Source organism: Dendrobates tinctorius, unplaced genomic scaffold (assembly GCF_039654945.1).
Source record: "Dendrobates tinctorius isolate UK_male_01 unplaced genomic scaffold, ASM3965494v1 ptg000103l, whole genome shotgun sequence".
Taxonomy (NCBI): Eukaryota; Metazoa; Chordata; class Amphibia; order Anura; family Dendrobatidae; genus Dendrobates; species Dendrobates tinctorius.
The window spans coordinates 7,183,571-7,327,749 of record NW_027361771.1 but is presented as its reverse complement, the minus strand read 5'-3'; the positions used below and the strand labels follow the sequence as shown (position 1 = coordinate 7,327,749).

Below are 144,179 nucleotides of genomic sequence, written 5' to 3'. Positions count from 1 at the left end.
CATGGCCATACGGAATACCGGTGTACTGTAGAGCAAATCAGTACTCCAGTATTGCGGAATCTCTGTCTTTTCTATTATGCCCATATGCAGCACAATTCCCCGAAATATCATCTCTGCTGCAATTACAGGGTTCCATCTGGCGTATGAGGACGTGGGATTTTGGGTGAAACATTGTTGGGCATACAAGTTCGTCTGGGCCATCATAAGATTTATTATTTCCTCACTGAAAAGGAATTTGAAGAAGTCAACTTCAGTGAGGCCAGTGGTGTCAAACTGGATTCCTGAGCTACCGATGAAATCTGGAATGACAGGCTGATAATTTTTGGGGGTGCAATCCATATGGGATCGATTGCTGCAGGAGTTGCCTGGGTCTTATGGCGTCTTGCTGGGGGATCCTTTGTTACTAGATGAAGAGGAGGAGGAATAGACGAATGTGGGATCTTCCTTACTGCCTGAATCCGTGTCGGACGCAAGGAAGACGTAAGCCTCCTCTGGTGAATAGCGTCTTTCTAAACGAATGAGCCATTTTTAAAAAAAATTTGTCAAAACCCTGGGGATGTGTAAGTGTTGCTTTTACACCTGGAATGTGTGGGGCTTGTGTATAGCGTACAATTTATAATAAAAAAAAAACAGAGAAAAAAGTAGAAGAAAAAAAAGAAAATAAAAATCAGATGTAAAAAAAAGTTTGTATAAAAAAAAGTTTGTATAAAAAAAATTACAGACGTTCACTACATTAATGCCCTCACTATAAATTCACACGACGCAAATAATTCTTTTTTACAAAAGAAAAATGGACGTCACCAACACTGTATGCTCCCCCTAATGCACTAGCTAAAAATTTATTGAAAGCAACTATTTTTTTTTTTTTACAAAAGAAAAACGTATGCCCCCCTAATGCACTAGCTAAAAATTTACGCAACTAATTATTTTTTTTACGAAAGAAAAACGGACGTCACCAACAATGTGACGTATGCTCCCCTAATGCACTAGAAATTAAAGTACCCGGTGATAGCGGTTTTTTTAATGCAAAAAATAAATAAATATGCTACCTCCCTACCTATAAAACTAGTCTATATGCTTTTTTTCTCTAAAACAAGATCGGACGTCACCAAACACAGACGCCGGCTATACAAACACGCTACCTATAAAACTGCTCTGTACGATTTTTTTTTCTATAAAACAAGATCGATCGTCACCAACACTGTGACGCCGGCTACGCTACCTCTAAAACTACGCTGTACTAACTACTATTATTTTTTTTTTCTAAAAAAAAGCAAATCGGTCGTCACTAACACTGTGACGCCGGCTACGCTACCTTGCTACGTCTAAGGGTATGTGCACACGTTGTGGATTTGGCTGCGGATTTGGACCTGTGGATCTGCAGCAGTTTTCCATGCGGTGTACAGTACCATGTAAACCTATGGAAAACAAAAACCGCTGTGCACATGCGGAAAATTCCGCGCAGAAACGCAGTGGTTTATTTTACAGCTATTGCATTATAGGAATCAGCAGGAAATCTGCAAAAAATCCACACTAAATCCGCAGTTAAAACGCAGGTCATTTTACCTGAGGATTCTGCAGATTCTGCGTGGAAAAATCCGCACAGCAATCCGCAATGTGTGCACATACCCTAAAACTATGCTGTACTAACTACTATTATTTTTTTTTTCTAAAAAAAAGCAAAATCGGTCGTCACTAACACTGTGACGCCAGCTACGCTACCTTGCTACGTCTAAGAGTATGTGCGCACGTTGCGGATTTGGCTGCGGATTTGGACCTGTGGATCTGCAGCAGTTTTCCATGCGGTGTACAGTACCATGTAAACCTATGGAAAACAAAAACCGCTTTGCACATGCGGAAAATTCCGCGCAGCAATCCGCAATGTGTGCACATACCCTAAAACTATGCTGTACTAAACTACTATTTTTTTCTCTAAAAGGTCGGTCATCACTAACGCTGTGACGCCAGCTATGCTACCTCTAAAACTACGTTGAACTAACTACTATTATTTATTTTTTTCTAAAAAAATACAAAAAACAATCGGTCGACACTAAAACTGTGATGCCGGCTACGCTACCTTGCTACGTCTTAAACTACGCTGTGCTTTTTTTTTTCTAAAAAGAAATAAAAAAAATCGAACGTCGCTTACACTGCGATGTCCGCATTGCTATATAATTAAGAAAAGAAAAAGTCCTGTGGCGCAGTCTCTGATTAGAGCGCTGCAGACACAGGAAGAGCACAAATGCTCTGCGCAGGACGCACACGAAAAAAAGCACAAAAAAGTGCGCTAAAAAATCAATTGGATGGGGGGAGGGGGCGCTGGAACGGGGATGAGTGGACTGCTAAAGAGATGGAGGAACTGCTTCTGCTTTGCTGTGATCACAGATGAGTCACACAGCAAGCAGATCGCAGCACACAGCACAGCAGGACGCTGGAGCAGGAGAAAGGAGATCGCTGGGGAGATCACACTGGCCACCAATGAATTCTTTACACAGAGGGGCTTGGAGAACCGCTCTGCATGCCAAATCTGAGACAAAGCAGGCGTGCAGGGCGGTGATCGCTATTTTAGATTAACCCCTTTGGCGTTGACTGTCCAGAAACTTGTTCAACCAATCGTCGCCATAGGGGTTAATCAGGTGAGGTGACATCGTGTTCACCCCACCGATTTTGACAGCTGTGAATGGTGACAGCATGTCACTTTTTCTTTTTTTTTTTACTAACTTTATTGTGACATTGCTGTTATTGGCTGGTCAGAATTGACCAGCCAATCACCGCGATTGCCATTGTGGGGACAGCAGCCAACATAACCCTATCACCTCGTGATGACCGGAAATGGCGCCGCCATACATATACTTCTCTTTATATAAATCGGGTGAGTGCAATGTGAGAAAACATCGCACTGCACTCTGACCAATGTTAGTAAATGAGTCGGTGCTCATTGGCGAGTATTTACATAACTCGAATCGGACTAAGGAAAAAAATCACAGTATACTGCAAGTGGATGCGAGAATCGGATCGCACTTGCCAATACAAGTCAATGGGTGCGGAAGAAAATTTTAAAAAATATCCCCCACATTTTTAATAACCAGCAAAGAAAACAGATGTGAGCTGATAATAATAGGCTGGGAAGGTTCATTGTCATCTGGTCCTCCCAGCCTAAAAATACCAGCCCGCCGGATTCTGGCTTTTTGCCTCGGCTCCTCCCGATTGACCTAGTGCAGTGGCAATCGAGGTAATAACTTATGGGGTTGATGTCAGCTGTCATCAAGCCTAGGGGTTGGTAATGGAGAGGTGTCTATCAGACACACCCCATTACTAACACAGTACAAATAAAAAAAACTATGATCCTTAATAGTCCTGGGAATCTGAAGTAGTGCAGAAATGGGGACCTGAAAGATATGGAAAGAGAGCTCAATAAAGACAAGAAGCACTCCTTCATTCACCAATTTATTACATTAAAAAATCCCCACAGTTCCAACGTAATCCATCGTGTGCCCACGACATCCAGCGATTCGATTCAGTACTGCAACCTGTGGAGCATCACTCTGAGAATGACACTTCATAGGTCACTCCCGGTCATGTCTCACACTCGATGACGTAACATCATCGCATGTTAGCCATGACGGGAGTAACCTATGTTCGCAGTACTGAATCAGGGCTGCCAGCTGCTGCGAGACCCGGCTGACATCTATAACTAAATCGATAATCAGAGTCGATGAGTCTCATAGAGGACTAAGAACGATGCTCCATAGATTGCAGTACTGAATCGCTGGACAGAGTGGACATGCGATTTATTACGTTGGAACTGCAGGGATTTTTTCTCTTTTTAATAAAAAAAATTGTAAATGAGGGAGTTGTTCCTTATCTTTACTTAATTCTCTTTTTATGTGTTTCAGGTTCCCCATTTCTGGACTACGTTGAATCTTCATTTTTTTTTTTTATTGATTTATTAAATTAGTGAACGAGGTGTGGGAGAGCGTTTTAAAAAATAAATTTTTTTTTCTGCTTTGTGTATTATTATTTTTAATTACTAGGCTAGTAATGGGGGTCTCTGATAAATACCTCTCTTACTACTATACCCAGGGCTTGATATCAGATGACATTACAAACCTGACATCAACACTATAAACCATTACTCCGATTGCCACTGCACTAGGGCAATCGGGAAGAGCCGGGCCAAGCGCCAGAATTGGCGAACCTCATGCGATGTGCCAATTCTGGGGTGGCTGGTATTTTTAAGCTGGGAAAGGCCCAATAACCATGGACTTTCCCAGCTGTCTGCTTTACCTTGGTTGATTATGAAAAAATAGGAATGACCCCACATTGCTTTTTTAAATTATTTAACAGCTTTATTAAAGCTAAACACCCTTTTTTGCCACATGAAATGCACTAAAGGGTGATAGTTTATTATATGTAGGGGTCTTGTGACAGTATCTATCTATACGTCATCAATCTCTCTCTGTATATAAGATAGCTTTGTTAGAAAACAAGCTTTAAAGGGGTTGTACACTACAAGGACAACCCCTTCTTAACCTAAATATTGGGCCCTGATAAAATAATAAAGCCTATACTCATCTCTCATGTCGGCTCGATCCAGGTTTGTCGGCATTCGCGGTTCTGAGGCTGTGATGCGGTGGAATGACACGTGATGCCTGGCACCCAATCATTGGTGATGACATTGTATTTGCCTTTGGACAAACTGAACATGAAGAGGAAGTTCGGGATGCGCTGCAGCCTTGGCTGCTTCATTTTCAGTTTGTCTACAGGCGGAGACCGTGACGCCAGCGCTGATGTCACATGTCACAACACTGCATCACAACCCTGGGGAGAACGACTGCCGACACTGCGGGAACAGAGCCGGCACGAGAGGCGAGTATAAGCTTTATTATTTTATCAGGGCCGAACATTTAGTTTAAGAAGGGGTTGTCCTAGTAGTGGACAACCCTTTAAAATACAGTATGTAAAAGATTATGTTAAAAACAGATGTTATATGGATGCTAGTTGAGAAAAATCACATTGTTTCTCGCATGACACTAGCGTCTGATGTGCTCCAGTGCAAGATTTGGATAGAGTTCCCCCCATCTTGAATACATTTATATATACAGTAGGGGAAAAACCGGATTACTTACCGGTAAATTGCGGCTTTACATATGAGTTCGATGGGGACATCCGCTCTTTCAGCCCAGGATGATGCTACAGCTCGAGCGGAATGCGCCCTCACGTTTTGAGGCGGGTTCTCCCTTTTCGAAGAGTATGCCAGGCTAATTGCGTCTCTAATCCATCGTGATAGTGTACCTTTCGTGAGTCCAGATCCCTTCTTGTAGCCCTGGAAGGAGACAAAGAGAGCCCTGCTCTTCCTCCAGGGTCTAGTCCTGTCTAAATACGTTATTATGGCCCTTTTCACATCCATTGTGTGAAATCTTTCTTCCTCCTGATTTGTGGGGTTATTATAAAAGGAGGGAAGAAAAATTTCTTGCGGCCTATGGAATCTAGTGGATACTTTCAAGCAGGTAAGAAGGGTCTGTTTTCAGGACTATTCTATATTGAAATATTGATAGAAGGGGCGGATCTATTGACAGGGCCTGAATGTCACCTACTCTTCTGGCTGACACTAGTGCCACCAGTAGGGCTGTTTTAAAGGAAACATATTTTATCGGGGTTGAGTGTAGTGGTTCAAACAGGACTCCTGTCAAAGCGTCTAGTACCAAGTTGAGATCCCAAGGTGGAACCTGGGGAATATGCACCGGGTCTGCCCTTTGGAAAGGGCCACTGAATGGAAACTAAGAAATTTTTTCCACACGCTTACGTAAATTTTGGTGCTGGCCTCTTCTTTACTTTGTAAGAGGATATCAATTAGGTTCTTTGAGAAACCTCTTAGCTTTAGTAGTTGCCTCTCAAGTTCCAGGCTGTTAGCCGCAAGCCCTTCACATGAGGGTGGTAGAAGGGTCCCTGAGATAGCAGGTCTTGATCCCAAGGGAGAATCCATGGGTCTGAGATCAACATGGCTCTGAGCCAGGAGAACCATGGTCTCTTGGGCCAAAACAGGGATATTAGAATCACGTTCACCCCTTCCTCCCTTATTTTCCTGATGACTACTGGCAAGATTATCATTGGATGAAATGCATATGCCCGATGAAAGGTTCATGGGGTTTGAAGGGAGTCGAGACTTTCTGGGTTGTCCGTCATATAGAGCGAAGTGAACCTTTCGACCTGTCTGTTTCTTGTCGCAAACAGGTCTATTTCTGGTATGCCCCACATTTCCGTTATCATTTTGAAAATGCGACGGTTGAGTACCCATTCTCCTTGGTGAAGGGTATGGCGGCTGAGGAAATCCGCTCTGGAGTTGTCTACTCCCCTGACGTGCAGAGACGACAAGGATAGGAGATGCTTTTCGGCCATTGTTAGGATTTTGTCTGCAATAGACATGAGTGCTCTTGATCTCGTTCCTCCTTGATTATATACGCCACGGATGTCATGTTGTCTGATAGAACCCTTGTATGGGTCCCTTGCAGCTGCGGAAGAAATTTACGTATGGCATGGTAAATGGCTTTTAATTCTCTCACATTTGAGGAGTCGTTTGCTTCGCTAGTAGACCATTGTCCCTGAACTACCTGTTCTCCCAGGTGTGCTCCCCATCCCCTAGGACTGGCATCCGTAAAAAATATTTTTGAGGGTTTTATCACCCATGGAACCCCTCCTGAGAGGTGATCTGGTTCTAGCCACCACGACAGAGATTCAACTATTTCTGCTGATAGGGACATTAGACCCTCTAAATGACCCTGCAACCTTTCTTCTTCCTGCAGGATCATGTTTTGTAGCTGTCTAGTATGGAACTGAGCCCAGGGAACTGCCCAGATACATGATGTTAGAGAACCGAGAATAGACATACCCTGTCTAAGGGATATTGTGGGGTTGTTGACTACTGACCCTATTCTATTAATTATTAGTTGTTTTGCTTCTGGGAGAAGGCACCTCTGACTTACTGAGTCTAGCAGAAGGCCCAGGAATGTTTGGCAGGTTGTCGGGCACATATACAAATGTCCTAAATATTCCACCAACCTGGCACTTCACAACACTAACAACCGCAATTCGGACTTACATAATTATTGCCGAAAGATGAGTACCAGAATATACAGTTAAAAACCATGACAACTTTTACTGAATACAATGAAAATAATAACCATATTAGAACAATATTAAAAAGCACCTAAAATAATGATGGATTTGTGCAACATGTGCTCAATATTCTGCAGCTCATACACCAAGGATAAAGTCAGATTAATCCCATATCAGGTCCATTATCAAGCGCTTTACATCCATATGAAAATCAATAATGATAAAGCAGGACACATTACCAGGGAAAGTAGATGAGCGGTGAAGGCTAACAGTGGCACAGAGTATCGCACGTCCCTCATCACCCCAATTTTTAAGGTTGTCGGGCAGAGTCTGGACTTTTCCCATTTGATTAGCCATCCCAAATCTTGTAAAGATGAGATTACGTTAACTAGACGTTGCTGACATTGTGAAGCAGAATTTCCTACCAATAGGTCATCTAGGTATGGGATTATGAGAGTGTCCTTTAATCTCAAATATGACATCACCTCTGAGATTAATTTGGTGAAGACTGGGTGCCACGGACAGCCCGAAGGGCATTGCTGTGTACTGGAGGTGACAGACTTGACCTTCCAACATGACCGCCACACGGAGAAATTGTTGATGCTTGATACATATTGGTACATGGTAATACGCATCTTTGAGGTCGAGGGCCGACAAAAAAATTTCATGGTTGATCGGATGGACTCCATTTTGAAGGTCTGGTTTTCTAAAAAGACATTTAGTTTTCTCAGGTTTATTATGGTTCTATATGAACCATCTGGTTTGGACACCAAAAATAGGGGGGAGTAGAACCCTTTCCCTCTTTGGTCTGCCAGAACTTGTACCAGAACCCGTTAGGATAATAGACTTCTTATTTCCAACTCCAAAGCCTCCTGTTGAGATTGGGAGCTTAGAGAAGTCAATAGGTCTACCTATGATGTCAATTACAGGCCTCTCTCATCTTTTTAAGTGGGAGAACATGCACAATTGGTGGCTGACTAAATCCTTTTTTCCCCACTGTACACGTCCCTCATCCTGATATACGAGTGTATACAGTATATCTTGCCCATTCTAGTATATGTCCCTTATCATGTGCCCCATCCTGGTATTTATATAATCCCCGTTCTGCCACTGTTCTTTAATGTAAAGAAAAAAAGCATTATATTCACCAGGGGCATACATAGAAGTCATGGGGCTCCATAGCAGATGTATAATGCACCCCCCCTATAGTCTTCCATATAATATACTGCACAGCCCATAATTATTTTTGTAGTATTATACACAGCCCACAGTCATCCATAAAGTATAATGTACAGCCCATAGTCATCCATATAGTATAATGCACCCTAATGCATTGCCCATAGTCATTCATAAAGTATAATGCACCCCAATAGTCATCCATAGAGTATAATGCACCCCCATAGTCATCCATAAAATATAATGCACTCCAGTTATACATAAAGTATAATGCGCCTCAAATTCATCCATGTAGTATAATGGATCCCTCTTAGTCATCCTGTAGTATTATGCACCCCCAAAGTCATCCATAAAGTATAATGCACAGCCCATAGTCATTCATATAGTATAATGTACCCCATAGTCATTCATAAAGTATAATGTACTGTACTCCCATAGTCATCCATGTACTAGTATGGCCACTGATTTTAAACAAAAGCTCACCTTACCTGACTGCAGAGTGTGACGGGAGTGTATGACATCACTGTCATGCGCCCTATCACATGCACGCCGTCAGCTGCTGGCCTGATTGGCTGGCAGCGTGCATTGTCACGCACGGACCCAATGTGTCTGTGTGCTGCAATACACCTCAACTGGATGTGACTCAGAGGACACACATCCAGTTGAAGTTTCTTTTGGCATCAGCGGGCCCCTGACCCGCCAGGCCTGGTCACAGTGGAAACCGCGATTGTTACGCCAGTGTTTGTCCTACTTTTCTGGATCAACATCAGACCAAACTTTTTTTTATACGCTAATGTGAATCTAGCTTTAGTGTCAGCCTCCTGGTGGCAGAAGCTTACACCCATGGTTCCTGTATTCCCCAATGAAGCGCCCGAGAAATTCCCTATAATAACCATTGCTGAAATATACACTAGAAAATCCGCCACAGAAATACTGTAGTAGTTATGAACCTAGCACTCACCTTCAGTATAGTCAGAAGGAAATTTATTGTAGTATGTAAACAAAACGTTTCGGTCAAATTTTGACCTTCTTCAGTTACTACAAAGCCAAAATACATAAAATAAAATAAATGCAAAATAAAACAAGAAATTAAAAGTTCAAAAAAAGAGAAGGACAAACAAAATAAATATATACAATGAATATGGTCATTTGTATAGCAAAATTGTTAAATGCAGATAATTTTAGCCAGAAACCGCGCATAACCCAACCTAGGATTAGTATAGGTGAGGAGAGGAGAAAAGAAATGAGCATCCACGTAGGATGCGTGACGTACCGTCCTGTACTAGATACGTAGCAATAGGTTGTATACCTATTGTGCAGCTTGATGTGCTCGTAGTCAATTAAAAGAGATATATGGAGGAATGAGCTGGGTTTGTGACAGGTAGGAGGTGCACATATGGCATGAAAGTGCTACTTACTGGGGCGATCCGTCCCACAGCCTGCAAGATATGCTAAAGTAAATACAAACATAGGTGCCGTCACTATAGTAAGCAAAAAATTAAAAATACCGCTGCATGTAGTTACAGAGAGGTAGGGGGGGGCGCTCTGTTACCTTATTATGGCCAGTAGATGGGGCAAACGTGCCTCCGGACATGATATCCACCGCATGTCTGGCTGGGCATAGCGTTCTCAGCGCTTAAAAAGAAAAGAGGGCGGTACTTTGGGGGTGACAGCCAATGGAGTACTGTGTGCAGTGGACCGGAAGTAGCAAAGCTGGAAGAACATGGCCGCGCGTTCCACGGCATGTCCCTGTGCGTTCCAGCACTAAAATCAATGAATTACTGAGCACTATGATTAGAAAACTCCCGAAAAAGTTGGCAGTTGTGTGCGGACGAAGGGCAGGAAGTGGGTTGGGGAGTGGATTAGAGAATTGGGAAACCTAACGGACCGATGACAGGATACAGCGGTAGTAGCATATGAGGAATAGGACACATGAGGTAACCCCATACATAAAGGAACAGAGACCTGTAAAAGGCTAATAGAAACCACTGTGAACAAAGTATAATCCTAGAGAATTTTTTTTTTACATCTACATAGAAGGAGGCAATATATGGGTAGCCAGTGAACAGGTGAATAAAGCTTTTTTTTTATTTATTTTCTGTGCCGTGTGGTTTTTAATAGGGTGACTGTGATGGAGAATTCCATATAGAGGGAATAAGCTCATGACAATGGCGTCCGGTCACAATTAATTAGTATAGACGGCTCTATGGAAAAGGAGAGGAATATTAGTATATGGTCATAATAAATTATCAATACAGAATTTAGAATATATTCAGCATATATACTCTTAAATTACATTTCCACAAGTTATACCTGAGTAGATAGATACAATTCAACATGGTACAAAATCCTGTAAGTAGTCAAGAGTCCCAAATGATGAAATTCCGTATGCAGTTCATTTTTATAGAAATGCTGATATCTTGCACTCCCTATTCAGGCCCTTAGGGCTCATAGTTTCTAATGTGTGAATCCAAAAAGCTTCACGGCTTTTCAAGTTTAGGATTCTGTTCCCACAATGGCGAGGCAGTAATACCTGCTCAATAACCTGAAATCTTAGTTGGGAAATATGACCCATAGTGGTAAAGTGGTGGGGGATGGGGAGGAGATTTTTGCATCTTATTGTCGATTTGTGCTTTGAGATTCTGTCACGTATTGGTTGCGAGGTCTCTCTTACATATAAAAGGCCACAGGGGCATTTTATCAGGTAGATGACATATGCCGAATCGCATGTAAAGAAATTCTGAATTTTGAATTCCTTGCTGGAGAAGGGATGTGCAAATCCCCCTTAAGAATGTTATTACACTGTACACAGTGTAGGCATGGAAAAGTTCCCATCTTGGGTCTCTGTAGAAACCGTTGTTTCTGTGTGGGATTTTTGGGGCCGACATCAGCTCTAACCAGGGAATCTTTCAAGTTTGGCGCTCGTTTAAAACACAGGAGGAAGGGTTCTTTAAATTCTGGTACGTCTGGAAGGGCTGTGGATAGCAAGTGCCAATTTTTCCGTAAGGATTTATGGATAATGAAATCAAACGGATGGAAAGTATGTACAAATGGTATGCGATATAAGGTTTTTCTCTGTGGTTGAACAGGAGAGTCCCTCGACTCCTCCAATAGAGCAGATGGGTAACCTCTCTCTTTTCACTAAGCCTTTCATCTCTGATATTGCTGTTTGTAGCGATATGACGCACTCGCTGGTACTGCGATTTAGGTATTGCACGTTTTGTGGAGGGAGGGTGTAAACTTTGGAAATGAAGGAGGCTGTTGCGATCCGTCTCTTTGGTGTATAAATCAGTGGATAGTATTCCATTGATATGCTTAATGATCATGGTAGCCAGGAAATGCATACACCAGGGGTCATGTCCCATGGTAAATTGGATACCTGGCCAGGATGAATTCAGGAAGTTGAAGAACATTTGCAAGGACTCCAAGGGGCCCCCCCATATGCAAACGATATCATCTATGTAGCGTTTCCACATAATGACATGGTTATGGAATAAATCGCTCTTATAGCTGATACTCTCTTTGAAGGCAGCCATATAGGCATTTGCATAGGGGGGCGCCACATTGGTGCCCATTGCGGTCCCACGTATTTGAAGCTAGAAATCATCTTGAAAAAGAAAGAAATTGGAAGTACTAGTTTGAGAGGGTCCACGCATAACGAAATTTGGTCCCTGTCCATATTTGTGGAGTCTGTGGACGCCACAATAGGTCACCCTGGCGGTTTCTCTAGATTTTTCTGGACTTTCGGGAGGGTATAGGGTATCAATTTCACGACTAGTATCGTAGGTGGGATCTTTTTGGTATAGGCGATATATTGAGTTGTCACTCAATTGTCACGTGATTTCTGACATATACAATGTTTTGTCCATAATAACCAGTGCCCCGCCTTTGTCGGCTGGTTTCATAATGATGGAGTTATCCTCCTGTAGGGATTTGAATGCGTGTCGTTCTTCCAATGTAAGGTTGGGTGGATAGAATAGTGCGCCCGACTCCATTGTGTCACCTATACCAGTATACCTAGAAAAGATACTCACCCCCTTAATCCAGAAAACCAAATCATTTCATTCTGGACACGGGAGCTTTTCTTATCTATATCCAACAACTTCCAACTATACCACAGGATACACTATTAGCGACAGAAAGATCTATACACCTCCATTCCCCACTCGGAGGGCATTAATTCAAAACTACGCCTTTTATCCCCCACAAATATGGACAGGGACCAAATTTCGTTATGCGTGGACCTTCTCAAACTAGTACTCACCTCCAATTTCTTTCTTTTCAAGATGATTTCTATCTTCAGATACACGGGACCGCAATGGGCTCCAATGTGGCGCCCCCTATGCAAATGCCTATATGGCTGACTTCGAAGAGAGTATCATCTATAAGAGCAATTTATTCCATAACCATGTCATTATGTGGAAACGCTACATAGATGATATATTTTGCATATGGGGGGGGGGCTCTTGGAGTCCTTGCAAATGTTCTTCAACTTCCTGAACTCATCCTGGCCAGGCATCCAATTTACCATGGGACATGACCCTTGGCGTATGCATTTCCTGGCTACCATGGTCATTAAGCATATCAATGGAATACTATCCACTGATTTATACACCAAAGAGACGGATCGCAACAGCCTCCTTCATTTCCAAAGTTTACACCCACCCTCCATAAAACGTACAATACCTAAATCGCAGTACCAGCGAGTGCATCATATCGTCACAAACAGCAATATCAGAGATGAAAGGCTTAGGCTACTTTCACATATCTGGCTTTTGTACTCCGGCGTCGTGCGGTGAAAAGCCGTAGTAACGGATCCGGGATGTGCCGCTGACACCTGATCCTTTTGCGTGGCCGGATACGGTGTTGCTTAGATTTAAAGGAGAGATTTGTCATTCGCCAGGCACGTCTAGGGTTAAAACTGTTCTAAAAACCGGTCCGGCGCTGTCAAAAAACGTAGCATGGAACTTTTTTGCAGACGTCGGACGGCAAAGTTCGGCCGTATCCGGCAAAAAATGGACGCGCCGCATGCCCATCCGGCACAATGCGGCGATAATGAACGTCTATGGGAAAGAAAACGGATCCGGTGCCAACCGGTGCCGGATCCGGTTTTTAAAAAATTCGCCGCATCGTGCCGGATTACAAAAGCCAGATGTGTGAAAGTAGCCTTAGTGAAATGACCAACAAATTTGAAGAGAGAGGTTACCCATCTGCTCTATTGGAGGAGTCGAGGGACTCTCCTGTTCAACCACAGAGAAAAACCTTATATCGCATACCATTTGTACAAAATTTCCATCCATTTGCTTTCATTATCCATAAATCCACACGGAAAAATTGGCACTTGCTATCCACAGCCCATCCAGACGTACCAGAATTTAAAGAACCCTTCCTCCTGTGTTTTAAACGCTCACCAAACTTGAAAGATTTCCTGGTTAGAGCTGATGTCGGCCCCAAAAATCCCACACAGAAACAACGGTTTCTATAGAGACCCAAGATGGGAACTTTTCCATGCCTACACTGTGTACAGTGTAATAACATTCTTAAGGGGGATAAATTTACACATGCCTTCTCTGGCAAGGAATTCAAAATTCAGAATTTCTTTACATGCGATTCGGCATATGTCATCTACCTGATAAAATGCCCCTGTGGCCTTTTATATGTACGAGAAACCTTGCAACCAATATGTGACAGAATCAACTTTTTCGGGAGTTTTCTAAACATAGTGCTCAGTAATTCATTGATTTTAGTGCTGGAACGCACAGACACATGCCGTGGAACGCACGGCCATGTTCTTCCGGTTTTGCTACTTCCAGTCCACTGCACACAGTACTCCATTGGCTGTCACCCCCCAAAGTCCCACCCTCTTTTCTTTTTAAGTGCTGAGAATGCTATGCCCAGCCAGACATGCGGTGGATATCGTGTCCGGAGGCACGTTTGACCCATCTACTGGCCATAATAAGGTAACAGAGCGCCCCCCTACCTCTCTGTAACTACATGCAGCGGTATTTTTCATCTTTTGGTCACTATAGTTACGGCCCCTATGTTTGTATTTACTTTAGTAAGTAGCACTTTCATGCCACATGTGCATCTCCTACCTGTCACAAACTCAGATCATTCCTCCATATATTTCTTTTAGTTTCAATAAGTTTTATTTGAAACATCATATGAAAACACAAAAACAACGAGCACATCAAGCTACACAATAGGTATACAACCTATTGCTACGTATCTAGTACAGCACGGTTTCTGGCTAATATTACCTGCATTTAAGAATTTTGCTATACAAATGACCATATTCATTGTATATATTTATTTTGTTTGTCCTCTTTTTTGAACTTTTAATTTCTTGTTTTATTTTATGTATTTTGGCTTTGTAGTGACTGAAGGTCAAAATTTGACCGAAACATTTTGTTTACGTACAATAAATTTCCTTCTGACTATACTGAAGTTGAGTGCTAGGTTCATAACTACTATCTACATAGTTTGGGAACATAACCTTTAGCACCATCCCCTAGTTGTGCTCACAGTGTTTTTTCTTCTACAGAAATACTGTAGAGATACTGAAAATTGAGAGTCCTCAGTGGTTGATTCCTTTTAATGGCTAACTGAAAAGACGGTAAATTGTAAGCTTTCGAGACTACTCGGGTCTCTTCTTCAGGCACAGACTTAGAAAACTTATAAAATTCATCGTCACCCACAATCACTTTTAATTTGCCCTGCCCTAACTAAAGTCACCAATGACCTACTCACCGACAAGAGCAAGCAACACTACTCTGTCCTCGACACTGTGGACCATTCCCTCCTGTTACAGATTCTCTCATCTCTTGGCATCACAGATTTGGCCTTATCCTGGATCTCATCATATCTAACCGACCGAACATTCAGTGACTCCCTCTCCCACACCACCTCCTCATCTCGCCCCCGTCTGTCGGTGTTCCTCAAGGCTCAGTTCTAGGACCCCTACTCTTCTCCATCTACACCTTCGGCCTGCGACAGCTCATAGAATCCCACGGTTTGCAGTATCATCTCTACGCCGATAACACGCAGATATACCTATCTGGACCTGACCTCACCTCCTTATTGACCAAAATCCCACAATGTCTGTCTGCTATTTCAGCTTTCTTTTCTGCTCACTTTCTAAAACTGAACATGAACAAAACACAATTCATGTTTCCTCCATCAATGTCAATCGTTGCTCACTTTCCCCAGTCCCGCATGCTCGGTGCCTCGGGGTGATCCTCGACTCTGCCCTCTCTTTCAAGCCACATATCCAAGCCCTTGCCTCCTCCTGCCGACTCATACTCAAAAATATTTTCCAGCTCCGTGCATTCCTTGACTATGAAACCACAAAAACACTAGTGCACGCCCTTATCTCCCGCCTCGACTACTGCAACCTCCTACTCTCTGGCCTCCTTTCTAGCACCCTGGCACCATTCCAATCCTAAACTCTGCTGCCCGACTAATCCACCTGTCCCCCCGTTATTCCCCAGCCTCTCCTCTATGCAAAGCCCTTCACTGGCTTCCTATTGTCCAGAGGCTCCAATTCAAAACCCTAACTATGACATACAAAGCCATCCACAACCTGTCTTCTCCATACATGTGACATGGTCTCCCTGTACTTATCTACATGCAACCTTCGATCCTCTCAAGATGTCCTTCTCTACTCCCCTCTTATCTCTTCCTCCCACAACCGCATACAAGACTTCTCCCGTGCTTCCCCTATACTCTGGAACTCTCTACCCCAATCATCAGGCTTTCGCCTACCATGGAAACCTTCAAACGGAACCTGAAGACCCACTGTTATGGAAATATATATGTATATGTATTTCATATAGATCTCACTTGCCTGCTATAGGCTATATACTCCATATACTGCTATATACTCATGTACTCTTATATATTCTTATTTGCACACAGATACATATTCACAGTTTGAACCTTGTAACTAGTTGGTGGAAATGACCTACTGCCCCCCCATGAGATAGTCTGGGGAGCAGATGGTATTTTATGATAGCATTGTCTTGTGATATTTGTCCCAGACATAGAAAGAGGAAGTTTAGGCCAGATGTGCCAGCCGATATCAGAACATTGCTGACATTGTAAGACAAAGAGCAGTATATCATCTGACGCTTAAGTCACCTTAGGTCGACGCCCATATATGTTAATGCATTAAAACTGACCAATTAGCTAAGTAAAGCCTCTATGTTAATGAGTAGCCACTCCTTTTCTGTACAACTGATAAAACCAAAGTATATTCAATAAACTTCCAGAGTTTTGCTGGGAGGTATTGCTGCCAACCAAGTCTGGCATCTTTCCTTCTTTGAGCGCTCAATAAAACTCTGTCTAATTAGGACAGGCCACAGTATGCACAGGGGTAAATCTACCCAAATCAAAAAATAAATCCACAACAAGTGGCGCCCAGCGAGGCCGTGGGCGAAAACGCACGGGGATCCTGCTGACCGGAGAGGACAGAGGTGCCGGCCAAGGTCTTGGCTCATGGGAACGGAGAGTTGCGCAACTCCATAAGTAAGGTAAGAAAATCTAGTTATCTTACCTGAATGTTCCCTGTGCCCAGTCCGGGTCAGCAACTCTAGCCGGTCAGTGTGGTCACCAAACCCAGGTAGTGTTGAAAAGTCCACGAGAAAATCCAAACCCTGGGATAAGCTAAGTGTCTACTGTGATCCTGTGTGTCTGAGATTCGGGTGAGAGAGTTGGTGGAGACTGTGACTTGATTTGTAGCTGCTGAGACACCGATAACAAGACTGAGTCTCTCTAAGTCAGATCACGTCCCCGCACCATGCGGAGGTTTTGACTTAGATGGGATATCACAGGTGGTTTCCTCTGAAAAAGCTGTCACGGTCCCCACACACACACACGGAGGTGTCAGCTTCAAGGAGGTATCACAGGTGAATCCCACCCCACGGCTGTCACGGTCCCCGCACACATACACGGAGGTGTCAGCTTAAGGGAGGCATCACAGGTGAATCTCTCGGCTGCCACAGTCCCCGCACACACGCGGATGCGGCAGACTGGGGGGATATCACAGATTGATCACTGGAGAGATTATCACGGTTCTCGGGTGCACACGGAGGGGTGATAATCTAATGGGATATCACGGCTCCCGTCTCCCAGCAGACGGAGGGTGATACATCACGGTGCTAACCAAAGCGCCATGGGTGATTGGCAGTTACCGGTTGTCAGCAACTGTTTGACGTGTCACAGAAGGGCTTTCGATCTCTCTCCCCGGACGTCTATATGTGAATTTATTGCAGGTTTCCGCAAAGATCTGAAGCAGATTATATTTTGGACTCTGTTCTTCCCTATTTTATCTTTTATTTTGCATTTTTGGTAGAGGCTTTTGTTACTGCAGTATGAGAATTTTCGGGAAAGCTGGGTCTTTTTGAGCATATCAATGTTTGTTTTTTTTCCTCTTCATTTCACTGAAAGACACAGGCAGAAAAAAGAGGAAGTTGGGTGCCTACATTCTACATTAACCGTTTTATTGTTGGTTTAAAGTTTTATATACTATATACTTTTTGATTTTATCAATTTTTTTGGGGGGGGTTTGATCCTTTAAAAAATCTTTTTAAGGAAAAAAAAAAGAAAAATGTTTCCTTTTTTTATCTCTTAATTTTTCTTCCGAGTTTTTCTTTCACGTTTTTGTGACATATTTTATCAGTTTTTTTTAGTTTTAGTTTTCACTTCTTTCTTCCAGTTTTGTGTTAAAAAAAAAAAAAAGGAATTTTGAATTTTTACCTGCTTTGGTAATTCCTGTGCTATCTTGCCAATTTTTGATTTTCCATATTCTTGTTTTCTTTTTGTTCCCTTTTAAGCAGGTTTAAAGGGGTTGCAAGGTGTTAAAAGGTTTAATCACTTACCTTTTTTTTTTTTTTTTTTGAAGTTTTTGGAACAGACGCAGTAGGTGTTATTCAGAAAGTTAAGCATGTCGGTTTCTACGGGCAGCTCCATATGCTGTACAATGGCATAATGTATTGAAAGGGAAGTAGCTAGTTGAGCTCAATTGCAGTCTGCATTTCTTAAAGTGACATAGCATTTAACACCGCAGTAGGTGCTAGCAGATAGTGTGAACAAGACAGGATTGTTTTTTTTGTTTTTACGTGTAGGAAAAAGTGTTTTCATAGTAATCTGTGCCGTCTGAGGAGGACCACAGGTCGAAGAATGCCTTCCGTGACAACAGGGGGGGGGAGCAGTCCACCCCCCCATCTTCTCTCTCCTCACTCTATCTCCGCTATTTTCACAACCTCCTCCCCTCTCTCATCTATTTCTCCTCCCATACCTCGTCCTCCCTCACCATCTCTCCCTCCTCTATCTTCTTCACCTCCGCCTATCTCTCCTCCCTTTCCATCTTCATCACCAAGGCCCACCTCTCATCCCTCTCATCCACTGCACCCGTCTCCTTTTTTCCCCTCCTCCTTGTCTTCACCATCTCCCCCACCCTTTCTTTTTTCTTCTTCTTTTCACCCACCTCTCAGTTCATCGTCACCCGCTGGCCCAGTGCCAGATCCAGACAATGGAGTGTCCCTAGTTCCACAGGGGACTCTCTCAAAGAGACAGTTATGTCACCGGGAGAAGAAAGTGAATCACTCCCCACACATGACAACACAGGTGCCCTCCTGATACAACAGATAGCAGAGGGGAAGTGTGGGCCATCAGACACTGCACCTGCTAACTCTGAGACTGAAGATCCTATGTGCCACACGGAGCTCCAGTCTCAAGGGGGGGGGGGGGGGGGGGAGTACAGACACACACAGAAAGACAATCACACAGTGGCACAGTTCCTCCTCTGATGAACATGAAGAGGAGATTATGCTGCATAGTAGGCAGGGGCAGATAGAGCCAGAACTCTTACACTATGTGCCCTTCACCCCTAGTCAGGTGTTCAGTATTCTAAAATCATGAAGGAACACCTCAAGCTTCCATCAGAATTAGATGTGCATTCCTGGAAACCAGGATCAAAGCTAATTGAACAGCTTAGAGAGTGGGCCAACACCAGACAAGCACTCAGCCTGCATAACATGAGACAAGCCGAGACAGAGTCTCTAGACAGGTTTCATGGCAGAGTGAGGCAAGTATTCCAAATTTTAGGCTTCAATATTCATGATCAGATACACGGACAGATGTTGGCACAGGCCTTTGTGCATGGACTAAGAGAACCAATCAAGAAACTACTAATAGTGGCCAGGCCTGAGTACAGGACAATAGCAGTAGATGTCCTGCTTACAGTAGCCAGAAGAATTGAGTCCCTCCCAGGAGTACGGAGGACAGGCCCTGCCGTGATGGCCACTGACGTGGAGGAGCAACCACCCTGCAGAGACAGAAGACCTGTCAGGTGTTTCAACTGTGGCAACTTTGGCCATTTCCGGAACCAGTGCACAGCACCCCGGCAACCCAGGTCATCACGCAGAGGAGTAGGCCAAGAAAGAAACACAAAAGACAATGAAGAACCCTGTCCATAGGACAGAGGCAAACCAGGTCCGCCAGACGTCACGCCCCTGACATGTGGAACCCCATCAGCGGACCCAATACCTCAAATCACTGGGGGCTGTCATATCTTTCCTTGTGGACACTGGTGCAGTCAGAAGTGAAAATCCCCGACCCCACCAGTCTATCAGAACACTCTGTGTCTTGCATGGGGATTAAAGGTCAAGACAGACGTTCCCCAGCTTGCAAGCCCCTAAGCATGAGGACACTGCCAGGACACTCCATCCTGTTCCAGTTTACAGTGGAGACCTGCCCACCCCACCTGATGAGCGCAGACCTACTGCAGGAACTGAAGGTGACCAAAGTGTCCCATGAAGATGTGACCTTGACCACTTCCCCACCTCAGACCCAAGAAGAATTAATCATGCTGGTGGCCCTACAAGAGCCTCGCTCGAACAACCGGTGCAAGCCTACCCAAGGAGGTGCTGGACATAGCACCCAGAAGCCTATGGCCCAAGGGAGACTTCAAGTTGCGCCAATGCGGGTGTCACTCAAGTCTACAACCCCGGACGCTCCGAAGGCCCAGCATCCGCAGCTCATCACCCAGAGCTAAACTGACTCTGACCAGCTGGAGTTCTAAGTGGAACTGCTGTTCAAGAAACGGCCTAAGAACTTTGGCATGGGCCAGGAAAACTCTCAACCCAGAGGGACCACACCCGCTTCGTGGAATGGCTGCACTGCTTTCGGCTCCAGCGCCAGAGGATCATCTTGGACAAGATTCTGGTGCTCCCTGAAGTTAATCCAGGCCCTGGACCAGAAGACAGCCACTCAGCTCCTCAAATTGGTTAACAAGATGCTGACCAGAAATCAAGCTGGGTGAAAGGAGCTGCTGCTGGCTGGTAAAGAAGATGCCCCAGCAAAAAGACCCCCTGTGAGAGCAAGAAAGCTCAGCTGAACGTCACCTCTGACAAAAATAAGGACCCCAGCAAACGGTTTGGTTTCCTGCCAGCCCTGTGCCAGAAGATGGGAGTTGCTCACGGCACTGTGAAGAGCAAGGCCAGATTGAGCCGCCTCACCCACGGGAATCATCATGCGGTCCCAGCTTCTCTCGATCAAGAGGAAGACTGTGAAAGGAGAACCAGACCAGATTGAATGGTGCATAACCTGAGGACTGTGAGCGAAGCAACCGTGTTTGAAACCCCAGTTGTGCCAGATCTGCACACTCTGCTGACAAACGTGCCAGCCACAGCAACGGTGCTCACGGCAATGGATCTGCCCGAAGCTTCCCTCAATGTTCCCCCTCACCTGGACGACCAGTTCCTGAAAACGCACAAGGGGGGGTGCGGAACAAATGGACAGTGAGGCCCAAGAGGGCCCGGAACAGCCTTTCACAGCTCGCCAGAGCATTGCCCTCCGTCCCCACCAACTGGATTGCGGAGCATGCAGAAGTCGACACCGCTACCCGCACAGCGTTTTCCATGCCTCCTCTACACTGCCTGACGGAGCAGCAACGTAAGTTCTGCAAAAACAGAGTCCAGTGGTGTCAAAAGCAAGTTCCTGAAGACACCGTATCGCCCACTAGACGAAACACTTGACAGATGACCGGAGAGCCGTGGAGAAGATGGCTCCCTCAACAACTCCGAAGATGCAGTCCTTCCTTAGTCTAGTCTCGTACTGCAGAACTTGGATCCCTGGTGCTCCAGGCTTAATGCAGCCTCTGTACAATTGCATCAATGCATTGCAACCTTCATCTCGTACAGGAAACTGAAAGACTTCATAGTCTCTGCGCCAACTCTAGGCCTCCCTGACTATGAGAAGCCATCCCGTCCTGACCAAAACGGAAAAAGAAGGAACAAGATGGAGAAGGTCATGCTACTGGCCAGGCTTAAAACAGACTAACGGAGGGAAACCAGAGGCCTCTAGACTACCTCTCAGCTGGCCTGGATCCAGTTGCAAGGGGGGGGCCCTCCTGCATGAAAGCAATACCCGCAGCACACGCCCTCCTGACAAGACTGCTCTCCACCACTCTTCAGTGCTCTCAGCCGTTACCTGTCTCTACTCCCACTCCCAAGGGGGGATGCGGATGCGGACCCTCAGATGAAAAATCTGCAAGATACCGTACATGGCTCTAGCCTTGCAAATGATGAAGGAAAGTTCCACACGGGATGTGCAGTGACCAGCAATCAAGACATTCTATGGTCCAGAAGGTTGTCAGCTCAAGAGCCCAAGAAACGGAGCTGATAGAGCTGACGAAAGACCTGCCAGATTGCGAAGAACGAAATCTTCCAGGTACTCGCATGACTTGGCGCCTGACTTGGGACCCATCTGGGCTGCAAGAAACTTCATCACAGCAAGCGGATCGACCGTGAAGCACCATGGAGCCATCAGAGACCTGCTGGACGCTCTTCAACTACTAAAAGTGGTGGCAGTGCTGAAGGCCAAGGCACACGGAAAACTGAACACAGTAGAGACACGGGGCATCAACAGCAGACGTGGCAGCCAAAGAAGCAGCCAGAGGAAGATAATATGGAAAATGGGAGAGGTCGTAGAGCTGGACGGCTACTACATGACGACTGAAGACGAGAAAACCTGGCAAACAGAACTCAATGGGAAAACCGTTGAAGATGCCATCTCTGAATTGGAAAGAAGTGCTGCCTCCTCCTCCACCAGCCAACAAGCTGAATCACTTCCAGGACGAAGACTCTGACGTGGATATGAATTCTGAGGCAGAAGAATGGTGCCTACCTTTCCAGAAAGGACGTATTTGATGGAGAACATTCCAGAAGATTGTCCTCCACCACCCTCTCGTGGGGAAGCTTCTTCTCCAGCACAGTCCTACAGTCAGCAGTCCACGGCAACACTTACCCCATCCCCCCGAGACGAGCTGCATGAGTCCGAAGGCATCCCAAGCCTACAACAGTTTGACTTTCCCCCTCATCCCCGGAGAATACCGGCTGGACTGGTACCAATGCAAGAGTCCCAAGTCCTCCTCTGACGCAGTCTAACCCAAGTCTTCATACAGAGGGAGGCGCGGACATAGACGGAACCACAGCTAAAATACAAAATGACTTCCTGAAAACCTGTACAAGAAGTAACAGGATCAGACTCGGAAGGAGGAGAAGAAAAGCTGGATGCTGAAGGCCAAAATCACTGGGCTCCAAGAAACCGTCTACCTCAAAACGTCTACCTCAAGACAGACCTAGTCTACCTCAAAACGTCTACCTCAAAACAGACCCAGTCTATCTCAAAGTGTGTATCCTACGGTGGTTCAATGGGCACATGGCCCCCACACAGAATTGAAGGCACAGATGAATGACCTGATTGGACTCAACTCACACCTAAACAGCGAAGATTCCCGGCAGCTGTTCGGCCACCGACAAATTTAACATCGGACAAGCGGGAAAAGTTCCCCCACATCGTCTGGCCTGAAGATTTACCAGGAAGGAACCAGTTGGCGAAGACTACTGCAAAGAAGCTACTCTCAAAAATAGTGTGCAGATATGGGGTTTCCAGAAGCAATAGCAAGTGATCAGGGACCCGCATACACAGCAAACCGAACACAAGAGACCTGATCAGCAGTAGGGTCAGACTTAGGCCTACACACTACTCACCATCCCACACCATAGACTAGGTGGGACACTTAAGAGCAGCATGCTAAAAGATCTGCCCAAGAGACAGACAAACACTGGCATTAGACAATCCCGTAGGCTCAGAGAAAGCTGTCACCAATATGAGACTCTATTTGGGTAAAAAACCCAGTTTAGGGGTATTCTTTACTTAGCAGTTGACTATGCAATATGATACTTTGTCTGCATGTGTAATTGAATTTATCAAGAATTTTGCTAATGTCCATTCTCGAGTTTCTCTCCTTCATTGCCAGGTCCAGATTCGGTGCATGGTATACACGTCCTGAAGTCAGGAGACTGAGTGTGGGTGGAGAAAAGTCCACAAAGAGAAGCACTCAATCCCAGATCCGATGGCCCTTCTCCAAGTGCTGACTCCACCGACCTGGAGGGAAACCCCACCTGGATCCACGCATCGCATTGCAGGAAAAGGCCTTCATACCAGAAGATACACCTGAGCTGGAATGATGCTGTGGATGACCTCCCTGACTGAATAAATTACCTACCTGCTGGAGAATACACATGCACTGACTGCATAGACTGCTAACTAAGAGACTTTGATTACATTGCACCACACCCCCTTTAGGGACAGATCTCCTGACCGCCCATTAGCAAAAGTCTGTACAGAGGAGGATGTATGCACTAGGCATGTCAGTCCACTGGCAGCATAAAAGAGTTGCAGCGCTTTGGGCCAGGAGCAGGGTTTTAGGGCAAGTGATATCTAAGGGGGGATTGTTATGGAAATATATATGTATTTCATATAGATCTCACTTGCCTGCTATAGGCTATATACTCCATATACTGCTATATACTCATGTACTCTTATATATTCTTATTTGCACACAGATACATATTCACAGTTTGAACCTTGTAACTAGTTGGTGGAAATGACCTACTGCCCCCCCATGAGATAGTCTGGGGAGCAGATGGTATTTTATGATAGCATTGTCTTGTGATATTTGTCCCAGACATAGAAAGAGGAAGTTTAGGCCAGATGTGCCAGCCGATATCAGAACATTGCTGACATTGTAAGACAAAGAGCAGTATATCATCTGACGCTTAAGTCACCTTAGGTCGACGCCCATATATGTTAATGCATTAAAACTGACCAATTAGCTAAGAAGTAAAGCCTCTATGTTAATGAGTAGCCACTCCTTTTCTGTACAACTGATAAAACCAAGTATATTCAATAAACTTCCAGAGTTTTGCTGGGAGGTATTGCTGCCAACCAAGTCTGGCGTCTTTCCTTCTTTGAGCGCTCAATAAGACTCTGTCTAATTAGGACAGGCCAGAGTATGCACAGGGGTAAATCTACCCAAATCAAAAATAAATCCACAACACCACCTCTTCCAACAAGCCTACAAAATGCAGTGATCCTCAGTCTGCTGAACCGCCGCACGACCAACTCTACCCTCTCTCCTAGTGTATCCTCACCCATCCCTGTAGACTGTGAGCCCTCTCTCCTTCTGTACTTGTGTGCCTTGTGTTGCTCATGTTTATTGTACTTGTCTATATTTGCCCCTTTCTCATGTAAAGCGCCATGGAATAAATGGCACTATAAAAATGTATAATAATAATTTGACAACAAGATACATCTACAGGAGACTGGCAGAGCAATGGGAAATAAAATGGCTCCACAGTATGCAAATCTTTTCATGGCCAAGCTTGAAAGCGACTTTTTGTCTTCATGTTCCATCAGGCCTCTGGGGCCTACTACCGCTACATTGATGATCATTTAATCATCTGGACGGAGTCTGTGTCACAGCTATAAAGACGATCCATGAACAGCTTAATCAATTTCATCCTACCATCAACTTAAAACTCAACTACTCCAGCACTGAAATTAACTTTTTGGACACCATCATCAAGCTGGAATAGAGACATCCCTGCATTAGATGTCTTTTTGGACACCATGATCAAGCTGAAATAGAGGCATCCCTGTATTAGAAGCCTATCGACCGACCGTCCAACATACCGCAAATGGGACAGTTTCTATCCAAAACACATAAGAAACTCTATTGTCTACAGCCAAGCCATCAGATACAATCGTATATGTTCCAACCCCATGGATAGAGATTAACACTTTGGTCGCCTCAGAAAGACCTTTTTGAATCAGGGCTACCATCCAAGAACAATTCAAAACCAAATTACAAGAGCCACCAGAATGTCAAGGAATCACCTGCTACATTACAAAGCTAAAGAAGAAAATAACTAGGTGCCTCTAGTAGTCACCTACAATCCAAATCTGGAGATGCTAAGGGGAGCTGCATGGAAATTACAACCTTTACTGCAAAAAGATACCCGAATACAATCCATTTTTCCAGAGCCCCCAATACTGTATTTTAGGCAGCCCCCTAATCTAAGAAGCATCATTGTCAGAAGTTCCCTATCCTCCCCAACAGCTGCAGGAACCTTTCCTTGCAACCAGAAAAAATGTAAAACTTGTCCATATATAATGACCGCGGACAAGATAAAGATCCCCAATTCACATCAGGACTACAAGATCCCAGGTACTTTCAGCTGCATCACATCTAATGTGGTGTACTTAATAATTTGTACTAAATGTTCAACTGGGGGTCTGTATGTGAAGGAGACCGGGAAAAAACTGAGAACAAGGATGAATTCTCATCGCCACACAATAAGAGAAGAATGGATCTATCTGTGGCAAAACATTTTTGCATGCCGGATCACAGAACCATGGACATGAAATTACTTGCTTTGAAAGGTAATTTCAAATATCAGAGAGACAAAAGTGTCTGGGAGCATAAACTAATGACCTTTGACACACTCAATGCAGGAATGAATGTGCCGCATGGATTTATGTCTTTTTACATCAATTAAGGAATTTGCCCCTCAGACCTTACGGGGGCATCAGGACACAGAACCAGACCCCAATCAGAGGACTATAAAACTTTCACACTTCTTATCTATGCAATGCTCTAATATTTATGGCCACAACTACTTATCACTCTCCCATAATGATATTTATGCTTCATGTCATGTCACTTGTCTTATCTATTGCATTTTTTCTCTGTGCTGTGTCGTGCATAAATATGTGATTCTTCAGATTTTGTATTAGTCTATGCCTGATGAAGAGACCTGCGTAGTCTCGAAAGCTTGTAAATTGTTTCCATCTTTTTAGTTAGCCATTGAAAGGTACTAACCACCGAGGACTCTCAATTCCAAATATTCTTCTATCTACTGGCTAAAACGGTACAAGGATATACATCTTTCCCGTAGACATACTGCACATTTTTAAACCACATTATATTGCACTATGCTTATTTGCTGCAGATTCCACACTGGAAATTCACCAAAAATGTTTTGAAATGGCTGGAAAGTTCTTAGAACTCTTCTCCAGTTACAGGTTCCCATTCAGAAGTGAAAGAAAGTACATGTATTCTACTTCTACAGTTAGTGTAATACAATAGAAATGACAACTTGAGAACAAACAAAAGCTTTATTAAACGTGCATGCTCAAGGGTTAAAGTGACAGTCGCACATTAGATCTGTACTTGGTGACAACATGTTCACACAACAAATATTACAGTACTTCTCAGTCTTACAATGGTAGGACTTGGGGGATTTATAGAGTCCATGTTGGAGACGTCCATCTGTTTACTTCTCTACAGTACAATCATCTGGATAAAAGTGAGGATGAAAAATAAAGATCGCCTGTTCTTCCTTTTGCGGTGCAGCAAAGACTGGAATGTTTCTCACTTAAGAATAGAGTCTGTCCTCCTTTCATGAAACCTTGCTCCTCGTGCGCTGTTTGATTTAAAAAAAATAAAAAAGTTTTACTCTGTGTCGAATCTCCACCGCCACTGCTGCTGCAGACTGGCATCAATAGCATGGAGGCCAAACCGTGAGCTCTTAGCAGAAAGTTTTGTCTACGGTGGCAGAGCTGGTGAGCTCATTAGTTGGCTGTGATGTCAGCATAGCGGCCAATGCCAGACACCGGAAGCAGAGACTCCCTGGTGGACCTGGGGATGGTGAGGCAAGAAACATTTCCATATATACACACACAAACTGCACCTGGGGAGCAAGATTTCCTGAATGGGGTCAACCCCATTAGAACAAACATAACAGATGTCTCTTACTCAATGATTTTACTGCATAAAATACTCTAGACCCCTAAACTAAGCAAGGAGCATACCTCTATATTTGGGATCTCACCCTGGATGGGTTTGTTAAGTGAAATGCTGCCTCCCCTTAGGATTTAACATAGACAATAAACTTTCTCCCCATGGATTTGAAAAACGTAAGCTGTCATCTTGACGACCTTAATCTCTTATGGCATTGTCTAAAGGTGATCTTTCCTGATGATACTCCTTTTAGGCAGCGTTAACATGACTGTTTTACTATTCTATTTTATCTTTTTTATAACAGACAAATGGAAATAGGATCCTGTGCCCTCTGGTTTCAAATCGACGCAGGTCGGTCCCATTGACTTATATGGGAGCTGTCTGGTTTCTATTTGAGACCAAAAGCATTGTGATGCATTTTGGTGTGCCCAGCGCACCGTCAAAAGGATGCATGCGCCGCCAAAAACATACCTGCGCACGGCCTGCATACCCAATGCTAAAGATAGGGTACGCAGGTCGCATGCAGAGTCATGTGCCCATAGGTGGAGCTGACCGGAGGAGGAGCGGCAGAGGGCGGAGCTTCACACCGAGCGTGCGCTGCGCCCCCAAACGCTTGTGTGAAACTAGCCTAAGCCCCCCCATCTGTTCTACATGGAACAGTAAACATAGCCTAAATTAGTCCGCCTGTACCAGGCAGGAGACTGCAGATGGGCACCAGTCAACTAAACAAAACTACTGGTTGGCAAAACGCCAGTCTCTAATTTCTGTGTAATAAGGATCCTTTCCAGCCCCTCATAAGAACAAAGCCTTGGTGCGGTTAGGCCCACTGGTACAGAGGCAGTACAGCGTATGAGGCACCAAACAGACAGGCCAATTGGGCAGTGTAAGCACGCAGCCGCCGACTCGACAAGTGAGCAAAACGTTCATTCGTCAGGTGATTGGATTGTTCGTGCTGGCAGGAAAATCACAGTTCTCGGCAGCACATTGCCGCGCCCTGCATGAGGACAGGGCAATCGTACTCACGATCGTTCTTCCACATACAGTTTTTGCTGTCCACTAAATGAACAACGTGTGTAAGTCGGCCTTTATTGGATATGTTTATGAATTACATCCTTGTTCTTTTGCACAATTCCAGTTTCTGCTATAAGATACGAGATGTTTTTTTTTTCTGGCTGATGCATATAAATGAATCAAACATGGATTAAAAATCCAAATAACAGAACTCTTCAAGCTAAAAACAATCTTTGGTCCCTGGTAAGTACATGGTCAATGGCGGTACGTTGCTTCTTTTGCAGTTGTACCATTAGCTGACCATTAATCTACGAGAGGGATGGGGGAGTAGGGGATTTTCTGCATTTGCCATTGATTCGGACATTAACTGCAGCTTGTTTCTAGAATAAATAAGTTTAATACTGTGTACAGAAAAATCCAAACCAGGACCATGTGAAAACCTAGTCCTAAATCGCTCTAGCGGACAATGTTTACAGGACACAGGTTTATAGGGGTCTCATAAACAGAAGTATGATGATGAATGCAGTCAACGGCTGAGAGCCTTAATGGTTAATGAAGGCATCCATTTGGGAAATCGGAATAAAGTGCTGAAGGGTCCCCGTTACTTGCTGCATCGTGTCTTGTAAACAACCTGAATTCTGAAGCAACGTCACCTCACATTCAGTATCACAGTCTGAATGAAAAAAAAAAAAATAGAAATCTCTGGTCATAACTTTCCCCACTGATCGGAGTCTGGGAACTGGTCCACTTCCCCCACCTCAGTGCTGCACTCCTCTCCGAGCGCAAAGGACAATTTATACCTGAGCCGCACTTTATCCTGCAGGAAAAAAAAAATACAAAATGTGCATTTACAAATGCATATCTGACCAGAAGATAGTTATATCAATGCCATATTCGGTGTAACAGGAGTCTGTCAGCGGAAAATGACTGTTCAAACCAAGCACAGACACCTGGTGCATCCTAACCATAATTGCTTAGCACTCCTTTCCTAATAATTATTCAGCATATATCGCCGTCATTCCCTTCTAAGACAGACAGCTCATATTTTAGGAGATAGGTGGAAAGTTGCACTTAACTCTTTGGCCATGGTGAGGGGGCACCAAGTGACTGTGCCTGTTTTGAACAGTAATTTTTTGCTGACAGATTCTCTTTTACATGGGGTTGCCCAGCCCTAGGTTACTTGCTGCAGTCACTATGTGAATTCTCATATCGCAGTCACTGCACGCTGTGAATATTCTCCAGCGCCGGGAGCGAGCCATCATGTGACAGCAATTACGCTATCTGTATACTTCCGGCCACATTCCAACTAGACTTGCCCGGAATCGCTAGATACACTTGCATTGAGCAAGGTCGTACCCATCTAGTCGGCACGTGACCAGTTGCATACATGCGGTCACACACCCACTGCAGGCACAGAAGAATCCTCAAAATGTGCAATGCACGCAATGTGAAGATTCACAAGTTTGCAATCACAAAGTAACAACAGACTTGTAGTCTAAGACTGGACAATCCCTTTAACAATAGGTCATCAATATCAAAAGGGGATAACCCCTTTACATAGGTCACAAATATATCAGATTGGTAGGGGCGCCGGACCGTTATCAGCTATTTTGGAGGCTGCGTGTAATTGGAGAGCAGAACACCACAGCTCCATACACTGCCAACAACGGCAGCTCGTCCCACTTACCTTCAGAGGATTGGCCAGTAACATGACTTGTGTAATTGATGCTGGGGGTAAGATGGGATTGAATGCTGCCAGGTCTGTCCCAGATGCCGGCTGCAGCTTCACCTTCATTGTCTACATTTAAACAGACAGTTCCAATCATTTTCAGAAGTGTCTATAACATTAATTATACAACAACTTTCCCTTTATCTATTTTTTAGTCATTAATTTGTTTCAGATCAGACACTCCCTGCATAGTGCTAGTACAGATCATCCATGTCCAAATAGAATAAAGAAGAAATTTCACTATTTATTTATTACACTTTGCTTATAGAGCACTATCTTATTCCGCAGCACTTTACAGACATTATCATCACTGTCCCCATTGCGGCTCACAATCTAGATTCCTTATCAGTATGTATTTGGAGTGTGAGAGGAATCCAGAGAACCCGGCGGAAACCCACGCAAACACGGGGAGAACATACAAACTCCTTGCAAATGTTATCATTGGTGGGATTTCAACCCAGGACCCCAGTGCTGCAAGGCTGCAGTGCTAACCACTGAGCCACCGTGCTGCCCATATAAAAACTTTTATGCACCCGTAGGAGTTACGACCAGTTATTTCTCGTGAATATAAAGCATTAGAATACGTAGGTACACAAGTACAATTATGGTAAAGACATCATTTACTCACCTTCGGAACGGCGGCCTGAAAAAGAATTTTTTGGATTGGCAAGGGAGCCGTATTAATCATAGAGATGATTACCACCAGGACATCGGGACGATCAGGTGGACAATCCTTAGCAAAGTGCAGCAATATACGAAAGCCATTCTTATCGTAAGCCGTCAGAGGGAGAAGGGAACCTGGAACATAATTATATCATTTAGTTTTTTTCTCCATTTCAAAGTTTTTAGCAAGACAATTAGAATAACATCAAATAACTGTATAGCTCATTAAGGCTAGTTTCACACTAGCGTATGGAGGAGCTGCGGAGGGATGCGGGCTTCCTCTGTGAAGCTCCGCCCTCAGCCGCACCTCCTCCGGTCAGCTCCGCCTCCATCGGCATGCGGCCTGTGTACCCTATCTTTAGCATTAGGTACGCAGGCCGTGCCAATGTATGCGGATGCCTCCGCATGAGTCGTTTTAACTGTGCGGCGACCACACCAAAATGAAGCATGTTGCGTTCGGCGTCGTTTTGACGGTGCGGCGACCTGCGCCGAACGCAGCATTTTGGTGGGGTCGCCGCACCGTCAAAACGTCGCATGCAGAGGCATCCGAAACATCGTCACGGCCTGCGTACGTAATGCTAAAGATGGGGTACGCAAGCCGCATGCCGACGGAGGCGGAGCTGACCGGAGGAGGTGCGGCCGTGGCCGCAGCTCCTCCATACACTAGTTTGAAACTAGCCTAAGGGATTACAACGTATACATAGAATCAAATATAATGTGTACAAATTATTTTGTTCTCAATAATATCACCTGAACATCACAAAGTAAGGCTGGGTTACATTGCGTCTTTTTGTAGCACAAACAATTTATTTTAACTGTTAAGTGGCAGCTGCAGTCCACCAAACTCTATACAACTCACTGTGCTGCTTTGGACTGGAGCAGCGCTACAAAAGGGGACAGTGTAGCCCAGGCCTTATACGGTTAACAAGAGTTAAAATTGTAGCCCATTCACTTCTATGCAATTCTAAAGTGCAGCAGGCATAATATCCCCTAGGCGGTCCACCCCTAAAGAACTGATACTGCTTTTTTTAAAGAGGACCTTTCACCAAATCTTTCACATTGAACTGCACATACAATGGTTGCAGAGCAGAATAAAATATTTATTTTTTTTAATTACTTTGCCTCTGGTTTGTGGTGATATTAGCAAGCAAAGTATTTGGTAGTTTGCGAGTTAATTTTATTTTCATTAAGGGGTATTCACATCACCAGATCCTATCCCATTACATAGTAGATGTAATAATAATAATACTAAACATAGCAAATACCTCAAATTAGAAATGTAGTATTCTGATTCGCTATGTCACGTACTCCTTGTGGAGGGTATTACAGTAGCTTAGATATCTATGATTACGACCAGCGTCGGACTGGAACACCTTAGGCCCACCAGAGAAAATCATTCTTGGGGCCCACTATGTAGCTGCATAGTTAAATACCAGACCACCAATTGTGCGGTAAAACACACTAATATCCGGGTATAATATAAGGTTGTACATGTCTTAATTATGTAGCAGGAGTTGGGGTAGCCCCCTCATAGAATATAAAGCAGCCCCCTCATAGAATATAATGTAGACCCCTCATAGAATATAATGCAGCCATCTCATAGAATATAATACTGCCCCCCTCATAGGGTATAATGCACCCCCTCATAGGGTATAATGCACCCCCTCATAGGGTATAATGCACCCCCTCATAGGGTATAATACTGCCCCCCTCATAGGGTATAATACTGCCCCCCTCATAGGGTATAATGCACCCCCTCATAGGGTATAATGCACCCCCTCATAGGGTATAATACTGCCCCCCTCATAGGGTATAATACTGCCCCCCTCATAGGGTATAATACTGTCCCCCTCATAGGGTATAATACTGTCCCCCTCATAGGGTATAATGTATCCCCCTCATAGGGTATAATGCTGCCCCCCTCATAGGGTATAATGCTGCCCCCTCATAGGGAATAATGCACCCCCTCATAGGGTATAATGCTGCCCCCTCATAGGGTATAATACTGCCCCCCTCATAGGGAATAATGCACCCCGTCATAGGGAATAATGCTGCCCTCCTCATAGGGTATAATGCTGCCCTCCTCATAGGGTATAATGCTGCCTCCTCATAGGGTATAATGCTGCCCCCCTCATAGGGTATAATGCTGCCTCCTCATAGTGTATAATGCACCCCCTCATAGGGTATAATACTGCCCCCCTCATAGGGTATAATACTGCCCCCCTCATAGGGAATAATGCACCCCGTCATAGGGAATAATGCTGCCCTCCTCATAGGGTATAATGCTGCCTCCTCATAGGGTATAATGCTGCCTCCTCATAGGGTATAATGCTGCCTCCTCATAGGGTATAATGCTGCCCCCCTCATAGGGTATAATACTGCCCCCCTCATAGGGTATAATACTGCCCCCCTCATAGGGAATAATGCTATATAGATATATAGATATAGAGTTAGATAGATATAGATAGAAAGATAGATGTAGAAATAGATATAGATAGTAGATAGTAGATAATGGATAGAAAGTAGATAATGGATAGATATAGATAGAAAGATTCATAGAGATAGAGATAGATAGAGATAGATATAAAGATAGATATATAAAGAAATATAGATAGATAGATCTATAGGTAGATAGATATAGAGATAGATAGAAAATAGATAATGGATAGATAGATATAGAGATAGATAGCTATAGATAGAAAGATATAGAGAAAGATATAGAGATAGATAGATATATAGATAGAGATAGATAATAGAGATAGATAATAGATAGAGATAGATAATAGAGATATACAGATATAATAATAATAATAATATAGACATATATAGATAGATATAGAGATAAATATATATAGATAGATGGCTATAAATAAAAATAGATATAGAGATATATATAGAGATAGATAGATATAGAAATAATAGATATAGAGATAGATATAGACAGATAGATATAGAGATAGATATAGAGATAATAGCTAGATATAGAGATATGTATAGAGATAGATAGATATAGAGTTAGAAAGAAAGATAGATATAGAGAGAGATATAGAGATAGAGATAGCTAGATAGATACATATAGATAATAGAGATAATAGATAGATATAATAGATAGATATAGAGATAGATGGATAGATCAATAGATAGATAGATAAAGAGAGAGATAGAGATAGATAGATAATGAGATATAGAGATAGATATAGAGATATAGTGTTAGAAAGATAGATATAGAGATAGATAGATATAGATAGATATAGAGATAGATATGGATATAGAGATAACAGATAGATATAGAGATAGATAGATAGATAGATAGATATAGAGATAGCTAGATATAGAGATAGATAGATAGATAGATATAGAGATAATATATAGATAGCTATAGAGAGAGAGATATAGAGATAGATATAGAGAGAAACAGATATAGATATAGAGATAGATATAGAGATAGATAGGTAGATAGAGATAGAGATAATAGATAGATATAGAGATAGATATAGATATAAAGATAGATAGAGATAGAGAGAGCGGTAGATAGATAGATATAGAGAGATAGATACAGAGATCGATAAATAGATAGAGAGAGATACAGATAATAGATAGAGATAGATAGATAAAGATAGATAATAAATATAGAGATAATAGATAGATATAGAGATAGAGTAAGATAGAAAGATATAGAGATAGGTAGATATAGATAATAGAGATAGCTAGATAGATAGACATAATAGATAGATATAGATATAGATAGATATAGAGATAGATGTAGAGATAGAAAGATAGATATAGAGATAGAGCGATAGATAGATATAGATAATAGAGATAAATAGATAGATAGAGAAAGATAGATATAGAGATAGATATAGAGATAGATAGATATACAGAGAGATAGATATAGAGAGAGATAGATAGATAGATATAGAGAGAGATATAGAGAGAAATAGATATAGATATAGAGATAATAGATATATATAGAGATAGATAGATATAGATATAGAGAGATAGATACAGAGAAAAGATATAGAGATAAATAGATAGAGATAGATAGATATATATAGATATAGAGATATAAAGATAGATATAGAGATAGAGCGATAGATAGATAGATATACAGAGAGATAGATATAGAGATAGAGATATATAGATAGATAGCTATAGAGAGAGATATAGAGATAGATATAGAGAGAAATAGATATAGAGATAGATATAGAGATAGATATATAAAGATAGATATAGAGATAGATATAGAGATAGAGCGATAGATAGCGAGAGATATAGATATAGAGATAGATAGATACAGAGAAAAGATATAGAGATAGATAACGGATAGATAAATAGATAGATAGGTATAGAGATAGATAGATATAGATATTAGATAGAGATATATATAGATAAAGATAGATATAGATGGTAGCTAGATAGATAATAAATATAGAGATAATAGATATAGAGATAGATAGAGTAAGAAAGATATAGAGATAGATAGATAGACATAATAGATAGATATAGAAAGATATAGAGATAGATAGATAGATAGATGTAGAGATAGAAAGATAGATATAAAGATAGAGCGATAGATAGAGATAGATATAGAAATAGATAGATATAGAAAGATAGATAGATATAAGAGAGATAGAGAGAGATATATAGAGATATAGAGATAGATAGATAGAGAGACAGATAGAGAGAGCGAGAGAGATATAAAAAAAAACCAAAAAACACAATACTCACCTCTCCTCCTCGCTCCCACGCTGATCCCGGCTTCAGTGTCAGGAGCTGCCCCCTCTGCCAGACACACAGCGGGTGCGCGATGTAGTGACGTCATCGCGCACTGGCTGTGAGCCAGGAGCAGAGAGGACTGAGGGCGGCGCCGGCCCTGATTTACAGCTGTAGTCTGCAGAGCGGCTTACTGGGCTGGGGGCGGGGCCTCTGGGGGTGGAGACCTGAAATGATATTCACTGCTTCGCAGTGAATATTCATTTCTCTTTAGCAGCGGGGACAGGGGCTCCTGCCTCCTGACACCAGCTGCTGCTCCGCTGGCGGGGGCCCCCATAGCAGCTGCATGGTGTGCGACACACCACTGGCTGAGGGCCCCTGGAGCAGCGGGGGCCCTAGGCAACTGCTGGCCCTGTATGCCAGCAGGTGCCAGGGCCCACCAGATGCCAGGGCCCACCGGAGAATCCACCGGTTCTCCGGTGGGCCAGTCCGACGCTGATTACGACCACTAATGGCTAACTATTACTATATGAGAGGTCGTAACCATGAATACCTCAGCTACTGCAATACCTTGCACGTGGGGTAAGAGACAAAGCGAATCAAAAGAACTATACTACATTTCGATTTGGAGGCATTTTCTAATATTATTATTACACTTGCAATGTATTAGAATAGGATCTTGGAGATGGGAATGCCCTTTAAGTCCAAGTGGTCGTAATCATAGTTTTTATTGGGGGCGTGTACTTATTCCCCTTGTATGAAATTGACCAATCAATCATAGTAAGGCAGCAACAATCAAGCGAAAGAAGAACATGCCCCCACCATAGCTTAGACCAGGCTACTCCTGTGTGAGGTATATAATGACAGACCGCCTGATCTCACTGCAGAGCCATTACAAGTTGATATAAGAAAAGTAGACATAAGGATTACGGATAACTTTGAGCTCTCGTCCCCTGGTAGTCAATGTGGGGAGAGGGGCAGCACCAGGGCTGTGGAGTCGGTAAGCCACAGTTGCGACTCCGACTCCTGGATTTTATCAGGCTCCGACTCCGGCTCCTTCATAAATGGCCAATTCATAACAACAAATTTACTGTTGTAAAATATTAAACATCGTGCTTATTCAGTTTCTCACCATCATATAAGTAATCAGACCACTTAGAGCAAAAACTACATTTATTAGAATACAATTAGAATATAGCAAATAACTTTTATAAACTTTTCTAAACTGTAAGTAAATATGCAATAAACACTTTTATGCAGTTAATAAGAAGAAATCTATAAATTTGTCCTCAGAAAAAGTATTGCCTCTGTCAGATCCTCCTTCATGGATGCCCTCAAATCTGATCTAATTATTTTGAGAGCAGAGAACAACCTCTCTACACTAACTTGTGTTGGTGGCAAAGCAGTAACCACTCGGGCAACATCTCTGACAATGTCAAGATACAGAGGAATCGCTTGTTGCACTGTTATTTTTGATGAACGGTCAAATTTCTCAATTTCTTTTAGTGCACATGAAAAATTCTGCTGAAATGTACTGGCTGTGTTCCTTGATGGGGATGACTCTTCTTCTATGCGGGAACGCTTGTCACGGTCCTTGTGATCCAAATATTTTTCGAAATTAAATTCTTCATCAGTTGATGATGAGGGTGAAGATGTGGCAGGACGACCAAATTCTTCTTGTTCCTCCAGACTGTTCTGCAACCCTTTCATCCTTACTGCTATTTCAAACAGAGCTTCTTTTCCTTTACTTAGCTGTTGATCATCTAGAAGAATCCGATGCATTGGGTCTACATAAACAGCTGCCAAAAGAATGTTATTTTGTAATAGTAGCTCCTCTCTCCGATTCATTGATGTAGCAATGCCACTTGCAATTAACCCTCCTCTTTGGGACAGGCGAAACATCAGGTTCTTCCACTCCTTTAAGAAAATACCTGGAGTTAAGTCCTCTGCTTGTAATTTTTTAGTCACTGTAAATGGGTGCTCTAGCAATTTTTCCAGCTCAGTCACCTGATTCCACTGACTTTCATTTAGCGTCAGTTGAGGGTTAGCCATATCTACAAGAAAGGTTTTCAGTTCAACCAAGCGCTGAATCATTAAGTAAGTACTGCCCCATCGTGTGGCTTGATCAATAATTGCCACTTTTCCAGCACGTCTCTTCAAAATTGAGTCAACTTTAGGGGTTCTGGCAACAGTAGCCAATTTTCTCACCTTGCCAATCAGTGCAGCAGCATGTCCTTCTTGCAGACTGTCTCTTATAGCCAGCTGTAGCGTATGCACAACACAGCGCATGTGATGAATGAAAGAACATATTGACACAGTTTCAACAAGATCATCTAAACTATCATGTTGCTGTTCATCTGAAGCAACTTCAGTTTGCTCCTCAGTTACAATACTGTGTTCCTCTATTTCAAATATTTCTGTGTCTGTGGACCCAGAATGTTCTTCTAGCTGCTGGTCACCATCATTACTCTCATTCATTAGCTTAATAGTACTTATCATATTTGAAGCATTGTCAGTTACGACAGAAAGAACTTGCTCTTTTTTAAGTTCATAGTCTTGCAGAACCTTTTCCACCAAGACCTGGAGAAACTCACTGGTGTGATGAGCTTTGGTGTCTTTTACTGCCAATGTCTTGGTAACTATTTCATTTTTGTCACAAACAAATCGGACATTGATGGCAAAATAGTTCACTCTGTGACGTGTGCAGGCATCCATTTTAAGAAACAGAAAGCGTCCCTTGAGAGTTTTTTTAAGTTCTTCCTTTTGTTTAAAAGCTTCTTCGATTACTAATTTTCTAATACTCTCTCTCTTCAGAAAAACACCAAGCTTGCGGGCCATTTCCCCATTCAGACACATAAAAGCTGGTCGTGAAAATAATGAAATAGGCACACTATCCTTTACAACAAGCTCTATGATCTGTTTTTTAAATGTATCTACTGTCATTGTCACAGTAACTTTGTCACTGACAAAATATCTTGCAACTGATGGCTGCAAAGTTCTCTCCTCCTTTGTTTGGCTGGAAGAGCTGGGCACTGGTTCATTGGTTTGGATGCAGTCTTTCTCATCCACTGCTTTCAGTACTTCTGGATGAAAGCGCTGTAAATGTCTCTTTAGATTAGAAGCTCTGGTAGGAGCATTTTTATCTTTGCCTGAATATGCACTCATCTTGGCTTCACAGCATTTGTTTTCGTCTGGATCATTTGTCATACACTGACAGACATAATGTTTTCTATCTTGAGTGATGGTGAAATGTTCAAATACAGCTGATTTAATGTGATGCTTCTTTGACATTCTCAGGTTTTTAATTCTGCATTCACAATCCAAATGACAATTGTTTTTCCTAAAAACAATTGTACAAAATTATTGCCAGGTCGTACAACTGATATAGTGGTCAGTAATACTGTTATTATTCCTCATGTACTCACAGTTAACTGATGCAAAGTGTGTTGAAAGGATAATACTTCTTACAGTCTTCCTCTTCTGAGTAGCAGGCAGCTGTGAGATGCTTGGAAGACGCACACCTAGTATGATCTAGACTAAAGGAGGAGCTTTACTACTAAGAATTTGCAACACATTTTCACTTTCATACATTGTAAGTAGGGGGGTTGGGGCAGCATGAGGTTAACCAAGTATAAGATTAGATAAGGGCAGTGGAGAACAGTGACACACAAGAAGTAAGAAATGTCTCTATCTCCAGCAGAACTGCTTGTCACTGTTGTTCATAGTTTGATAGAACATATATATTTGAGTAACATTTATAAAATTCATATGAAAGTTCAATTATGAAATATTAATACATTTTTCTTAAAGCTGGAGTCGGAGTCGGTACATTTCTACCGACTCCGACCAAAACTAACTCCGACTCCACGACTCCGAATCCACAGCCCTGGGCAGCACAGCACAACTGAATTTACCTGTGTCACATTACAAACCCTTTTGCTATCTCTCATCCTCTCAGCACTGCACCTCCTCTGCTGCAGTGCCCCTTTTGTCCACACTGCCTGTCCAGACATTAGAACTTAAAGGCATCAGTAATGACATGTGTCTTTTGTGCTTAACTTGTACTCACTTCCCAGTGAGATCAGGGCTGTCATATTTCATACAGGAGTAGCCTGTTCTAAGCTATGGTGGGGGAGAGTGCTTCTAGCTCTTCTTTGTTGCTGTCAGTTTACAACTGGTCAATGTCATACAGGGCGGAGAAATACATGAACCCCAGTGAAAACGCTCTGCTAACCAACATGAACTCATTAGCAATCAAATACTAATATATCTATATAAAAGTGAGGCAAAATTTAAAAAAAAACACATTTTATTTTACTCTGTGGACACTATTCCATCATTTGTTCAATTCAATATAAATAATTTGGTGAACGGTCGTGTTTAAAAGGGTTTTCTTATAATAGAAAATACCATCACTGCTTGATTGTTAATGGTCCAATTTCTCCCAGTACCGCTCCAGTCCCACACCGTCATCTTATGACCTCAACGTGACTGGAAATCAGAGGTAACAGTCACAAGCTCTCAATGCAAGTCTACGAGAGTCTCATTCTAGCTCGCATTGACTTGTATTGAGTAATGACAGCAAACACTTTAGTGAACCCGGCAGGTACAGAAGACTGACCTGAGTGGCGCCGATAAAAGAGATTGACAACTTACTGGGTCTTATGGATTCCAAGGGTACAGTCACATTTGTAAGAGAAATGTAGGAGCCTTTCTGAGGACTTTCCTGATGATGTGGTAAGAAGAGTGGGCTACTAGGGGCAATAGGCAAGGAGCCAAACGATGGTGCAGAAACCACAGCTCCAAAAGCATTTGCAGGCTGTAGTGCTGCCAGGGTTGCCATTGTGCTGGGAACAGTAACAGAAGTGGCAGACTTAGCTGATACTCTAACAGGAAAAATACAAAATTAGATTAGATATGCAATTTGGGTTAAAAAAAAAAAAAAAAAAAGAAAAAAAAAGGTCAATCATAGAACATTTTCATGCCAAACACACCCTTTTGCTTCCTCTAAAAGTTGCTGTCCAAGCACTTCAAGTTCATGAAGTTTAATGCCCCCTATAGGGGGAGCAGTTGTGGGCACGGTTGTAGGAGCAGTACTAAATACAGTAGTGTAGGTAGCGGCAGTGGAGTAGGAATTAATTGAACCCATGGGGATTACTGGCTGCGCTAATAATGGGGTGACTGTTGAGGTAAGTGGATCCATTGAGGGTCCTGTGAAAAAATCGATTTCTTTGCTTTCCACCTGAAAGACAGTCAGGGCTCGTGTTAAGAAAATCTCCAAATACACAATTCACAAGAAGTACAGTAAATTAAAAGAGCGACAAGTGTGAAAAGGGCCATACCTTGGAGCTTGGACACAATTCCTTTGCTATATTTGATGGTGGATCATCAATACCTTAGAAGAAAGGTTGGTAACATTAGACAGAAAACATGATCATGTATTTCACTACATTTGCCCATAAACAAGAAAAATATTATTTGCAGATTTCTCTCTCGCAATGATAAAGATCTGGATAAAATTTTGTCTTGTAAGAGTTAAATAATTTATGCCCTATAATAATAGTGATGTAACCAGATCGGGAAGCTGGGGACAACACAACTCATAATATATTACACCATGACTTCCATTTCCAGCAGTGAGCAGATTACCTAGATGAAGCAACTCCTCATCTAATAAGCAGAGCGAGGTGGTGGCACTGTTCATGTGAGCAAGACTGTCCAAGGAGGAGCAAGGTCTGGACTGTGCTGGTATCAGTGGAGGTGGAGGAAGGATGGGGATCAGTGCTGATGGTTGCTCTGCTACATCAGAGAGGAGCGTTGGGCCTTCAGGTGGACTTGTAGGCTCAAATCCTGCCAGATCGATTAGAGTGGGTAAACTCGTGCTTGTCTCGGTCACCTCTGATTATCAAACAATAATGAATGAAAATAAATTAGAATTCAACATGAACAGAAGAAAAGTCAGACTTAAATTAAGCCAGTAACATGTTCTAATAAAAGGACAGCACCACTCAAACACCTCCAGTAACTCCCCTGCTCTGATTTAGTTTTTTGCTAGATTAGTATATGGCTAGGGTATTTTTACTGTTGGGGGCTCTAATTCCTAATTATAGGACAGAATCTTCACGATTTTGGCTCTGAATATCATTATTTTTTTTATTTAAAATGAAATATCTAAGATGCAATTGAAGTGTAGACTTTTCGTTTTAATTAAGGAGTTGAACCATTCCTCTACAGAGATTCCTCATTTCAAGGGCTCAAAAGTAATTGGGCAAATAACCATTTTCATAAGTAAAATGTTCATTTTTAATACTTTGTAGAGAATTCTTTGCAGGCAATGACTGCCTGAAGACTAGAAGCCATGAACGTCACCAAACGCCGTGGCCAATTCTTTCAGATGCTTTGTCAGGCCTTTACTTCAGCTGACTTCAGTTTTTGCTTGTTTGTGGGTCTTACTGCCTTAAAGAGGTTTTCCAATACTTTATCACAGATAACCTATCTTTTGGATAGGTCATCAATGCCTGATCGGTCAGGGTCCGACACCCCCACCAGTCAGCTGCTCTCGGTGTCGGATGGAAATGTTCAATTGCGAAGCTCCTCCGTCTTCTGATAGTGGCCACAGCCGGGTACTGCACATCTGCCTGCTATTGATTTGAATAGGAGACGGCCGTGCAGCACCTAGCTGCGGCCACTATCAGAAGACTGAGAAGCTCCGCAATTGAGCATTTCTGGCCAGTGGCTGCTGGCACCTAAAACAGCTGGGGGCGCCGGGTGTCAGACCCTGACGACCGGCCAGACATTGATGACATCCCAAGCATAGGTCATCAGTGATAGAATGAAACGTATTAAAAAAAGGTTATTGCAGAGAAAAAGATATTACGGTGGTATCCCATTAATACAATGATGTGCCTTCAAGTGGTTAGGAAGGCTCCCTAAAGCTATAATAACTCCAACTAAATGTCCTAGATATATCTACATCGAATAGATAATTAGTAATATAGCTCACATGGAATCAGCCCCTCCGAAAGGTTGCAACCAGACATTAACATTAGATTTATAAAAAGAAATCAGGACACTGTCTAACGTCTAACCTTAGTGGAAGCACTTCCATCAAAATTGTTATCCTCTTAAAGGGAACCAGTCAGCAGGATTGTGCTGAGCAACCTACAGACAGTGTCAGGTCGGCACCATTATACTGATTAATACGACTCCTTGGTTGATGAAATCCGTCTTGTGGTTGTTATTTAATCTTTATTTTCAATCTTGAGTTAATGATATGCTTGTGCTCCAGGGTGCGCCCGCTGGGCCTATGCAGTAGCAGCTATCGGTGTATCGCTTTACAAGACGCTCCGGATTATAAGACGCACCCAAAATTTTGAGGAGAAGAATAGCAAAAAACTTTTTAATAAAATGGTGGTGCTTCTTATAATCCATGCGTCTTATTGCTTACGGGGGTGGTGGCTGCTGCGAAGCGGGGTCTCAGGGTTGCCGCTGGAGTAGGCAGGAGTGGAATGTTGCTGAAGGCCGGGATGAGAGGGTGTTCCGATACCGCCGCTGTGCTCTGTCCCCTGTGTTGCTGTCACTGCGCTCTGTTCCTGGTGCTGCTGCCGCCGCGCTCTGTACATTGTGCTGCCACCATGCTCTAAACTCCCGTGCTTGCCGCCGCCGTGCTCTGTCCCGTGCTGCATGGGGGGCTCTGCCGTTCCATCCATGCATTCCTGTGCGTGTGCTGTGGATCCCTCCCAGGAAAATGGCTGCCGGGAGGCAGCGCATGCGCAGATACAGATCTCGGCACTGAAATCTCGGAAGATGAAATTTCAGAAATCTCATCTCCCGAGATTTCAGTGCCGAGATCTCCATCTGCGCATGCGCGGCCTCCCGGCGGACATTTTCCTGGAAGGGATCCACCGCGCACACACAGGAAAGCATGGATGGAATGGCAGAGCCCCCCACGCAGCACGGGACAGAGCACGGCGGCTGGGGCAGGCACCGGGGGGAAAGAGAGCGGGCGGCAGCACCAGGGAAAGAGCGTGGCGGCAAGCACCAGGGGACAGAGCACGCCGACAAGCACCGGACACCCGCAGCAGCAGCACGATAAGACATATCCGCATTGTAAGACGCACCCCCATTTTCTCCGAAAATTTTTGGGAAAAAAAGTGAGTCTTACAAAGCGAAAAATACAGTATAGAGGTGATCTGATAGCTGCTACTGTGTAGCAGGCGGGGGCCATTTTAAAACTGATTTTTTTTATACTCCTCATGATAACCTGAAGCACATTTATTAAGTGCACATTAAACATGCGATTATGCTGCAGCGCAGGTGCCACAGCCGGCACCTGGCTGCAGAAGTTTTTTTTTTCTTCAGTATGTGCAGGTATTCATTAAGTTAACTAGGGGGCAGGTCAGTGAGGGATCAGTGACCTGTCAGAAGCCATAAACATGAATATCTAATCAGATCACCACATGAAGACCCCCCACAGGCCTCCCCTTAGCACAAGCATATCATTAACTAAAAACTGAAAATAAAGAACAACAACCACAAGACGGATTTCATCACCAGATATCATGTTAATCAGTATAACGGAACCAATCTGACACTGTCTGTAGGTTACTGTGCACAATCCTGCAGACAGGTTCCCTTTAACATTTTGCAATCATCAGATTATATATAATATAACACTGTGCACAATTGCTCATTTTCTCTTTCTACCCAACTAATTCTTCAGTATTCCATTAGATCTACGACATCACATGATTAAAAACTGACTAGCTGAATCCTTCTAAGCTCTAAGTAGAAGCACAAGGTCAATTTTGTCTGCCCAAGTCATAAGTCACCGCAAAAGTCCCTGGCAGGGTGAGGAGGGAGCAGCTGGGTCAGGGGTTGAAGAGGGGAATGGTAAATGCAGGGACAAGAGACTTCATGTTTCTACATAGAGCAGAGAAAAGAAAAGAATTAACTGGGTAGAAAGTCAAAATGAGCAATGTGCTGCACTTGTACAGCTCACCACCAGGTAACCACGCCTTCCCTTCCACATTGTAGGTACACTGACCCTGGCTACATACCTCTCATTAGACCATATATGACATGCTGATATTCGAGCACTTTTATCTTGGCCTCCATATGTACAGTGCCTTGTGAAAGTATTCGGGCCCCGGAAACTTTTCAACCTTTTCCCACATATCATGCTTCAACATAAAGAAATCAAATGTAAATTTTTTTATGAAGAATCAACAACAAGTGGGACACAATTGTGAAGTTGAACGAAATTTATTAGTTAATTTAAATTTTTGTGGAAATTAAAATACTGTAGTGGGGCGTGCAATATTATTCGGCCCCTTTAACTTAATACTTTGTTGTGCCACCTTTTGCTGCGATTACAGCTGCAAGTCGCTTGGGGTATGTCTCTATCAGTTTTGTACATCAAGAGACTGAAATTCTTGCCCATTCTTCCTTGGCAAAAAAGCTCGAGCTCAGTGAGGTTTGATGGAGATCGTTTGTGAACAGCAGTTTTCAGCTCTTTCCACAGATTCTCGATTGGATTCAGGTCTGGACTTTGACTTGGCCATTCTAACACCTGGATACGTTTATTTGTGAACCATTCCATTGTAGATTTTGCTTTATGTTTGGGATCATTGTCTTGTTGGAAGACAAATCTCCATCCCAGTCTCAGGTCTTTTGCAGACTCCAACAGGTTTTCTTCAAGAATGGTCCTGTATTTGGCTCCATCCATCTTCCCATCAATTTTACCCATCTTCCCTGTCCCTGCTGAAGAAAAGCAAGCCCAAACCATGATGCTGCCACCACGTTTGACAGTGGGGATGGTGTGTTCAGGGTGATGAGCTGTGTTGCCTTTACGCCAAACATATCGTTTGACATTGTTGCCAAAAAGTTCGATTTTGGTTTCATCTCACCAGAGCACCTTCTTCCACATGTTTGGTGTGTCTCAAGTGGCTTGTTGCAAACTTTAAACGACATTTTTTATGGATATCTTTGAGAAATGGCTTTCTTCTTGCCACTCTTCCATAAAGGACAGATTTGTGCATTGTACGACTGATTGTTGTCCTATGGACAGACTGTCCCACCTCAGCTGTAGATCTCTGCAGTTCATCCAGAGTGATCATGGGCCTCTTGGCTGCATCTCTGATCAGTCTTCTCCTTGTTTAAGATGAAAGTTTAGAGGGACGGTCTGGTCTTGGTAGATGTGCAATGGTATGATACTCCTTCCATTTCAATATGATCGCTGCCACAGTGCTTCTTGGGATGTCTAAAGTTTTGGAAATCGTTTTGCATCCAAATCCGGCTTTAAACTTCTCCATAACAGTATCACGGACCTGCCTGTTGTGTTCCTTGGTCTTCATGATGCTTTCTGTGCTTCAAACAGAACCCTGAGACTATCACAGAGCGGGAGCATTTAGACGGAAACTTGATTACACACAGGTGGATTATATTTATCATCATTAGTCATTTAGGACAACATTGGATCATTCAGAGATCCACAATGAACTTCTGGAGTGAGTTTGCTGCACTGAAAGTAAAGGGGCCGAATAATATTGCACACCCCACTTTTCAGTAATTTCCACAAAAATTTAAAATAACCAATAAATTTCTTTCAACTTCAGAATTGTGTCCCACTTGTTGTTGATTCTTCACCAAAAATTTACATTTGTTATCTTTATGTTTGAAGCATGATATGTGGGAAAAGGTTGAAAAGTTCCAGGGGGCCGAATACTTTCGCAAGGCACTGTATGTACACTCCCAGTGTATCCTGCTGATTTTGGGGTTAGCATACATCCATCCCTCTGTTTTTACTCTCTACTTACCTTCCTCTGTGTCACAGCATACTGACTACCTTACACCACTGATATACACCCTCTCTAGGCTAATTGATTCTGGTTACTCCCAATTGTGGTATACATTTAGGTACTCTATACCTGGCAGGTCTTGTCCACTTGGACACCCCATATACATCACTGTTTCCTTTTGACTGCCAGCCCTGTTCTTGGTGTATTACTCTATTTCTGTGTTCCATATACATTCTCCACGGTATGCTGAGATGTATTATTTGTATGTGCAGACACCTCTGTGTCTCCATCTCACCAATTGTCCTAACAAAAGGTGTTTTATTTCCATCCTTCTCATCTTTCCTTGACCTGTATTTGGCTTTTACTCCAATTAAGAAGTGAAAACCCTCAAATTATAGCTGAGAGTCTGTATTTTAGGCCCATATCGATTACATAACGGTATCTTGAATATGTTTTGGTAAATAGCTAAAATGCCAAAACTTGTCTCACTGTCCGAATATTTCTGGACCGAACTGTATCACATACATCTGAAGGCAGTGAGAGAGCAGCAGCCAAAGGAGGGGAGAGGAAAGGGCCACTTATTGGCCACAGGGACCACGTGACGTAACATTATGAGATTCCCAAGAGAGCCAGTGGTGATACTGCTAGCATGGCGCTGGCACCAGAGGTAAATACAAGTGTTATTTTATAAGGGACAAACATATGAATTGTCAGAGTAGTGGACTTCCCTTTAAATAAAAATTTATTCAGAGCATCCATTCTGAGGTCAGTTTTTGAACATTGATTTGGGATCCAAATAGCTTAGTTTACCTAAGAAACTGCTCTGTAGCAGCGAAATGTAGACAAAAAGGCCCCCATATATATTAGGTTAATGGGCTTGATTCCTGATTATTGCACACGCATCCTGCCTGGTACCAGATATTGGTAGACATGAAGTCAACCTCTCAGTTCACCTCTCGATGCGAAGGTGAGCATAGCCAGAATACCACCTCTTAGCAGGCTTAGTGATGAAATAGCACTGACCGTTATTGTTTCTGGATTCTGAAAGGCCCAATTCGCCATTGATTTCTTGACCTTCTACAACCACCTTGTACATATTGATGGCACGAGACACATTGTCACTGGTTTGGAGAATGTCTCCTGAAAAAAAAACAAAAAAAAAAAATCAGTGTAACAGAAGACCAAAACTGGGTGTTACTATGACCTTTGTCATAAGACTGTGGAAGGCTCACAGACACAGTAACACTGCCTAGTCGGTGCTGGCTGTATCAGAGTTTTTAAAGGACCAACTTATGGACAAGGGACAATGGTAACACCGAGTGGTAAAATTGTTCATACATTTCCAGGAATTAATACTTTATTTTAAAGAACTTACTAGAATAAAAATATCTCTAGAGCTGCAGGTCCTATAACCCCTTCATGACATATAACATAAAGATCCATCATATGTCATGTCCCTGCCTTAAATGCGGGCTCGCAAGCCAGACCCGCATCTTTTCTGGCAGATGATGGCTGCCAGGCATAATATGCCTTTAACAGCAGGGTGTGTAGCGGAGCTTTGCCCACAGCTGTTAACCTGTTGAATGTTCTGACGGCGGCATCTATCACACACCGACGGGGGGGTCGTGTAACGTGATTGCTGGGCGCCGATAGGTTGCCATGACAGCCAGCTGACTGCTGAAGACCCCTGTGAAAGCCAGCGTTTATCCGGTGATCATAGGAGATGGTAATTGCAGTTATTCCTAGCAGTGTTGAAGCATTTCTATGTATAGAACAAGCGCTCATACGACTGCAGATTGAAGTCCCCTAAGGGGACTATTAAATACAATATAAAGTGAAAAGAAAATGTGTTGAAAAAAAAAATCACGCCCCTTTTGACCCATTAAAAATAATGCAATTAAAAACAATATATAAAATGGCGACATGAGCATTTTCTTTTTTTACAAAAATAGAAAAAATATATATACACATGTTTGGTATATATGTGTTCATACTGACCTGTAGAATCATAATGGCAGGTCAATTTTAGTATACAGTGAACATGGTAAATAAAAAATCCAAAAAAAAAAAACCAAATTGTGGAACTGCACTTTTTTTTTTTTTTTTGCAATTTCAATGCGTTTTCCAGTACACTGCATGGTAAAATCAATGGTTTAATTCAAAATTACTATGTGGATGATAAAATAAAAAAAGTTATGGCCGTGGGAAAGAGGAAAAAATTAAAAATTTAAAAAAAAAACAACACAGAAAACATCCAAGTCATGAAGGGGTTAAAGAGAACACGTAAGAAATAAAAGCAATACACAGAATCTAGTCACCTACCGAGGCTGCTATCATTATCCTCAGTCTCGCTGGCCATTTTAAACAAGGTGAGCCTCTTGCTCTCGCACCTCTCAAATAACTCCTGCAAGCAATAGACTTGTATTAGACACAACTGTGGAAGCAATAACCAGGCAGGAGACAGACGTTAGTATTAACAGGAAGGCTGAGCAGCCGGGACGCCAGCAAACAGGGCCCGGGCCACAATCACTCTCTCACCCCAATCATGAGGCCGGTTACTGGGGTCAGGAGCCCCTGCGATTCGTGTAACACCATGTTAATGTATTGTGGCTACAATTTATTTTGGAAAATTGCAGCAAAAATAGAGCGGTTTTGACACACTTACAAAAATTACAGTAAAAACACTAAGTTTCTTTTTTTTCTGAGATTTTACATAACGCACACAAATTAGATTAAAGTTACTTGAATCCACAGACTTTGGAAAAAAAGTCAATTTTCCTTTGACGGATACTTTAAAAAAGGGGAGAGAAGAAACGGGCAGTACGATTTCAAAGGGAGGCGCATAGCCTTGTCGGGAAATATCGCCTGTATTAATCACACCTTTAGGGTTCTAATTGCTGCCTCAGCTCTGAAGTTTAATGCGATATGCTAATTTGCTTGGTGCACCCTTGACCTGCCCAAGAAGCTCAGGGCACCCTTCCGCCCAATGCTTTTGTATTCCCTCCGCGCCACCCACAGATCTAAAGGCCCCGTCTCACTAAGCGACTCACCAGCGATCCCGACACCGATATGAAGGTGTCAGGATCGCTGGTAAGTCGCTATGTGATCGCTGGTGAGCTGTCACACAGACAGCTTCACCAGCGATCAGCACAGCGACGCCGAGCGCCCGGCATCGCTGGCTATCGCTGTAGAAAATAGAATCACTGGGACCGGAGCGTGGAGAGAGGCGGGATGGCTGAACAGGACGTCGGAAGGTGAGAATAACTATATTTTTAATTTTTTTTTATTATTTTTTTACACCTGATCGCTGGTCTCCCGCTGTCACGCACAGCGATGCGTGCTGGCCAGCGGCAGACCAGCGACCAAAGAAATGTCCAGAGGTTTCTTCCAGCGATCAGCGATACCGGCAGGGGGGCCGCTCGCTGATCGCTGTCACACACAGCGATCTCACTGGTGAGATCGCTGTTACGTCACAAAAGTTGTGACTCAGCAGCGATCTCGCTACCGAGATTGCTTAGTGAGACGGGGCCTTTACTTCCATGGACTACAAAGAAGGTGCTGAAAAGCCAGTATTGTCAATCACCAGCAATGGAGGAGGGGTGTGAAATACCATTGGGGGAATGGTGCACAGAATCTTGTGACCACCGAGTTCTTAATTAGCAATAGTATTTAAACTTCAGTTTCATTTGATCACTAAAGATGGGATTTTTATAGGGACGATCTCCCTTTCAGAGCTATGTGCATGTTGGAAGGTAAAACCCGTTCCGTCAGAATGAGTTTGATTTGGAAACATATAAATGTTTGCAGAAAACATGACACTCACACTTATTGCATTATGTACCTTCATAAGCTCCTTGTCCGCCTCCGAAGAGTCTTCTTTGCTGTAATGTGTCAGCATTTCCTGCAGCAGCTTCACATTGTTATTCACTTCCTCCAGCGTGTGCACTCTCTTACTCACCCTCTGCATTCTCACCTCGTCCTGAGGATGACAGGAGCAGAAGGGACAAAAAACGGACACATCAGACAGAAAAACGCAAATATGGAAAGTGGAATCCCAGCCACATCACAAAGTAGAGATATGAAATCAAAATTCTATCAGATCCAGAACTCCATATGTGGATGACTGGGTGTAAGAGATGGCATCAGGAAGAAGGCTGGTCCGCGGACGAAGCTTTGGGTCTTGGCATTCATGTGATTGTCACATGTACCACCTACCAAACTTTTAAAGAGAATAGATCCAGCATCTGATGCTCCATAAAATGACAGCATTATTACATATCCTACCTAAACATTGTACAGACCCCTTAATATCACTGATATTGCTTATTGGAAGTGGCCATTTTCAGTGGGATAATGCCGCGACCACACTGCAAACAATGTTTGGAAATGATTTGCTGGTCCCAAAATTTTGATTAAGCATCAATAGGATGAGCTAAAAAAAAAACAAGACCGATCTATAGAAGCTGCACTTCACAACTTACAGGACTTAAAGGATCTGCACAAGAGTCTTGGTGCCAGATACTACAGGACACCTTCAAAGATCTTCTGAAGTTCCTGCCTTGATGGATCAGAGCTACAACAGGGGGCCCATACAATATTAGGCAGGTGGCTGTAATGTTATAGCTGAGCTGTTCATTAACATGTCAATTTTTGTGATCTCCAATGTTCCGGATAGATAAGATTATATTGGGTTTGGCATTTTTTAGGTTTTTATACCATAGAGAATGCTTTATTAATTAGTGGTCGTAAGTTGTTAAAGAATCAAAAGTAATCAGTTCTCTCTTCTTAAATCTACATTCTAATAGCCTTTAGTAAAAACTTAGAATTTGCAATATTTCTGTCTCACGGTGAACGGAAACATTTGCACTAACCTAAGATGTGTCTTAGCCCAAAATGAAAACCTCTATAAAGAGGTTTTAGTTTTGTAAGAAGAAAAATAGCGCACAAAATTAGTTGTACAGCAGAAAAGTGACCGAGAACCACGATGGCAGTGAGAACAGAGTCTCTGAATATCATGGCCATGTATCCAAGTACAGTTTCAGCCCTGGTTTCACAAGAAAAAAGTTCACTTTCTATTCGCTGACAGCCAGATAAGATCCTAACACGTAGAAAATGGTATAAGGTTTCATAATTCAATGACCAAACTTGTTAACACTAATCCTACATAGCATCGAAAAACTATATTTACAATAAAAGGTTTTTTTTACTGCTTTATATGTATAGGATAAGCAGTCCATTAGGCAAAGCAGCCTACAAAAAAAAGCTGAGAAGAACTGCCAATATCCAATCAGACAGGTGCCTTACCTGCTCTGGAACTGATCAGCTGGGACCACATGGTTGGGACCGAACCAATATGGTGCTAATGGCTTACAATTTACAGACAACACCCACAGGTAGTCATACATCTCCTTTTGGTCACGTTCCATTTGTTGTTAGGACATGCTCACCTCCTTAACCATGGATTTAATAAGCTTGTTTGCTTCCTGTAGATCATCTGGGTTCTTACTTTTCAACAGTTTGGCCAACAACTGAAAGGAAACAAGACACAATAGATAAAGATAACGTGTCATAAGAAAGACAGACGTAGCCCGGCACAACCCTCTACCTACCTTTGATCTTTCTTCATCGTCAAAAATTGGATTTTTGGGTCTAACTGGAGGTGAAGGGATCAAGGTTCGATCCACCGGGATCACGGGATCGGAAAGCACAATTCCTGGGCAAAGGGATTTACATTGAGATTAGACATCATATAAAGGGACTCCCAAGAGGTAGAGGCTACATTTACAGTATGATTAGGTGGTCATTTCCCAGGGTCTGGTCAACTACCTTCACAAGAGACGTGTTCAACTCCCTCTCGATGTGTGACCAGTCTGCTTTAAAAAAAAGCGCCTGACAGACTATTTTCAAAAGCTAAGCTATCCCCTTTTGTTACCGCTGATGATTCGTGAGCGGAGGCAGTCAAGGACCTCACAACCACAGAGCAGTGAAGCAAAGTCTGTCACTAGCGTTGGTGCAAATGTATTCGCCCATCCCTTTCAGTCAGCCATGACAGTGCTCTGGGGCTGCTGGACGGGAGAGGGAGTACCGCCTCTTACCTGGCAGTGTCCATGGCTCTTCTTCTGATTAATAATTAGCTAGGATAATGACCCAAAAATTCAAGCAAATTAGCAAAGGATCAGGTAAAATTTAATTTGTAATCAAATTGCAACAATAAAAAGGTATCAAGAAACTGGGGGCTATTAAAAATGCTCTAGCGCAAAAAAGTGAAATAAGTAAAAAAAAAAATTGGAAACAACTAATAATTCCCATATATGGATAACAGCTACGGTACATTAAAGCAACTATTTATAATGTTGTAGCTTCGTATTTTGCATATGTAAAGCTATTTTGTTGAGAGCCGTGCTAACTCCACATACAAGGATTGTGGTGTCCCAAGCAATCTCCTATTGTTCAGGCCTTAATGTACATACATATACTTAATGATCAGCCTGATATTAAAACCGGTATAAACCATATTACTCAAAACACTCTTGCAACAGAGTTTGCTATTACACTAACAACACTCTCCTGAGAGTTGCAGGATGGTTTGATTCCCATCTCAGGAGAGAATTCGTAGCCGTTTTCTATATGTACTTGTTGATAATTTACCATTTCCATGTTTTTGGATTGTAATATCTAGAAATGCTAAATTAGACCCACTGGTTTCAAAGGTAAAATGAAGTCCCAGATTGTTAACATCGAGACTTTCCACAAATTCCGCAAATTCATTTTCACTGCCTTTCCATATCACAAAAACATAGTCAATAAAACGTAGCCATAGAGTCACCTTCTCAAAGCATCCAGAAGGTAAATCTCCAAAAACAATAGTTTCCTCCCACCAGCCCAGGAGCAGATTTGCATATGACGGGGCACATGGACTCCCATCGCTGTGCCCCTGAGCTGATGGAAGTACTCCATATCAAAAAGAAAAAGTTTTTTGTTAGACAAAATTCAAGTAGTCTCATCGTAAAGTTGTTATGTACAGCAAACTGACGACCCCTTGTTTTTAGGTAATAGTTCACAGCTTCCAGCCCTTTGTCATGGGGTATGGAGGAGTAAAAAGCTTTGACGTCAATAGAAAACAGGATCATATCCGGTTCTAGAGTTATACCAACCAATTTACCCAGAAGATCCAATGTGTCACACACATATGAATTGAGGGCCACAGCAAATGGTCTTAAAATTTTATCAACATAGAGACCTACAGTCATATGTAAAAGTTTGGGCACCCCTATTAATGTTAACCTTTTTTCTTTATACCAATTTTGGGTTTTGCAACAGCTATTTCAGTTTCATATATCTAAAAACTGATGGACTCAGTTATATTTCTGGATTCAAATGAGGTTTATTGTACTAACAGAAAATGTGCAATCTGCATTTAAACAAAATTTGACCGGTGCAAAAGTATGGGCACCCTTATCATTTTCTTGATTTGAACACTCCTAACTACTTTTTACTGACTTCCTGAAGCACTAAATTGGTTTTGTAACCTCATTGAGCGTTGAACTTCATAGCATAGGTGTATCAAATCATGAGAAAAGGTATTTAAGGTGGCCACTTGCAAGTAGTTCTCCTATTTGATTCTCCTATGAAGAGTGGCATCATGGGCTCCTCAAACCAACTCTCAAATGATCTGAAAACAGGATTTTTGGGTTGCTTACCGTAAAATCTGTTTCTCGTAGCCTTCATTGGGGGACACAGAGACCATGGGTGTATGTATGCTGCTGCCACTAGGAGGCTGACACTATGCACAAAAAAAGTTAGCTCCTCCTCCGCAGTGTACACCCCACCGACCGGCAGGGAATTCCTCAGTTAGTGAGAAAGCAGTAGAAGTAACAGAATAGATTGAAAACAGAACAAAACTCAACTGTAACCAATCAACCAAAGCAAGAACAGGAGTTGTAGAACATGGGAGGGTGCTGTGTCCCCCAATGAAGGCTACGAGAAACAGATTTTACGGTAAGCAACCCAAAAATCCTGTTTTCTCGGTCGCCTTATTGGGGGACACAGAGACCATGGGACGTCCCAAAGCAGTCCCTGGGGTGGGAAAACAAACTTCCATCAGGCCAGCGGACTCACCACCGCAGCCTGCAGAATCCTTCTACCTAGGCTGGCATCCGCCGAAGCGTAGGTGTGGACTTAGTAGAATTTCACAAACATGTGAACCGAAGACAAGGTTGCAGCTTTGCAAAGCTGCAGCGCGGAAGCTCTGTGGCGTACCGCCTAGGAGGCACCCACTGCCCGGGTAGAGTGCGCTGTGATCCCTGGAGGAGCCACTCAATGCTTAACACGGTAGGCCTCCAAAATTGCCGATCTGATCCAGCGAGCAATAGTGGCCTTTGAAGCTGGGTGACCTTTCCGCGCCCCATCTGGAATGATGAAAAGACTGTCTTTCGCAAGGAAGTCATCCTAGCTAGATAGACTCTCATCGCCCTGACCAGATCCAGCTTGTTCAAGGACCGCTCCCGAGGATGAGTTGGACTCGGACAGAAGGACGGCAGAACAATATCCTCATTGAGGTGAAAAGAGGACACCACCTTCGGAAGGAAAGAGGGCGGAAGCCGCAGAAGTACCTCATCCTGGTGAAGTACCAAATAAGGAGAGCGGCAAGAAAGCCGCCAATTCCGACAGGCGCCGGATGGAAGTGATGGCCACCAGAAAAGCTACCTTCCAAGAAAGGAGAGAAAGGGAAACATCCCTGAGAGGTTCAAAAGGAGGACCTTGCAGAACCTCAAGAACCAGATTAAGATCCCATGGATCCACGGGCACTCGGTACGGAGGAGCCGTGTGAGCCATGCCCTGAAGAAAGATTTTGACCTGAGGGCGGGAGGCCGTCTTCTGAAATAAAATGAACAGCGCTGAAACTTGACCCTTCAAAGAACTGAGGGCAAGCCCAGCATCCAGCCCTGCCTGAAGAAACGCCAGAACAGAAGGGAGCGAAAAACACATGGGCGCGATGACATTGGCCTTACACCAAGTGAAATAGGTCTTCCAAGTATAGTAATAAACTTTGGAAGATGATGGCTTTCTGGCTCGGATCATGGTATGAATTACTTGATCGGAGAATCCTGCCCGTTTCAAAACCTTGGTCTCAACAGCCACGCCATTAAAGTGAGCGGCCGAGGATTGGGGTGGCAAATCGTGCCTTGAGACAGCAGATCTGCCCAGTCTGGAAGCTTCCAGGGGGCAGCCGCGAGAAGGTTGACAATGTCCGCGAACCAAGACCTTCTGGGCCAATTCTGCGATGAAAATGACTGGAATTCCTTCTGCTTTGATCTTCAACAGCTAGGGAAGAAGAGGCAGGGGAGGGAACAGATAGGGAGTTCAAACTGCGACCAAGGAACGGCCAGAGCGTCGGAACCCACTGCCAGAGGGTCTCGAGACCTGGAACCAAACTGTGGGACTTTCCTGTTGAGGCGAGACGCCAGCAGGTCTACATCCGGGGTTCCCCATCGACGGAAAAGCAGATGAAACACCTCCGGATGTAGGGACCAATCTCCCGCCGTGAGACCCTCGCGGCTGAGAAAATCGGCGGCCCAGTTGTCTACACCGGGAATGTGTACCGCGGAAATTGTCGGAACGGAAATCTCTGCCCAATGAATAATCTTGGACACTTCTGCCAGGGCTGAGACACTTCGTGTCCCTCCTTGGCGGTTGACATATGCCACCGCTGTGGCATTGTCTGTCTGAATCCGGACAGGCAGGCCCCTGAGGAGCCTCTCCCAGTGGACGGGAGCCAGATGGATCGCTCGTATCTCTAGGACGTTGATCGACAGAGCTGATTCCTGAGTCGACCATCGACCCTGAACAGTGTGATTGCGGAACACTGCACCCCAGCCGAGGAGGCTGGCATCCGTTGTTACAATCTGCCAGTGAATGGGAAGAAAAGACCGACCCAAGAGGATGAGAGGTGACGTCAACCACCAGTTGAGTGACCGCTTGACCCGGTATGAAAGTCGAAATGGGTGATCCAGGGAAAGGACAGACCTGTTCCCCCGAGACAGGATGGCGTGTTGGAGAGGTCTGGAGTGAAATTGGGCAAAGGGAACCGCCTTTATTGCCGCCACCATCTTTCCCAGGACTTTCATGGTTGTTCGGAGAGATGGAAGTCGTATGATCTGCAACAGTCGTACATCCCGCTGCAGAGAGCCAATTTTTTTTTGTGGGAGAAAAACCCTCGATCGCCGAGTGTCGAACAATAGACCCAGAAACACAAGACGTTGTGTCGGGACAAGACAGGGCTTCTTCCAGTAGACGAGCCACCCGAAATTGGACAGGGTGTCGAGGACGATGGTAAGACTTTGGCGAGCTTGATGAAAGGATGGAGCTTTGATCAGAATGTCGTCGAGGTACGGAAAGAGAAGGAGACCTCTGATTCTCAACAAGGCCATCAACGCCGCCATGATCTTTGTAAATACTCTGGGTGCGGTGGCGAGACCGAACGGCAGTGCAACGAACTGGTAATGTTCCTGGCGAATCGCACAACGCAGGAACTTCTGATGCCCGGAGAATATGGAAAGATGTAGATAGGCATCTTGAATGTCTATTGAACACATGAACTCCTGCATCTCCATGGAAGCGATTACCGACCGAAGAGACTCCATTCGGAAGTGACGCAGTCGGACTCTCTAGTTGAGTAACTTGAGGCCCAAGATGGGCGAACTGTCCCGCCTTCTTTCGGTACCACAAACAGGTTTGAATAAAATCCTGTGAAACGTTCTTATTCGGGAACGGGCACAATCACTCCGGAATTGAGGAGAAAAGCGATGGACGCAAAGAACCCCAGAACTAAGGCAGGATCCTTTGGAGGTCGGGACTCGAAAAAACGATCCCGGGGACAAGAAACTAAGTCTATCTTGTATCCTGATGATACAACTTCCCTGACCCAAGTGTCCTCTACTGAGGCAAGCCAGACGTCTCTGAAGAAAAGGAGTCGACCTCCTAATTGGGAAGGACCCCCGGGGGTCCGTTGATAGACATGCTGATGTGGACCGTCCAGATCTGGACCTGGAGGATCTGACCTGGGAGGAGTGAGATCGCCAGGAAGGAGTGGGTCTGAAAGGCACCTTCTTCCTATCCTGGCATGCCTGCGGTCTCTGTTGGTTAGAGAAGTTCTCTGCCGTATTGAAGCGGCGGAAAGACCGAAAGAGCCGAGACTGACGTCTTAGCGGAGGTCTGCGAGGCTTGGACTGAGGGAGGAGGGAACTCGTGCCCCCAGTGGAGTCCTTAATAATCTGGTCCAGCTGGGATCCGAAGAGCCGCGCTCCCTGAAAAGGCAGATTGGAAAGGGACTTTCTTGAAGAGAAATCCGCCTGCCAAGCTTTGAGCCAAATTGTACGTCGGACTGTCACCATGTTGCTTGACGCCTGAACTGAGCAGGACGCGGCATCCAAGGAGGCAGAAAGTAGATAATCCCCTGCATGGGAGATCTGGTTGGCCTGATCAGCCAAATGCCCTGGTTGGGCCTTATCTAGGATGCCCTTGCAGAGATCCTCTGCCCAAGTGGCTATGGCCTTCGCTACCCAAGTGAAGAGAAGGCTGGGCTTAGCACCGCTGCAGCCACTTCAAATGCTGACTTTGCTAAAGATTCTATAATTCTATCATTAGAATCTTGTAACGACGTCACACCTGAAATCGGGAGGACCGTGTTGTTAGAAAGTCTGGACACGGGTGCGTCTACCGAGGGGGAAGCAGACCAGTTATCGGTGAGCTCTTTGGTAAACGGATACAGCACGCCGAGGTGCTTCCCTCTTTGAAAGCGCCTGGTCGGATTTTCTCTTTCCCTGGTAAGAGTCTTGCTAAACTCAGAGTGGGAGGCGAAGACCCTGGAAGGTGTTTCTGCCCGTCTGAACGAAACCTCCTGATCTGAGGATTTCGCAGGGGAGTCTGAGATTTCGAAGGTGTGGTGAATCGCAGCAATGAGGTTCTGTACTGTAACCTTCATGTCCGCGTCCTGGTCCGAATCCAGCTCTAAAAACGCTTCACCTGACTCGGGTGAGAGGGCACGGGAGGGCGACTGCTGGGAAGGACTATGTGGGGATGTGAGGCCAGGAGAGGACTCCAGCCGGAGATCCTGCCTGGGTCTTTTGCGGCTTCTGCTGGCTGGCTCAGATGGAATGTCTTGCGACCTGCTGGACCCTGCAGAAGTGTCCAGGGGCAACCTATCAAGAACGGCCACTAGGGACTGAGACACTCTGGTGAGGTCTGCCACAGATTGTGAAAAAGACGAGGCCCAGCCAGGGATGGGGAATTCGCTTTCACGTGGCACAATAGATGGCTCCTGAACGGGGTCAGGGAAGTTTGCGATTGCAAGAGGGGCATGCGACGAACTGGACTAGAGTGCCCGTGGGGGCATAAAGACATAAAGATGGAACAGAAGGACCCTGAAGAAAAGCCGGAAGGTTGGGGGACAGAAAGGCAGAGGAGGGTGTCAGTCTGCAGTTGCAGAACTACTCACGGTCCGGTGTCCCCCAAAGCGCTGTACCAGGCTTGTGAGAATTGCAGGACCCCAGCAGGGGATAGCTGACATCTGTCTATCGTCTCCGGCTGACAGGCTGCAAAGATGGCGGCAGCCTGAGGTGGAGAAAAAAACGCGGTTCAGGAGGGCCAAGAAGAAGGGCGGAGTTAGCCAACTGAACTAAAGGAAACCGCCCCCCTTACCCAGCCACAGGCCAAGAGAGGCGGTGGGAGGGCCTAGGAACGGGCGGGAGCGCAGCCGGCCTATGAGTGGGCGGGGGGCGTGGCCGCAACGGGCGCGAAGGCCTAAAATGAAGCCGGGGACTAAATTAGAGACGGCGGCCGCCTGTCAGCAATGGGCGGCGCGGAAGTGCCGCAACGCTGCAGCGGCCACACACAAGGAAGATGCCGCCAGAACCGCGCCGGAAGATTAATCCCCCGATGAATACAGGCGGGGGGGAGACAAGGCCCGCACCGCAGTCGGGGCCTAGGTGAAATGCGGCGACCGTCGAAGGCGCGGGCCGCATCCTGCAGCGCTGCCTTGGTGCCGCTCCAATGTATCCTTGCGGTGGTTTGCTCCGTGCGCCGCGCCTCTGCTCCAATAAAGGTACCTTCTTTATCCAACGCTGTCTGTTAATCTTTCCCGTGTCTGCGCCTCTTCCGACCGACAGGCTCTGGTGGGCGAGTGGGTGGGAGGCGTTTGGCAAGGACCATCCGTCGCTGGCCCGCATCTGCGCCGAGCTTCTGGTCCGCACGGAGAGCTATGAGGATACGGGGTGGCAGTACACGCCGTACTCATAGTCTCTTTGTGGGAGTACAGTTGTGACTCTTCACACTGTATCCCTCCGGAAACCTGAAAAGGAAAGACGCACACTGAGGTAGATAAGGGTCTAATGAAAGACCCGTGTCCACCTCCTACTGACACTAAGCTAAACTGAGGAATTCCCTGCCGGTCGGTGGGGTGTACACTGCAGAGGAGGAGCTAACTTTTTTTGTGCATAGTGTCAGCCTCCTAGTGGCAGCAGCATACACCCATGGTCTCTGTGTCCCCCAATAAGGCGAACGAGAAAACAAAGATTAGTCAACATAGCTTTTCAGGGGAAGGATACAAAAAGTTGTCTCAGAGATGCAACCTGTCAGTTTCCACTGTGAGGAACATAGTAAGGAAATGGAAGAACACAGGTACAGTTCTTGTTAAGCCCAGAAGTGGCAGGCCAAGAAAAATATCAGAAAGGCAGAGAAGAATGGTGAGAACAGTCAAGGACAATCCACAGACCACCTCCAAAGACCTGCAGCATCATCTTTCTGCAGATGGTGTCACTGTGCATGGGTCAACAATACAGCGCACTTTGCACAAGGAGAAGCTGTATGGGAGAGTGATGCAAAAGAAGCCGTTTCTTCAAGCACGCCACAAACAGAGTCACCTGAGGTATGCAAAAGCACATTTGGACAAGCCAGTTACATTTTGGGAGAAGGTCCTGTGGACTGATGAAACAAAGATTGAGTTGTTTGGTCATACAAAAAGGCGTTATGCATGGAGGCTAAAAAACACAGCATTCCAAGAAAAACACTTGCTACCCACAGTAAAATTTGGTGGAGGTTCCATCATGCTTTGGGGCTGTGTGGCCAATGCCGGCACCGGGTATCTTGTTAAAGTTGAGGGTCGCATGGATTCAACTCAGTATCAGCAGATTCTTGACAATAATGTGCAAGAATCAGTGACGAAGTTGAAGTTACGCAGGGGATGGATATTTCAGCAAGACAATGATCCAAAACACCGCTTCAAATCTACTCAGGCATTCATGCAGAGGAACAATTACAATGTTCTGGAATGGCCATCCCAGTCCCCAGACCTGAATATCATTGAACATCTGTGGGATGATTTGAAGCGTTGCATTGTGATTGCTAGAAGTGTGTGCTAGAAGTGTGAAGATTAATTTAAGAATTAAAACCAGAAGGATGTATACAGACTGTGCCCTGCTACCTGCCACCATCGCACTCTAACAAGCATCTCTATTCTTCCGACAGGTATGTCCATCCACCCAGCTCTCCTGCTCTCCTGCTGTCTGTCTATGAAGGACACACAGTGCGTCACCCAGCTTTGCACATAGACTTGCCTCTGCACCTAGCATTCACATGGTATGTCCATCCACCCAGCTCTCCTGCTCTCCTGCTGTCTGTCTATGAAGGACACACAGTGCGTCACCCAGCTTTGCACATAGACTTGCCTCTGCACCTAGCATTCACATGGTATGTCCATCCACCCAGCTCTCCTGCTCTCCTGCTGTCTGTCTATGAAGGACACACAGTGCGTCACCCAGCTTTGCACATAGACTTGCCTCTGCACCTAGCATTCACATGGTATGTCCATCCACCCAGCTCTCCTGCTCTCCTGCTGTCTGTCTATGAAGGACACACAGTGCGTCACCCAGCTTTGCACATAGACTTGCCTCTGCACCTAGCATTCACATGGTATGTCCATCCACCCAGCTATCCTGCTCTCCTGCTGTCTGTCTATGAAGGACACACAGTGCGTCACCCAGCTTTGCACATAGACTTGCCTCTGCACCTAGCATTCACATGGTATGCCTTTCAGCTAACCCCAGCTTACCCCAGTGTTATTTATGACCTTGTTTACTCTGGCTTGATCATATACATCTGGTCCACTCTTAATTGTCTGGCCAAGATGAGCAGAGACCACTCCTCTCTGCTTCACACCTGACTGCACTTAGTTGTACATATATTGCAGAGTACAAGTCTGCATAGACTTCAGTCTGCATTGTGATTGCTATAAGTGTGTGCTAGAAGTGTGTAGATTAATTTAAGAATTAAAACCAGAATTGAACCAGAAGGGAACTGAAGGTAACTGGACACAGTCACTGTAAACAATGTTTCTGTTTGTTTTCACTTTCACCCCAATAATCCTTCACTTTCTGCTAATTCCCCTAATCCCTTCTCCTAGTAAGGAACTGTTCATCTCTTCTTCAATCCTCCCCATCCACCTCACCTCCGCCTCAAAACTGTTCCTTAACATACAATCCTCTGTCTCCAAACACAGACAGCCCCCTCATGCCCTCTCCTGCTCCCACCTGCTAACACTTTCTCTGCTCCTTCTCACTGCTGGTGATATCTCTCCAAATCCTGGTCCTCCTCACCACATTCCCACAGTCATTTCTACCTCCCATCCACGCTCTATCACAACCTTCCGTAACCTCTCCAACCTTATACCCATTCACCCAGCCCCCGCTTCACCAGTCCCACTAACAGGAGCTCTGTGGAACGCTCGCTCTGTCTGCAACAAGCTTTCCTACATCCATGATCTTTTCGTTACTACCAAACTCTCCTTCCTCGCCATCACCGAAACCTGGCTCACCCCTTCTGACACAGCCTCTCCTGCTGCACTTTCGTATGGCGGCTTCCACCTTTCTCACACCCCCCGCCCCAGCAGCAAACATGGTGGAGGAGTTGGTTTTCTCCTGTCAGATACCTGCTCCTTCACCCCAATCCCACTGCCACCCTCTGTTACCCTCCCTTCCTTTGAGGTGCACTCTGTGCGCATCTACTCCCCCTCCAACCTCCAACTGGCTGTCATCTACCGCCCCCCAGGGCCAGCCACCACCTTCTTTGACCACTTCACCACCTGGTTACTTCATTTCCTTTCCGCGGACATCCCTACTATCATCATGGGCGACTTCAACATCCCCATTGACACTTCCCTCTCAGCTGCCACTAAACTTCTATCTCTCACTTCCTCCTTCGGCCTCACTCAATGGTCTTCTACAGCCACCCACAAAGATGGCCACACACTGGACCTCATCTTCACCCGCCTCTGCTCCCTATCTAACCTCTCTAACTCACCTCTTCCTCTCTCTGACCACAACCTGCTCACATTCTCCTCCCTCTTCACTCCATGTCTACAATCCCCACCCCACAAACTTTCACACCCTCGCAGGAATCTTAAACACCTTGACCTACACTCATTCTCCGAATCCCTCCTCCCTCTTACAGATATAAGTTCCTTACACAATGCGGATGACGCTGCCGCTCTATATAACACCACAATAGCTGTAGCTTTGGAATCCGCTGCCCCACTTACACATACCAAAACTCGCAAAATCAACAGACAGCCCTGGCACACCAGCCTGACCAAAGAGCTGAGGCGAGCTTCCAGGGCTGCTGAGCGCAGATGGAAAAGATCCCACTCCAACGAGCATTTCATCGCATTCAAACAGTCCCTCACTACTTTCAAGACCACACTCGCCACAGCTAAACAAACCTACTTCTCATCTCTCATATCCTCCCTGTCTCACAACCCTAAACAGTTATTCAACACCTTCAATTCTCTCCTCCGCCCCCCAGCACCTCCTCCCTCCCCACTCATCTCAGCTGAAGACTTTGCCTCATTTTTCAAGCAGAAAATTGATAACATCAGGGACAGTTTTGGTCAACAACCCCCAGAGCCCTTCCTCCCGACTTCCCAGCCCTCCACCTTCAAAACCAACTTCTCCACCATTACAGAAGATCGACTCTCCACTCTACTCTCAAGATCACATCTCACCACCTGTGCACTCGACCCGATCCCATCCCACTTCATCCCAAACCTCACCACAGTCTTCATCCCAACCCTAACCCATCTCTTCAACCTATCACTAACAACTGGTGTTTTCCCCTCAAGCTTTAAACATGCCTCCATCACACCTATCCTCAAAAAGCCCTCTCTTGACCCATCCTCTGTATCTAGCTATCGCCCTATATCACTTCTCCCATACGCCTCCAAGCTACTGGAACAACACGTCTACCTTGAACTGTCCTCCCATCTCTCTTCTTGCTCCCTCTTCGACCGCTTACAATCTGGCTTCCGGTCACACCACTCCACTGAAACTGCCCTTACTAAGGTCACCAATGACCTCTTAACTGCCAAGAGCAAGCGACACTACTCTGTCCTCCTCCTCCTGGACCTGTCGGCTGCCTTTGACACAGTGGACCATTCCCTATTATTACAGACCCTCTCATCCCTCGGCATCACAGACTTGGCCCTCTCCTGGATCTCATCATACCTAACAGACCGGACATTCAGCGTCTCCCACTCACACACCACCTCCTCACCTCGCCCCCTATCTGTCGGAGTCCCACAAGGTTCAGTCCTAGGGCCCCTGCTGTTCTCTATTTACACCTTTGGCCTGGGACAGCTCATAGAATCTCATGGCTTTCAGTATCATCTTTATGCTGATGACACACAGATCTACATCTCTGGACCAGATATCACCTCCCTACTAACCAGAATCCCTCAATGTCTGTCCACTATTTCATCCTTCTTCTCCACTAGATATCTGAAACTCAACATGGACAAAACAGAATTCATCATCTTTCCCCCATCTCACGTGACCCCCCCTACGAACCTATCAATTAGAGTAAATGACTGCCCACTCTCCCCAGTCCCACAAGCTCGCTGCCTCGGAGTAATCCTTGATGCTGATCTCTCCTTCAAACCACATATCCAAACCCTTTCCACTTCCTGCCGACTTCAACTCAAAAATATTTCACGCATCCGTTCATTCCTCACCCAAGAATCTGCAAAAACCCTAGTCCATGCCCTCATCATCTCTCGCCTTGACTACTGCAACCTCATGCTCTGCGGCCTCCCCTCAAACACTCTCGCACCCCTCCAATCTATTCTAAACTCTGCTGCCCGACTAATCCACCTGTCCCCCCGCTATTCCCCAGCTTCTCCCCTCTGTCAATCCCTTCACTGGCTCCCAATTGCCCAGAGACTCCATTACAAAACCCTAACCATGACATACAAAGCCATCCACAACTTGTCTCCTCCATACATCTGTGACCTCGTCTCCCGGTACTTTCCTGCACGCAACCTCCGATCCTCACAAGATCTCCTTCTCTACTCCCCTCTTATCTCCTCTTCCCACAATCGCATACAAGATTTCTCTCGCGCATCTCCCCTACTCTGGAACTCTCTACCACAACATATCAGACTCTCACCTACCATCGAAACCTTCAAAAAGAGCCTGAAGACCCACCTCTTCCGACAAGCCTATAACCTGCAGTAACCACCGATCGACCAAACCGCTGCACGACCAGCTCTACCCTCGCCTACTGTATTATCACCCATCCCTTGAAGATTGTGAGCCCTCGCGGGCAGGGTCCTCTCTCCTCCTGTACCAGTTATGACTTGTATTGTTTAAGACTATTGTACTTGTTTTTATGTATACCCCCCTCACATGTAAAGCGCCATGGAATAAATGGCGCTATAACAATAAATAATAATAATAATAATAAAGCGGGCTGTCCATGCTCGGCGACCATCAAACTTAACTGAAATGGAATTGTTTTGTAAACAGGAATGGTCACAAATACCTTCATCCAGGATCCAGGAACTCATTAATATCTACAGGAAGCGACTTGAGGCTGTTATTTTTGCAAAAGGAGGATCTACGAAATATTAATGTCACTTTTATGTTGAGGTGCCCATACTTTTGCACCGGTCAAATTTTGTTTAAATGCAGAATGCACATTTTCTGTAAGTACAATAAACCTCATTTGAATCCAGAAATATAACTGAGTCCATCAGTTATTAGATATATGAAACTGAAATAGCTGGTGCAAAAACCAAAATTGTTATAAAGAAAAAAGGTTAACATTAATAGGGGTGCCCAAACTTTTACATATGACTGTATATTCTGAGTCAGACTATTTACCCCAGATATAATGGGTCTGCCTTTTAAAGGGTCTAACCCGTTATGCACTTTTGGCAAACAATAAAAAGTAGCTAGAACTGGTTATTAGGGAATTAAAAACTCTTCTTTTGATTAGCCAGACAATGACGTCGTACCAGGCAGATTTATCAAAAGACGAGCGGCACACCATGAAGGCTTATGTCCAAGGCCTATATATAACAGAAGTAAGCAAGGAGAGTCTAAAACTAAAGAACTCAGACCTTGCAACGCAAGAGGCACAGAGAATTTTCTCTGATCACCTTTATTGGTAGCTGCCCAAAAAAATTAATTACAATACAAAAATACTTAATTGAAGGAGAAAGTGCAACACATATGATTGCAACAATTATTAAAATGCAAGAAGGATCATCAGATGTTACGTGATGCTCATATTGTACATAAGAAGCTGTGTGGGGCTCATATTGTACATAGGCGGCTGTGTGGGGGCTCATATTGTACACAGGAGGCTATGTGGGGGCTTATACTGCACATAGGAGGCTATGTGGGGGCTTATACTGCACATTGGAGGCTATGTGGGGGCTCTTACAATATATAAGAGGCTGTGTGGGGGCTCATACAATATGCAGGGGAATACAATCATACTTAATTAATATGTTAATATTAATTTTGAGCAGAATTAATTTTAGAATACTGGTTCGGCCTCCACAACAATCACGGTCTCATATATGGCCCCTTAGGAAAATTAATTGCCCACCCCTGCTGTAAACTATCAGTACAGATGAATGACCTGAACAATTACTGTATATAGATGAAATTCCCCTTCCATGTGTGTCTCATAAGGCAAAGGAAATCCTGGACTCTCAGCTATCCTTAGAAGAATTAGAGATTGCTTTACAGACAATGCAATATATAAAAGCCCCTGAGTTACATGGAATTCCAAATGAATTCTAAAAATTATATAGTGAACTCCTGCTCCTTAAATTACTGTTTAAGGAGGATACAGAAGTGGGCTATTTGTCAAGATCAATGACCGAAGCAATAATAGTTTTAATATTAAAACCTGGCAAGACCCAACTAAGAATCCCATCATCCTATATCCCTATCACCCATAGGAAGTTGCTGGCTAAAATATTTGCTAAGAGACTGATAAAGGTAATCACAGATTTAATACATGATAACTAATCACTAATAAATCTACTGCTAGAAATTTAAGGAGACTTTTCTTAAAAGTTCCAGTTAAGCACAGAGGAAGAAGGGTAAAGGGCAGTGATGACAGCGTCAAGTGCGGCTATTTGTGGGCTATCATGGGGGAACACCAAGGTTACTTTTTCTGGAGCCCATGACGGCACACATGAGAGAGGGGATCTGCCCAGCTAGGACAGGAACCCTACTGAAGATAAAAGGGGCGGTACCTCTCCCTCGCTTCAGTTGGCTTACAGAGCATGAGAGGCCCCCCGGGTTAGTACACATGTTAAAACTATCATCACATTATATCTTACTAAAAAAAGCACCCAACTATAGTGCACACAAAAGGAGTGATAAGGGGGGGATTATACAGGTGCCGTCATGGGCTCCGGAAAAACAAGCTACCGGTAAGTAACCTTGGTGTTTTCCCGTCTCCCATGACGGCACATGAGAGACTTTTGTAGAATAAGACACCCTAGGGAGGGACCACCGCTTGCAGCGCCCTTCTACCAAAGGTTAGGTCAGTAGAGGAAGATAGATTAAGTCGGTAGTGCTTAAGAAAAGGTCGAAGGACCAAGTAGCGGCTTTACAAATCTGCTCAATCGATACCTCAGCCTTCTCTGCCCAGGAGGCAGCCACGGCTCTGGTGGAGGGAGCCTTGATGCCTTCTGGAACTGGAGTGCCACTTGCAGAGTACGATAACATAATGGCCTCCCTGATCCATCTGGCAATGTTAAGGCCCCGTCTCACTAAGCGATCTCTGTAGCGAGATCGCTGCTACGTCACAACTTTTGTGACGTAACAGCGATCTCACCAGCGAGATCGCTGTGTGTGACAGCGATCAGCGAGCGGCCCCCCTGCCGGTATCGCTGATCGCTGGAAGAAACCTCTGGACATTTATTTGGTCGCTGGTCTCCCGCTGGCCAGCACGCATCGCTGTGTGTGACAGGCGGGAGACCAGCGATCAGGTGTAAAAAATAATTAAAAAAATAAAAAATCCCTCGATTTTTTTTCTCGTCCCGCGAGACTTTGTTATCCCTCGAGACCGTGACATCTCGCGGTCATTCTCGCAAAGGATCACTGGGACCGGAGTGTGGAGAGAGGCAGGATGGCTGAACGGGACGTCGGAAGGTGAGAATAACTATATTTTTTATTTTGATTCTATTTTTTACAGGGATGGCCAGCGATGCCGGGCGCTCGGCATCGCTGTGCTGATCGCTGGTGAAGCTGTCTGTGTGACAGCTCACCAACGATCACATAGCGACTTACTAGCCATCCTGACACCTTGATATCGGTGTCGGGATCGCTGGTAAGTCGCTTAGTGAGACGGGGCCTTTACGCTTAGCTACCCCGTACCCTTTACTACTACCCAGAAAAGCTACAAACAGGGACTGATCTTTCCTCCACTGACTAGTTATTGACATTTATTGTAATATGGCTCTCTTTACGTCCAATGTATGGAACTTTTGCTCTCCAGGGTTTTTAGGATTATTGCAGAAAAATAGCAAGGAGATCTCTTGAGTCCTATGAAAGTTTTGGACCACCTTGGGGAGATAGGCCGGGTCTGGTCTTAGAACCACTCTGTCATCCAAGATCTGCGTATATGGAGGGCATATAGATAGAGCTTGTAGGTCACTCACTCTACGGGCCAATGTTAAGACTACCAATAATACAGTTTTAAATGTGAGTAGTTTTGGTGACAGTTCATGTAATGGTTCAAAGGGATCTTTGGTTAAAGCCTCTAAGACTAGATTCAGGTCCCAGGGAGTTATCTTTTGGGATAATGACCGGCCTCGATCTGCCACAGGACTTTATAAACCGGGACACCCACCTATTGGCCGCAGCCATACAGGACCCCCAGAGCTGAGACCTGGACCCTGAGGGTGCCAGTGGCCAACCCGAGTTGCAGCCCCGACTGAAGGAACTCTAGAATAGGTCCCACTGGAGCTACACCCCCCAAAGGCTCCCCCAGGAAGCCTAGGAACTTTTTCCACGTTCTACTGTAGATTTGGGATGTTATAGACTAACCCCGGTGAGAATCCCTGGAGACTCAGTAGCGCCCTCTCAAAATCCAGGCTGCCAGATGGAAGCCCCCCACCTGAGCGTGGACCACCGGTCCCTGGGAGAGCAGGTCTGGAACCTCTGGTAAGATCCATGGATCCGTCACTGACATGAGTCCCAGAAGGGAGAACCAAGGTCTCCTTGGCCAAAACGGAGCTATAAGAATTATTCTTGCTCGATCCTCCCTGATTTTCTGGACTACTACGGGGATCTTTGTTATCAGGGGGGAACTTATAGGCCAGGGAGAACTTCTAGGGTATTTGTAGGGCATCTACTGCGAAGGGATTTTCTTTTGAATTCAGTGAGCAGAACTTCCTGACCCCGCTGTTGCGTGAGGTGGCGAACAGGTCTATTTCTGGTTTTCCCCCATGACTGAACTATTTGTTGGAAAACTTGGGGGTTTAGGGACCATTCCCCCTGTCGTAGGTGTCTGCGACTCAGGAATTCTGCTTGTGTATTTTCGACACCCCTTATATGCAGTGCCTTGATGGACAACAGATGTTGTCCAGCTAACTGGAAAAGTGGATTTGGTATTTTCATGAGGCCCCGAGATCTCTTCCCCTCACCCGGTGGTTGATGTAAGCTACCACTGCACGATTGCCCGTCATGACTCGGGTGTGGCAGCCCCGAAGCAAGGGGAGAAAAAGATTCACGGCTTTCTCTACTGCCCATAGTTCTTTTACATTTGAACCGTGATCCTTTTCTAGTGAGGACCAGGTTCCCTGTATCGAGTGGGATCTCAGGTGTGCTCCCCACCCTGTGGCACTTGCCTCGGTTGTAATGAGGTCCTCGATTGGTTTCTGCCACGGGACACCGGCTGTTAGATGCTCTTCTATAGTCCACCAGAGTAGGGAGTTTCTTACCTCCATGGAGGGACATAGTTCGCCCTCTAAACGCCCTTTCAATTGTTTCTGCACTGACAGAACTTCCCACTGCAGTTGTCTTAAGTGGTACTGTGCCCACGCTACCGCGGGTATGCATGATGTCAACGAGCCTAAAAGGGACATTGCGTTCCTCATTGTTATAGCTGGCCTTTGTATTGCTGTGCGAGCTAGGCCCCTTATTCTGGTCACATTGTTTCCTGGTAGGAGGCAGCGCTGTCGCTCAGAGTCCAGTATTAGCCCTAGGAAGGATTGCACCTTTACTGGTGTTAGTCTCGACTTGGGGATGTTTACTATCCATCCTAGCCTTAGTAACGTTAATATCACTTCCTTTACTTGGTGTGTGCAATGGGTCTCCGACCTCCTTATGACAAGAAAGTCGTCCAGGTATGGGACAATCACCATGTCCCGGGAACGAAGAAATGACATTACCTCAGCCATCACCTTGGTGAAGACTCTGGGGGCTGTAGACAGGCCGAACGGAAGAGCTGCGTATTGGTAGTGTTTGACCTGACCTTGGACATAGAGCACTACTCTCAAGTACTTTTGATACCCCCGGAGGATTGGGATATGATAGTAGGCATCTTTTAAGTCTACCACTGCCATGAGGCAGTGCTGGAACAGGATTTTTGTGGCCGTATTGATTGACTCCATTTTGAAGGAGCAATTGTCTACCCACTAATTGAGCCTCCTCATATTAACTATGGTCCTCCAAGAGCCGTCTGGTTTTTGCATTAAAAGAGGGGGGAGTAGAAACCCCTTTCCTTCTTCTTGAACTGGGACCCCCTGTAGGACTCGTTTTTGCACTAGTCCCAAGACTTCCGTCTCCAGGGTCAGTTGTTGCTCTTGGGCTTTCCTTTGGGGTGTCATTATAAAGGTTCGCCTGGGCGGACGGGTGAATTTTATTTTTTTTTTTAAACCGTCCTTGATTATGCTCAGGACCCATGTACTGGGGGAGATATTTTGCCCAGGCGGGAAGGAAGAGAAAAAGTCCTCCCCCTACCTCCGACCTGATGTCATTGGGGAGTTTTTTGGAGGACGTAGAGGGCCCTTTAAACATATAGCCCGATCCTCTCCTTCTTATAAAGTCCTAATTTTTCCTATCTCCCGTGGGATGACCCCTGCCACATGCTCCAAAATTTCCTCTAGTTTTTTCCCGAAGAGGAACTGGACATCACATGGAATGGAACACAGTCTATGTTTTGATGGCAAATCCCCCGGACACCCTTTAAGCCACAGGGTTTGCCTTGTTGCATTTGATAAGCTTGCCGCTCTAGCTGTTAACCTCGCGGCATCTGCTGAGGTATCTGCTAGGAAAGCCACTGCTCCGTGCACCAGTGTCAGATTAGACAGTATTTCGTCCCTAGGAATTTTATCCCTGATCTGGTCCTCTATTTGTTGTAGCCAGGTCATGAGGGCACGAGCGGTACAAGTACCAGCTATTGCTGGTTTTTATCCACCTGCCGATGCTTCCTGGATATGCTTCAGGAAACCATCTGCTTTTTTATCAAGCGGGTCTTTCAGCACACCAGAGTCCACTAATGGTAGAAATACCTTTTTTGAGGATTTAGCTACGGCACCATCAATCTTTGGGATTTTTTCCCAGATTTCTGAGTCTTTTTAAATGGGTACCACCTTTTTGATGTAGAAGGTAAGGCACCCGACCTCTCAGGGTTTTGCCCATTCCCTGTCAATTAAGGCCTTTATCTTATCATTTACAGGGAAGGTGCGTTTTTTTTTTTTTTCCTTTTCCTCCAGTCCTCCCTTAAGGCCCATTGTAGACCTGACAGTTTTGACCAGCTTTTCCACGTCCTCTGTTTTGGAAACACGGACGGCCCCCTATATCTCTGTCTGAGGAGGCTTCTGAGGACTGAGTAGAGGAAGAGGAGGTGGACAGGGATTTTTCACGGCCTTTTTGCACTAGCGAGGCCTCCGAGTCCCTTGTACGGCTTCTTTTATTCGCCCTTTTATGGGCTGCCTTTAGGGAGCCTTTCACCTCCTCTTGTATTATAGCCCTAAGGCTAGTCACCAAATCAGGGATTTCATCCCATATGGCTTTGTTTATACAGTCAGAGATCTTTCTGCCACTGACCTGCCAGCGGGTGTCTGCATAGGGTGCATGCTCTATTTTTGCCGCTAGCAACCCCTAGTGATCAAACAGAAAAATTGGAACTCCGTTATCATAAGGTGACATTCACGTAGATCACTCACCACCGCTGTCAATCAAGGGTACCGATCTCGGAGGCTCCTCAGATGCACTCGTGGCGCTTTTTCTGAATGTCTCAGGAGTCATGCCGGTCGTGTTTACAACTGCCGCTCCCACCACTTGAGCGGCTACTTCTGGTATGCTGGCGGCTCGGCACTGCATCTGGCGAGAGCTTTTGCTGCTGCTGCTGCTGCTGTCGCTGCTCTCTTGCCCCACTTCCCTTGTGAAGTTTTCTGGGCATGAGTGCGTCTTCTGTGGCCATACCTCTATCCGAGAGGGATCCACTGCACTCTCAAGCCTCCTCCGGTGCCCATTCACAGTCCCTCACCCCTCCTGCCACGCCGCCGGGATGATCTTTTGCCGGCCAGCGGTTTCCCCATGGGCGCCGCCATCTTGGATCCCGGCGCCGCCCCCTACGTCACACGGGCACGCCCATTCCCAGCGTGCCTTGCGCATGACGTCAGAGGGGCGTGACCCAGGAGCGGCCGCCCCTCCTGGACATCGGCAGAGGGTGGAGGGCGGGGCGGCAGCCACGGAAGAGCCCCTGGACCCCTGACCGTGCTGCGCTGACGCCCGCTCGGACGCTGAGCCCCCAGGGGACCCGAGGACCCGTGGACGGCGCTTCCACCCCCAACGCCCAGCGCACAGGCTCTGCCTGATCTTCCACGCTGGCACGGGGGTGGGCAGGTACAGACATCTTGACACGCCGTCTTCAGCACACGGGTCCCTGTCAGGACAGGAAACCCAACTGAAGGGAGGGAGAGGTACCGCCCCTTTTATCTTCAGTACAGTTCCTATCCTGGCTGGGCGGATCCCCTCTCTCATGTGTGCCGTCATAGGAGACGGGAAAAAATGGGATTTGGTCCCAATTTTACCGCATGGGTCAAATTATTATATCATTCATGAAATGTTAAACTTAGGAGTAAATGTGATTTTGTCACAGGGATTTGTCACCCCTCCTTTTTGCCCTGGCAATTGAACCTGAGGGTTTCTGGCAAGATTACTGGCTTTAAATGTGGACCCATTAAAGAGCGTATCTCTTTATATACAAACTATATGACTTTGTTTCTCAGCGATATAGAATCTACTCTTGAACCGGCCTTGATATTATTAAAGCCATTGCCAAATGGTTTGGTCTCCTAATAAATTGGGGTAAATCTGTCTTATTACCTCTGGACCCATTACCATCATCCCTCAATGTTGGGTTGACCTAATTACAAGTTTAAATACATAATGATTATGGTGAGTGGTAGGGCAGAAGAATTTATAGATCTCAACTTACTCCTGCTGCCTATGAGTAAATTTCAGAGTAAAATAGATGCATGGTGCCATCTCACACTGTCGGTTATTGCTAGGGGGTAACCTAACTAAAATAATTCTCACGCCACAACTTATATTATATAATCATATTAGAAACACTTCACCCGGATAAAGACATAAGAGGGTCGGCAATTCTAGACCCATGGATATATTACATTGCTTCTTAATTGCCACATTTCCAAAAGTGGGCTCAGAGAGATAGTATGGGCAAAATCAGGTGAGGGGGTTGATTTTACCGGAATCCACCTGGAGCTCCACCTACTTAGTATTTTACAAATAAAATTACCATCGGGCGATAGGTTTTAGCTCCTCCTCCAAACTTCCTTACAGGTGTTCAGTCAATTGCAAATTGCCCTAGGTGTGGTAGCGAGAATGGTCAATTAATACACATGATGTGGGGATGTGTTCCCATAGATGCCTTTTGGAAGGGAGTATATGATCTTATGGAGAGAGTATTTGGGGGTAAGACTGGAACCAGAGCCCAGGAGGTGTATGCAGTGTTTTTTGGGGAAAATATAGACGTAGACTCTCTCATAGCTTTGAGCAACTCAAAGATTCTTTTTTCAGGCTCATGAACTGCTGGCATATCATTGGTAAGATTCGAACCCTCCAACCTTAACAGAATTGAAGAATAAAATGAATAATATTATATTTATGAAGAGAGGAGTGTATCAGAATAGAAACACTATACGTAATGAGTCGATGTGGGGACCCTGGTTAGATACTCCTGGTTTTCCTTCCTACATACTAATAAGAAGTAGAGCGATCCTTTCTAGTCTCCATCCTCTTACACTTAGGCCTTGAGAAAATGGAGAAAAGAAGGAATAATCGAAATTATAAACCTATGGCGAACAGTCAATGAGAATCAGCTCTTGGTTAGATGAATGGATATTGTCTCTACTCATAGACTAATACCAATTCCTGTTTTACAGTTGTTTGATTCATTGATATCTAAATATACAAATACCAAGATTGCCTTGAGCTAATCTATAACTATGCCTATATCAATATCTTATGTTGTTTCCTCTTCTTGTTTGGAAAAATAAAACGGAAAACTGTATATCAAGTGGTTTTGTTTCATAAAAATGATCCGATTCAAAAGAAATGCCACGGATGATAGTACACCCTTTCCTGTCTAGCGGCCACAAACCACTGTCGTGGCTGATGGAATGAGGATATGGGAATCGATCTTCACCAACTCTATCTAGAGTACCAAATCAATGAAGGAGAAAGATAAAGGACTCCGGGATGGCACAGATGTCTAGCCAGGAGGGCATATTTCATAATGTAAGGGTACCATTACACATAACGATGTCCCAGCGATCCCACCAACGATCCGACGTGGATGGGATCGCTGGGACATTGTTAGCTGATCGCTGGTGAGCTGTCACATAGACAGCCCCTCCAGTGATCAGGACCAGCGAGCACGCTGGATACCAACGTAAACATCGGGTTTCTAAGGGCCGCGGTGCCCTTAGAAACCCGATGTTCATCCTAGATACCAGCATGCACTGCAGGCAGGGCGGGAGGTGGAGGCAGAGCGGCACAGACAGACCGGCGTAGCTCTGCTATCTGCTACTCCGGTCTGGCGATCGCTGCTGGATGTCACACAGCGATCTCGCTGGAGAGATCGCTGATGTGTCACAAAACAGGATTTTTGGGTTGCTTACCGTAAAATCTGTTTCTCGGAGCCTTCATTGGGGGACACAGAGACCATGGGTGTATGCTGCTGCCACTAGGAGGCTGACACTATGCACAAAAAAAGGTTAGCTCCTCCTCCGCAGTGTACACCCCACCGACCGGCAGGGAATTCCTCAGTTAGTGAGAAAGCAGTAGGAGAAGAAACAGAATAGATTGAAAACAGAACAAACAACTCAACTGTAACCAATCAACCAAAGTAAGAACAGGAGTTGTAGAACATGGGAGGGTGCTGTGTCCCCCAATGAAGGCTCCAGATTTTACGGTAAGCAACCCAAAAATCCTGTTTTCTCGTTCGCCTTATTGGGGGACACAGAGACCATGGGACGTCCCAAAGCAGTCCCTGAGGTGGGAAACAAATTTCCGTCAGGCCAGTGGACTCACCACTGCTGCCTGCAGAATCCTTCTACCTAGGCTGGCGTCCGCCGAAGCGTAGGTGTGGACCCTGTAGAATTTCACAAACGTGTGATCCGAAGACCAAGTTGCAGTTTTGCAAAGCTGCAGAACGGAGGCTCTGTGGCGTACCGCCCAGGAAGCACCCACTGCCCGGGTAGAGTGCGCTCTGATCCCTGGAGGGGCCACTCGATGCTTAACCCGGTAGGCCTCCAAAATTGCCGATCTGATCCAGCGAGCAATAGTAGCTTTGGAAGCCGGGTGACCTTTCCGCGCCCCATCTGGAATGACGAAAAGAGAGTCTGTCTTTCGCAAGGAAGACGTCCTAGACAGATAGACTCTCATCGTCCTGACCAGATCCAGCTTGTTCAGGGACCGCTCCCGAGGGTGAGTTGGACTCGGACAGAAGGACGGCAGAACAATATCCTCATTGAGGTGAAAGGAGAACACCACCTTCGGAAGAAAAGAGGGCGGAGGCCGCAGAACTACCTTGTCCTGGTGAAGTACCAGGAAAGGAGAGCGGCAAGAAAGAGCCGCCAATTCCGACACGCGCCGGATGGAGGTGATGGCCACCAGAAAGGCTACCTTCCAGGAGAGAAGGGAAAGGGAGACTTCTCTGAGAGGTTCAAAGGGAGAACCTTGCAGAACCTCAAGAACCAGATTAAGATCCCATGGATCTACGGGCGCTCGATACGGAGGGGCCGTGTGAGCCACGCCCTGAAGAAAGGTTTTGACCTGAGGGCGGGAGGCCAAAGTCTTCTGAAATAAAATGGAGAGTGCCGAAACTTGACCCTTCAAGGAACTGAGAGCAAGCCCCGCATCCAGCCCTGCCTGAAGAAACGCCAGAACGGAAGGGAGCGAAAATCACATAGGCGCGATGTTATTGGCCTCACACCAAGTGAAATAGGCCTTCCAAGTACGGTAGTAAATTTTGGAAGATGATGGCTTCCTGGCTCGGATCATGGTATGAATTACTCGACTGGAGAATCCTGCCCGTTTCAAAACCTCGGTCTCAACAGCCACGCCGTTAAATTGAGCGGCAGAGAATTGGGGTGGCAAATCTGACCTTGAGACAGCAGATCTGCCCTGTCTGGAAGCTTCCAGGGGGCGTCCGCGAGAAGGTTGACAATGTCCGCGAACCAAGACCTTCTGGGCCAATTCGGGGCGATGAGAATGACTGGAATTCCTTCTGCTTTGATCTTCTTCAACAGCTTGGGAAGAAGAGGCAGGGGAGCTCAAACTGTGACCAAGGAATGGCCAGAGCGTCGGCGCCCACTGCGAGAGGATCTCGAGCTCTGGATACAAACTGTGGGACCTTCCTGTTGAGGCGAGAAGCTAGCAGATCTACGTCCGAGGTTCCCCAACGACTGCAGAGCTGAAGAAATACCTCCGGGTGTAGGGACCACTCTCCTGCCGCGAGACTCTTGCGGCTGAGAAAGTCGGCGGCCCAGTTGTCTACGCCGGGAATGTGTACCGCGGAGATTGTCGGAATCGAAATCTCTGCCCACTGAAGGATCTTGGACACTTCTGCCAGGGCTGAGGCACTCCGTGTCCCTCCTTGGCGGTTGACACATGCCACCGCTGTGGCGTTGTCTGTCTGAATCCGGACAGGCAGGCCCCTGAGGAGTCTCTCCCAGTGGACGAGAGCCAGATGGATCGCTCGTATCTCTAGAACGTTGATCGGCAGAGCAGATTCTTGAGTCGACCAACGACCCTGAACAGTGTGATTGCGGAACACTGCACCCCAGCCGAGGAGGCTGGCATCCGTTGTTACAATCTGCCAATGAACAGGAAGAAAAGACCGCCCCAAGAGGATGAGAGGTGACGTCAACCACCAGTTGAGTGACCGCTTGATCCGGCATGAAAGACGAACAGGGCGATCCAGGGACAGAGCCGACCTGTTCCACCTCGACAGAATGGCGTGTTGGAGAGGTCTGGCGTGAAATTGGGCAAAGGGAACTGCCTCTATCGCCGCCATTTTTCCCAGGACCCTCATAGCTGTTCGGAGGGACGGAAATCGTGTGGTCTGCAGCGATCGCACAGCCTGCTGCAGGGAGAGAATCTTCTCTTGTGGGAGAAAGACCCTTGACCGACGAGTGTCGAACAGTAGGCCCAGAAACACAAGACGTTGAGTAGGGACCAGACAGGACTTTTTCCTGTTGATGATCCACCCGAAATCGGAAAGAGTGTCCAGGACGATCGTCAAACTTAGGCGCGCCTGCTGGAAAGAGGGAGCTTTGATCAGAATATCGTCGAGGTACGGAAAAGGAACGAGACCTCTGATCCTCAACAAGGCCATCAACGCAGCCACGATCTTCGTGAAGACTCTGGGAGCGGTGGCGAGACCGAAGGGCAGCGCGACGAACTGGTAATGTTCCTGGCGAACCGCAAAACGCAGGAACTTCTGATGTCCGGAGAATATGGGAACATGTAGATAGGCATCTTGGATGTCTATCGAACACATGAATTCCTGCTCCTCCATAGAAGCGATTACCGAACGAACCGACTCCATCCAGAAGTGGCGAAGACGAACTCTCTTGTTGAGCAGCTTGAGATCCAAGATGGGTCGGACCGCCCCGTCTTTTTTCGGCACGACAAACAGGTTTGAATAAAACCCTGTAAACCGCTCCGATTCGGGAACGGGCACAATCACCCCGGAACTGAGGAGAGAATCGATGGCCGTAAAGAACCCCGGGATCAAAGCTGGATCTTTTGGAGGACGGGATTCGAAGAAACGATCCCGTGGAAGAGAGACGAACTCTATCTTGTATCCTGACGATACAACCTCCCTGACCCAAGCGTCCTCTATCGAGGCCAGCCAGACGTCCTTGAAGAACAGGAGTCGACCTCCCAATTGGGAGGGACCCAGGAGGGAGTGGGTCTGAAGGAAACTTTCTTCCTATCTTGGCGTGCCTGCGGTCTTTGCTGGTTGGAGGAGGTCTCCGCCGTATTGAAACGGCGGTAAGCCCGAAAGGGTCGAAACTGACACCTCAGTGGGGGTCTGCGAGGTTTGGCCTGAGGCAGGAGAGAACTCGTGCCTCCGGTGGCGTCCTTAATAATTTGGTCCAATTGGGATCCAAAGAGGCGCCCTCCCTGAAAAGGCAGATTAGTAAGAGACTTTTTAGAAGACAGGTCCGCATGCCAGGCCTTGAGCCAAATTGTACGTCGGATTGCCACAACGTTACTTGACGCCTGGACTGCGCAGGATGCGGCATCCAAAGAAGCAGAAAGCAGATAATCCCCCGCATGGGAAATCTGATTGGCAAGATTGGCCAATCGATCTGGTTGTGCTTTCTCTAGGATGCCCTGACGAAGATCCTCTGCCCAAGTGGCTATAATAATAATAATAATAATAATAATAATAATAATTTTTATTTATATAGCGCCAACATATTCCGCAGCACTTTACAATTAAGCGGGGACATGTACAGACAATAAATTCAATACAAGTTAAGACAATTCAAACAATGACATTAGGAGTGAGGTCCCTGCTCGCAAGCTTACAATCTACAAGGAAATGGGGGGACACAGTAGGTGAGAAATGCTTGTTAATTCAGGTCTGGCAATTATAATAGGGATTTTCATATAAAGCTGCATGATCCGGTCATCAGCCCGTGTGTTTAAGTGCAATAGACAAGTATCAAGTGCAGTTATCATGTGCATGAAGGGTGTGGAGACAGATGAATAGTAGGGTGCAGATTCAGAATAATATTTGGAAGGAGGGAACAGGGCAAAGTTAGCTTGCTGAGTAGTTGATGTGATAGGCTTCTTTGAAGAGATGGGTTTTCAAAGCGCGCTTGAATAGGTCAGGGCTAGGTATCAGTCTGATCGTCTGGGGAAGTGCATTCCAGAGAGCTGGAGCAGCACGAGAGAAGTCTTGGAGACGGAGGTGCGAGGTTCGGATTACGGGGGATGTTAGTCTTAGGTCATTTGTAGAACGGAGGGCACGTGTAGGGCGATAGACAGACATGAGAGAGGAGATATAAGGCGGTGCAGAACAGTGGAGAGCTTTGTGGGTGAGAGAGATGAGTTTATACTGGACTGGCTATGGCTTTTGCTGCCCAAGATGAAGCAAAAATTGGTCATACCGCCGTCGAAGCTGCTTTGAAGGCAGACTTCGCTAGGGATTCTATGATCCTATCATTAGAATCCCTAAGAGACGCCATGCCTGAAAGCGGGAGAACCGTGTTATTAGAAAGCCTGGACACGGGCGGATCGACCGAGGGAGAAGCAGACCAGTTGTCCGTGAGCTCTTTAGCAAACGGGTACAGAACGCCGAGACGCTTCCCTCGTTGAAAGCGTCTGGTCGGATCCCCTCTTTCCCTGGTAAAAATCTTTCCAAACTCGGAATGTAAAGGGAATACCCTGGAGGGTGTTTCCTCCCGTCTGAACGAAACCTCCTGATCTGAGGATTTCGCAGGGGGGTCAGCAATGTCGAAGGTCTGATGGATCGCTGCAATGAGGTTCTGCATAGTAACCCTCATGTTTGCATCCTGATCCGAATCCAGCTCTAAGATCCCCTCAGATGATCCGTCCGAGAGCGCTTCACCTGACTCGGGAGAGGAGGCCCGGGAGGGAGGCTGCCGAGAAAGACTATGTGGTGACATGGGGCGAGGAGAGGAATCCGGCTGGGGATCCTGCCTGGGTCTTTTGCGACTAACGCTGGCCGACTCAGATGGAATCTCTCAGGACCTGCTGGACCCTGCAGAGGTGTCCAGGGGCAACTTATCCAGGACGGCTACTAGGGTCTGAGATACCCTGGTGAGGTCTGCCACTGACTGTGATAGAGACGAGGCCCAGCCAGGCATGGGGGGGTTCACTCTCGCCTGGGGCCCTAGATGGCTCCTGGGCGGCGTCAGGCTGAATAGGGTTGCTACAATCCAGGCAGAGGGAAGTGGACTGACCTGAGGGAAGTTTGCGATTGCAAGAAGAGCATGCAAAGTACTTAACTAAGGTGCAAGAGGAGGCAGGAGGACGAGAGCGGTCAGACTTAGAATTAGACATACTGACGGACAGACACTGAGGCAGTGCCGGAAGGTTGGGGGACAGGAGGCAGAGGAGGGTGTCAGTCTGCAGTCGCAGCTACTCACGGTCTGGTGTCCTGTCGCAGCTTCCAGCAAATGAAGTGCACGGCTCGTCTGGGCTTGCAGGGGGGCACGGCAGATAAGACAGCGTCCGGCTGACAGGCTGTGAAGATGGCGGCAGCCTGAGAACAGAGCAGGAAGCGCGCGCTTCCCTGCAGAGACCGAGGAAGAAGATGGGCGGGGCTAACCGCCGATGTTAAAAATGGCGCCGTCCTATCCAGACTGGGGTGGGTGGAGACAGCGCCGCCTCAGGGAGACTTAGAGTGAGGGGAGAAGGCGGTGGGCAGGCTTAAAGCGGGCGGGAGGAAAGCCCGAGAAAGAAGGCGGGGGGCGTGGCCGCGACGCAGGACAAGGCCCAAGATGAAGCCGGGGCCTGGATTAGAAGAGGCGGCCGCCTGTCAGCGCGGGGGCCCCGCAGCACTGCCGCGGTGACCGCTCCTGAGGCTCGCTGGGGCCGGAAGGAAGAATAAAACCCCCCTAGAAATGCACTGGGGGCAAGTTGCGGCAGAACAGGCCGAGAAGCCGGGGCCTGAATTAACGGGGTGTAACGGGGCCTTAGGTGGCACTGTAGATTTCCCTGGAGATAATAGATCATTCCTAGGGTCCCAGCAGTATGACATCTCAGCTGATTCTTAACAAAATGTGAAAGTAAAATCCAGGCAACCATTCAAGGGTTAGGGTACCGTTACACTTAGCGATGCACCAGTGATCCCGACAACGATATGACCCGGTCAGGATCGCTGGTGCATCGCTAAGTGGTCGCTAGTGAGCTGCCAAACAGGCAGACCTCACCAGCCACATAGCAGCGGTCGGGGGTCGCTAATTACCTATCAGACGAGGCGATGAAGACGTCCACGCGTCGCTCGTCACCACAGCAGGAAGCCCAGCAGGAAGCTGACGACGAGAAACGGCCCAGGCCGTTCTCGCGCAATCAGCATCAGCGATAACCAGCGGGGGAGCCGGTCGGAGGTAAGTATCACACATAGCGATATCGCTAGCAATATCGCTGCTGTGTCACAAAACCAGTGATGTTATAGCGATATTGCTAGCGATATCGCTTAGTGTAACAGGCCCTTTAGACCTTGTGCCTGGTTAGATGAGCTCAATCCCATTTACATAACACTGAAAAGTAGAGTTGGCTCTCTGTACCCATAATTGGCAGAGGGCACCAGGGGGTGCCTCAACTGATCACACATGAGCACCATATACTCGGCACATGTTTTGTACTGGGAATCTGCTTTAATGATATACATGAGAAGACAGCAGTATAGAGGAGACTGTACCTTGTCTCTTCAGCATCTGGTAAGCATCCTTTATCTTATTCTCCTCCGGTAGAGCTACCGTCCAGCTGTATAACAAGCCTACAACTTTGCTCTTTACCTTCTCCGACACCCTGTCTCCCAGGTACTGTGAAGAAAATGTTCCCATTAGACATAATAGTGTAAGTAATATTGCAACTTAAAAAGTAGAGTGACAACCAATGACCAGTGTTTGATTCCCCAGTTGTCAGATTAGGTCAGATAACACTTACCTTTGGAGACACAACCTTTATCAGTTCATTCAAAAAGCGAAATTTGCCAACTTCGCCATGAAATCTTCTTCCACAGTTCTTCATGCAGGCTTCCAGAACCTGAGGAGAAAGGAGTGCAGCAATAAACATCCAGCACTCCATTGTACATTCCCATCCTAAAGGCCTTCTGGCTCTCTCTCCTTATTGGCAATTTTATCATGCCATGAAAATAAATGAATATCGACTCATATTTATTGACATTAATAACAAGTAAAATCATTACAGCTGTTTGATATCCTTACAGAGTGGCCACCGGAGCAGAAATCTGGGACAAAGGAGGGCAATGTACTCACTGTAAGGGCCTGCAGCGCCTCCCATTCTTGCGGGGACTGGATTTTATGAGCTAGAAGTCTGACCGCGATCTGTGGACTAAGACGACAACATAATGATGACAAGATTTCCAATACATCAAGAATCTGAACCCAGGGGCATAACGATCACGGTTGCAGAGGTCATGACCACAACTAAGCCTGTGCATTTAAGGGTCATCGGACGCACATTCAGCTGAAGTGTATTGGGCGCAGGGGTCCATATACTGTAATACACGTTGATGGCCAATCAGAGGCCAGCAGCTGACACTGGCACGCATGTGACTAGGGACGCATGGCAGTGACATCAAGAGCTCCCATCGCTTGCACGCTGAAGTCAGCTGCCGGCTTTAGAAAAGGACATCGAGCGACATGGGAGTGGAATCAGAGGTGAGTAGAATGGTTTATTTTTTCGAGCAGTAGCAGAATGGTGGACATATATATCAAGACGAGGGATATATATACCAGGATGGCGCCCAGGATGAGGAACATATGTACTAGGATGGCGGTCATTTACTGTATATACCAGGATGAAAGACATACAGTGGGTACGGAAAGTAGTCAGACCCCTTTCAATCTGTCACTCTTTGTTTCATTGCAGCCATTTGGTAAATTTAAAAAAGTTCATTTTTTTCTCATTAAAGGGAATCTGTCACCCCATTTTCGACCTATAAGCTGCGTCCACCTCCATCAGGGGCTTATCTACAGCATTTTGTAAAGGCCCGAAAGGCTGCAGTGATAGTTGACTTTATGGAACTTTCTCCCATCTCCCTACTGCATCTGTGGAGCTCAGCCACAGTGATCTTGGGGTTCTTCTTTACCTCTCTCACCAAGGCTCTTCTCCCACGATTTCTCAGTTTGGCTGGACGGCCAGGTCTAGGATGACTTCTGGTGGTGCCAAACTACTTCCATTTAAGGATTATGGAGGCCACTGTGCTCTTAGGAACCTTGAGTGCAGCAGAAATTCTTTTGTAACCTTGGCCAAATCTGTGCCTTGCTACAATTCTGTCTCTCAGCTCCTTGGCCAGTTCCTTTGACTTCATGATTCTCATTTGGTCTGACATGCACTGTGAGGTCTTATATAGACAGGACTTGATTTGTAAAGGCGCACACCTATCAGTTTAATTAAACGCAGCTGGACTCCAGTGAAGAAGTAGAACCATCGCAAGGAGGATCACGAGGAAATGGACAGCATGTGACTTAAATATGTGTGTCTGAGCAAAGGGTCTGAATACTTAGTCATGGTTTGGACAGGATTAATGCCCTGCCCTCTCAGGGTTAATTGTGGTGGCCTCCCTTTGGATCTGGGAGGGGTATTTATACACAGTCTAGACTAGGATTCCCTGTCAGCTATACTTTCGTTTAGTCTGGGTGCCTGACCCCCTTGTGTGTGTGCTCGGTTTACGTTTGTTTGTTTTGCTCTCTGTGCTTGACTCTGTTCGTTTACTCCCTTGACTTTCTGACCTCCGGCTTCTTTTTGACTATCCCTCGGCTCACCCCTCGGTACATCGTTATCTCCTGGTTTTGACTTTGGCTCGTCTGACTACTCTCCGGTGTCTTTCGTCTCCTCTGCATCCTGGCGCTGCCCTCGGCCACCTCCCACCCGGTCACGTGGTTCAGGTCCTGCTAACCTGGTGAGTTCTCTGCCGCTCTGCTCTCAGCTCCTTCGTTGCAGCACGTAGCCTTCCCAGCAGCAGTTACACCAAGGAGCCGTGACACTTATGACCATCTGATATTTCAGTTTTTCTCTTTTAATAAATTTGCAAAAATTTCTACATTTCAGGGTTTTTTTTTCAGTCAAGATGGGGTGCAGACTGTACAGGGTGGGCCATTTATAGGGATACACCTAAATTAAATGGGAATGGTTGGTGATATCAACTTCCTGTTTGTGGCACATTAGTATGTGGGAGGGGGAAAACTCTTCAATATGGGTGGTGACCATGGTGGCCATTTTGAAATCGGCCCACCCAGGGGTATCCATATAATTGGCCCACGCTGTACAACTGGCTGCAATGAAACAAAGAGTGAAAATTTAAAGGGTTCTGAATACTTTCCGTACCCACTGGATGTATCAGGAAGGAGCCCAGAATGGGAGACATTAGTACATAATGGGGAGGGCAACTCATAAGTCTTTTAATAGAATCTTGAACGCCACAAGGGCCCATACATCTGACCAACATGCGGGGGGGTGTTTGTGTGTGTGTGTGTGGGGGGGGGGGGGAGTCAGAATTGTGAACCGAGGCCCATTAGACTAATTACAGCACTGTCTGTACCCGAAAATGAAAGCTAAGAATCCCCAAAATCCTGCAAAAACTCATGTTCCCCTGACTTACCCTTCAAGTTCCTTGTTGATTTGGTCACAGAAGCTAATGATATATTCCCAATCCTCTTGTCGGTTACAGGGGTTTGTGGCTTTATCTGCAGAAAGAAAAGGAGAATATGTGATGCATTTCTGTGGTCTCCATTTATTTATGTGTTTTACATTATAAACAAAACCTACGAAACGCTGATGGATCAGACATAACTCAATCATACGGCAGACTACAATCACGTGAGGTCAATGGGTTCAGGAGCGGACACAGAATGAAGAGGACCCTGTACAAGAACAATATATGGGCCCTTTGCAGTCCAATAGCTCGTTATAATGCACAATGCCTCCTGCTTTGGAGGCAGAAGTGACCCCCTTACCCCTTGGGCCCCTGTGCGCCCTTGGGTGCCCAGGTTGCACCAATGGTATTTCCAGTCTGGGTTCCATCATGGCACCTGCCCATTTCATGAGAACAGTACTGCATCCTACACTATTCTTCATATTAAATATGTGACCATAGCCTTGCACAACAGTGACAGCCATTTGAACAAGTCTACCCAAGCTGAAAGGCGCTGACATATGCGTCCCCTGACTGGCAGAATGTCCTTCGGCTCCTCTTTCAGTATAATGACCACCTACAACTTTTTAAAAAGAAGGACTTCTGTATTACATTTTACTTTAACTGGAACCAAATCTGTAGAAGGTGAAAAACTGCAGCAATTTACTAACAAGGATTCATTTAGGATAGTGTAATTACAGACTAGGCAATTTAAAAATTTGGAAAATTTATCACATTACCCCATGCACTTTCTTAACTTTGGCACATTTCTAGACTGTCTAGTATAACTTTACCCCACACCTATTACACCACACCAACATGCTTACCACACACCTTAAAAAAGAACATCATTTAGTGCAGCGCACCATAATGTTATTGCTTTGGGCGAGGGTCACACCAGCGTATTTTTTTCTCATCCGAAAGAATCAGGCCGATTATGCTACTCACACACTATCTGGAGCAACATCGGAGCGAGATCAGAGGGTGATCGGAGCGTGATCAGAGCGTGATCAGAGCGAGATCGGAGCGAGATCGGAGCGTGATCGGAGCGTGATCGGAGCGTGATCGGAGCGTGATCGGAGCGTGATCGGAGCGTGATCGGAGCGTGATCGGAGCGTGATCGGAGCGTGATCGGAGCGTGATCGGAGCGTGATCGGAGCGTGATCAGAGCGAGATCGGAGCGTGATCGGAGCGTGATCGGAGCGTGATCGGAGCGTGATCGGAGCGTGATCGGAGCGTGATCGGAGCGAGATCGGAGCGTGATCGGAGCGTGATCGGAGCGTGATCGGAGCGTGATCAGAGCGAGATCGGAGCGTGATCGGAGCGTGATCGGAGCGTGATCGGAGCGTGATCGGAGCGTGATCGGAGCGTGATCCAATTTTCACTTCTCCGTTCTGTTATCCGATTTGCAAGGCTGAGTGCAATCCAACTACTGGATCCAACTTGGGCGTGCAGCGATTTATTCATCGGACAAACGCTATCCAAGGAAAAAATGTGCCACGTGCACGGCCACAGAGAATAACACTTGTCTGAGTGCAATCTGATCCGATAATGCACTTATGTCCGCGAGCCCTTACACCCCTGTCATTTGTACGCAGCATTGGCCATTTTGAGTCCATGACACAACCCCTGAGCTATCACAGGTTTCTTTGTCGTATGTTAGTGTCCACCTTGTAACAGATCACTGCAATCTCTAGTGCACCAAAAAGGTGGTAACCACCAAATGGAACCATTAGACATTTCTAACAACCTACTGGTCCAAAGCTGCCGCTGCATTGTACAGACTATTACCACTGTGAGAGCAATCCCACAAACAACATCTATGTATATGAAGTATCTCTACAATGTTACGCCATTCTACTGGCCACAAGTCTACTGTAAATGGCCAAGCCCATCTGAATAAGTGATATCATACCGCTGGGGTCCCACTATCTAAGCCCCAATGATCCTGAGATAGGCGCTGATGGCAGATTCCCTGGGTGCCCCGGAGAGCTGTTGTGTAGGGTAAGAAAGTACGGGGATTGGCGGAGGTCAGACTCCCAGCGATTATTACCCTTAACTCATAGGAGAGCCCCGTATTTAATGGAGCGGTAGACGGCAAGCTCAACCTCTGCGCTAGACATTGTCTATGGGACGGATGGAAATAGCTGAACTCTGGACTTGGCATTCCTATACAGTGGGTACGGAAAGTATTCAGACCCCTTTAAATTTTTAACTCTTTCATTGCAGTCATTTGGTAAATTCAAAAAAGTTCATTTTTCTCATTATTGTACACTCTGCATCCCATCTTGACTGAAAAAAAACAAATGTAGACATTTTTGCAAATTTATTAAAAAAAAAAAAGAAAAACTGAAATATGACATGGTCATAAGGATTCAGACCCTTTGCTCAGACACTCATATTTAAGTCACATGCTGTCCATTTCCTTGGGATCCTGCTTGAGATGGTTCTACTCCTTCATTGGAGTCCAGCTGCGTTTAATTAAACTGATAGGACTTGATTTGTAAAGACACACACCTGTCTATATAAGGCCTCACAGCTCACAGTGCATGTCAGACCAAATGAGAATCATGAGGTCAAAGGAACTGACCAAGGAGCTCAGAGACAGAATTGTGGCAAGGCACAGATCTGGCCAAGGTTACAAATAAATTTCTGCAGTACTCAGGGTTCCTAAGAGCACAGTGACCTCCATAATCCTTAAATGGAAGAAGTTTGGGACCACCATAAGTCTTTCTAGACCTGGTCGTCCAGCCAAACTGAGCAATCGTGGGAGAAGAGCCTTGGTGAGAGAGGTAAAGAAGAACCCCAAGATCACTGTGGCTGAGCTCTAAAGATGCAGTAAGGAGATGGGAGAAAGTTCCAGAAAGTCAACTATCACTGCAGCCCTCCAACAGTCGGGCCTTTATGGCAGAGTTGCCCGATGGAAGCCTCTCATAAGTGCTAGACATATGAAAGCCCGCATAGAGTTTGCTAAAAAACACAGGGTCATTCCATGGTAACTTACGTTACATTCACAAGCCATAAACTGACTACAGACTGTTCTTTGAAAGCAGGCACAAAAATGAGTGAATGTTTATTGTACATTAAACTATTCTCAATAAATTTCAACACTTTGATTTTTCAACAATAAAATTAAATACAAAATACAATGTTATTACACTCCCTCACAGAAGTTATGTCGCTTATCCATGTTATGTAAATAAAAGCTTATAACCTGACGTTAAATTCATCCATTGGTTGTATAAATTATTCTTTTGAAAGCTGAAACCCTCCGAAATGTGGCTTTGGTTAAGAAAATAAATTGGCATCAATGCAGAAATATTGATCATTTAATGGACACAGACGTTACAAAAAAGGAAAGGCAATTGTCCATCATGAGACTGCCAAATTTTCTGTTCTGGTAAACAGGGGAGAAGAACTGTTTTTATTGTATTAAAACACCATAGTCCAAGTAACGTTAAATTTATTTTAACCTCTCAAGTTAAATGCAACAGTTTTTATAACAATAAATGCAGTTAACTTGCGTTACAACACAATATAGTAACTTACGTTACAAAGCTGATGGTAACTTGCGTTACATTACCATAGGTTTACTTCATCTGAAGGTAAGTTACCATCATCTTTGTAACGTAAGTTACTATATTGTGTTGTAACGTAAGCTCCCATGAAATGACCCAGCACATGAAGGAGTCCCAGACTACGAGAAATAAGATTCTCTGGTCTGATGAGATTAAGAGAGAACTTTTTGGTGATAATTCTAAGCAGTATGTGTGCAGAAAACCAGGCACTGCTCATCACCTGCGAAATACAATCCCAACAGTGAAACATGGTGGTGGGAGCATCATGCTATGGGGTGTTTTTCAGCTTCAGGGTCAGGACGACTGGTTGCAATTGAAGCAAAAGTGAATGCGGCCAATTACAGAGATATCCTGGATGAAGTCCTCTTCCAGAGTGCTCTGGGCCTCAGGCTTTGCTGAAGGTTTACCTTTCAACAAGACAATGACCCTAAGCACACAGCTAAAATAACAAAGGAGTGGCTTCAGAACAACTCTGTGACCGTTCTTGGCTGGCCCAGCCAAAGCCCTGACCTAATCTCAATTGAGAATCTCTGGAGAGACTGGAAAATGGCTGTCCATCAACGTTCACCATCCAACCTGACAGAACTGGAGAGGATCTGCAAGGAAGAATGGCAGAGGATCACCAAATCCAGGCAGGAAAAACTTGTTCCATCTTTCTAAAGAAGACTCATGGCTGTACTAGCTCAAAAGGGTACTTCTACTCAATACTGAGCAAAGGGTGTGAATACTTATAACCGTTTGATATTTCAGTTTTTCTTTCTTTAATAAATTTGCAAAATTTTCTACATTTCTGTTTTTTTTCCAGTCAAGATCAGGTGCAGAGTGTACAATAATGAGAAAAAAAGAATTTTTTTGAATTTACCAAATGGCTGTAATGAAACATACACCTTTGCTCCATTGTAGACGAGACTCATCGATGGAGAAAGGAGATCTTGCTATTTGGAGAATAACCCTTTAAGTGATGATAATGGCCAATGAAACGCCATCACTTACGAAGTCACAAATATCGCTTTAAAAAAGTTTTTTCGTTTCGGAATACCCTTGTCCTCTGGTTGAGGTTTGATTTACAAATCAAACTGATGTTTACTCACCCTCGCCAGCTCCAACTGGGAGGGTCTAACATCACATCGACAGCGCCAGCAGCCAATCAGTGAGATCAGCGCCTCTCAGCAGCTAATGCTGTCAATTCGAGCAGAGCTGCTAATATAACTGATTGACTACTGATTCGATGTGATGTCAGCACTGCCTAGTTTGGCTCCCGGGACGCTCTGTGATAATGTTACACCTTGTGCAGGGCCTGGAGGTTGTTGTGGGGTCCTGCACTGGGCACGCAGCGGCCCACGCTCTGGGGTCCTGCACTGGGCACGCAGCGGCCCACGCTCTGGGGTCCTGCACTGGGCACGCAGCGGCCCACGCTCTGGGGTCCTGCACTGGGCACGCAGCGGCCCACGCTCTGGGGTCCTGCACTGGGCACGCAGCGGCCCACGCTCTAGGGTCCTGCACTGGGCACGCAGCGGCCCACGCTCTGGGGTCCTGCACTGGGCACGCAGCGGCCCACGCTCTGGGGTCCTGCACTGGGCACGCAGCGGCCCACGCTCTGGGGTCCTGCACTGGGCACGCAGCGGCCCACGCTCTGGGGTCCTGCACTGGGCACGCAGAGTCCCACGCTCTGGGGTCCTGCACTGGGCACGCAGAGTCCCACGCTCTGGGGTCCTGCACTGGGCACGCAGCGGCCCACGCTCTGGGGTCCTGCACTGGGCACGCAGCGGCCCACGCTCTGGGGTCCTGCACTGGGCACGCAGCGGCCCACGCTCTGGGGTCCTGCACTGGGCACGCAGCGGCCCACGCTCTGGGGTCCTGCACTGGGCACGCAGCGGCCCACGCTCTGGGGTCCTGCACTGGGCACGCAGCGGCCCACGCTCTGGGGTCCTGCACTGGGCACGCAGAGTCCCACGCTCTGGGGTCCTGCACTGGGCACGCAGAGTCCCACGCTCTGGGGTCCTGCACTGGGCACGCAGCGGCCCACGCTCTGGGGTCCTGCACTGGGCACGCAGCGGCCCACGCTCTGGGGTCCTGCACTGGGCACGCAGCGGCCCACGCTCTGGGGTCCAGCACTGGGCACGCAGCGGCCCACGCTCTGGGGTCCTGCACTGGGCACGCAGCGGCCCACGCTCTGGGGTCCTGCACTGGGCAGCACGCAGCGGCCCACGCTCTGGGGTCCTGCACTGGGCAGCACGCAGCGTCCCTTTAGTTTTGCCATCATGTGACGGGCACATTATCAGCAGCTGGAGAAAGGTGACAATAATAGATGGAAAGTAATGATCACTACCAAGCTGACCACCCACTACATAGACCTGTCACCCGAGGCTGTGGGCACACACATAGGGCATAGCAGACATCCCAATACCGGGTCACCATGTGTAATGGGGCAGATGCCCACTAGGCCTCCCGGGGTGACTGTCACGGTCAGTGTTTAGGGCCACTTGTGGACTTGTCAGCCTGGTACAGCTTAGCCATGTAACCCAAAACATAGCAGGACGTCACTGCGCATGTGCAGGGCGAACAGCGATCAGAGCGCTGACAGGTGACCCGGCGGGTGTCGCTGTCTGTCACTCACTTAGCCAGGACTCCAGGGTCTCCCCGTCACTGTCCGCCATGATGCCAGCGGAGACTTGTATGAACCGTACAGCTCCTGTCTCGCGAGACTTCACTGATCTCCTGTACAGGATCGGGATCTCGTGAGAGGTCACGTAAAGATGGCGGCGCCCGGTTGTAAGCTGCTCGTACAGCGGATCCGGGCCGGGTTACCGAGGTGCGTATCCTAGAGTCATAGCCGTAAAGTGCGTGTGAGAGGAAGTGTTACCATGGTAATGCGTGTGTGCAGCGGCTGACAGCCCGGTGACACCCGGTGAAGGGCAGCGGAGGAGGAGAGCTGCTGTGCCGCACATCTCAGCCGGGCACATGGCGGCGCCACTGAGGCGGGAGGTGACCATAGTGCGGCGCTGGGCACATCTGTCTGCAGCCGGCTGTGATGGAGGCTACCGTGGTGAAAGGGATTTTTACAGCTCACCATCTTCCTCGTTATGCTGTGTACTGATTCTGTTGATTATATATGTTACCAATGTCACAATTTCACGTGTGTTTCATGCATCAGTTCAATTTATATTTCATAAATCAACAGTAGACATGAAAGTAAGAATGTTTGTAATGTAGCTTATCAGAGGAACCTGCATCTCCTCCTCCTGGCGCCATCAGTCATTCCCAAAATGTTCAATGGCCTGGTAAAATCTGTGTTCAGTGAAGATGGAATGTTCCATTCCTGAGCTAGAAGATGGCGGTTATTACTGGTAAGCTTCTCTACAGATAGGAGGTGGCGGGAGCCCGGATTCTTCCCTCTCACTGCTGCGTAAGGAGGTGACCTTGGCTACTAAGATGCTACTACAGTCATTGTAAAATGTCTTCCCTCAATACAAATTGTATCTGTGAATTGAGAATAAATGGTCTGTTCAGGAGAAAGAAGCGGTTTTCTCTGGTAAAATAAATGTTAAGATACGGTTATGCTCAAAAGTTTACATACCCCCGCAGAATTTTTGCTTTCTTGGCCTTTTTTCAGAGAATATTAAAGATAACACCAAAACTTTTTCTCCACTCATGGTTAGAGGTTGGGTGAAGCCATTTATTGTCAAACTACTGTGTTTTCTCTTTTTAAATCATAATGACAACCCAAAACGTCCAAATGACCCTGATCAAAGGTTCATATACCCCATTTCTTAATATTATTATTATTTATTATTATTTATTGTTATAGCGCCATTTATTCCATGGCGCTTTACATGTGAGGAGGGGTATACATAAAAACAAGTACAATAATCTTAAACAATACAAGTCATAACTGGTACAGGAGGAGAGAGGACCCTGCCCGCGAGGGCTCACAATCTTCAAGGGATGGGTGATAATACAGTAGGCGAGTGTGGAGCTGGTCGTGCAGCGGTTTGGTCGATCGGTGGTTACTGCAGGTTATAGGCTTGTCGGAAGAGGTGGGTCTTCAGGCTCTTAATACCGTGTATTTCCCCCTCTAACATCCATGACAGCTTGAAGTCTTTTGGGGTAGTTGTGGATGAGGTTCTTTATTTTTCTCAGATGGTAAAGCTGCTCACTCTTCTTGGCAAAAAGCCTCCAGTTCCAGTAAATTCCTGGGCTGTCTAGCATGAACTGCACGCTTGAGATCTCCCCAGAGTGGCTCAATGATACTGAGGTCAGGAGACTGAGATGGCCACTCCAGAACCTTCACTTTGTTCTGCTGTAGTCAATGACAGGTCAACTTGGCCTTGTGTTTTGGATCGTTATCGTGTTGGAACAACGTCCAATGCGCAAGTTTCAGGCTGATGGTTGCAAATTTGCTTCCAGTATTTGCTGCATTCATCTTTCCTTCAACCAAGTTTCCTGTGCCTTTGTAGCTCACACATCCCCAAAACATCAGCGATCCACCTCCATGCTTTACAGTAGGAATGGTGCTCCTTTCATCAAAGGCCTTGTTGACCTCTCCAAATGTAACATTTATGATTGTGGCTAAAAAGTTCAATTACTCTGTCGCCTCATTGGGGGACACAGAACCATGGGTGTTATGCTGCTGTCCACTAGGAGGCAACACTATGCATAATCTGAAAAAGATTAACTTTGGCTCCTCCTCTGCAGTATACACCCCTGGACGGCGTCAGCCTTCTCCAGTGTTTGCTTAGTGTCGCATAGGAGGCACACCTAAAGATTTTTTTTCCTTTTTTATTTTTTTCCGTTTTTTTCCTAACGGATTACAGATGAAGAAAAGTGGGTCTCCTGCGAGACCCCCGGCATGGCTCCTTTCTCGGTCCCTATTATAGGGTGCCTGGTTGAAGTTGAGGTGGCTATTCCCCATGTCGCTCCTTCCCCAGTCCCTCGGGTACTGGTTCAAAGTCGAGATCCCCTACCTTCCCCAACCTCTTTGGGGTCTGGGTTGAGGTCGAGGCGAGGATGAAGACCCCTGATGGTGACAGACGCACCCTCCTTAATCCCCCTCTGGGGGCATTAAGTTGAGACACCACAGGTACGGTCGATATAAAGCAGCATTCTGCAGCTTAAACAGCCAGGGACCCCAGCCTCGCTGCGGGCTCCTGTTGGGGCCGGGGAACAGTGCAGACAGACATGGCACATACAGAGACAGGGCTCCCTGCGCCCCTGTCTCTGCGGCAGCACCGGCTCCATAGTGCCTCAGGGGCACTCCCCATACGGACACCACTATCGCTGCTGGCCCCACCGCTACTCTGTCTCTCAATCCGGGGGGAATCTGGTTCAGATCCGACCCCCTCCCAGACATCCGTGCCGGCCTGGAGCCCTCCTGGGCATCAGGTTTCTAATTTAGACCGCGGCTTCGGCCTAGCTGAAGCCGCCGCCTTCTCCCCGCCCCCCGGATGACGATTATGACACTCTACAGTGTCATAGGAGGGGCGGATCGAGGCAGAAAGGGCGCGTTTTTACATAGCCCTGCGCGCCCTTCTCAGCTCTCCGCCCCCTTCTCCTCAACGTCCCGGTGGCCATCTTTGCTGCAAGCCATCTCTGACAGAACTCCCATAGCAACGTCAGCAGTCTCTGGAGGGCACAGGACTGTGATTTGTCGGCGTTGGACCTAGAGGCACACTGGTGGGGTAAGATCACAGCTGGGTTCTCTTTACTCAGCTGTGAATCCATATCACCTATAAGGCTCTCCTATAGGCTCCTCTGTGCTGCCACCCCTGTTGTTATGAATGAGTCACCGTAGGAAGCAAAAACAGAAATACTAGCTAAGTCCAGAAAACCAGAGAAGTTGGCAGCTATCGGATTGCAGACCCCTGAACCTAACAACAACAACTAGCAGTAGCCGTGGGGGGTTCCTACGGAGCCCTAGACCCCTCGATCACAGCCGGAGAACTACATAGCCTAAAGACAGAAAGGGAAATCTAAACTGCCCCAGAGCAGACCCCAAAGCAATAGGCAGCCCCCAACATATAATGACGGTGAAGCAAGATGAAAAAACACTCACACAGATAGAAAGATAGGCTGAGCAAATGATGGGGCCCAAGCTAACTAAATAGGACAGAATAGAAAAGCTGCTGTCTGCAATCCGCAAAACCCTCTCAAAAACAAGAGCCAACAGACTGATAGGGAAAAAGGCCCTGAAGACGCTAGGCTTCAAAAAGACTATATCAGTCCTCAGGTAATATCTGAAGACAGAGCAAAAAGGAAATCAGCTCACCCAGCAGGGAAAGGCAGAAATCCAGAAAAACAAGGCAAAATAAAACCAAAACACAAATGCAAAAAGTAGAGCAGAAAACTTAGCTTTTGAGGAGCAGGAATCAGACTGGTCTCCAAGAATCCCTCAGAGTAATCACCCGCAAGGCAGAAGGGCGTCGGCTGCCTTATATCCAGTCAGCAATCCCAGTCACCCAGTCATCATCATTCTGCTCAGGTGCTTTGTAATCAGCTTCACTACCTTCCTTCACCAGAAGAGGGAGTTCATCAGACCTCAATGGTGAAGGGGAAAATGAACTCACAACACCTGTAGGGTCCCTGATAGCCAGCCTCTGTGCACTATGCCGGGCTCGAGAAAGAGAACCAGGCAGGACTGTTTTTATGCAGTCTGCACAGCCTGCAAAACCACTCTCCCCAGTGGTAGCACGTACCCCCACTGCAGGGACTGCATCCAAAACACTGGGTCAGAACCCCAGTAAGCCCCTACCAATGCTTCAGCGTCGGCTACCACGCCAGAATGGGCTGCTCAGATGTCGCAGTCTATGACACAGTCCATAGATAATCTAACCTCCACACTGCTGCAGGCTCTGCAGGGGCATGTCTCGGCTATGAACGTTACCCAGCAAAAGGATAGCTTGTCTTAGGAACATGCCGTTTCTGACACAGACGTAAGCGAACCCACAGGTCGCGGTCATCTGCGTCATCCCATAGCACACGGTCATCTCCCTCCAGGGAGAGACACAGTGATTCCAGGTCACCTAGACCGTCCCCTACCAGAGACAGACAACGCAGATCCCCACAGCGATCTCCGACCACAGCAGACCTCCACTCCACTTTGTCCACCAGGGAACGCCTTAGTGACACGCAGGATTCGAAAGGCATCTGTGACTCCGACTCGGACAACGAAACTGAGAGGTCTGCGGTACCTTGTCCCCCTAGCACTGCAGCGCTAGTTGAGGACATAGTCTCTTCTATCCACCGGGTGCTGGAAATTTCTGATCCAAACCCGGAAGCCCCAGAACACAAAATTTGCTTTGAAAGTGTCCTGAAACCACCTAAGGTGTTCCCTAATCACCCGGAGTTTCAGAAGATACTAAGCAGTTCTCGCAGCCTGAGAAGAAATTTGCCAATCGCAAATATTTGGAAGCAAGGTACCCCTTCCCAGAGAAGGACACCAAGGGGTTGGCAGACCCACCCGAAGTGGACCCCCCAGTCTCTAGGCTAGAAGCACAGACCCTACTCTCACTGCCAGATAGCTCAACCCTCAGGGACGCAGCAGACCGGCAGGTAGAACGCATGGCCCGTTCAGTTTTCTAAGCGGCAGGAGCCTCCCTGGCCCCCGCGTTCGCTTCAGTTTGGGCGGCCAAGGCTATTCTGGCTTGGGCCAAAGCATTGCAAGAGGGTCTTCAAGCTTCAAATCCCGGGCTTTCGGACCAAGTGGTTCAAATAGCAGTTGTAGCAGATTACATGCTTCAATCAGCCCAGGACTCTGCAAGAGGTATAGAGGGGATAATAGCAAACGTCATCACGATCCGGCGTCTCCTTTGGCTGCGGGAATGGTAAGCGGATGCGGCCTCAAAAAAGTCCCTCACGCATCTCCCGTACCTTAGTGGATGACTTTTTGGTGAAAAGTTGGACACAATGATATCCAACGCAACTGGGGGTAAGAGTACCTCTCTCCCTCAGCTGAAACCTAGACGCATGTTCAAACGGCGTAACCAAACACGATTCCGATCCTTTCGGAATTCTTCGGGCTTGTCCGTCTCGCGACCAACACAACAATCGTAACCGCTCTCCACGCAGGGACAACCCACGGGCGGTGCAGAGGCTGGACAGGACCTGGCAGTCGAAAGCACGCCAAGCGAAACCCAAGGGAGGAAAACCTCAGAACTTCGCTTCATCATGACTCACGAACTCCGGAAGACACACTACCAGTAGGCGGGCGACTTCTACTCTTTCAGCAAGTCTGGCTGCCTATTACAGAAGACAGGTGGGTCGGGGAAATAGTGTCTTCCGGATACAAGATAGAGTTCACTTCCAGTCCACCGAACCGGTTCTTCCTCTCTGTTCCACCAAAACCGACAAGGCTCGTGGCTTCCACCAAGCGGTCTCCTCTCTCCTTCAAGCAGGAGTCGTAGTACCGGTTCCCGTGAACGAACGCTTCTGAGGGTTCTACTCCAATCTATTCGTAGTCCCCAAGAAAGGAGGCAGCGTCCTGCCCATACTAGACCTAAAACAGCTCAACAAATATGTACGGGTCCGTCATTTTCGCATGGAGTCCCTTCGGTCCATCATTGCGTCTATGGAGCAGGGAGAATATCTCGCCTCCATAGATATTCAAAACGCATACCTGCATATACCAATTGCTTTCGCCCATCAACGGTTTCTCTTTTTCGCGATCAACCAGGACCACTACCAGTTCGTGGCTCTCCCGTTCGGGCTTGCCACGGCTCCAGGAACGTTTACCAGGTCATGGCAGCTACCATGGACGTTCTACACTCCAGAGGCATTGTAGTCGTTCCATACCTGGACGACCTTCTCATCAAGGCTTCCACCTTCAAGGACTGCGAGGACAGTGTCTCAATCACAATCGACACTCTGAGTCGCCTGGGCTGGTTAGTCAACCTACAAAAGTCATCGACTACCCCGAGTCAGGCCCTGACCTTCCTGGGGATGCTATTCAACACCTCCAGGGGTCTGGTGCTCCTACCCAGGGACAAGACACTGGCTCTTCGTCTGGGAGTTCGAATACTCCTCCGCAATCCTCCTCGATCCCTCCGGTTTGCCATGAGAGTCCTCGGCAGGATGGCAGCAGCAATGGAGGCAGTACCTTTTGCCCAGTTTCACCTCAGGCCTCTTCAACTTGCCATCCTCAAGTCTTGGGACAGGAATCCCTTCTCCCTCGACAGGGAATTCCGGTCGTCAACCAGGAGGTCCCTACACAGGTGGCTCAAGCCAACTTCGCTTGCAAGAGAAAAATCTTTTCTCTCAGGTCACTGGAAGGTCCTGACCACCGATGCAAGCCTGACAGGTTGGGGTGCGGTGCACCTACATCAGAAAGCACAAGGCAAGTGGTCACCAGCGGAAATGACTTTGCCCATCAATATTCTGGAAATTCGGGCCATCTTCCTGGCACTGAGAGCCTTTCATCGCTTGCTGGCAGCCTCTCACATAAGGATATAGTCGGACAATGCCACGGCGGTGGCATATGTGAACCACCAAGGCGGGACCCGCAGTGCCCAGGCGATGAGAGAAGTGGCACATATCCTCCACTGGGCGGAAGAGACGAGGTCGGTACTCTCAGCGGTCCACATTCCGGGTGTGGACAACTGGGAAGCAGACTTCCTCAGCAGACAAGGAATGGACGCGGGGGAGTGGTCTCTCCATCCCGAAATTTTTCACCAGATCTGCCATCGCTGAGGGACCCCGGACGTGGACCTAATGGCATCCCATTTCAATGCCAAGGTCGCTCGGAGCGGATGCCCTGGTGCAGGACTGGACCCAGTTCCAGCTTCTGTACATTTTTACACCCATCCCCCTGATCTCCAGAGTCGTGAGGAAGATAAAACAAGAGGAAGTTCCAACCATCCTGATCGCGCCGGACTGGCCCAGACGTACATGGTACGCCGATGTCGTGCAACTTACAGCAGACGCCCCCTGGCGTCTCCCCAACCGTCACGACCTTCTGTCACAAGGTCCGTTCTACCATCTGAACTCAGGGGCTCTCAATTTGACGGCATGGCCCTTGAAACCTATGTTCTAACCCAAGCAGGGCTCTCACCAGACGACATCACAACCATGATCAGAGCAAGAAAGCCAGCCTCCGCCAAGTTTTATTATCGTACCTGGAGAGCTTTCTTTACCTGGTGCGAATCCCGTGGACAGGTCCCACTCCCTTATTCCCTCCCGAAGGTACTGGGTTTTCTTCTATCGGGCCTGGACGCTGGGCTATCCCTAGGCTCGCTTAAGAGCCAGGTGTCAGCGCTTTCAGTGCTTTTCCAAAGGCGTATTGCTAACAAGCCGCAAGTAAGGACTTTTCTCCAGGGAGTTTCCCGATTGGTTCCCCCCTACATACGTCCACTGGAAACGTGGGATCTCAACCTGGTCCTGACAGCATTACAGGCACCACCTTTCGAACCCCTTAAGGAAGTCCCACTCCGCATCCTGTCACAGAAAGTGTTTTTTCTGGTGGCAATCACCTCGCTGCGCAGGGTGTCTGAATTGTCAGTACTCTCCTGCAGACGGCCTTTCCTAGCTTTTCACCAGGACAAGGTGGTTCTCCGTACAGTACCATCCTTCCTTCCGAAGGTTGTGTCCACCTTCCACCTCAATGAAGGAGTTTCACTGCCATCCCTTTGCCCGATTCCGGTTCATAGAGTGGAGAAGCCTCTGCATACGCTTGACCTCGTCCGGGCATTGCGTATATACGTGTCTAGGACTGCACCCTTCCGGAAGTCTGATTCTCTTTTCCTTCTTCCGGAGGGCGTTCGCAAGGGTCTGCCGGCTTCCAAAGCTATCCTTGCCAGGTGGATCAAGTCCACCATACAAGAGGCTTACCGACTTAACAATTCTCCTCTTCCAGCCGGTATCACGGCACACTCTACGCGGGCAGTAGGGGCCTCCAGGGCCATTCGGCACCAGGCTTCGGCACAACAAGTGTGTAAGGCGGCCACTTGGACTAGCCTACACACGTTTACGAAACACTGTTCATACCCAGTCCTCAGCGGATGCGAGCCTGGGTAGACGGGTTCTGCAGGCGGCAGTGCCCCAAGTTTATGGACCTGCTAGCACAATATTCGTCCATTGCTTCCCACCCAGGGACTGCTTTGGGACGTCCCATGGTTCTGTGTCCCCCAGTGAGGCGACAGAATAAAGAAGATTTTTGTGTACTCACCGTAAAATCTCTTTCTCTTAGCCTCTAATTGGGGGACAGAGCTCCCACCCTGTTGCCCTTACGGTCCGTTGTTTACGGTTGAGTTCTCATATTGTTCTTTGAGCTCGTACATAGTAGCCTTCTTACAGGCATGGTTATGTTGTTTCTGTTACGTTCCTCCTAATGCTTTTGCACAAAACTAGAGAAGGCTGACGCCGTCCAGGGGTGCATACTGCAGAGGAGGAGCCAAAGTTAATCTTTTTCAGATTATGCATAGTGTCGCCTCCTAGTCGACAGCAGCATAACACCCATGGTTCTGTGTCCCCCAATTAGAGGCTAAGAGAAAGAGATTTTCCGATGAGTACACAAAAATCTCCTTTTTGGTCTCATCACTCCAAATTACAGTACCTTGTTCCCGAAGTGGCATTTCCTCATTAATGGTTTTCTTCTGGCGACCTGACCATGCAGCCCATTTTTCTTCAAGTGCCGCCTTATTGTGCATCTTGAAACAGCCACACCGCTAGTTTTCAGAGAGTCCAGTATTTCAGCTGATGTTATATGTGGGTTTTTCTTTGCATCTCAAACTATTTTCCTGGCAGTTGTGGACAAAATTTTTGTTGGTGTACCTGACCGTGGTTTTGTTTTTATAGAGCCCCTGATTTTCCATTTGTTAATCACAGTTTGAACATTGCTGACTGGCATTATCAATTCCTTGGATATCTTTTTGTATCCCTTTCCTGTATTATACAGTTTAACTACCTTTTCCCATCGATCTGTTGACAATTCTTTTGCTTTCCCCATGTCTCACAATGCAGAAATGTCAGTGGCTGGATGAAAGATGCAAGAGTCTGTCTGGATCCCAGAAACTCATTCAGCTTTTATGCACACACACTGATTACAAGCAAACAGGTCACAGGTGAGGATGTTACCTTTAGTAGCCATTCATACCCATTTGTGTCATCTTCTGTGCATGTTATCAGGCCAAAATCACCAAGGTATGTGAAGTTTTGATCAGGGTCATGTGGATGTTTTGCATTGTCATTAGGATTTAAAAAGAGGAAACACAGTAGTTTGACAATAAATGGCTTCACCCAACCACTGACCATGAGTGGAGAAAAATTTTTAGTGTTATCATTCATATTGTCTGAAAAAAGGCCAAGAAATTAAAAACTGTGCCGGGGTATGTAAACTTTTGAGCACAACTGTATATTATAACGTTTCTTATTTCACTTGTACTATTGATTCATGGAATAAGAATTACGATGGTTACACTTTAAGTTTCTCGGTGTGTGAAATTGCACATCCCTGGCCTCCTGCATGATTAGACAATGCTGGGAGTAGAGTTCAGATGACTCGCAGCCTTGCCCTTCAGCATGAGCCATTCGTACTGGCCGCGCAGGAATGTGGCTAAGAAGAGCAGGGGTGACACGGCAGGCTTGTTCTGAGCTCCACCACACAGTGCACAAATTTACTTGCATCCTGATTACATGGATAAAGTTTAGGCTATGTTCACATGTCCAGAATTCCCGCATTTTTTATGCGTTTTCTCGCTGTGTAAATGCTGCGAAAACGCATAAAATAAGCAACCCATTGTATTCAATGGCATTCCACACATGCTGTGCTAATGCTGCGTATTTTTCCGCGGCGGAATCGCATCGCGGAAAAATACGCAGAAAGCTCATTCTTTGCGCGGAATCGCGGGAATTCCGCACACACAAGGAATGCATTGTTCAGCTTACTTTCCACATGTGGCTATGCCCACCATGCGCAAAGTAAGCGGAAAATGTGCGGATGGTACCCAAGGTCTGGAGGAGAGGAGAGTCTCCTCCAGGCTCTGGGTACCATATCCCTGTAAAAAATAGAATTAAAATAAAAAAATCATGTTATTCTCACCTTCCAATGTCCCTCACAGCGTCACCAGGCCTCAGTGATGCTCCCGGCAGGTCACGTTCCCAACGATGCCTTGCAGCAATGACCTATGATGACGTAGCGGTCTCATTTCTGAAAATGTAGCAATTCATCTTGGGTTTTGAGTTTTAGTCTGTGTACCCACGTAAGTTTTTTTTTTTTCACGTTTTTTAAGCGTTTTTGCCTTCAAAAAAACGCTTCAAAAACGCATACAAGAAGCATCACATTCTTTTTAATGAATTCTGCAATTTTGTGCACATGATGCGTTTTTTTTTCCGCAAAAAAAAAAAAAAAACACATTGCGGAAAAAAACGCAGTATGTTAATTAATTTTGTGGAAAAATCTGCATTTCTGTGACGTCTGCCTGCGGTCTGGACTGCAGCCAGACAGCACCCCGAGAAACACTGATACCCTTTACCCCTATACAGGGATCTGGATTTATAGCAGAGCCCAGGAGGCGCTGTCTGAATAGGAGCAATGACCAGAGCAGGACGGTCGCCAGAAAGGTGTTCCAATACAGGACACAGAGGCAGTGATATCCGAGACTAAACCAGTCAGGCAGAAGTGGTAAAAAAAACAGTAGACAGTAGCAGAGTCAGATTCCAGGCCGAAGCCAGAGTCATAAACCAGGAGGGCAGCAGAGGTACAAAGTCGTTAGGCAGAAGCAGAGTCAGAATCCAGGCCAAAGTAAGAGTCATAAACCAGGAGGGCAGCAGAGGTACAGAATCGTTAGGCAGAAGCAGAGTCAGAAGTCCAGGCAAAAGTCAGAGTCAGTAAAACAGCAATTCACACAGTAACACGCAGGGGAACCAAGAATATATCCGGCGGCCTGCAAGAGCAGTCCCAAGGTATTTGAGGGATCAGATCAGCCCTCACAGGCTGCTGGACTGATGATGTCATCCGGACCGCCCCCAGGACCAGGCTGGATGGTGATGCACCAGCCCCTTCATGACTGACCGAGGAGCGAAGCCTGCGTTCAGCGGACGCCTGCGCAGGAGGCTCATACCCATCGCCGCCATCACTCGGGGTTGAAGCACAGCGCCTCCCAGAGACCGAGGCCGGAACTGCAGGCCGCGAGTCAGACGGTGATGGGACAGTCCGGCGCCTCCTAGTAGTCGAGGCCGGGACAGCAGGCCCTGAGTCTGACGGTGATGTGACCGTCCGGCGCCTCCAAGTGGCCGAGGCTGGGACAGCAGGCCCTGAGTCTGACGGTGACGTGACAGTACCCCCCCCCCCTCTAAGAGGGGCCTCTGGACCCTCAAAACCCGGTTTGTCAGGGTGGAGGAGGTGAAACCTTCTAATCAACCCCTTTGCATGAATGTCACTAGCGGGAACCCAGGACCTCTCCTCTGGGCCGTAGCCCTTCCAATGCACCAAATATTGCACCGAGTTTCTCAGTAGCCGGGAATCAAAGATGCCCTGGACTTCGTACTCCAAGGCACCCTTGACCAAAACTGGAGGAGATGGGGACGGGACGAATTGGGGAGCGGTACACCTTGAGGAGGGATTTATGGAACACATTAGGAATTTTAAACGACTGCGGGAGCTTTAACCGAAACACTACCGGTTTAATTACTTCTAATATTTCGTATGGGCCGATGAACCTGGGACCCAGTTTGGCGGACGGTACCTTAAGTTTGATGATTCTTGTAGAGAGCCAAACCTTGTCACCAACTCCCAGGTGCGGCCCCTGGGATCGTCGTCTATTAGCCGCCGAAGCCTGTCTAATCTGAGTCCCTTTCAAATTAGAATTTACTTCGGACCAAATTGTCTTCAGACGACGTATATTTTGCTCAACCCCTGGGAGTTCCGACATCTTGGCCGAAAATGATCCAAAGCACGGATGTAGTCCAAGGTTACAGAAAAAGGGGGTGGTTTTGATGGAGTCTTGGTATCTATTATTGAGAGCGAACTCCGCCAATGGCAAGTGTTCCACCCAATCTGACTGATGTGCTGAGACATAGCAGCGGAGGTATTGCTCCAGCTCTTGGTTAGCACGCTCAGTTTGGCCATTGGTTTCGGGATGGTATGCCGAGGAGAAGGACAACTCAACACCAATACGTTTACAGAACGCCCTCCAGAACTTTGAGACAAACTGGGTACCCCTGTCGGACACAATATTTGCCGGAACGCCGTGCAAACGTACAACATGAAGAACAAACAACTTACTTAAAGTTTCAGAGTTAGGCAAGCCAGACAGGGGAACAAAGTGGCACTGCTTACTGAACCTGTCCACCACCACCCAGATACAAGTTTTCCCATCGGAGGGTGGCAGGTCTGTAATGAAGTCCATGGAGATGTGGGTCCATGGACTCTCAGGGGTGGGCAAGGACTGGAGCCAGCCGGTAGGACGGTTATGGGGGGGACTTGGCTCGGGCACAGACTTCACACGCTGAGACGTAGTTCTTACAGTCCTTGACCACCGTCGGCCACCAAAAGTTCCTGGTTACCAGCCTAGTGGTATTATTGAGACCAGGATGGCCTGCCAGGACGGAGTCGTGAGACTCTTTTAACACTTGTAAGCGAAAGGTATCTGGAACGAATAATTTTTTGGGGGGTGTAGTGTCAGGAGCTCGTTCTGATGACCTACGGATCTCCTCCAGAAGGTCCAGAGATACTGCCGACACGACAATCCCATTAGCCAATATTGGAACTGGTTCATAGTCCTCGGTCTGTGTGGGGCAAAAGCTGCGGGAGAGGGCATCTGCCCTCACATTCTTAGTTCCGGGGCGATAGGTGATTAAAAAAATCGAACCTGGAGAAAAACAAGGCCCACCTGGCCTGCCTAGGATTTAGTCTTTTAGCCGACTCTAGGTAGGTTAGGTTTTTGTGGTCGGTAATAACAGTAACCTTGTGTTTGGCACCTTCGAGGAAGTGGCGCCATTCCTCGAAGGCCCACTTGATTGCCAGTAATTCCCGATTGCCGATGTCATAGTTTCTCTCCGTGGCAGAGAACTTGCGGGAGAAAAAGGCACATGGGCGAAGCTGAGTGAGGGATGCAGTGCCTTGCGAGAGCACTGCTCCCACTCCGACTTCGGAGGCATCTACTTCTACAATAAAGGGGTGGTCCAAGTTTGGTTGAATCAACACCGGGTTGGCCACGAAGCACTCTTTTAGTGTAGAAAAAGCCCGGGTTGCCTCAGGATTCCAATTGGTCATGTCCGCCCCTTTCCGAGTAAGGTCCGTGAGTGGCTTGGCAATCTCTGAGAATCCCCTGATGAATTTGCGATAATAATTCGCAAATCCCAAAAATCGCTGCAGTGCTTTCAGCGACTTGGGTTGCACCCAATCCTTAATAGGTTGAATCTTGGTAGGATCCATGCGGAACCCCTTCCCTGAGACCATGTATCCTAAAAATTGCACCTCTTCGGCAAAAAAAACACATTTTTCGAATTTTGCAAACAAAGAGTTTTCGCGCAGTCTTTGCAGTACTGAACGGACGTGTTGAGCATGTGTCACAGGGTCAGCAGAATAAATCAAAATGTCGTCCAGATATACGACGACATACACCCCACAAATGTCTCTGAAAATATCGTTGACGAAGTGCTGGAATACTGCAGGAGCGTTACTGAGTCCGAACGGCATTACCAGGTACTCAAAATGGCCAAGGGGTGTATTAAAGGCCGTTTTCCATTCGTCCCCATCTCTTATGCGGACCAGGTTATATGCCCCCCGGAGGTCAAGTTTCGTAAACCACCGGGCTCCCAGTAACTGATTAAAAAGATCAGGAATGAGTGGCAGCGGATACTGATTTTTTTACCGTAATGGCGTTCAGCTCGCCGTAATCAATGCATGGTCTGAGTCCACCATCTTTTTTCTCTACAAAGAAAAACCCAGCTCCTACAGGTGAGGTGGAAGGTCTAATGAAGCCTTTTCGTAGGCTGTATGCTATGTAGTCATTCATAGCTACACGCTCAGGACCAGAGAGGTTGAATATTCTCCCCATAGGGAGACGGGCACCAGGGACCAAGTCAATAGGACAATCGTATTCTCTGTGCGGAGGTAGTCTCTCCGACTCCACTATAGAGAAAACATCTTCATAATCCCTAAACGCATGTGGAATAGAAGGTGTTTTAATTTTAATCTGGTTTACAAAAAAGGACATACAGTTACTCTGACACTGTGGACTCCAGCGCACAACGTCACCTATGCGCCAGTCAATAATCGGATTATGTTGGTGCAACCATGGCATGCCTAACACAACTGGATCTGATAAATTGTGTATAACAAAAAATGACATTTGTTCGTTATGCAATGTCCCCACTGACATAGAAATTTCGGCAGTAATGAATTCCACGCCTCCCTGGTCTATAGATGTACCATTAATTGTAATAGTCTGAATAGGCGCTTTAAGCCTTAGCAGAGGTACACCCAGACTCTTAGCAAATAAAAAATCCATAAGGTTGCCGGCAGCACCACAATCCACGTAAGCCTTCACACACAGACGTTTCTTAGCAAAAGAAAGGGAAACTGGTAACAACAGTTTGGCCGCTTTTGCGGGCAATACCTGACCCCCAGCGCTGTCCAGGGGGCGATGCTCCAGGAATGTGGATTTCCACCAGCCAGCATTTTCTTTGAAGCTTCCAGGCTGCAGCATGCTTGAGCCTGAGAGTGACCTTCCAGGCTGTGCAATGTAACAGGTGTTTGGGCCAGGAATCAGCTCAGTCAGGAGGAAGAAAAAAAAAAAGGTAAGGAAAACTGCTTTTATATGTGTTAAGTATAAACACAAGAGCAGTTTTATTTTTTTGGGCCGGATATAATGTGACGTCTGCCTGCGGTCTGGACTGCAGCCAGACAGCACCCCGAGAAACACTGATACCCTTTACCCATTTACAGGGATCTGGATTTATAGCAGAGCCCAGGAGGCGCTGTCTGAATAGGAGCAATGACCAGAGCAGGACGGTCGCCAGAAAGGTGTTCCAATACAGGACACAGAGGCAATGATATCCGAGACTAAACCAGTCAGGCAGAAATGGTAAAAAAACAGTAGACAGTAGCAGAGTCAGATTCCAGGCCGAAGCCAGAGTCATAAACCAGGAGGGCAGCAGAGGTACAAAGTCGTTAGGCAGAAGCAGAGTCAGAATCCAGGCCAAAGTAAGAGTCATAAACCAGGAGGGCAGCAGAGGTACAAAGTCGTTAGGCAAAAGCAGAGTCAGAATCCAGGCCGAAGTCAGTGTCATAAACCAGGAGGGCAGCAGAGGTACAGAATCGTTAGGCAGAAGCAGAGTCAGAAGTCCAGGCAAAAGTCAGAGTCAGTAAAACAGCAATTCACACAGTAACACGCAGGGGAACCAAGAATATATATCCGGCGGCCTGCAAGAGCAGTCCCAAGGTATTTGAGGGATCAGATCAGCCCTCACAGGCTGCTGGACTGATGATGTCATCCGGACCGCCCCCAGGACCAGGCTGGATGGTGATGCACCAGCCCCTTCATGACTGACCGAGGAGCGAAGCCTGCGTTCAGCGGACGCCTGCGCAGGAGGCTCATACCCATCGCCGCCATCACTCGGGGTTGAAGCACAGCGCCTCCCAGAGACCGAGGCCGGAACTGCAGGCCGCGAGTCAGACGGTGATGGGACAGTCCGGCGCCTCCTAGTAGTCGAGGCCGGGACAGCAGGCCCTGAGTCTGACGGTGATGTGGCCGAGGCCGGGACAGCAGGCCCTGAGTCTGACGGTGACGTGACAATTTCTAACCATATTCTATGAGCAGGAGGATGCTCCTGTAAAAACCGTGCAAAAAATGCAAAAAAAGTGCGTTTTTCCTGGAATCATAGCCTTAAAAATGGAGCGCTGGGAATGACAAACCAGGTAAGCTAGGATTCATACAATCAGGTTTTAAAGGAAGTGTTGTCATGTGGACTAGAGTGTATCCGCATCAAACTTGTATCTTAATTCCTTCCCAACATATGCCGTACATATACGGCACTGCATTCCTGCACACTGCAGTACATGTACAGCGCCACGATCGCGGTGGCTCACTCTAGCCATTTAATTCTTCTGATGCCGCTATCACTCAGCAACATCCACTGCTGCTTGTTTCTGGAAAACACCCATGGAGTCAAAATCGTTACTACACCTGTAGATAAATTCCCAAAGGGATGTAACTTCCAAAATGGGGTCATTAAAGGGGGGATTCTGCTCTTCTAGCACTTAGGGGCTCTGTATATGGAGTCCACAAACTATTTTAGGAAAATCTGCGCTCCAGGAGGGAAAGAATGCTCCGTTCCTCCTGAGTCTCTCCGTATGGCTAAGGCCTTTTTCACACTTCAGTTTTTTACAATCAGTCACAATCCGCCAGGTTTTGAAAAAAACGGATCCTCAATTTTCTTTTGAGGATCCGGTTTTTTTCCCCATTGAGTTCCATTACTGGCGGATTGTGACGGATTGCCGTCCGCTGCATCCGTTTTTTTTTGCGGATCCGCCAAAAGTTGCTGTCCATCACCATCCTCAAAGATTTGAAAACGGAGCTTGCAACGTTTTTTTCTCTGGCGGATCCTCCAGACACTCATTTAACCCGAAATTCTTTCTGGGTGCCAGACAAAAAAAAAAAATCTCTCTCTCTCTCTCGCCAGCGTTTCCTTTAAATTTCCTCATTTTCAGGATCCGTCTGAAAACGGATCCTGTGACATCCGTTCACATTAGTTGAGAACGGATCCGCTTGTCTGCCTTTTTGGCGGATTTGAACTGATGCAAAAAACTGAAGTGTGAAAGAGGCCTAATTAGGAGTACTGTACAGCCACATATGGGGTATTGCCACGTTCAGGAGAAATTATGGGACACATTTTTTTGCCATTTTTACTCACTTCTTATATGAAAATGTAAAATCTGGGCTTAAAACAAAATTTTGCTGGTAAAAATGCACTTATTTTTTCTTCACTGGCCAATGGTATAAAATTCTGTGATACACCTGTGGTGTCAATGTGATCACTGCACCCGAAGATGAATTTGAGAGTTGTAGTTTGTAAAATGGGGTCACTTATGGGGAATTTTGCTGTTCTGGCACCTAAGGGGCACTGCCAATGCGACATGGCACGCGGAAACTGTAACCGTAAAATCTGCACTGTAATATGGCGCTCCTTCCCTTCTGAGCTTTGCACTGTGACTCAAAAGTAGTTTTCAACCACATACAGGATAGAGTTGAACTTGGGAGAAATTGCACAACCAATTTTGGGGTCCATTGTCTCCTGTTACCCTTGTGAAAATACAAAATTTGGGGCTAAAAAACATTTTTGTGGGAAAATTTTTTTTTTTTTTTTTTTTATAACTGGATATTTATTGATTTTCCAATAGAAATTTGCAGAATGAAAATACACCAAGATACAATGCATGTAAACATTCAATGCAAAACAATTAACCAACATAATAGAGACAAATATAATTGTATAATTGACAAGACAGTGAAACACGAGGGAGGGAGGAAAGATCCCAGGGAAAGATGGCACATTTTGCTGAGTAAATTTCGATACTAAGCCTTCCGAGCCCAGTATACGTCCCACAGATTCCACGTTGCTTCAAAACTTTCAAACTTATTATTTATTAAAGCAGTGAGATGTTCCATACTTCGTATGTCCTGTATGCGGGAATGCAAGTTAAGTGACGGAGAGTAAGCCAGCCTCCACTTCCTTGCTATTAAACATCTTGCGGCTGTGGTCAGATGTAAAAGAATCCGCTGAATCCTACTTCCAATCTGGAATGGGGGGATATTGAGCAAGTAGAATTTAGGGTCTAATGGAATATGAAGACCCGTGACTTCGAAGATTGAAGTTTTGACCCTACTCCAAAACCCTTGTATAATTGAACAAGTCCAAAAAATATGGGTTAGGTCTCCATCATCAGAACCGCACCTCGAACATTGCCCAGATATATTAGGATTAAATTTATGCAATAACGAAGGAGTATGATACCAAATCATAAGTAATTTAAACTGGTTTTCCTTATACGTATAACAAGTGGAAGTCTTAGCTGCTCTCCTCCAGACCCCCTGCCACACACCCGGAGAAAGAGATTCCCCCAAGAAACCCTCCCACCTGTCCATGTAGGAGTGTCTTGGAGAATCCTCCGGATACGGGTCCAATAAAATCCTATAGATATAAGACCCTTGGTTGATACTCCTGCCCTGCAGAGTCTCTCAAAGCGAGTTGGTTTGGAGACTACTTAGGAGGAGTAAAGAGACTGCATAAAATGCCTAATTTGTAAATACCGATAGAAAGAGTTTGAAGGTAAGCCGAAGCCCGATTGTATCTTATCAAAAGGTAACAAGGATCTAGAGTGACTATCAACTATATCAGCAAAACAAAAAAGTCACTTGTCAAACCACAACTTAATCAAATTCCCCCTAAAGCTGTCTGGTATTTTGGGATTAAACAAAAAGGAGGTTAGTGGAGAGCATTTCGACATCAGTGGGAATTTTTTCATACAGGTATTCCAAATCCTCTTAGTGAAAGCTATTGGTCCCAATGTGTGCGAGTCGAGTTTATTTGAGGTAGTTGCCCATAGATAAGAGTTGGGGTGGATTGTAGCCATCCACAACTTCTCAATCTCCATCCACCTATAGAATGCTCTAGGTGCAGACCAGGCTGGAATACATCTCAAATGAGTTGCCCAATAATATTTGGTAATATCTGGAACACCCAAACCTCCCCTATCTCTGCTAGCTAACATAATTTGGTTTTTGATCCTGTGCCTTTTATGGGCCCAGATAAAATGGATGATAGAAGACTGAATACCCATTAGGTCTCCATGAGGGACCACAATGGGGAGAGTCTCAAATAAATATAGTAGCTTAGGGAGAATGGCCATTTTAACCGCTGATATTCTCCCAAATAGGGATAGTGGTAAGTTATTCCATTTATTAAGTATTTGTTTCAGTTCCGAAAACAATTGGGGGTAATTATGTTTGAATAATAAGTTGTATCTAGAGGTCAGCTGCACTCCCAAATATTTCAGGGCAGTATCCTGCCATTTGTAGTTATAATTACCATTTAAGGAGCTTAATGACCTGTCTGGAATATTAAGGGGAAGAGCCTCCGTTTTTTGCTTTATTTATTTTATAACCCGAGAGTTGGCCAAACTGTTTTAGAAGTGAATGCAGACTGGGTAGGGTTGTATGTGGCTGGGTCAGAGTTAAGAGCACATCATCAGCAAATAAAGACAGTTTAAATTCTTTATCTCTAACCATCACTCCCCCAATGTTCGGGTCAAGGCGTATAGCCGCAGCTAGTAGTTCTATACACATAACGAAGAGTAACGGAGAGAGTGGGCAACCTTGACGGGTGCCATTAAAGATTGGAAAAGGCTGAGACAATGCATGGGGTAACTTTGGATGTGTGTACAAACTTTTTAGGGCGGTTATAAAAAGGTCCCGAAATGCCAAAATGAGCCAGTGTTTGAAACATAAATGGCCACCCAAGACGATCAAAAGCCATTTCAGCATCTAAGCGAAGTAAAAGTGCTGATTTCTCTGTTTTATTGATCACTTCAATAAGGTCGATTACCTTTTTTGTGTTATCTCCCCCCTGTCTGCATGTAACAAAACCCACTTGGTCTTTATGAATTAAATGGGGAAGCAGGGTAGACAACCGTAGAGCCAGCAATTTGGTAAAAAACTTTAAGTCTGCATTAAGTAAAGTAGGTAAGGCTATAGGCCTATAATTGGCACATTCTAAAGGGTCCCTTCCTGGTTTGAGAATAAGGGTAATATAAAAGTGAAGCATGGTGGGTCGAATTGGCAAGCCTGTCAAGAATTTGTTAAATAACTTGACTAAGTGCGGGGTTAGTATGGTGCTATATATGTTTTATAGTAGAAATACGTTAGTCCATCTGGACCGGGGGATTTACCATTGGGAAGAAGAGAAAGGACATTCAAAACCTCCTCCTGCGAGATATCCCCTTTAAGAGAAGACAAAGCTTCTATTGTAAGTGAAGGAAGATTGCACTTTTGGAGAAAGGATTGCATAACTCCCCTCCCCACATCTGAGTCCGGTGGCAAATTGCTCGGTAAGTTATATAGCTTAGATAAATATCCCTGGAACATATTTGCAATTTTAACAGGATCATATATTATTGTTCCCTTTTCATCTCTGAGAGCCTATATTGAAGACTGACTTTTGTCATCCCTGAGCTGTCTCGCCAATAGTGTGTGAGACTTATTTCCTTTTTCATAGTATTTTTGTCTACTATAAAGTAACATTTTGTCAGTTTTGTAGTTAAGAATGTCTTTTAATTGGGAGCGCGTAGAGACAATATCCCTTAAGATTCTTTTGGATGGGGTAACGGCAAGTTTAGCTTCAAGATCTCTCAACCGGGCAGCAAGCAAGCCCGTCTGGTGAGCTCTATCCTTTTTAATACGAGAACCTAGAGCTATACAGTCACCCCGGAAAACAGCTTTGTGTGCTTCCCACACAGTCAAAAAATCAGAAACCGACTCCTTATTAATGTCAAAATATTCAGCTATCTTCCCCCCCAACTCCTCTCTGTTGCAGTCTCTTAAGCAGGGTCTCATTGAGTCTCCAATGGCATACTTTAGTCTGTGCTGAGGATTGAGTGAGGGTGAGCATTACAGGTGCATGGTCTGACCACGATATCCCAATATCTGTGTCTAGTGTCAGTCTGAGTGTTTCTAGTATAAGTACCGTGCGGAGGGGAGAAAAAGGTGTAGGTCTGCCGTGTGGGATGGTTAATACGCCAAAGATCAAAAAGGCCAAACCTGCGTATTAGTTTTCTAAAGTCCTCAGATAATCTACGTTGAGATCTGTTTGGCTGCATTCTGTGTATGGAGAGTCTATCCAATGTGTCTGAAAAAATAACATTAAAATCCCCTCCAATAACCCAGGCGGACGGGGGTAGTCTGGATAATTTCAAAAATATTTGATTAAGGAAGGAAGTTTGTAAGGTGTTAGGTACATATATATTACATAGCGTAATTGGTATATCCTTGTATGTGCCTTGTAATATAATATATCTTCCCTGGGGATCTAATATCTCTGATGTTATTTGTATAGGGCATGTTCTAGAAATTAGGATAGCCACACCTGCTTTTTTCTTGACCTGAGAGGCTAAGTAAATTTTGGGATATAAATGTTTGGCAAAGTTGCAATTTCCACTAAGATTTAAATGGGTTTCCTGCAAGAAAGCTATATCTGCACCATGTACCCGCAACTCATTGAGGACCATACGCCTCTTAGTATTAGAGTTGAGACCCTTTACATTTAGTGTTAATATTTTAGCCATTATCTTGGTAGAAAAGAGAAAAAAACAATGAGCACAACGTTTTACCCAGGATGCTGTGGAACGATTCTCTCCTCTGAGGATCATCAAATTCCGAAACTTCTTTGAGAGAGCAAGAGAATACCATCATATGCCCAACAAATCTGTAGGAGGAGATACAAAAGGAAAGAGGGAAGACAAAGACAAAACAGTACAATAATTTACTACAGATAGAATCCAAAAAATACAACAATGGCTTTACCAAAGAATGAGGAGAGAGAGGAGGGAAAGAGCTAGTCTGTCTCCTCATCTCTCCCTTCTGTGCGTAGGGTGGGCATACCCAACCTTTCCTAATCATTTTTCTAGAAAGGAACTGGGTAAAAAAGAAGGAACTGCCCCCCCCCCCCCCCCCTCTTTGTGAGGAAGTCGTGGTAAGAGACACCCAAAACACAGTAAGTGCAAAACACTAAAGAACAAAATATTCTATGCTGTCCTTTACCCACCGTCCAAATCAGAAGAACAGCTAAAAAGAAATTACCAAAATGTCAGAGAGGATGTGTAGTCATAAACTTTAGTCTGTCATATGGAAAGAGGATCAGTCAGAGCCCAGCTTTCGGAAAAAAAAAAAAAAAAAAAAAGGTTGCGGAGGCATATATGATCAAGATGGATCCAGTTATGTGATCTCCCGAGAAGAACCACCCCTCTTCTTGGACTCAACATTCTGCCAGATTGGCGGAGGTGACATGGGAGGCAAGACCAAGTCCCAGTCCACATAGGTCGGGGAGCGGTATCTCCAGATCAGAGCAGAAAGCCAGAAGGTCCTTGAAGGAGCGTAAGGTAGTTGACTGTCCATTTCTCACGTATCCCCAGCGATACTGTAGGTTTTTATTTTTCAGTACGGTGAGAAGTGGTTTCAGATGTCTTCTCCTTTGAAGGGTGATCCACGACAAGTCAGGATACAGTTGGATAGAGGTTCCATTAAATTCAAGCTTATGGAGAGCACGAGCCTTTGACATGATGGCTTCTTTTGTTTGAAAGTAATGGACGCAGCATATCACAATCTCGGGGCTGAGATTGAGCTCCCTTGGGGCGGAGGGCCCTATGTGCTCTATCCAGCTTTATTTTATGGGATGAAGTTTGACCCAGTATTGAATTGAAAATGGATTCGAGTACTGTATACAGATCTTCTGAACCAGCTGCTTCAGGGATACCCCTCACTCTAATGTTATTGCGGCGCCCTCTGTTGTCCAAGTCTTCCAAATGTTTATTTGTCTCGCCCAGCACTTTAGCGTATGAAACTATGTGGCGCTGCAGTTTTGAGACATATTGTCTAGTGGCATCGTGCTCTGTTTCCACAGCATCCACTCTATCTGCAAGGAGCTTTTTTTTTGTTTTTTATTTTCACTGCTCAACATTATAAACTTCTGTGAAGCACCTGGGGGTTCAAGGTTCTCAATGCACATCTAGATAAGTATGCATACAGGTAGGACTAGTGTAATATTTATTTTCCCTTTATGCCCATATTAATAGGTCATATACGTCCCAGGGGGTGAAGGATTCCTTTTAAATAACTGATGTCACTGATACAGTATAAAATAAAACCTTTTACACGTCCAGTGTACATTAAATGGCCATTCATTACAAGCGGACAGTGAAGTGATTTTTTTCTGATTTCAGTTTAATGCAGGTACGATGGAGCAGGTACAACCCACAGTATTTGGACCCTGTCACCGATAAAGAGAAATACCTCCGTTCCTTTGACGAGCTCAGTAAAGAAGATCAGGCGGATTGGGAACTTAAGCTTGTCAGACCAATCAAGGCATGTCCACCCGGGCTGACCAGCTCCGTCTTTACTGACCCTGCTATAAGGTATTTATCAAAAATCCAAGAAGAACTGATGCACAGGATGTGCATAACAATCACTTTCCTTCACCCTAGTGGAAAGAAAGGCTACCTTTATCTTCACTTTTATGGCTCCTGTAGTATCGCCTCTTAATTCCTGCTGGACCGGTAGTGTTCATTCAGCACTGAATGGTATTGTCCCTCTTCAGAAAACTGTTTTACAGGAGCTGTTAATATAAAAAAACAAACAGCTTTACTCGCCCTCCCTAGGTCCAGCACTGAGTTTCCGTCGCTGCGCTGGTGTCTGTTGTCTGTAACACTGATGTTGCGTCGACAGCTTGGCAGCCAATCGGTGAGCTCAGCAGCTCATGCCATCTACATCAGCGGAGCCAGACAGACCACAACAGACACCGGGGCAGCGGCAGAGACTCAGTGCTGGACCAAGGTTAGGTAAGTAATGCACATATTAATCCATTTTTTAAACTACAAATAGTGCTTGATAGGAAAAGCTTTACTAAAGGGGAACAACCCCTTTATAAAATATCTACTTATGTTCTTATTTTCATTTGGGTTTACTGGCCCCCTGTCCACTGCCACTGTATGGGTGTAGAGTTTCTGCACAAAAATCTAGTGCACTATGCATGGCTTCCTGGGGGTCATCACATAAGTGGCACTATAACTACAACCGCTCCTGTCAGTGCCATAATTCTTTCCCTAAAGTGCATACAATAGATAAATCTCTTAGACCTGATAAGGTTGTTGTACTTACTTCGGAGAGGGAGGGGGGGGTCAAGCCGGATAAGTAAACAACCATCATGGGGTCTAAAGCCCCCGTCACACATAGCGATCTCTCTAGTGGGAGATCAGTGCACTGGTAACTAAGGTAAATGCAGGGTTTCTAAGCATCGGGCAATGCTTAGAAACCCGATGTGTACCTTAGTTACCAGCGCGCTGATGTAGGGAGCTGGTAACCAAGGTACACATCGGGTTTCTAAGTGACACACGCCCCTTAGAAACCCGATGTGTACCTTAGTTACCAGCTCCCTGCATCAGCACGCTGGTAACTAAAGTACACAGCGACGTGCCCGGTCGGCGTCACTGGTGCTGATCGCTGGTGAAGCTGTCTGTCTGACAGCTCACCAGCGATCATGTAGCGACACACCAGCAATCCTGACAAGTTGATATCGTTGTCGGGATTGCTGGTGAGTCGCTATGTGTGACGGGGCCCTAAGATAGCTATTTAATAATCCATGCCGTTTGTATTGTGAAATCTGGTGACATATCCGCTTGAATGACTTGCAGTTTGTCCTCTTCATATTGTGTTATCACGAACAGGATATTTTACATTACATTTCTATTGTTCTTCACAGTAAGTTCACCAACATGATGATGGAAGGCGGTGATAAGATTTTGGCAAGGCAGATCATGAACAAGGTGAGTTAGACTCGGTAAAGTGTTCTCTCTTTTAATTAAATTGGAAAATGAAAAGGTTAAAGGGAACCTGGCGTCTTCCCCAGACCGCCCAAATCCCCCACCTTGTATTTATTGCTACCATTATTCCCTCCTAACTGGGCCGTTTTATTGTCTTACTGATTACGGCATATGCCAAAAATCGTTTTTATAAATGTGATAAGCTAATTAGTAAGTGATTAGTTATGGGGTTGCTATTTCCCCCATACAGTTCATCCCATTAACCATGTTATAATGCCTCTATGGATGTGATCAATATGATTTGCCCTGGCTATTTACATGTTTACCAGACTATTGCACATAGAGCACGGTGTACGCAACCAAGCTTTGTCGCATTGTACATGCCCAGGGAGGCAACAGTGATGTGGGACATAGCCAGGCACATGAGTCGGTGGTAATTGCTGGGTGATTAACAATGTCTGTCTGGGGAGCACAACACGCCTCCCCCGATGACTAATCACCCGCTTATTAGCATATCACCACTGCAGTTCTAAAAATGATTTTGGGCATATAAGGAAATCAATGAGACAATTAAATGGTCTTGTTAGGTAAGGAATAATGGCAGAAGTAAACACATGGTGATGGTTTGGGGGCCTTGGGAAACGGACCAGTCCTCTTAAAAAGGAGTCTTCTGGGCCAACATAATTATTAACACTCGGTAAATGTTCAATCACTTTGGCTTTCAGTCCATGTGGTTGAAAAGAGTGTCGCTCTTTTAACAGTCTATGGCATTGAAGTGCCAAAGATGAGTCCATGCCATAGCATTCTTATAGAACAGCAGGGCGCCCACATCACCAGCCACTTGTCTTCCTAAATCTGACACTCGCATGTTGTTTTCCATATTTATTTCAGACTTTAGAGAAAATCAAGAGAATACAGTTGGATAAATATTACAAGGCGAGTCCAGAAGACAGGGAGAACATTGAGTGCAACCCTTATGTCATATTTCATCAGGCAGTGGAGAAATGCACCCCCATCATTGGCCTCACAAATATCCTGAAAGGAGGGAAATCATATCAGGTAAATGGGAAACTGGTGGAGGGTGTTTATAATATTTTATTTTATGTAATTTTTTATTTTTATTTTTTTTTGGTGTAGGTCCCTGTACCGCTCACAGACCAAAAGCGCCGATTTATGGCTATGAAGTGGATCATCACTGAAGGCCGAGAGAAGAAAGCTCGCCGCACTTTAATGTATGACCGGCTTGCAGATATATTGCTAGAAGCCTTTCGTGGTGAGGGGAATATTATCAAAAGAAAGAATGACCTCCATAAAATGGCAGAGGCTAATCGAGCCTTTGCTCATTTCCGATGGTGGTAGATGTAAGCCTTTAGTATTATCACAGCAGACGTCTGACCACACAGGAAGGAGCTTCATGTATATAAATTGTAACTTTTCTCCATTGTGATGTAAATATGTTTTCATTAATAAACAAGTTGTATTTCTAAATGTGTAATGAGTTCTTCATGTCGGACTTCCTAGTAGAGGCAGTTGTATATTGTCGCCCTTTATGACTCGTTCTCTTGGTATTACATGGACGGTCATCTATTTCAGTACATTGACCATCCATATGTAGTGCCTGCTACAGGGAAATAAGCACCTTCTTTTTTCATAATCTTTCTTTAGCCGGAGTCATATGTTCATGTCCTGCTCTCCATGTATAGACCACATGCAGGTCTTCTGGCGTGGACTAGACGGCCTCATATAGAAGGCTATCCTCTTGGGGCAAGGAGATCCATAGCCAGAGTGCATCATCGCGGTCCATACTAGGGATGCAAAACACTGATGTAGGCATTGGGAATCCGACCTGTGCATAAGTGCTTAGTAGGTGGGTCTTCTTCACGTAAACAATAAGTATGGATAGATTGAATGGTGTCGTCTAAATCATGTTTTTTTGTTGTTTTTTTTTTTTTTGGGGGGGGGGGGGGGGAGTTCCCGCAAGTTTTTGTTTACTTGGCTATATCACATCGCTGGGCTTAGCATTCATGTCATGTTATAAGAGAATGCGGCATCTGAGTACAGTAATTGGCTGCAGCAGTCACTCCTTGCGGATGGGACATCATAACAATCCTTTAATCCCTTAACCCCTTCCTGACATCAGACGTACTATCCCGTCCATGGGACCCGGGCCCCTATGCCCATGGACGGGATAGTACGTCTAGCGCGATCAGCGGCGCCCACGTGGTGAGCGCCGCTGATCGCGGCCGGGTGTCAGCTGATTATCACAGCTGACACCCGGCACTATGTGTCAGGGGCGGTCACGGACCGCCCCCGACACGTTAACCCCTTGCACACCGCGATCAAACATGATCGCGGTGTACCGGGAGTTAAAGGGAAGCATCGGCAGGGAGGGGGCTCCCTCCGTGCTTCCCTGAGCCCCCCACGGCAGCGCAATGTGCAGCGCTGCTGCGGGGGACTCCTTTCCTCCAGGCCCCCGGATCCAAGATGGCGACGGGGGCCTTCGGGGGCCTGGAGGAAGCTGGCTTCCTCAGTGCCTGCAAAGCGCAGGCATGAGGAAGCCTTGTGCACTGCCTGTGACAGATTGCTGATCTGTCACAGTGATCTGTGATGTGACAGATCAGCGATCTGTCACAGGACAGTTATGTCCCACCTGGGACTATGTAATAAAGTAAAAAAAAAATTAAAAAAAAGTGTAAAAATAATTTTAAAAAAATCGCCAAATAAATTAGTAAAAAAAAAAAAAAAATATTCCCCAATAAATTAATTTTTTGAAAATAAAAAAAAACAAAACAATAAAAGTACACATATTAGGTATCGCCGCGTCCGTAACGACCCGCCCTATAAAACTGTCCCATTAGTTAACCCCTTTAGCGAACCCCTAAAAAATTAAAAATAAAAAACGAAGCAAAAAATAATGATTTATTATCATACCGCCAAACTAAATGTGTAATAACGCGCGATCAAAAAGACGCATATAAATATCCATGGTACCGCTGAAAACGTCATCTTGTCCCGCAAAAAACGAGCCGCCATACAGCATCATCAGCGAAAAAATAAAAAAGTTATAGCTCGCAGAATAAAGCGATGCAAAAATAATTATTTTTTATATAAAATAGTTTTCATTGCATAAAAGCGCCAAAACATAAAAAAAACCTAAATGAGGTATCGCTGTAACCGTACTGACCCGAAGAATAAAACCGCTTTATCAATTTTACCGCACGCGGAATGTTGTAAACGCACTCCCCCAAAAGAAATTCATGAAACGCTGGTTTTTGTTCATTCTGCGTCCCAAAAATCGGAATAAAAAGCGATCAAAAAATGTCACGTGCCCGAAAATGGTACCAATAAAAACGTCAACTCGTCCTGCAAAAAATAAGACCTCACATGACTCGGTGGGTCAAAATACGGAAAAATTATAGCTCTCAATATGTGGTGATGCAAAAACTATTTTTACAATAAAAAGCGTCTTTTAGCGTGCGACAGCTGCCAAACATAAAAACCGCCATAAATAGTAAATCAAACCCCCCGTTATCACCCCCTTAGTTAGGGAAAAATAATAAAATTAAAAAAATGTATTTATTTCCATTTTTCCATTAGGGCTAGGGTTAGGGTTAGGGCTTGGGTTAGGGCTGAGATTAGGGTTAGAGGTGTGTTGGGGTTCGGGTTGAAGTTAGAATTGGGGGTTTCCACTGTTTGGGCACATCAGGGGCTCTCCAAATGCAACATTGCGTCTGATCTCAATTCCAGCCAATTCTGAGTTGAAAAAGTCCTATGGTGCTCCTTCCCTTCCAAGCTCTGCCATGCGCCCAAACAGTGTTTTACCCCCATATGTAGGGTATCAGCCTACTCAGGACAAATTGCAAAACAATTTTTGGGGTCCAATTTCTCCTGTTACCCTTAGGAAAATAAAAAATTGGGGGCAAAAATATCATTTTTGTGGAAAAAAATGATTTTTTTATTTTCACGTCCGAGCGTTATAAACTTCTGTGAAGCACTTGGGGGTTCAAAGTGCTCACCACACATCTAGATAAGTTCCGTGGGGGGGTCTAGTGTCCAAAATGGGGTCACTTGTTGGGAGTTTCAATAGTTTAGGTACATCAGGGGCTCTCCAAACGCACATGACACCCGCAGACCATTCCATCAAAGTCTGCATTCCAAAACGTCACTACTTCCCTTCCGAGACCCGACGTGTGCCCATACAGTAGTTTTCTCCCACATATGGGGTGTCAGCGTACTCAGGACAAATTGGACAACAACTTTTGCGGTCCAATTTCTCCTGTTACCCTTGGAAAAATGAAAAAATTGGGGACTAATTGATCATGTTTGTGGAAAAAATATGATTTTTTTATTTTCATGCCCGGGCATTATAAACTTCTGTGAAGCCCTTGGGGGTTCAAAGTGCTCACCACACATCTAGATAAGTTCCTTAGGGGTTCTCGTTTCCAAAATGGGGTCATTTATGGGTGTTTCCACTGTTTAGGTACATTAGGGGCTCTCCAAAGGCAACATGACACCCGCAGACCATTCCATCAAAGTCTGCATTCCAAAACGTCACTACTTCCCTTCCGATCCCCGACGTGTGTCCATACAGTAGTTTTCTCCCACATATGGGGTATCAGCATACTCAGGACAAATTGGACAACAACTTTTGGGGTCCAATTTCTCCTGTTACCCTTGGGAAAATAAAAAAATGGTGACTAAAAGATCATGTTTGTGGAAAAAATACGAATTTTTTATTTTCACACCCAGGCGTTATAAACTTCTGTGAAGCACTGGGGGGTTCAAAGTGCTCACCACACATCTAGATAAGTTCCTTGGGGGGTCTAGTTTCCAAAATGGTGTCATTTGTGGGGGGTTTCCACTGTTTAGGTACATCAGGGGTTTTCCAATCGCGACATGGTGTCCGATCTCAATTCCAGCCAAAAACGTCAAATGGCGCTGCTTCCCTTCCGAGCTCTGCCATGCGCCCAAATAGTGGTTTACCCCCACATGTGGGGTATTAGCATACTCAGGACAAATTGCACAATAACTTTTAGGGTCCTGTTACCCTTGGGAAAATAAAAATTGGGGTGAAAAGATCATTTTTGTGGAAAAAATATGATTTTTTAATTGTACCGCTGTACGTTATAAACTTCTGTAAAGCCCTTGTGGGTTCAAAGTTCTCACCACATATCTAGATAAGTTCCTTGGGGGGTCTAGTTTCCAAAATGGGGTCACTTGTAGGGGGTTTCCACTGTTTAGGTACATCAGGGACTCTCCAAACGTGACATGGCGTCCGATCTGAATTCCAGCCAATTTTGCATTGAAAAAGTCAAACGGCTCTCCTTCCATTCTGAGCTCTGCCATGCGCCGAAACAGTCGTTCCCCCCCACAAATCAGGTATCAGCGTACTCAGGACAAATTGCACAATAACTTTTGAAGTCCAATTTCTCCTGTTACCCTTGGTAAAATAAAAAAATTGAACCTGAAGTATTTTTTTTGTGAAAAAAAGTCAGATGTTCATTTTTTTTTAAATATTCAAAAAAATTCCTGTGACGCACCTAAAGGGTTAATAAACTTCTTGAATGTGGTTTTGAGCACCTTAAGGGGTGCAGTTTTTAGAATGGTGTCACTTTTGGGTATTTTCTATCATATAGACCCCTCAAAGTGGCTTCAAATGTGATGTGGTCCTAAAAATAAAATGGTGTTGTAAAAATGAGAAATCGCTGGTCAACTTTTAACCCTTATAACTTCCTAACAAAAAAAAATTTTGGTTCCAAAATTGTGCTGATGTAAAGTAAACATGTGGGAAATGTTAGTTATCAAGTTTTTTGTGTGCCGTATCTCTGTGATTTAAGGGCATAAAAATTCAAAGTTGGAAAATTGCGAAATTTTCAAAATTTTTGCCAAATTTCCGTTTTTTTCACAAATAAACGCAAGTTATTTGAATGAAATTTTACCACTAACATGAAGTACAATATGTCACGAGAAAACAATGTCAGAATCACCGGGATCCATAGAAGCGTTCCAGAGTTATGACCTCATAAAGGTACAGTGGTCAGAATTGTAAAAATTGGCCCGGTCATGAACGTGCAAACCACCCTTGGGGGTGAAGGGGTTAAAGACCGAACAATTTTTTGATCCCTTCTTCAAAGAGCCATAACCTAGTAGGTTTGCTAATATATACTTCCAATTAGAAATACAGTATAGTTCTTCTCATAAACTATGTTCCTTATACCATGTGCAGGGCTTTGCAGTGGCTTAGGTAATAGTGATGAGTAGACGTGCTCGGGTGATAACTAGCTCGCATTCGTAGAGGCACCATCATGACAAACACGGTGAACTATAGCAAATACCTGGTTGTGATGGCACCCCATCATGGCCCCATGATCACGTTGCAGGGTCGCCGATTTGGTTTTTAGAACAGCGTGTCTTCAGGCTGTACACTGTAAATTCCACTGTCGGCGATTTAACAGCAGCATTTAATGGGTTAACACAAGCAGAGATCCGCTCCACACACGGCTGTTAAAAGGCAGTTAATGACTGTGACGGTGCGGGATGGAGGATCTTGCATTTCACTGACCCTCATCCACCCGAGGGCTCCTGACAAGTTTCCTCATCGGCAAATAGGGACTCAACTTTCAGGTACGTCCCTTTTCTCCTCGGGCTAGAAAGCTCCTCCCACCACTGCCACTGCACAGGACATGGTGGTGCTGAATGCGCAGGCGCGACCATTTCCTTCATGGCCAGCCTAGGGCTTTTGTTAATGTCCCCTCTTCAGCCACGCTTCCTTCCTGGCTTTTTCTGTCCACTCACCGCTCCCTTTCCGGATCTCGCGTCTTCCTGGCCCAATGTGAGAGCTTGTTTCTCTTTCCCTCCGTCCTGACCAGGCCACGCCCCCTGCACCGTGTCACTGTGAGCATGCGTCTTCACGTACACTCCCCCAGCAGGACAGCCAATTAGAGCGGTCCCTTCATACTCCTTCATCGGCTGGTAAATTAGCTGTCCACGCCCACCTCAGTGCGTGGTTCTTGATTTTCCCCTGCACCCGCTACCAGCCTGCTAACATCCTGCATGCGCCACTTTTTTCTGCATCAGCTCTGCCCTCCATATCCCATGCCCCGTCTTCAGAGTCGACTCTGGGGTCTGATGTGGATTCCCAGTCAGATTCTGACACTGACCAGAACTCAAAACTACAAGATATGGTTGATAGCCTTATTTTGGCGATTGGCGAGACCCTTAATTTTAAAGAAGATGAGGCCTCTGCCCAGAAGCACTCTGTCTCCTTCAAATGAATAAAACGAAACCGGATGATTTCCAACCACAGGGAATTTGAAGCAATTATGTCCAAGCACTGGGAGCACGCTGAGAAATGCTTCCCGGGGAAGAAGCAGCTGGATATTCTTTATCCATTTAGGCTGAACCTCATTAGTAAATGGACAGAGTCCCCTACTGTTGATCCGCCAGGTTGTCACCTGTCTTCCAAGACTGTTTTGTCTCTGCCGGATTGATCATCCTCAAGGACTCCACGGATACGCAGATTGAATCCTTCGCTAAGTCAGCTTTCGAAGCGGCCGGCGCCTCCCTCTGTCCCATTTTTGCCTCCACCTGGGTAGCAAAATCCATTTCTGCCTGGGCAAGATTGCTTCGTCAGGGTATTCTAGCGGCAGCTTCTCTGGATCAGCTTGCCGACTTGGCAGACCAGATCGCACACGCAGGCAAATATCTGACAGCTTCCTTGGATGCGGCCACTTGTTCCACCTGGGCTACCAGCCACAGTGTTGCCATACGCCATGTTCTTTGACTGAAAGCCTGGAATGCGGATTCACCATCTAAAAAGTCCCTCACTAACCACTCCTTCCAAGGCTCTAGACTCTTTGGATCCAAGCTGGATCAAATAATCTCAGATGCTACCAAGGTCAAAAGCACTTCCCTTACCCAGCCTAAGCTTAAACGCCCATTTAATAGGAAGCGATCTCTTCGGTTTCGGTCCTTTCAACCCTTTTCTCCACCAGGGACTTCCTCCCATCAGGACCGCTTACCGCTCAAAGGGAGAGCAGGAAGCTTTCCTTCAAACCGGCTCCTTACTGGCGACTAAGGGGTCTCTCCTCCAAGCCCTCAGGGTCTCGCTCCAACAAGTTTTCCTTGACGTGACAGGTTACCCCCTCCCAGGAATCCTTCCAGGGTGGGAGGCGGCTTCTACTTTTTCGGGATCCCTGGTTGTCAGTGGTCGATGACGTCAGGGTCAGAGAGATCTTGACTTCAGGCTACAAAATCGATTTATTTTTTTTCCTCTCCTAGGAAGACGTTTGTTCCAGTCTCGTCCACCAAGACTTCCGGCTCAGGTCCCAGGTTTTCTTCAGGACATCTCCTCCCTTCTACGGACAGGAGTAATCGTACCTGTTCCTTTGCACAAACGCTTTTCAGGGTGTTACTTCAATCTCTTTGTGGTTCCGAAGCAGGACGGATCTTTCTGCTGAACCATCACGTTGAACCATCACGTTCGGATCTGTCATTTCCGGATGGAGTCCCTACGTTTGGCAATCGCCTTTATGGAGCCTGGGGAGTTCCTCTGCTCTGTGGACATTCAGCATGCTTATCTACACATTCCTGTTTGTGTCCAGCACCAGAGATTTATCCAGTTCATGATCCAGGAGGATCACTATCAATTCACAGCCCTTCCCTTCCTACGTCAGAGACGTATCCACAGCCACGGTCCATGGGTCTCCCTGCTTCACCATCAACTGCACGGCCTGAGGTGGTGTCACTTCTAGCACGCCCATAGTTAGAGCCACTTCACTTCTGGGAGATAGCGTGATGTTACCTTCTAAATTGACACAGTGTACTGGGACCATCTCGTCACGTACAATGGCTAACGTTCGCGCCACAAGGAGCCCTGGGGGTAGATGTTCCATAGTAGCTGGTTCGATCTGGATGTCAACTCCTAGAGGGGTACAAGCCCGTACAGGCAGGGGAAGCATGGTCTGTCATGGTGGCAAAACGAGTTTAGCAGAGGTGGGGACAATCACTTTTCCCAACATTCCTCCATCACTGGAGCTCCCCTGAGCTTGAGCCATGCGGATTAACTATTGGAACTCTCTCCTTTGGGGAGTGTGCGGGGCTCCACTGCTTCAGGGTGACGTCTGAGGGCTCACTGATGAGAAGACTGCTGAACTCCTTCAGCACGTTCATCCCCAGGGTGATGGCATGTCCGTTACCTGTTTCTCCAATGGTCAACACCACTCCCTTCCGACCCAGATCTTTGTCATAAATGGTTATTTGCATCCAGACCACTCCTGCGACTGGAAAGGGTAAGTGATTGGCAGCTGTCAACTTTATCACTGGGCCCCACTCAGGCCGCATTGCTTCAGGAAAGTGTCGCCGAAAGTAAGTTTCAGGCATCGTAGTAACCAGCGAGCCAGTATCTACCAGACAACATACTGCTCGATTGTCCAATTCAGCCCAAACGAGAACGTATGTAGAGACTAGATGTGTGGGACTTCTGTTACTCCTTCATGACTGTTCTGGCAACTGGGCGGTGTCCCCCTGGCTCGGAGCCCTGTAGTTTAACGGGTGACATTGAAGGGGCCTACCCCATCGTGGGCACTCCCGAGCCATATGTTCAATTTCTCCACAATTATAACAGGTGAGGGGTCTCTCTCGATGGAACATCCTTGTTTCAAACCAGGGTTCAGGGTCATCTCTGCCCCCTGGCGGATTCAAGGTACCTCGACTTCTTTACATCAGCCAACTCTCCTCCAATATCCTGGATTTCGTTCTGCAATTTATCCACCCATTGTGGTTCAGTGATCATGTTTACAGATAGCTCTCCACTTTGGACCTTCCCTACCAGGACTGTCACCCCCTGCTCCTGCTCACGTGTGCGTGCTTCGCTTCCTATCTCAGAAAAGGTCATGTGAGGATTCACCCGCAAGCGTTCCTGCAAAGCCTGTTACGTCAGCACGTCCCGCAAGCCTGTCACCAATTGATCTCACAGCAATACGTCAGTAGGCCCTACGCCTATGCCGTCCTTTCTAATGATAGCAGTATGGATCTCATGAAGAGCGCACTGAGTCACCGTTTCCCCCTCCCTATGCATATGGCTAAATAGACGCATCCTTAACTCCCTTACATCCGTGGGGTCCCCATGGGTCTCCTCCAAAATTTGTAGCACTCACTCTCTGGGGGGTCGTAACATAACTGAATCTCTGGCTTCTCCATCTAGATCCATCATGGCCACCTCGGCTTCTAATGCAGGCGTCATGGGGTGCATCTTCATCATCTCCTGACCGAAGTGGCATATCCTGGCTCTCCTAGGCGAGGTTTTGTATTCCCAGAGCGCTGAACGTGGTGTGAAGTATGTGGCGCCGCTGGAGTGTCACTCAGTTCAGTGGCGGAGGCTGGGGTGAAGTAACCCGGCTCTGTATGATTTACTCGGTCAGAATTAGGCCACGCGCCCGCAGCAGTCAGCGGAGAGGTGCGTGATGGATTCTCAGTCACTGGAGTCAACAGACACACACAAATAAGTTGCTCACAGTCAGTGTGTGTATGGGCTGGGGAGCTGCAGCGCGGGCCTAAATTATTGCATGGCTCCACGGAGAGGAAATCAACCTTCTCCTGCTGCTTGCTCTGTCTTCACACCAAGTGTCCTGTTTTACCGCAACCGACTCTTATCTCTGTCACACTCCCTACAGTTGGGTGCAAAGGTCTGTCCCCCCGGCAACAATGGTGATATCACCAATAGTTCCGCAACCGACGCAAGAGAGGTAGCACTGGCCTGGTCCATCTTCCTACACATATACCAAGATAGGGAGCGTACACCAGGATAGGGAGCATATGTCAGGATGGGGGACCATATACTAGGATGGAGGACATCTACCAGGATGGGGGTAATATACCAGGATGATGGAGCATATACCAGGATGGGGGGGGCATATACTAGGATGGGGGGCATATATTACGGCGAGGGAGCATATACCAGGATGGGGGAGCATATACCAGGAGGTAGGGACATATACCAGGATCATGAAGCATATACTAGGATGGGGGAGCATATACCAGGATGCAGGGGCATATCCCAGGATGGGGGAGCATATACTAGGATGGGGAGGCATATACTAGGATGGGAGGTCATATACCAGGATGAGAGGGCTTGTATTCGGATGGTGGAGCATGTACTAGGATGGTGGAGCATGTACTAGGATGGGAGACATATACCAGGATAGGGGAGCATATACCAAGATGGAAGTACATATACCATAAAGGAGAGACATATACCAGGATGGTAGAGAAAATACCAGGATATGGGAGCATATAAGATGGGGAGCATATTCTTTTATATCTGCAGTTTGGCATCCCTGATCCTGTCTGTGGCTGCACCTTGTTACTCCTGCCTGTTGTGCTGCCCCTGTCTAGTCTCTTCTCTCTGTTTCTTTTTTCTAAACTAAAACCTCAGTATGCAGGTTATATTAAACAACCAAAGAAAATGAAAACACGCCCATTGCAGAAAACAAAGAAATAATGGGCGGAGACTCCCAATAAACTTTGTCCTGGGTTGTTTATCGGCATGATGTGTTGCTGACTGCGTCCTATGGACCGCCCTCGATGATGCACTTCCGGTATGCAGCTTCCGGGATGATGGCGGCAGTGTGCGCTGTTGTGGCGCCATTTAACTATGGCGCCCTTGATTGTAAGTACATTCACCTGTACCACGGCTATATAATGCCACTGCATCCTGCTCACACCACTCCCTGCCGAAGCGGGTAAAGCGAAACGTGCGTTGGAGTGGTGTGTGTGGGGGCAGCTTGTTGCCATTTCTGGTTGGTAATATATTCTCTCTGATTATGGGCTCTTTATAGTCCTTTCATTAAATGTGAGGTCTGCATCTATGAAAGTTTTTTATTCTGAGTAGTTTATATATTATTTTTTGGTGGCTTTACAACATTTTGTGCTCTTGCAATTAATATATGATCCATATTTATCACTTTGATATATATGTACAATCTCTGCTACTGCTACAGTCCCTGCTTGCTGTCATCTAGTGCAACATTTCCTTTAATGGTATATAACAGTGCCTACTGAATGTTTGCTAAAATCATTTGTTGCATTGAACTCAATACTTACTGCTGTTTATCCATGTTGGGGCCAGAAGAGATGTTATCAGGTTCAAGGTGTTACTATCATATGGATGTAGCCAGGCCCTGTGCCTTTGATTGTCTAACCTCCCCTGGTGTGCTAGGCAGTTGGTAATTTATCCCAATTCAGTTCCCACAATCCCTCTCACCTGAGCCTCTACTCAGTCCTATATATTTAGATGCCTCCTAAGGGGGGCACGTGTGCTGGGTCAGGCACGTGTCTCCCTGCAGCAAAAGTACCGTGAAGATGCAGTTATTACACTGGCAGTTAGTCACGGCAGGAGTCAGGAACCCCACACTATATATCTGTCTCTTTTAGGTATGTCTGCTGAGTAAGCACTTCTTATTACTTGTATCTAGCTTTTCTATTAACCCTCCTACTCCTTCACCATGCTCACATATGCCCTCACAGTGTTTGCTCCATTAATCCTCACTCTCATTTGCTATCCCCAAACCCCAGCACCTTCTAACCAAATAATCATCTCCCCTTCCCCCTCCCCACCTGACCTCCTCTGCTGAACTGCTCCTCAACCTCAAATCTATCCTAGTGAAACCTAAAACAAGCTGCCCACTCTCCTCCCATCTGCTCTCCCTTTCTCTGCTTCTCCTCACTGTTGGCAACATATCTCCCAATCCTGGACCCCCACAGCTCATAACCCTCATTACTACCCCTTCCTACCACTCCCTATCTAATAAAAACTACCGCAATCTTTCCAACTTAAAACCAGTGCCATTGACACCCAACCCCCTGCTCCCTCTCTCTGGAGCACTTTGGAATGCCCGCTCCATCTGCAATAAGCTTCATGTGATTCATGACCCCTTTCTCTCTCGCAATCTTGCCTTTCTCAGCCTCAAAGAAACGTGGCTGACACCCTCTGACACCACCTCCCCTGCTGCGCTGTGTTACGGCAGCCTCCACTTCACCCACACTCCTCGCCCTGGCAACAGACATGGTGGAGGAGTGGGTCTTCTCTTTTCTTCCAAGTGCACCTTTAACCCAATCCCACCTCTTCCCTCCATATTCCTCCCCTCTTTTGAAGTCCACTCTGTCCGCATCAACTCTCCCTCAAACCTCCAAGTGGCCGTCATATACCGCCCTCCAGGCCCGACCACTGCGTTTATTGACCAATTCTCTACCTGGCTTCTTCACTTTCTTTCAACGGACATCCCCACTATTATCATGGATGACTTCAACATCCCCACTCATACCCTTTAGTCAGCAGCCTCCAAACTCCTGTCCCTTACTTCATCCTTTGGACTTACTCAGTGGTCCTCCTCAGCCACTCACACAGATGGACATACATTAGACCTGGTCTTCACCCACCTCTGCCTTCTTTCTAACTTCACCACCTCCCCTCTCCCTCTATCTGACCATCATCTACTCACTTTCTCATCCCTGTCCTCCTCTCCTGGCACCCATGTCCAGCAACATGTGCACCCCCGCAGAAACCTTGCACACCTAGACACCCACGCGCTCTCTGACTCTATTCTACCACTGGCATCCATATACTCACTCCAAGACACAGACAGTGCCACTGCTTTCTACAATGCCACTCTCGCATCAGCTATTGACATGGTCGCCCCTCTCGTTCATGGCAGAATGCGACATACCAACAGACAACCCTGGCACAATAACACAACTAAAAAGCTCCGGCAAGTGTCCAGGGCTGCAGAGCGGCGTTGGATGAAACAAATTCGCAAGATGACTTCACTGCATTCAAACAGGCAACACTCGCTTTCAAATCTGCACTCACCTCTGCTAAACAGGCCTACTTCACAATCCTCGTATCTTCCCTATCCTACAATCCCAAAGTTATTCAAAACTTTCAACTCCCTCCTCCGCCCACCACTGCCCCCTCCAACCTCCCTCATTTCTGCTGAGGACTTTGCCACACACTTCAAAAATAAGATCGACCAAACAAAGCAAGTCTTCATTGTTCAACCACCACAACCCCTTTGTATACCAGATCAACGCCCAGTAATATGTCAACTCGATCAGCGATGTGTCGGACTTGAGCACCAGGTAGGCAGTACACCGTTCGACGATCCCTGTCTTTGTAATAGATTGCCCTATCTGTTCCCCTAATATTTGAGTCCCCCACTACCAGCACCTGTCTGGCCTGCCCTGCTCTCCTATTTCCCCCTTACTGGAGCAGTCACTCCTCCGGCTTTCAAAGGACATGCCTTGCTGCAGCAGAGCTACTCCTGCACTGACACTCCCCTCATCTGCCAACTTAGCAAACTTATTGGGGTGTGCCAGATCAGGACTAGCCTCCCTGGTGCTCTTCCCTCTACCCCGCCTTCCAACTGTCACCCAGCTGGCTGCTTCACTGTCCTGCAGCTCCGACCTAGCATCCCCCCCTCATCTATCCCATTTAGCGTCTGCTCAGTGAGCAGAAGACTCCTTTCCATATTGTCTATGCATCTCAGTGTTGCCAGCTGCACATTTAGATCCAGTATCTGGGCTTCCAAATGCTCAACGTGCTCACATCTCGCACAACAGTATGCACGCTCGACCGGCTGTTCAAGTATTTTATACATGCGGCAAGACGTACACTGGATGGCATTGGCAATAGTGGAGCACATCCTAATGGGGATTGCACCAGACAGAAAAGATAAGAAAAATAAATAAAAAGTATTCATAAAATATAACAGTAATTCAGTATACCTCCCTTGGAAAATCCCTGAATCCAAAGTCACTGAATCACAAGTCACACACTTGCCACAGTTCGCACTTACGCTCAGGTTACACTCAGCTCGTTCACACTCGCTCAGGCAGAAGATTTAAAGAGATTTTTTTTTCCCTTTTACTAGCAAAACACCCTGCTGCTCAATGCACTTCCAAAAAAAATCCTTAAATGGTGACAGAAATAACTTGAATCTAACAAAAGTAATAATAAATCACAAATCTATGAAAATGAACAAATGAAAGTCAGACATTGTTTTTCAACCATGTCTACAATCTTGGAATCAGTGAGTGGGCCTATATAGAGGGCCACAGTTACCACTGTGCTGTTTGATGACATGATGTGTATCACACTCAACATGGACCAGAGGAAGCAAAGGAAAGAGTTGTCTCAAGAGATTAGAAAGAAAATTATACACAAATATGTTAAAAGTAAAAGTTATAAGACCATCTCCAAGCAGCTTGATGTTTCTGTGACTATAGTTGCACATATTATTCAGAAATTTAAGCTCCATGGGACTGTAGCCAACCTCCCTGGACTTGGCCGCATGAGGAAAATTGATTACAAATCAAAGAGACTGATAATACGAATGGTAACAAAACAGTCCAGAAAAGCTTCTAAACAGATTAAAGGTGAACTTCAAACTCAAGAAACATCATTGTCAGATTGCACCATCTGTTGTTGCATGAGCCAAAGTTGACTTCATGGGAGACGACCAAGTAGGACACCATTGTTGAAAAAATCATAAAAAAGACAGACTGGAATTTGCCAAGCTACATGTTGACAAGCCACAAAGCTTCTGGGAGAATGTCCTATGGACAGATGAAACAGAAATTGAACTTTTTGACAAGGCACATCAGCCCTATGCTCACAGATGGAAAAATTAAGCATATCAAGAAAAGAACACTGTCCCTACTGCGAAACATGGAGGAGGCTCTGTTATGTTCTGGGGCTGCTTTCCTGCATCTGGCACAGGGTGTCTAGAATCTGTGCAGGGTACAATGAAATCTCAAGGCTATTATCAAGGGATTCAAGAGAGAAATGTGCAGCCCAGTGTCAGAATGCTTGGTCTCAGTCGTAGGTCAAGGGTCTTGCAACAGGATGACTCAAAACGCACAGCTAAAAACACCCAAGAAAGGCTTAGAGGAAAACATTGGACTATTCTGAAGTGACCTTCTATGAGCAGTGACCTACAGTAAATCCTATTGAGAATCTTTGGTAAGAGCTGAAACATGCCGTCTGGAAAAGGCAACCTTCTAACACGAGACAACTGGAGCAGTTTGCTCTTGAAGAGTGGGCCAAAATACCTGTCGAGAGCTGCAGAAGTCTCATTGACTGTTACAGGAATCGTTTGATTACAATGATTGCCTCAAAAGGTTGTGCAACAAAATATTACGTTAAGGCTACCATCATTTCTGTCCTGGCCTATTTCATGAGTTTTATTTTTCTTTTAAATTCTGTGGAAGCATGGTTGAAAAACAATGTCTGAATTTCATTTGTTCATTTTCATAGATTTTTGATTTATTATTACTTTTGTCAGATTCAAGTTATTTCTGTCACCATTGTGGGTTTTTCTGTCATTAAATGAGGGGTACCAACAATTTTTACCACGTGTGTATCACAAAGTGTATCCATCTATATAGAAAAGTGCTGTCTGCTTTGCTTTTCTATGCAGTTGCAAACAAAGGATTTAAATCTCAGCCTAAAAGAAGCCAAGTTTATGGGCTCCAATGCACAGTCTCTGACAGGGTCCCCAATTATCACAGGTCTTTAATAGTAACAGTCTTTTCATATGGGGCAAAGAGACCTTTTGGGCCCCTCTATGCACAAACGTTGAAAAAGAAGAACAAACGATGAAAAAAAACACTGCGTTCAAATTGTCAATTCAGCCTTGTGTGTGTAGCCCTGCACTTTTTTTCTTTAGCCTAACAATCACACAATTTGCTGCATGTAATTATTTTCCCATTTATAAAGTCGAAATAGGAACACACTTTTCGAGAAAGAGACATACCTGACTCTATCACCACCTAGTGTCTTTTATGGTCATGACAACCTCATCCTAAAAGACAAAATATAAACAAGATTAACCAAAGAAACATTGTTACTAGTGATGGGCGAGCACTAAAATGCTCGGGTGCTCGTTGCTCGGGTCAAGCAAATTGTAATGCTCGGGTGCTCGACCTGAGCAACAAGCTCAATGTCTATGGGAAAACCAAGCATTTTTGCCGTGGGTCATTTTAGGGTCTAAAAACGTCAGAAATTGATGGGAACAGTGCTGAAATGACATGGGAACATCATGGGGAAGACCCCTGGAAGCTTTTCTGACTCCCAGGTCACAGCTGTGAACAATGTTGTCAGAGTCTTACGCCACTTTTACAGGCGCATAATAAAACATATAAGAACGAAACCAAAATTGATTTTCCTGGGAAATATGTTAAGGAACATCTAGTCCAAAGTTCCCATCCTTATTTATTTGGAACTTCCACGATGTTAGCCTATGCATTGAATGCAAGGCCATCCCTGCCCCAAAGTTACACGCACTCCAATAACCCTTTCAACCGACGTACTGGATGGCCACATGAAACCAAAGTTCACATTTTTCTTAATTCGCTACTCCCATAATGTTAGCCTATGTACTGAATGCAAGGCCTGCCCTGCCCCAAAGTTAAAAGTTAATTAAATTCACCGCACACTCAAACAGACTTTATGCAAATAGGTGTTCATTTTATTACATGTGGGAGCCAAACAGGAATATAGCACACAGTGGAAGCGATATAAATAAAAGACGTTTCTGCTCAGCCCGAGCCTTTATCATATTATCGCTTATTCCAATATTGGAGGTTTGTAAAGGGTGCAGAAGGAGAGGAGAATCTCTCAAGAAGAAATACCAAGATAAATGGCTGATGTGTGCTGAGAGAAGGAAGAAGTTACACGCACTCCAATAACCCTTTGAACCAATGTACTGGATGTCCACATGAAACCAAAGTTCCCATTTTTCTTAATTTGCTACTCCCATAATGTTAAGCCTAAGTATTGATTGCAAGGCCTGCCCTGCCCTAAAGTTACACGCACCCCAAAAACCCTTTGAACCAACGTACTAGAAGGCCACATGAAACCAAAGTACCCATTACTCATTTGGTACTCACATAATCTTTGCCCATGAAGTGAATGCAAGGCCTGGCCTTCCCCAAAGTGACAAGCACCCCAATAACCCTTTGTACCGACGTACTGGACGTCCACATGAAACCAAAGTTCCCATTATTCATTTGGTACTCCTATCATGATTTCCCATGAAGTGAGTGCAAGTGTTCAGGCTGAAGACCCGGCAGTGGAGCATTGCAGTGTTGAGCTAAAAGAACCAGCAGTGGAGAACTGCAGTGTTGAGGCTGAAGAAACTGCAGTGGAGAATTGCAGTGTTGAGCCTAAAGAACCAGCAGTGGAGCATTGCAGTGTTGAGCCTAAAGAACCAGGAGTGGAGCATTGCAGTGTTGAGGCTGAACACCCGGCAGTGGAACATTTAAATGTTGAGGCTGAAGATCCAGCATTGAAGCACTGCATAGTTGAGGCTGAAGACCCGGCAGTGGAGCATTTAAGTGTTGAGGCTGGACACCCCACAGTGGAACATCTAAGTGTTGAGGCTGAACACCCGACAGTGGAACATTTAAGTGTTGAGGCTGAACACCCGGCAGTGGAGCAATGCAGTGTTGAGCTTAGAAAAACAGCAGTGGAGAATTGCTGTGTTGAGGCTGAAGAACCAGCAGTTGAGAATTTTAGTGTTGAGGCTGAAGAACTGGCAGTGGAGAATTGCATTGTTGAAGCTGACTAAACAACAAAGTTCACATTATTAGGAAGTGAATCTCCCATACTGTTTTCCTATGCAGTGAATGCAAGGCCTGCCACAAATTTGGATGCACCCCAATACCCCTTGGAAGAGATGTGGAGGAGGGCCTCCGAAAAATCTGTTCCCATTACAAAGGAGCGGGTTTCCTATATTTGTAATACCCATACAGTAAGTGTATGGGCTGACAAACATTTCCCCCTTGGGGTACACATCAACATGCTGTGTAAACTTTTTTTACGGGCATCATAAACATCCTTGAAAAAAAATAAAACCTGGCTGTTGCAACACGTTCACCCTGGTGATCTAGTGGTGGTTGTTGTGAGTTCATTTTTCCCTTCACCATTGAGGTCTGATGAACTCCTTCCTCTGGTAAAGGAAGGTAGTGAGGCTGATTACCAAACACCTGGGCAGCTAGATGATGACTGGGTGGCTGGAATTGAGGACTGGATATAAGGTGTCACGTCACCGTCAGACTCAGGGCCTGCTGTTCCTGCCTCGGCCACTAGGAGGCGCCGGACTGTCACATCACCGTCAGACTCAGGGCCTGCTGTCCCGGCCTCGACCACTAGGAGGCGCCGGACTGTCACATCACCATCTGACTCGTGGCCTGCGGTTCCGGCCTCGGTCTCTGGGAGGCGCTGTGCTTCAACCCCGAGTGATGGCGGCGATAGTTATGAGGCTCCTGCGCAGGCGTCCGCTGGACGCAGGCTTCGCTCCTCGGTCAGTCATGAAGGGGCTGGTGCATCACCATCCAGCCTGGTCCTGGGGGCAGTCCGGATGACATCATCAGCCCAGGAGCCTGTGAGGGATGACTTGATCCCTCAAATACCTTGGGACTGCTCTTGCAGGCCGCCGGATATATTCTTGGTTCCCCTGCGTTTTACTGTGTGAATTACTGTTTGACTGACTCTGACTTTTGCCTGGACTTCTGACCCTGCTTCTGCCTAACGATTCTGTACCTCTGCGACTCTCCTGGTTTATGACTCTGACTTCAGCCTGGATTCTGACTCTGCTTCTGCCTAACGATTCTGTACCTCTGCGACTCTCCTGGTTTATGACTCTGACTTCAGCCTGGATTCTGACTCTGCTTCTGCCTAACGATTCTGTACCTCTGCGACTCTCCTGGTTTATGACTCTGACTTCGGCCTGGATTCTGACTCTGCTTCTGCCTAACGATTCTGTACCTCTGCGACTCTCCTGGTTTATGACTCTGGCTTCGGCCTGGAATCTGACTCTGCTACTGTCTACTGTTTTTATACCATTTCTGCCTGACTGGTTTAGTCTCGGATATCATTGCCTCTGTGTCCTGTATTGGAACACCTTTCTGGCGACCGTCCTGCTCTGGTCATTGCTCCTATTCAGACAGCACCTCCTGGGCTCTGCTATAAATCCAGATCCCTGTATAGGGGTAAAGGGTATCAGTGTTTCTTGGGGTGTTGTCTGGCTGCAGCCCAGACCGCAGGCAGACGTCACATAAGGCAGCCGACACCCTTCTGCCTTGCTGGTGATCCTGCTGGATTCTTGGAGACCAGCCTGATTCCTGCGTCTCAAAGCTAAGTTTTTCTGCTCTGCTTTGTACTCTTCAGTTTTGTTTTTGTTTTGCCTTGTTTTTTGGCAGTTCTGCCATCCCCGGCCGGGGGTGAGCTGAATTCCATTTTTGTCTCTGATCTGTTGATCTTTTGCTCTGTCTTCAGAATATACCTGTGTGCTGATATAGTCTTTTGAAGCCTAGCGACTTCAGGGCCTGTTTTTCCTATCAGTCGGTTGGCTCATTTTGGATAGGGTTTTTGCGGATGGCAGACAGCAGCTTTCCTATCCTGTCCTATTTAGTTAGCTTGGGCCCCATCATTTGCTCAACCTATCTTTCTATCTGTGTTAGTGCTTTCATCTTGCTTCACCGTCATTATATGTTGGGGGCTGCCTATTGCTTTGGGGTCTGCTCTGGGGCAGTTTAGTTTTTCCCCTTTCTGTCTTTAGGCTATGTAGTTCTCCGGCTGTGATCGAGGGGTCTAGGGCACCGTAGGAACCCCCCACGGCTACTGCTAGTTGTTGTGGATAGGTTCAGGGGTCTGCAATCCGATAGCTGCCAACCTCTCTGGTTTTTCTGGACTTAGTTAGTATTTTGTTTTTTCCTCCTTCGGTGACTCATCATAACAGGTGGTGTCGGAAGAGACGTGGAGGATGGTCTACAAAAAATCTTTCCCCAATTTATAGTAGTGGGTCTCCTATGGTTGTAATGCCCATACACTAAGTGTATGGGCTGACAAACATTTCCCCCTGGGGGGTACACATCAACAACATACTGTGTAATTTTTTTTTTTACGGGCATCAAAAACACCCTTTAACAAAATAACGTGGCTGTTGCATCACGGACCACGGTCACCATGGTGATCTAGTGGTGGTGGCTGATGAGGATGAGGAGAAGGAGGAGGATAACAGCAAAAATCAGGAAGCGTTTACCCATGTGTGGTGTGAAAGAGGTGCAAGAGAATATATCTCCCAAAAAATGACACTGGATTTGAGGTTATGTTTCGCTGTTATCATTCGGTGGTGTAGAGAAGTCTGGCCCAATCCAGCCCTTGTTCATTTTTATAAGAGTCAGCCTGTCAGCATTTTCAGTTGACAGGTGGATGCACTTTTCAGTTATAATTCCACCAGCGGAACTAAAAACACCCTCTGACAAAAGGCTAGCGGCAGGGCAGGCAAGGACCTCCAAGGCATAGAGAGCCAGTTTCATGCCACGTGTCCAGCTTGAATACCCAATAATTATAAGGCAAAGAGGAATTGGTACAGTTACCAAGGTACTGCCTCAGCATAGAATCATAGAGTTGGAAGGGACCTCCTGGGCCATCTGGTCCAACCCCCTGCTCAAAGCAGGATTCGCTAAATCATCCCAGACAGATGTCTGTCCAGCTTGTGTTTGAAGACTTCCATTGAAGGAGAACTCACCACTTCTCGTGGCAGCCTGTTCCACTCATTGATCACTCTAACTGTCACAAAGTTTTTTCTAATATCTAATCTGTGTCTCCTCCCATTCAGTTTCATCCCATTGCTTCTAGTCTTTCCTTGTGCAAATGAGAATAAAGATGATTCTTCTACAATGTGACAGCCCTTGAGATATTTGTAGACAGCTATTAAGTCTCCTCTCAGTCTTCTCTTTTGCAAGCTAAACATTCCCAAATTCTGCAAGCTTTCCTTATAAGACAGGGTCACCATTCTAGTCGCTCTTTTCAGAACTTGCTCCAGTTTTTTTATGTCTTTTTTAAAATGTGGCACCCAAAACTGGACACAGTATTCCAGATGAGGTCTGACCAAAGAGGAGTAGAGGGCAATAATGACTTCACGTGATCTAGACTGTATGCTTCTGTTAACCCCTTAAGCCCCAAGGGTGGTTTGCACGTTAATGACCAGGCCAATTTTTACAATTCTGACCACTGTCCCTTTATGAGGTAATAACTCTGAAACGCTTCCATGGATCCCGGTGATTCTGACAATGTTTTCTCGTGACATATTGTACTTCATGTTAGTGGTAAAATTTCATTCAAATAACTTGCGTTTATTTGTGAAAAAAATGGAAATTTGGTGAAGATTTTGTAAATTTCGCAATTTTCCAACTTTGAATTTTTATGCCCTTAAATCACAGAGATACGGCACACAAAAAACTTAATAAATAACATTTCCCACATGTTTACTTTACATCAGCACAATTTTGGAACCAAAATTTTTTTTTGTTAGGAAGTTATAAGGGTTAAAAATTGACCAGCGATTTCTCATTTTTGCAACACCATTTTATTTTTAGGGACCACATCATATTTGAAGCCACTTTGAGGGGTCTATATGATAGAAAATACCCAAAAGTGACATCATTCTAAAAATTGCACCCCTTAAGGTGCTCAAAACCACATTCAAGAAGTTTATTAACCCTTTAGGTGCATCACAGGAATTTTTTGAATATTTAAAAAAAAATGAACATTTAACTTTTTTTCACTAAATACTTCAGGTTCAATTTTTTTATTTTACCAAGGGTAAGAGGAGAAATTGGACTGCAAAAGTTAATGTGCAATTTGTCCTGAGTACGCTGATACCTGATATGTGGGGGGGAACCACTGTTTCGGCGCATGGCAGACCTCAGTAGGGAAGGAGCGCCGTTTGACTTTTTCAATGCAAAATTGGCTGGAATTCAGATCGGACGCCATGTCGCGTTTGGAGAGCCCCTGATGTACTTAAAGAGTGGAAACCCCCCTAAGTGACCCCATTTTGGAAACTAGACCCCCCAAGGAACTTATCTAGATATGTGGTAAGAATTTGAACCCACAAGGGCTTCACAGAAGTTTATAACGTACAGCGGTACAATTAAAAAATCATATTTTTTCCACAAAAATGATCTTTTCACCCCCAATTTTTATTTTTCCAAGGGTAACAGGACCCTAAAAGTTATTGTGCAATTTGTTCTGAGTACGCTGATACCCCATATGTGGGTGTAAATGACTATTTGGGCGCATAGCAGAGCTCGGAAGGGAAGCAGCGCCATTTGACGTTTTTGGCTGGAATTGAGATCGGACACCATGTTGCGACTGGAAAACCCCTGATGTACCAAAACAGTGGAAAAACCCCACAAATGACCCCATTTTGGAAACTAGACCCCCTAAGGAACTTATCTAGATGTGTGGTGAGCACTTTGAACCCCCAAGGGCTTCACAGAAGTTTATAATGCCCAGGCATGAAAATAAAAAAATCGTATTTTTTCCACAAACATGATCAATTAGTCTCCAATTTTTTTATTTTCCCAAGGGTAACAGGAGAAATTAGACCCCAAAAGTTGTTGTCCAATTTGTCCTGAGTACGCTGATACCTCATATGTGGGAGAAAACTACTGTATGGGCACACGTCGGGGCTCGGAAGGGAAGTAGGGAAGTAGAGACGTTTTGGAATGCAGACTGATGGATTGGTCTGCGGGTGTCATGTGCGTTTGGAGAGCCCCTGATGTACCTAAACTATTGAAACTCCCCACAATTGACCCCATTTTGGAAACTAGACCCCCCACGGAACTTATCTAGATGTGTGGTGAGCACTTTGAACCCCCAAGTGCTTCCCAGAAGTTTATAACGCCTGGACGTGAAAATAAAAAAATTTTTTTCCACAAAAATGATATTTTTGCCCCCAATTTTTTATTTTCCTAAGGGTAACAGAAGAAATTGGACCCCAAAAGTTGTTTTGTAATTTGTCCTGAGTAGGCTGATACCCCATATGTGGGGGTAAAACACTGTTTGGGCGCATGGCAGAGCTTGGAAGGGAAGGAGCACCATAGGACTTTTTCAACTCAGAATTGGCTGGAATTGAGATCAGACGCCATGTTGCATTTGGAGAGCACCTGATGTGCCCAAACAGTGGAAACCCCCCAATTATAACTCCAACCCTAACCCTAGCCCTAACCCTAGCCCTAACCCTAACCCTAATGGGAAAATGGAAATAAATACATTTTCTTTTAGATTTATTATTTTTCCCTAACTAAGGGGGTGATAACGGGGGGTTTGATTTACTATTTATGGCGATTTTTATGTTTGGCGGCTATCGCACGCTAAAAGACGCTTTTTATTGTAAAAATAGTTATTGCATCACCACATATTGAGAGCTATAATTTTTCCGTATTTTGACCCACCGAGACATGTGAGGTCTTATTCTTTGCGGGACAAGTTGACGTTTTTATTGATACCATTTTCGGGGACGTGACATTTTTTGATCGCTTTTTATTCCGATTTCTGGGATGCAGAATGAACAAAAATAAAGTGTTTCATGAATTTCTTTTGGGGGGGTGCGTCTACACCGTTCCGCGTGCGGTAGAATTGATAAAGCGCTTTTATTCTTTGGGTAAGTACGGTTACAGCAATACCTCATTTACGTCTTTTTTTATGTTTTGTCGTTTTTTTGCAATGAAAACAATTTTATATAAAATATATTTATTTTTGCATCGCTTTATTCTGTGAGCTATAACTTTTTTATTTTCTTGCGGATGACGCTGTATGACAGCTCGTTTTTTGCGGGACAAGATGACGTTTCCAGAGGTACCATGGATATTTATATCCGTCTTTTTGATCGCGCGTTATTGCACTTTTTGTTCGGTGGTATGATAATAAATCATTATTTTTTGCTTCGTTTTTTACTTTTATTTTTTAAGGGGTTCGCTAAAGGGGTTAACTAATGGGACAGTTTTATAGGGCGGGTCGCTATGGACGCAGCGATACCAAATATGTGTACTTTTATTGTTTTTTTTATTTTGAAAAAATGGATTTATTGGGGAATTTTTTTTTTTTTTTTTACTTTATTACATAGTCCCAGGTGGGACATCACTGTCCTGTGACAGATCGCTGATCTGTCACATCACAGATCACTGTGACAGATCAGCAATCTGTCACAGGCAGTTCTGCAGACTTCCTCATGCCTGCGCTTTGCAGGCAGTGAGGAAGTCAGCTCCCTACAGGCCCCCGTCGCCATCTTGGATCCGGGGGCCTGTAGGGAAGGAGTCCCCCACAGCAGCGCTGCACATTGCGCTGCCGTGGGGGGCTCAGGGAAGCACGGAGGGATCCCCCTCCCTGCCGATGCTTCCCTTTAACCCCCGGTACACCGCGATCGTGTTTGATCGCGGTGTACAAGGGGTTAACGTGTCGGGGGCGGTCCGTGACCGCCCCTGACACATTGTGCCGGGTGTCAGCTGTGATAATCAGCTGACACCCGGCCGCGATCAGCGGCGCTCACCACGTGGGCGCCGCTGATCGCATTAGACGTACTATCCCGTCCCTGGGAATTATGTCCCAGGGCACATGGACGGGATAGTACGTCTAATGGCAGAAAGGGGTTAATACATCCTAGAATTGCATTTGCCTTTTTTGCTGCATCTTCCAAAACTTTTCAGTCCTTGTGACAGTACCCTGCTCCTCAGGGACACTGCGGTGGGAGGGTCTGAGAAAACTCTCCCCGGAACTTTGCCAGTGTTCCCTGCCTCTGCTGGATTGGCGTTTTGTCTCTCTTGCCTGTACTCCTTGGTTGTCCAACGAACTGTGACCTCTGCCCCCAGCGTTTTCAGATGGGAATTTTTTTTAATAATTCCGCAACAATGGCCTTCTGGTACTGCACCATTTTAGCACACCTGTCTGCCACTGTAAGAAACAAAGTTCTCATTGTAGTGTGGGTCTAGAAGTGTCACCAACCAGCAATGACTGTCACCCAAAATTTGGAGAATACGAGGGTCACACATGGGAAAGGCATCGCAACATAAAGTCAGCCATGCGTGCCAGACTGCTAACAGGTAAGACTTCCGTGTTATCACCAAGAGGACGACTGACCATGCTCTCCTCCTCCCTGTCCTCAGACCATCCACGCTGAACAGACGGTATGACATTTGTGCTTGTAGTACTGTCTATAACACATGAAAGTAGCTCCTGTTCTTCCTCCTCTTCCTCATTGTCAACCAATCCATGTTGGGATGACATGAGGCTGGGCTGTGTGTAATCACCCTGAATTGTTCCTTGATCCATCTCACTGTGCTATGCCTGCAATGCATCCTCTATGATTATCGGCAGAGAGCGTTTCAGAACACAGAGAAAAGGGATGGTGACACTAATTATTAGGATGTTTTGGAGGATGGTACATATGTCTGACATCCATGTCCACTCCTGAGGTCTTATGTGTGGAGTCTGAACTGAATACCGATGGCCTTGTTGATGCTGGTAGACAACAACTGCCCTCTTCTGCTCACAAATCCTTTCCAACATATGCTGTGTAGAGTTCCAATGCGTGGAGATATCACACAACAGTCGGTGAGCTGGAAGCTGCAAACACTGCTGAAGCATGTTGAGGGAGGCGGTAACTGTAGCTGACTTTCTAAAATGGGCACACAGGCGGCGTACTTTCACAAGCAGATCCGGCAGCTCCGGGTAAGTTTTGAGAAACCACTGAACCATGAGGTTAAGCACATGGGCCAGGCATGGTACTTGTGTGAGCTCGCCTCACCTCAGAGCTGCCACCAGGTTCCGACCATTGTCACACATGACCATGCCTGGCTGAAGGTTCAGCAGTGTCAGCCACAGATCTGCCTGCCGTTTCAGAGCTGTCCACAACTCTTCAGCATTGTGCGGTTTGTCACCTCAGCATATTAGCTTCAGCACAGCCTGTTCCGCTTGGCTGAGGCAGTGCTTCCAGCTTGTGACTGATGTGGTCATTTCGGAGATGGAGGCTGAGGAGGTGCAGGAGCTGTAGACTGTGGGAGCAACCCTGATTGACGTAGGGCCCGCAATCCTTGGCATTGGGAGGACGTGTTCCATCTCAAGGTCTGACTGGGTCCCGGCTTCCACTATGTTAACCCAGTATGCCATCAGCGAGATGTACCATCACTGCCCAGAAGCACTTGCCCACGAGTCCGTGGTTAGGTGGACTTTCCCAGTAACAGCATTGTTGAGGGCACAGCTAATGTTGTGGGACATGTGCTTGTGTAATGCGGGGACGGCACACCGGGAGAAATAGTAGCGGCTGGGGACTGAGTACCTTGGGACGGCTGCCGTAATCAGGTTGCGGAAAGTTTCCGCCTCCACAAGCCTATAAGGCAACATTTTGAGCGCAAGCAGATGAGAAATGTGTGAATTTAGTAGGGTGGCCTGTGGGGAGTTGGCAGCGTATTTCCGCTTGCATTCCAAGGACTGGGGTAAGTTCAAGTGAACGCTGCGCTGGGACAAGGATGTGGATGTGCTTGATGATGGAGCTAGTTGAGTGTGTGTACCAACAGGTGCAGGACAGGAGGCATCTTCGCAGGCACCATGGACAGAGAATTGGCTTCCACACACAACAGAGGAAGAAGCAGTGGTGTCACATGCAGACATTGTTCCTGGACCCTGGGGTTTGACTCACAAAGTCAGGTTCTTTGCTGCCATTTGGCTGATCATGCTGGTGGTGGTCAGGCTGGTAGTTTTGCTACCCCTGCTGATACGGGCATGGCAGGTGGTGCAAATGGCCTGTTTGGGGTTATCGGCAGAGTCTTTAAAAAGCAACCAGACTCGGGAAGACCTATCAATTGTATTGGCAACTTCCGTCGTGTTGGTGTTACAGGGAACGGTTACCCATCTTCTGTTTGTGACCACCACACTGCTTCTTCCTGCTACGCCTCCCTCCCCCTGTGTGCTGCTGTCCTCGCTCTGCATGTCCTCCTGCTAGGTTGGGTCAGTTACTATATCATCCACCACCTCTTCTTCCACTTCCGCACCCTGGTCCTCCTCCTGACTTTCTGGCAATTGTGTCTCATCATCGTCCACCTCTTGTGACACATTTCCACCATCATCTTCTTGTGAACGTGGCTGCTCAAATATTTGGGCATTGCTACATGTGATCTCCTCTTGCCACGCTTCACGTGCACTGGGAGAGAGGCCCGAATCTCTAAATGGAAAAGTGAATAGCTATTCGGAGTGTCCAAGTGTGGGATCAGTTGTCTCTGGGCGCTCTGCGTGGTGGGTGGAAGGAGGATCAAGGTGAAGGAATATGCGGTCCAGACTCACGGCTACTGAGACTTGACCATGTGGAAGACAGGGTGGTGATGGTGGCGGCGGCAAACTGACTGGAAGCATTATCTGCTATCCAACCAACAACTTTTTGACACTGCTCTTGGTTCAATAGTGGTGTGCTGCTGCAGTCCCCTAGCAATTGTAACAGGAAGGTCAAGCGAGAAGATGTGTGTGTTTGTTGTGGGCCAATTTTAGCTTGCCCACGTCCTCGCTCTCTCCATGCACCATCACGTCCACTTCCCAGTCCCTTGCCACATGCCTTGCCCATTTTAAATGGAC

At 46.0% G+C, this 144,179-nt stretch overlaps 2 protein-coding genes across 3 annotated transcripts; one reads left to right on the top strand and one right to left on the bottom strand.

Moving 5' to 3' along the window:
- Nucleotides 1–26,798: 26,798 nt before the first annotated feature.
- On the bottom strand, nucleotides 26,799–90,951 carry GGA3 (golgi associated, gamma adaptin ear containing, ARF binding protein 3). Its single transcript, XM_073588021.1, has 17 exons — nucleotides 90,812–90,951; nucleotides 84,584–84,668; nucleotides 82,236–82,311; nucleotides 81,904–82,002; nucleotides 81,656–81,779; nucleotides 51,967–52,070; nucleotides 51,805–51,885; nucleotides 50,199–50,336; nucleotides 48,680–48,761; nucleotides 47,381–47,497; nucleotides 41,208–41,456; nucleotides 40,901–40,953; nucleotides 40,553–40,800; nucleotides 40,215–40,444; nucleotides 30,811–30,980; nucleotides 30,141–30,251; nucleotides 26,799–29,270 (listed from the first exon to the last, which is right to left on the bottom strand). The coding sequence occupies exons 1-17, from the start codon at nucleotides 90,849–90,851 to the stop codon at nucleotides 29,160–29,162; spliced, it is 2,118 nt and encodes a 705-aa protein (XP_073444122.1). The 5' UTR covers nucleotides 90,852–90,951; the 3' UTR covers nucleotides 26,799–29,159.
- On the top strand, nucleotides 90,862–117,202 carry MRPS7 (mitochondrial ribosomal protein S7). Of its 2 annotated transcripts, none has more exons than XM_073588022.1 (5): nucleotides 90,862–91,006; nucleotides 114,119–114,310; nucleotides 115,654–115,717; nucleotides 116,606–116,773; nucleotides 116,852–117,202. In XM_073588022.1, the coding sequence occupies exons 1-5, from the start codon at nucleotides 90,951–90,953 to the stop codon at nucleotides 117,071–117,073; spliced, it is 702 nt and encodes a 233-aa protein (XP_073444123.1). In that variant the 5' UTR covers nucleotides 90,862–90,950; the 3' UTR covers nucleotides 117,074–117,202. The 2 variants fall into 2 exon arrangements, with proteins under 2 accessions (XP_073444123.1, XP_073444124.1); XM_073588023.1 differs by lacking the exon at nucleotides 90,862–91,006 and adding an exon at nucleotides 111,113–111,232.
- Nucleotides 117,203–144,179: the final 26,977 nt, after the last annotated feature.

Bases quoted from the DNA above. Each gene is read 5' to 3' on its own strand.
- MRPS7 (XM_073588022.1), top strand. From the start codon at position 90,951: ATGGCGGCGCCCGGTTGTAAGCTGCTCGTACAGCGGATCCGGGCCGGG. The intron at 91,007-114,118 runs GTGCGTATCCTA...TTCTGATTTCAG, and splicing joins ATCCGGGCCGGGTTACCGAG to TTTAATGCAGGTACGATGGA. The intron at 114,311-115,653 runs GTATTTATCAAA...TGTTCTTCACAG, and splicing joins TTTACTGACCCTGCTATAAG to TAAGTTCACCAACATGATGA.
- GGA3 (XM_073588021.1), bottom strand. From the start codon at position 90,851: ATGGCGGACAGTGACGGGGAGACCCTGGAGTCCTGGCTAA. The intron at 41,457-47,380 runs GTCAGTGCTATT...TTTGATAATCAG, and splicing joins AGAATCCAGAAACAATAACG to AGGTGACCGAGACAAGCACG. The intron at 40,801-40,900 runs GTATGGCCCTTT...ACTGTCTTTCAG, and splicing joins AATTGTGTCCAAGCTCCAAG to GTGGAAAGCAAAGAAATCGA.